The following is a 144,179-nucleotide window of genomic DNA, read 5'->3' as shown; positions in this document are numbered from 1 at the left end:
CAAGCAGCTTTCGTCATGTTATTTGGCCAGAAAATAGAAACCGACAGAATTCAAAGGGAGAGAATGTCAGACCTCTCTTGCCTACCAAGGTTGCAGACAACATGGGTAGCAAGGGGATTACTCCTGCAGTGCATCCACCTACCTCACTCCTACAAAAACATTAGCCTCCTGCATTTGTTTTGGATGTATTCCACAGTTTTAAAGCTGCAGTTAGAAAGCCTACTGAGTTCTCATTTGGAAGAGCTGATTGTTTTAAGCCATCAGCTTGATAAAGGACATAAAATACTATTTTAATGCAGAATATTAATGCAGTTGTGGCTTGTCAACATCGATCTTATTCTGTTATCCAGAGATGGAAAGTCCCAGATATTTTTTATCCAGAGATGGAAAGTCCCAGATACTTTGTGTACTGCAGAAAGTAATTCTGAAGGGTATTGAAGTGCAGAGTCACCTCAGCACTTGCCAGCTCTTGGCCTTGCTGTGCACCAGACCAGTTCCCAAGCAACTGTTTTATATGAGAGAGAGAAAGAGAAGGCTGGATAGGGATATTTCTATTGCTAGTTGTGCTAATTTTAATAGAATAAATGTCCCCCCAAAGTCAAAAGATATTTATATGACCCTATCACTGTACAACATGACAGTTAAACATGGTTAAAGGTCTGGAATACCATGACCTCATTCTGTTTAGCTCTGTAGATCTACTAGAAGGTTCATACCAAAATTTATATTCTTTAGGACAGGGGTTTTCAACCTTTTTGCACCAGCGGCTGGACATGGAGCAGTGTCCTCCTGGCAGCTGGACATGGAGCAGTGGGGAGGGGGGTGCGGAAAAGGTGACACATGGCTGGCTGCAGAGGGGCAGCAGCCACTGCATGCAAGTTTCTCCCACCCCCCATGTCTGGCTGGTGCCTGCTCAGCTGTGCAGGATGTTGCGTGGTAGCGCTTCGTCCCTGCCCGCCTGTGCATTCCCCCTAGGGCCTTCTCATGTACCGCTGGTTGACAACCCCTGCTTTAGGACAAACAAAAGATAAATAATTTAAAAAAGATATGATTTTGAAACTGAAATTGAGTGATGAAGGAGTCAAGCTTAGTCAAAACCTCTCAGTCTCTTTCCTAGAGCCAGGATATTCAGGTAGAATCTCTGATCCTGCCCAGCAATTTTTCCTAGCAGGGAAAAAAAATTCAGTTCTGTTGTTGAAATTCAAGTTGATCATTGTTAAAATGCTGGTTACTTTTTTGCTTCTGACAAAACAGAGGAGATAAGTACGATGATAAAAAGTGGAAATACAGGTTTTGTTGATATTCTAAGATACAACATGGCTGATGACAGATGCTGTGGGCTGGCAGGCCAGCCATGAATAGCTGTTGCTCTGGATACTTGCTCACTTCCCTAATTTCAGATGTTATCCTGCTGGTGTGGTTAGGGGCCTCTCCTGCATAGGTCCTTTTCAGGGTCAGCAGAGTTGGCCAGACTACCTCATCTCATGGTACTGGGGAATGTATCTAAGCCCAGGAGCAGGTGAAAAGCCAAGAGGAGGAGAGGAACAGAGAGGATAGTTTTAGGTTATTTAGGATACCGATTTTAGCTGCCTTTCTGCTTACAGTCACACAGCATTTTTGTAGATGTTTTGGCTAGTTAAGTCAGACTCTTTTAAAAGAAAAAGAAAAAATAAAGAAGGAAAAGGAGACTCGAAGAAATGGGTTACAGCAAGAATGTAAGAATCACCTGGTGGAAGTGATGATACCATTGTGCACCTCTCAGTTTGATTAAGGAACATCTCAGAACAACAATAAAAGGGAAAAGGTGCCACAGTGGATCCCAGGCTTTCTGTAGACATTTCTGGTATCAGCCACTATAGTACCTTTTGCTCCCCTTAGTCTCAGTGTTGTATTTTGGGCCCAAGGAAGTGTGATGGCTAGGGCAGCCCATCCTTTAATTATTTGGTTCCCCAATCAGGGCTAATATCTCATTTATCAATACTGGTCTTATTCGCCAATTTTTTTTTTACCACAGATGATTTTGAGAGTTCTTGCCTGGACTGATCCTGTTTCCCTGTCTTTTGCCATCCATTCTAACAATTTTATATAACAAGCTGGGATAGCCTTTGTTATAATGTACTGCCTAGTGCGTAGGGCCATACAATAATAGCTATGTCCTTCTATGGCAGTTTGTGTACCTTGTGTAGCACAAAGCATCCTTAAGGCAGGTGTGAACTGGGGCCAAAAAATCTTTAAAACAAGTGATTTCAACTGCAGAGCACAAGTATTTTAATTTTACATCTTAAAAAGCAACCATCTGGAACATTTGCTGTAAGGTTTACAGAGAAGGTTGCTAAAGGTTAGGCATGGCTGTATGCATTCTTGGCAATGGGACCTGAGTCACACAGGTAAAAATGTGATTCCCTTTTAAAACAACAAACCATTACATATTGCGAAAAATTAACCGATGCTGGCCAGAGGAAAAGTGATTCAGTGCTCTGCGTAAATTGTATAGCTTGCATTCTGCAAATTGCTGGTCAGTGTTAAATTAGATTTTCAAGCTGATTATTTCTGCATTGCAGAACCTCCAATGACATTATAATACTAGCTCCAACAGGTTTTTTACTTCATTATTGAATATGTATATTGTATATGCAAGACATTGCCATTGCATTCCTCAGAATTAAAATAATGGAGAACTAGATACATGATGGAGAGTGATATCCTTCTCACTTAGACCTTTTTCGGGCTCACAGTCTATCGTTAATGTCTGCTGCACCACTATCTATATTTTGTGTATCATGCCAAATTCCATTCTCTCTCCCTCTCAGGAGAGTTACAGACCGGAATAGTGAAAAGAGCCCAGCTATAAGGAGGGGGAGGAGGAAGACTGTATGTGATCCTCCCATATTACAGATGGATAAATGCAATTTTACTTGTCCCAGGGGTAGCAGTTTCACTTATATGGATTTGGATTGGAGCAAAATCTTTTGTTGACTTTTTCTTAATGCTAGTACTTTGGAATTCATTATGGGTCAGATTCTTACACCCTTACTCATGCTAAATAATGCCTTACTCATCCTAAATAAATTCCATGTCTAATCCCCCCTCCAACATAAAAATCAAAGACTCTGTTCCCTAAGAATAAAAATGTTAGATTCTATCTCTGTGTTTCTACATGCCACTTGAAAGTGCTTGTTGCCCCTGTAGAACCTGTTCTCTCCATTAGGGAAAGCTCACTCCTGCTCCACCCAGTCTGGAAACATTTAACAAAAGATTCTTCTAGTTCTGTTGCTGCCAATCTTCATGCTTTCACCATCCTTCTCCTGTAGAAAAATCTGTTTTGCAACCAGCACACAGGAATTGCATAGGTCTCCCTGTCTACCTGCTTTGCTCACACTCCCTCTTCCTTTAGAACAGAACAATGTATTTTTTTCAGAAGACTGATTCCTCCTGAGTGAGCATGAGTTGTCCCATTTACACTGGCTTGATGATTCTACAGAAAAATAGCGTCCGGAAGAAGTCAGCCATTTTTCCCCAAGGAATCCTATTTGGTTTATAAAAAAAAGGGAAAAAAAGCAAAGTTGAAATCAGAGGAGATTGCATAAATCTCTTAGCTTGAAGTTTAAGGCAGAAACAGAGATATATTCATCCATTTCCCAAGCAGCCATTACCAAGCTATTCCTTGGAGCATCTGTGCAAGGAGGTGAGGGAAGAGAAGCTGGAGTTAACCCCCCCCCCCCCACACACACACACACAATTAATGTTTCCACAGTTCTTTGGGCAATCTCAAATGGAAATAAAATAACATCCAGAAGGATCCCAACAAACATTCAAAGTTAGCCGATGATGCTCAGCATCCTCAAATCTGTATTCATTGGTGAATAAAGAACATCCCATTTATTTTTGCTACAGTAGCTACCATATGGGTCAGCGCTGTTAAAGGAAAGGAAACAAAAATACATTTTGTTCCCCTCCCCACTGCCCTCAATGATTCTGATTAAGTTTCATAGCTGAAAAAAAAGTTGTTGATTTGTTGGTTGGAAAGTCCTTTGAAAATGCTTGATTTCCCCCCTCCCCCAAATTTCCAATCCCTGTACGTTGACTGGCAATGCCTCTATTTGCCATTTCCACCAAAGAAAATACAATTGCAAGTGATCAACAACTCCCAGGAACCGTGGAGCAGCTGTAAGAGTCAAAGCTTGTCTGAGCAAACACAATGCTAAACAGATCACAAAATTCAAACTACCTCAACAAAATGGATTTTGTTAATTTGTTCTGACAAGTGTAATCTGACCTGAATCATTTATAACCCACCTCACAGAATACAAGTGATCTCCTGTAAAATCCCTTGGCCTAGTGATGGAGCTTCAAGAAAAGTAGAAAGAACCCACTGTGCAATATTCAGCTGCTATATCTTTGCTGATATGCAGTATAAAGTCACAGAGTTTTGAGAACCATCATTGTTTTATGAACATGAGGCTTCAGTTCTACAGCTTGCTGTCTGTAGGTAAATTGTGTTATGCTCAAGCAGAGTCTAATTTTATCCAGTGGGGCTCTGTGCTGTGTGGGTGTAGCTATTCATCTGCATACAGCAAACCACAGGCTCAGGGAGGCTGTGTTCTAGGAGAACTGGTTTTGTCTGATGCCAACCCAATCACTCAGGAATAGATAGGAAACATTCAGTTCAAAGATGCATTTCATTCTGATGTTTCTTGTTACCGTATCCTTGTGAATATTTATGAACTTTCAACCATAGGAGAAGGGGATCTGTCAACTTCTCAGAATTAGAAATGAAGCTGAAGTAGAAAGTGCTCAAAAACAGCTGAAGCCAGGGAAGGAAACAACAAATTAGTTATTACCGTACAAATGTAAAGTTTTGGTTTAAGCAAATATTCAATAAAAGAGAAGCAAATAACATACTGACATTACATGGGATCATCCTTTCAGGCACTCCATAGTTTCATAGTTAGTAGGGTCGGAAGGGACCTGAGCAGATCATCTAGTCCGACCCCCTGCCATGGCAGGGAAGAGTACTGGGGTCAAACGACCCCAGCAAGGTGTTCATCTAACCTCCTTTTAAACATCCCCAGGGTAGGAGCCAGCACTGCTACTCTTGGAAGTTGGTTCCAGATCCTAGCCACCCTGACAGTGAAGTAGCGCCTCCTGATGTCTAGTCTGAATCTATCCTCTGCCAGCTTGTGACCATTATTTCTTGTCACTCCTGGTAGTGCTCAGGGGAACAGGGACTTCCCCAATGCCTGCTGGTCCCCTCTGACTAGTTTGTAACAGGCCACCAGATCCCTCCTCAGCCTTCTCTTTTGGAGGCTGAACAGGTTCAGGTCCCGTAGCCTCTCCTCATAGGGCCTGTCCTGCTGCCCCATGACCATGCTAATGGCCTTCCTCTGGACCCTCTCCATGTTGTCCACATCCCTCCTGAAGTGTGGCGCCCAGAACTGGACTCAGTACTCCAACTGCAGCCTGACCAGTGCTGCATAGAGGGGGAGGATCACCTCTTTGGACTTGCTTGAGATGCACCTGTGGATGCATGACAAGGTACGGTCATAGCCTTCCTGACTGCACCCCCACACTGCCGGCCCATGTTCATTTTGGCATCAATAATGGCTCCAAGATCCTTCTTGGCCTCTGCACTGACAAGAAGGGAGTTCCCCAGCCTGTAGGTATGCTGCTGGTTCTTCCCCCACAGGTGCATCACCTTGAACTTGTCAGTGTTGAAACCCATCCTGTTCTCATCCGCCCACCCTTGTAACCTATCCAGGTCTGATTGCAGCCTATTCCTCCCTTCCAGCATGCCCACTTCTCCCCATATCTTAGTGTCATCTGCAAATTTGAACAGGGTGCTTTTTACCCCCTCGTCCAAGTCGCTGATGAAGATGTTAAACAGTGCGGGCCCAAAGACTGAGCTCTGGGGAACCCCACTGCCCACATCCCTCCAGGTCGAATAAGACCTGTCCACCACCACTGTCTGGGTACGGCCCTCCAGTCAATTAGTGACCCATTTGACTGTGTAGGTATTGACACCAGTCTCCTAGTTTTTTAATGAGAATGGGGTAAGAGACAGTGTCGAAGGCCTTCCTAAAGTCCAGAAAGACTACATCTACCCTGACACCTGCGTTTAAGGATTTTGTGACCTGGTCATAGAAGGCCACCAAGTTGGTCTGACAGGATCTGCCTCTAATGAACCCATGTTGGTTGCCCCTAAGCATAATTTCCCCCACTGGCCCCTCGTGGACATGTGCCAGGATAATTCTCTCAGAAAGCTTACCCAGGTCCGAGGTAAAACTAACTGGCCTATAGTTTCTTGGGTCCTCCTTCCTCCCTTTTTTGAAAATGGGAACCACATTGGCCCCTTTCTAGTCCTGTGGCATCATGCCAGAGCACCATGAGTGCTCATAAAACCATGCCAGGGGTCCCACAATGACCTCTACCAATTCCCTCAGGACTCTGGGGTGGAGATTGTCCAGACCAGCTGATTTAAATATGTCTGGTCCCCCCAGAAGTTCCCTGACTAGGTCCTTTCTGACCATAGGCCTGGGTACATCTCCCCTGGGGCCTACGGGGATCCCATTGGGGGGGGATGACCTGGTCCCTGCTCAGAAAAATGGAGGCAAAGAAATTGTTAAATAGGTTAGCTTTGTTGTCTAGTGCGATGACCAAAGTTCCTAGCGTGTCCTGCAGAGGCCCCACGTTACCTGGTACCTTCTTTTTGCCCCCTATGTATTTAAAAAAGGACTTCTTGTTGTCCTTGATCTGGGTAGCTAGTCCCAGTTCCATTTCTGCCTTGGCCTTCCTGACTGCCCCCCTGCATCCCTGAGCAACCGCACTATAGTCCTCCCTGGTGATGGCCCCTCCCTTTCATTGGGTGTATGCCTCCCTTTTAGCTAGGAGACACTCCTGGATGCTTTTGGTGAGCCATGGGGGCTTTTGCGCCCTCTTGCCCTCTTTGATCCGTGTTGGGATTACCTCCCTTTGGGCTTGGAAGATCGTCTCCTTAAGGAACGACCACTCTTCTTGGACACCCGACTCCCCTCCCCTCCGGGACCTCAGTGCCTCCCTGACTATTCTCCTTACCTCATTGAAATCCCCCTCACCACTTACATGTTTCTATCTCTGGATATAACTTTTTTTCCTTCAGTCTTTTTCAGTGCTTCCATGTTTGGTGTGGTGGGACACTAGGGGGCAGAACTGAGTCCTGTGGGTCACCACCATCTGCCCAACTCTTCAACCACCCTGGAGGCCTAGTGTCACCTGTTCCTTCTGATAGGATCAGCCGGGATGGGCAATTATTTTGGGTGGAGGGCTGCTTACTGAGTTTTGGCAAGTCACTGAGGAATGCATGATGGGCAGCCAGGGGCTGATTCATATTAATTTCTACATTTTTAGGGGCCCTGTGGGCTGGATCGAATGTCCTGGCATGCCGCATCTGGCCCTCAGGCCACATTTTGCCTACCCCTGGGATAAGCCAATACAGGCCCTCAATCCAGTTTGGAGGACAGCCCCTTCCTGGCAGAGGTGCTGGGTAGGGCCAGCTGAGTAGCTTTTCTGGGTGCTGCGCATATACAACCAGGAGAGAGTGTGTGGCTTATTCTGTGTGTTGTGCTTTAATGACACAGACACCCTTTTTCTCCCCTTTTCCATAACACGGACAAAGGCCTCTCCTTACAGTGCCCATGTTCTTCAACTCTATGAGATAGCCTTGCTCCTCCCCCCTCCCAATACACTCCAGAAACCCTTTCCCTTTCCTCAAGTCTCTATTCTTTTTGACTTAGACTTTGTCCAAACTTTACTGGTCAATCTCTTCTCTAACCTTGTTGTGGTCTCTTCTCCATTCTTCCCCCACATTCCACAACCTTTCCTTCTTTCCTTTCTTTGGTTCCTCCTGGGTCACTAGTCTTGTTTTCTTCTTAAACTTGCCTTTTCTTCTTTCCCTACTTTTTCTTGTCCCACACCCTGCCACCCTGTTTCTTTCTCTGCTTGGACCCTGGCCTTCTTCTGTTAATCCCCCTGTCTTCACAACTCCCAGGCTCTTTCCCTTCCTTGTTTTCTTGACATCAAATATTTGACACCAGATTTCTTAGGTCTTCAGGACTGAATGAGAAGAGTTTTGCTTTTTCTATACTGTCACTACTATGAGTGTCAGAGACCACGTGGCCCAGGGGTCCTGATCCATGAGAGAGATTCTGTAACATAAAATTAACAGGGAAAGGGATCCTGTCCTAGTAAGCTTAAAAAAAAGTGACAACAATTGAACTGTTCCTGACAGAGCTTTAGGATCATAGGGCAGGAAGGGACCTCACATAGTCATCTGGTCCAGCCTCCTGCTCGGGGCAGGATCAGCCCTGACTAAATCATCCCAGCCAAGTCCTACTGTTGCCCATATTCACCTAAAGTAAAGAATATGTTTTTTTCCACATCAGGTGAGGGGAAAACTATCTATCTTTATTGCAAACAGCAGTAAGAATTTAGTATGAGAGAGAAAAGTGAACAATGGAAAGAGAAATATTTCTATTTCCACTTGTATCTGGTATGGTCTCCTCATCTCTTGGACCTCTGCCTTCCTATCACCATCCACTACTCCTCATTATGATAAGTCCACAAGAAAACACACTTGTACCACTAAGGTATTTTATTTCAGGGGATTTTTAACTTCATTCCTTTTTCTATAAATTTTCCAACCCTCTCAGCATGGCTGCTACAATATTCAAGTGTGCCAAGCATTCTAGGAGGAACTGTCACTCCACTCTCTGCAAGCTGCTCTGATAGCAAATAAGGGCCATTAAAGTCTCTTGACAGGTTCAGAGAGAAGGCAGCACTGCACTACCTCCCTCCCAGGTCTCAAAACAGACAGTGTCAGGGAAGACACTCATAGGAGTGGGAATTCCAGGTTGTGTAGCTGGGAGGTTGCTATAATTCACTGCAGTCTTTTCAGATACTCTCCATTATGCTCTTGGTCTCTGGAATGGCCCAGAATCAGGCAGGCATATATAAGGAGGATTTGAATGACCTTCAGCCTTCTCTTCCTGTGTCTGTAAGTTGAGTACAGCACAGAATGCTGCCTGACCCCTCTAGATAAATTTGTCTCTGCCAAGTGTTTTACACAAATATGAAGAATGCCATCTGAAAATAAATACTGAAAATGCAGAGACTGAACTGGGATCTCAGATCACCTGCTCATTTCAATCTAACCTCATAGAATTTGAATTCAAATACTTGTCTCAAAATGTACCTGACAGTTTGTAAGTCAGATTCAAAACCAGAAATGGCCTTTAACTGTCCGAGAGAAGCAAGGCAGGTAAGAGTGCTCAGAAACCCCCATGGCTCAGCAAGGGCATTCAGCAATGCCTGAGGACTAAAAGGGGGGCATACAACCAGTGAAAGGGAGGAGCTATTACCAAGAAGGAGTACTCCTCCTTGGCCCGTGAGTGTAGGAGGGCTATTAGGAAGGCCAAGGCAGAGATGGAACTCAGGCTAGTGTCCAGGATTAAGGACAACAAAAAGTCCTTTTTCAAGTACATTGGGAGCAAGAAGAAGGCACCAGGCAATGTAGGGCCCCTGCAAGATGCAAATGGTAATTTTGTGGCTACGCCAGACAAGAAAGCTGATATTTTTAACAGTTTCTTTGCCTCTGTTTTCGTGAACAGGAACTGGGACATCCCACCTACCAGAGGTAGGGACAATCTCAGGGATATCTGTCAGGCCTTGGGTCAGTGCAGATGTACTTAGGGATCTTCTGGAAAGGCTAGACATTTTTAAATCTGCAGGTCCAAATGCCCTCCACCCAAGGATGTTGTGGCAGCTGGCAGGGGTCATCGCAGAGCTCTTGGCCCAGCTGTATGAGCATTCGTGGTTATCTTGCCAGGTGCTGGGGGAGTGGAAACTGGCTAAAGTGGTCCCAATTTGCAAGAAAGGGAGGAGGGAGGACCCAGGTAACTATAGGCCTGTAAGCCTCACCTTGGTGCTCGGGAAGATCCTGGAGAGAATCATCAAGGAGCACATCTGTGGGGTGCCTGCAGGGGAAATCATGCTCGGGGCAATCAGCATGGGTTTAGCAACGGCAGGTCCTGCCTGACCAACCTGGTTGCCTTTTATGACCAGGTGACTAAATCCTTGGATGATGGTGTCGCCATGGATGTAGTCTTTCTAGACTTTAAGAAGGCCTTTGACACTGTCTCCCACCCCATCCTCATCAATAAATTAAGTGACTGTGGCATTGATGCCTACACAGTTGGATGGGTAAAAAATTGGCTGATGGGGCGCACCCAGAGAGTAGTGGTGGACGGGTTGTACTCAGCCTGGCAAGATGGTTGAGCAGTGGTGTACCCCAGGGCCTAGTCCTCAGGCCTGCACTGTTTAACATCTTCATCAGCAACTTGGACACGGGGGTGGAAAGCACACTGTCCAAGTTTGCTGATGACACTAAGGTGTGAGGCGAGGTGGACACACTTGAAGGGAAAGAGAGGCTGCAAATAGATTTAGACAGACTACAAAAGTGGGCAGATGAGAATAGGATGGGGTTCAACGTAGACAAATGCAGGTGCTGCACCTTGGGAGAAGGAATCCACAGCATACATAGTCCCCCCACAGCCTCAGCAAGAGGAGGCTGAGGCTGCTTACAAACTCATCAGGGGAGATTAACAACAAATAGGTAGAGCCCTTTTTTCCCCAGCACCACCTGGGGTGATGAGGAACAATGGTAATAAGATGATGGAGAATAGGTTTAGGTTAGAGATCAGAAGGCAATTTTTTACAGTTAGGGTGGCCAAAATCTGGAACCAACTTCCCAGGGAAGTGGTCCTCGCCCTTACCTTGGACAAATTCAAGAGGAGGTTGGATGATCACCTGTCTGGGGTCTTGTGAACCCAGCATTCATTCCTGCCTGTGGCAGGGTCAGGCTAGATGATCTGTTCAGGTCCCTCCTGACCATAGCTACTATGAAACTATGAAAAGCCCACATGATTTCACAACATTTCCCCAGGTCAGGCCAATCCAAACCCTGAGCCTGGTTTGGCATCTCAAATATTGATCCAACTTGGCTTATTTAATTCCACTCTGGGACCAGTTCTTTCCTCACTTCCATTGGCTTTTCACAAGACCATACAATTATGCCTCACTTACCCTGCCGTACATAGGGAGGCTCAAGTTCTCCCACTATAAACAAGAAATCCCCAGAGGTGCTATGCTACTGTTACCAACTTTCACTTTTCCCTGTAAATGAATAAAAGCTAATTGGAGGAGCTTAATTGAGATTGATGCTAATTTTCTCACCAAACATTTTTTGTTGCCATCCTAAATTGAAACTGTTAAATCGACTTATTTAACATTATACCTAATGAATAGAACATCTCTTGTCACAACAAGGAAATGTTATCAAAACCACTGTTATGCTGCCTGGGGATGTAATGACAGCATTGAGTCACAGAAGCGGAATATCTACATTTTTGAAGCAATGTTGGAATGCCCTTATATAAAAACACAGATGGCAGGGTACAGCAGTTAAATAAATGTGTCCCCTAATGGAGGGAAAATGCCAAGACAGCATAACCTCAAAGTGGTGGCAGCTGAAACAGCAGCTTTGGAGAAGGCTTATAGTGAGCTAGAAAGGAAAAACCTAAACCAAAGTCAGCTAGGACTCTAGGAAACGAGTGAGGATGATTATGGTAAGGAGAAACAGAAGGTAATCAAGGCTGAATGGTAACCAGTAAAGTCCCAAACTTGAGTTAATCTACTGAAACATTAGAAAGAATATTGGTACAAAACACAGAGTGTGCATCTTATTATTCTGTTCTCAGTGCAGTTGTTATTCCCCCCCCCCGCGAATGCCTGATACTTGGCAACGTAATTAACTAGAGAGTTATGATGTTGCTTGTGGTTTTAATTATACATCAACATTAGTAAATGCTAAACACTCTGCAAATTGCATTTTTAAATAAAAATGTTTGTGCTAATGGTTCCTCATATCATTTCAGACATTGCTGTAATTTTGCATCTTGACTTTTAGAAGAGATTCCCCGAATCAGAATATTTAATTTGAATTGTATAAATAACTTAAAGGTGTACATGCTCACTGGCATATTTGCAAATGTAATGCTTGTCTTCCAGTAAATACTAACTTCGTAATGCTTTAATGAAGTCATGTTTTGCCAATACACTTTCAGTTTGATACTTGGAATGAATGCCACAGCTTTTTCTTTATATTTCAATCTATACTTTTGACACCTTCTCTTTTGATTATAACAGCTGAACCTAAGTTTTTGATTAGCTATTAAACTTAACACCAATGAAAGCCCCAGGAGAATAGTAATACCGTTACATTGAAAACAATTATCAAAACCTTCATTACTCAAAGTCTTAGAAATAGAGGAGGTCTGACATGACAAACTCAGAAAAGCAGATTTATTTCTCTCCTGAACTTCAAAGAAAGATCAGGAAAATGAGCAATATGAATAAAGAAGCAAAAACAGCTGCTGAAGATACTGCTACAATATGGACATCTTTATAAACAACCTGACTACCAGTGAAAATAAGTGGATCCTTTAAAAAAATACTTTCTTGTAACATTTCAATAGTATAATGAGAATATAAATTGATACTTTGAAGACATTTCATTTTAAAACATTTGTACATACATACATACCAGTGTAATGTAGCCACATGCAGGTAGCACTCAATGAGCATGGAGCACAACAACAGGGAGATTAAATTATGACCAAAGGTGCTAGAGCAAACCAAAATTCTTTCAAAAAGAGCCTTATGATTTTTAATGGGCGTTTAGAGTAACCAGGACATTAAATAGATCTTATTTCATCTAAATGAGAGAAATATATGGGATTTCATTAAGGAACATTTTAACAGGGAGCTTAGAGCCCCTGTTACTTTAAGAAGGGAAACTGCAGCAGCTGGAGCAGGCGGCTAAGCAGGGACCAGCTGTAAGAGGGGAGGAGAAGTATGAGAATATTGCTTGGGCATGTAGGGATGAAATCAGGAAGGCTAAAGTGCAATTGAAGTTGCAGCTAGCAAGCGACCTGAAAGGTAACAAGAAGGCTCCATACAAGTATGTTATGGGCAGCACAGTTTGGGGAGGAGGCGAGCATCCCCCAGTGGTTAAAGAACAGGTTAGGGGCTATTTAGAAAAGCTGGATGTGTACAAGTCCATGGGGCTGGATGCGATGCACCAAAGGGTGCTGAGGGAATTGACTGATGTGATCTCAGAGCCACTGGCCATTATCTTTGATAACTTGTGGCAATTGGGAAGGTCCCAGATGATTGGAAAAGAGCAATTAGAGTGACTATCTTTAAGAAAGGGAAGAAGGAGGATCCAGGGAACTTCAGACCAGTCAGCCTCACCTCAGTTCCCAGAAATATCATGGAGCAGGTTCTCAAGGAATTCGTTTCTAAGCACTTGTAAGCAAAGCAGGTGATTAGAAACAGTCAACATGGATTCACCAAGGGCAAGTCAAGCCTGGTGGTATCTGATTTCCTTCTATGATGAAATGACTGGCTCTGTGGATGCATGGAAAGCAGCGGATATGATATACCCTGTCATTAGCAAGGCTTTTGATACGGTCCCCCCACAGCATTTTTGCAAACAAGCTAAGGAAGTATGGGTTGGATGAATGGACTGTAAGGTGACTAGAAAGATAGCTGAATTATCAGGCTCAGTGCCTGATCAATGGCTCAAGGTCTATCTGTTAGCTGGTATGAAGTTGAGTGCCCTAGGGGTTGGTCCTGGAGCTTGTTTTGTTCAATATCTTCATGAACAATCTGAAAGATGGGATGGAGTGCACCCTAAGCAAGTTTGCTGATGACACCAGGCTGGGAGGAGCAGTAGATACACTAGAGGGTAGGGCTAGGATTCTGAGTGACCTAGACAAATTGGAGAATTGAGCCAAAAGAAATCTCATCAGGTTCAACAAGAACAGGTGCAAAGTCCTGCACTTAGGACAGAACAATCCAATGAACCGCTACACAGTTGGGACCAACTGGCTAAGCAGCAACCCTGTAGAAAAGGACCTGGGGGTTACAGTGGACAATAAACTGTATGGAAGATTAGCTGTGTCCTCCTAAACGAAGCTGTCGTCTCCTATGTTGGATCGGATAGTCTCATTGAGCTCACACAGCATGACTTTGATAGAAAAAGGAACAAACTAAAGATAGATACAGTCCTATGAGACAAGGTTGGTGTTAGCTCTGTGACTCAGAAGGTTGGCTCCTCTTCTCAGGGCTCTACCATCCCCATCCCCTGCCCTCATCACATTACGTTATGAGTTTACTCATATCAGTTCTTGTCTATGGGAGCTTTGGCTCCCGGGTTTTGACCAGACTCTAGGGGTCTTGTTCCCTGCTCTCAGTTGCTTGCCCCATTCTTCCCCGCACGGGTCCCAAGCCGACTGTCCCACAGCTCGTCCCAGCCCTTATCCTTCAAGACTGGGTCATAGGGAGACAACACCACTGATTCACACAAATGTGCATCCCTGTCTCTTTTTCTTTACCAGGTACCTGGACTGGCTGCCTGTCCCCACCGGGATCAGGATCCTTGTCTGGGATGCTGCAGCTGCTTCTCATCTCCCTGTCTCTGCAGGTAAGTAAATCTTTGGGACTCTTCCCTGAGTCCCCTGGGTCAATCCCTCATCATCAGCATCTCCCCACATACCTTCAGGGTCCTCTTTGCGCCCACAGCTCTCCCTGATTGATGCTGGCTGCCTGTTCGGCATCTCTTTAAATCCCTGCTTGGATCAGCTGCAGTTGCTGTGGCAGCATCCCATTCGCTGCCTTCCCGGCTCTTGCAGTTGTTCAGGCTAATTACCATCCAGGTCTTCTGTGTGGTTTCTTGCCTGCCCGAGTTTGCCATGCTTCCTGTCCCTGTCCGGGCTTGCTCCGGTAACTTGTTCCTTTTCCTGTGTTCTTTTGGGGTTTCGTGGCAGGGCAGTAACCTGCTGTCACAAACTGGATACAAGTCAACAGTGTGCCCTTGTTTCCAAGAAAGCTAACAGCATACAGGGCTGCATTAGTAGAAGCATTGCCAGCAGATCGAGGGAAGTAATTGTTCCCCTCTATTTGGCACTGGTGAGGCCACATGTGGAGTACTATGTTCAGTTTTGGGCCCCCTACTGTACAAAGGATGGAGTCCAGCAGAGGGCAACAAAAATGGTGAGGGGCTGGGTCATATGACATATGAGGAAAGGCTGAGGGAACTGGGTTTATTTAATTTGGAGAAGAGAATACTGAGGGTGAATTTGATAGCAGCCTTCATCTACCTGAAAGGTGATTCCAAAGAGGATGGAGCTAGACCGAGGCAGGCGAAGTCTGGCTTGTGGGCCAGATTGGTCCCATGGTGGTCTCCATTTTCCAGGAGCCCCTGACCACTTTGCTGCAGCTGGTTTCCATGGAGACTCCAGAAGCACCAGCACCATAACTGCACAGGGCCAGGGTTTCCATGGAGACTGGCCCCATTAGTGCTGGCATGGCACACAGCTTGGTGGAGGGCTGCTTGGGGGTTGGGATCTGCTACTAGAGTCTCCATGGAAACTGGCCGCAGCAATGTGGGCAGGGGCTGCTGGGAACTGGAGTCCGGCTGTTGGCCAGATCTGCCATTTTGCCCACTCCTGAACTGATCTCAGTGGTGGCAGATGACAGAACAAGGAGCAATGGTCTCAAGTTGCAGCAAGAGAGGTTTAGGTTGAGTATTAGGAAAAACTTTCTCACTAGGAACATGGTGGTGAAACACTGGAATGGGTTACCTAGAGAGGTGGAGGAATCTCCATCCCTGGAGGTTTTTAAGGTCTGGTGTCACGGAGTCACGTAGGTGCCCCGCGACTGTGAGGGTGATTGGCAGCACTGCCAATCACCCGGGCAGCTCAGGTGCTGGTTACCAGGGCGACCAGGCGGGTCACATGGCCAGAAGGGGGCAGGGCCCGGCCTTTATAAACAGCTTAGGCCGGAGCCTAACTCACAGTTCCCTTCTGGCTGCCGCAGGAGCAGGAGCTCTGTGGCTCGAGCTGAGTGGCCTGAGTTGGTGGTCGCAGCCTTACCACACTAACCGGCTGCGATGATGCAGGGAACAAGATCATCCTGACTGGAGGTAGGACTGAGAGCCCTGGTAGGGCTTGGAGTTATGGTTAGGTGTAGGGAGCCTCTATGTTTATGTTGCAGCCAGATGGCTTGAGTTTGAGTTACAGTTTGCACCGGAGGACCGGGTGAGGCTGTAGGGGAGCGAGGAGGCCTCACGGGGGCTCCCCAACAGCTTGGGGGTTCCCAGTGCCCAGTAGGGGCACAGTGCCAGCGGAGCACTCTTGTCTGTGCCGGAGAGGCACGGTATTGCGCCAGGGAGGCGCGGTGTGTGGGGTTGCAGACCCCAGCCCATAAGGGCGCTGTTTGCCCAGTCGGGCAAACGGACCCAGAGAAGGGTCAAGGGGACAGGCACGGCGGTGGCACCGAGGCGCGCAGTGTCGGCCCTAGAGAGGGCAAGGCCCCAGAGCGGGGCAGAGGCAGAGCGCGAGGCGCGTGGTGTCAGCCCTAGAGGCCCCAGAGGGGGCGAAGTGCAGAGGGCGCGGTACAGGCTCCCAGAGGGGGCGAGGACCCAGAGCGGGGCAGAATAAGCGGCGAGAGCGCCGGCCCAATGGTGCCGAGACTAGGGCGGCGAGAGCGCCAGCATTAGGGCGGCGAGAGCGAGCCGGCCCCAGGGCGCCGAGACTAGGGCGGCGAGAGCGCCAGCATTAGGGCGGTGAGAGCGAGCCGGCCCCAGGGCGCCGAGACTAGGGCGGCGATAACGCTCTAGACCCAGGGGGCGCCAGCGATTTAGCTGGAGGCCCGTGAGACAGGCCCAGGATGCAGGGAGTGGGCTGGAGATAGGAGCCCGACCCAAGGGGGCGCCAGGTGGGCGAGGAGCCCCGGGGCCCGAGAGAGAGAACGAGGGTACCCGAGGGGCGAGGGACTATCCAAACGTCCCCAGAACAGCTGCGAGGCTTGGGGCGTGCTGAAGGGGAGGTTTGGAGGCACGCATAGCCCTTAAGGCAGGACGCATATAGATACCCCATTCTGGAATAGGGACAGGAACACCAGTACCGTCCACTAGGGAAACAGGCAGCCTCCATACTATATATTAGTCATCAAAGTCGTGGCGGGCGAGATTCTGAGGGTGCTACGTTCACCCTAACGTGACGGTAGGGGGCGCTAGGGAGTTCACGGCCGCCCCTAGGCCCCGCTCCCTCACATCTGGCTTGATAAAACCCTGGCTGGAATGACCTAGTTGGGGATGGTCCTGCTTCGAGCAGGGAGTTGAATTAGATGACCTCCTGAGGTCCCTTCCAACCCCAATTTTTTATGATTTATGAAAGCAGAAAGGTCATCAGGCTCATAGATTTCATAGACATTAGGGTTGAAAGGGGCCTCATAAGATCATTGTGTCCAGCCCCCTGCCCAAAGGGCAGGAAGTCAGCTAGGTTCAAAGGATCCCAGCAAGATAAACATCCAAATGTTTCTTAAAAGTGTCCAGTGTAGGTGCTTGCACCACCTCTGAGGGGAATCTATTATAGGCCTTGGGGGCTTGGACAGTAAAGTTTTTCCTTATGTCTAGCCTAAAATAGTCTTGCAGGGGTTTGTGACCATTGGACCTTGTCATCCCTTAGGGTGCTCTGGTGAACAGGTGTTCCCCCAGATCCTGATGTACACCCCTTATCTGTGGCAACACATAGGGGGTGCACAGGGGTGTACATATACCCCCTGAGAGCACTGGTGCACCTCCTGACAGCAGCATTCCTGGGCAGGGGGGGCAGGCAAGAGCAGTGGTGTCCCTCCTGAGAGTGCCAACTGGGGAATGGGGGTGCCAAGAGAAGCGGTCCCCCCACGGCTGATCCCGTTGACCCGGAAGTGCCAGTGGCACATCTGGAAGTGCCAGCGGCATGCTATGTACTTGTAGGCTGCCACCAAGTCACCCCTAAGCCTGCGCTTCTCCAGGCTGAAGAGTCCTATGGCTTGCAGCTTCTCTATATAAGGCCTGTTCTTTTGCCCTCTGATCACATGTGTGGCTCTACTCTGGGCTCTGTCAAGCTACTCCACATCTTTCCTGAATTGTGGAGCCCAGAACTGGATGCAGTACTTCAGCTGTGGCCTCACCAAGGCCAAGTACAGCAGGAAGATGACATCCTGGGTCTTGCCTGAGATGCATCAGTAAATGCAATACAGAGTTTTGTTTGCCTTTGCTGGCTGCAGTATCTCATTGGTGGCTCATGTTCATCTTGTGCTCAGTCATGACCCCCAAGTCTCTTTCAGCCATAGTGCTAGTGAGTATAGCATTGGTGAGCCTATAAGTGTGATGTAGGTTCCCTTCCGCACCCTGCTCCAAGGTGAAGCACCTTGCATTTCTCCATATTGAATGTCATCAGGTTTTCATCCACCCACCTTGCAAGCTTATCGAAGTCACCCTGGATCACCAGACTATCCTCAAGTGTGGGCACTCTTCCCCAAAATTTGGTGCCATCACTGAACTTAGCCAGTCCACTTCTGACACCAGAGTCCAGATTGTTTATAAAGACATTAAAGAGTACAGGCCTGAGAATGGAGCTTTGGGGGACACCACTGGTCATTGAGTGCCATGTTGATTTGGTTCCATCAACTACCACTCTCTGGGTCCGACCTTGGAGCCAGTTCCTCAGCTGTCAGACTGTAGTGTAGTCAAGGCTGCATTTGCCCAATTTTTCCATGAGGACATCATGGGACACCAGGTCAAAGGCTTTTTTAAAGTCCAAATATATGATATCAACCTCTTCCTCTTTGTCTAGGTGATACATCACCTGGTCATAGAAGGAAACGAGATTGGTCAGGCAAGACCTACCCACAACAAACCCATGCTGGCTATCCCTCAGAATATTGCCTTCTATTAGCTTGTTAAGAATGGTTTCTTTGATAATTTTTTTCCAAGATCTTTCTAGGGATTGAGATCAAACTGACTGGCCTGTAGTTTCCCAGATCTCCCTTTCTTGAAGACAGGCATCATGTTAGTCCTCTTCCAATCTTCAGGTACTTCGCCCAAGAGCCATGAGTTCTCAAATATCCTTGCCAGATGATGTCTGCTAGTTCCTTTAGCACTCTTGGGTGCAATCTATCTGGACCAGCTGATTTGAAGGTGTCCAGCCTCTCAAGATGCTCCCTCACAAGATCTATGCCAATGGTGGGCATATATTTACCCTCACCCTGGTCATCTCACATCATGTTAGGTAGGGTGGTCCCTTTTGGCTTTGTATTGCCCCCTTGGGTTCAGAGGGCTGTGTATGCCCGCTGAGTCACCTGACTGGAAGGGGGCGGGGCTTAGGCAGCATATAAACTCAGGTTTATAAGCCCGTGTGTGTGCGCGCGCATGCGCGCGCAAGATAGAGAGAGAGAGAGAAACCTAATTTTAGGCACTCATGCTTGAAAGATTTGTCCTTAGCAAATATCTCATAGATTTCATAGACATTAGGGCTGGAAGGGACCTCGGGAGATCATCGAGTCCAGCCCCCTGCCCAAAGGGCAGGAAGTCAGCTGGGGTCATAGGATCCCAGCAAGATAAGCTTGAAGGTGTTCAATGTAGGTGCTTGAACCACCTCCGCTGGCAGACTGTTCCAGACCTTGGGGGCTCAGACAGTAAAGAAATTCTTCCTTATGTCCAGCCTGAAACGGTCTTGCAGGAGTTTGTGACCGTTCGACCTCGTCATCCCTTGGGGTGCTCTGGTGAACAGACGTTCCCCCAGATCCTGGTGGTCACCCCTGATAAACTTATAGGTGGCCATCAGATCACCCCTGAGCCTGCGCTTTTCCAGGCTAAAGAGTCCCATGGCTCTCAGCCTGTCATCGTAAGATCTGTTTTCCTGACCTCTGATCATGCACGTGGCTCTCCTCTGGACTCTCTCAAGCTTCTCCACACCCTTATTGAATTGTGGAGCCCAAAACTGGACGCAGTACTCCAGCTGCGGCCTCACCAAGGCCAAGTACAAGGGCAGAATGACGTCCCGGGATTTGCTCGAGAAGCATCTATGGATGCACGCCAGCATTTTGGTGGCTTTACTAGCCGCAGCATCGCATTGGAGGCTCATGTTCATCTTGTGGTCAATGATGACCCCCAAGTCTCTTTCTTCTGTAGTGCTAACCAACGTAGCACTGCCGAGCCTATACGGGTGCTGCAGGTTTTTCCTCCCAAGGTGGAGAACCTTGCATTTTTCGGTGTTAAACACCATCAGGTTCTCATCTGCCCATTTGCTGAGCTTGTCCAGGTCAGCCTGGATCACCCGCCTATCTTCTGGCGTGGATGCTTTGCCCCAAAGTTTGGTGTCATCGGCGAACTTGGCCAGTCCACTCCTGACTCCAATGTCCACATCGTTAATGAAGATGTTGAACAGGATGGGTCCCAGGACAGAGCCTTGAGGGACCCCACTGGTCACAGGGCACCATGATGAGTGACTGCCATCAATTACAATGCTCTGGGTCCGACCACGGAGGCAATTTCCCAGCCAGCGGATCGTGGTGGAGCCAAAGCCACAACTGGCCAGTTTGGCCAAGAGGTGATTGTGGGATACCAGATCAAAAGCTTTTCTGAAGTCAAGCTATATGACATCAATCTCTTCTCCCTTGTCCAGGTGATAGGTCACCTGGCCATAGAAGGAAATGAGATTGGTCAAACAAGACCTACCTGCAACAAACCCGTGCTGGCTATCCCTTAGAATGTTAGCCTGGGCCAGTCCCTCAAGGATGGCCTCCTTAATAAACTTTTCTAGGATCTTCCCCAGGATAGAAGTCAGGCTAATGGGCCTGTAGTTAGCCAGATCCACTCTCCTCCCTTTCTTGAAGATCGGCACCACATTGGCCTTCTTCCAGTCTTCGGGCACTACACCAGAACGCCAGGAGTTTTCAAAGATCCGTGCCAGGGGCTGGGCTATGACGCTCGCCAGCTCCTTGAGTACCCTGGGGTGCAGGTTGTCAGGGCCAGCTGACTTGAAGGTATCCAGCTTCTCAAGGTGTTCCTTCATGAGGTCAGCATTGATGGAGGGTAGGGGATTCCCCTCACCCAGATTTCCCTGTCCCATAGCAGGCATGGGCATCCCGTGTGACTGATGAAAGACTGACGCAAAGTACCCATTTAATAGGTTGGCTTTTTCCTGGGCGTCAGTTGTCAGTTGCCCCATCTGGTTTAGCAGGGGTCCAACATTGCCCTTGCTTTTCCTCCGGCTCCCCACATATCTGAAAAAGGACTTTTTGTTGTCCTTGATGCCTGAAGCTAGTTGGAGTTCAGTTGCAGCCTTGGCTTTCCTGGCTTGGTCCCTGCAGGACCGGACCAGTGCAGAGTAATCCTCCTTGGAGGTGAATCCCGTCCTCCATCCTTTGTAGGCTTTCCTTTTTAGCCACAGTAGGTCCGCTAGGTCTCTGGAGAGCCAGGGGGGCTGCTGTGCCTTGTTGTTGCCTTTCCTCCGTGTTGGAATAGATTTAGCTTGTACACTGAGGATCGCTTCCTTGAGAAGCAACCACTCTTCTTGAACTCCCATCTCCCTGGGGTCATGGTCCCTGAGGGCCTGACCGACTAGCCTCTTGAGCTTGTCAAAGTCGGCTTTTCTGAAGTCAAGGACTTCTGTGTTGCTGACTGACTTGCCAGCTTTACAGCGGATGGTGAAGGTGATCAGCTCATGGTCGCTGTCACCCAACTTCCTATCAATCACTAGGTCGCCGATTAGGTCGTCCCCCGTAGCCAGTACTAGGTCAAGCAGCGCTTTGCCTCTCGTTGGCCCATAGACTTCTTGAGTCAGGTAGAGGTCATCCACGCACGAGAGAAAGCTTTGCGCCCGCTCAGATTTAGCTGAGTGATCTTCCCACGAGATGTCCGGGTAATTGAAGTCACCCATGACAACCAAGGTCCTGGAGCAAGCGGCCTCAGTCAGTTCCCGGGTGAACTCCTGGTCAAGCTCGGGACTTTGAGTGGGAGGTCTGTAGTAGGCTAACTGGGCTTCCTTGATTCCTTATGACTGACAAGGAGGAAGGTAGTAGATTTAGACTTAGCCTTATATTTGATACACTGTTTAGACCTTCTGATGTCTTTTTCCTAGGAATAGCATGCTTATTAAACTTACTTTGGCAGATTTACACCTGTTTATATACCCACTTAGAACTTCTAAATTAACTGAACTCTCTTCAACACTGAAGTATTGCTAAAATACTTTATAATGGCAAACAAGTAAGATTCTATATACAGGTAAATATGTAAAAACAGAGAATACAAAAGGTGTATTCACCTCTTGGCAGAAGAAGATTGCCAAGGAACATGCTACTTCTTTGGTGAAGCAGAAAGGAAATATATTTATCAGCAAAGCAAACATTCCACACTGAAAAGAGGCCCTGCCACTGTATCATGGATAGTTATTGAGTGAGGAGTAAAAGAACACATTCTGTGGTAATTGAACATGAGAGTGGGAGTGAAGGATTTCCCTATAACCCTTTTTTGGGCTGAATGACTGACTTTAATTCATTGAAAAATACCTAGGCAACACTTCAGGCTTATACAGGAACTCCCTTGACAAAATAAATAAATACAAGCCTCTGCAAACTGAGTAATACTTCAGCTATTGTTAGAGAAAACATTGCAATATATTTACATCTCTAGAGATACATACCTTCAGTAACTAAAGACAGCGAAAGGATGTTGAATGAACACTAGAGATTTAAGCTTCCTGGAATCCAATAAATCTTTTTAGAGTAATACAAAGCTTCAGAATTGGAGGTCTCTTACCGCCGTGGCAAAAAGGTTTTGTTTATACTTACATATATTTGCTACTGAAAGTGTAGTAAATACTCTCTTTCAGTCTGAGTAGAAAATTCTAGCTATAGATCTGTATAGCAGGTCTGACTTCAGATCCTAAAGTTCTCTTAGCTTCCTCTTTTTCCACAATGGGCATGTCTACACGAGATGTTTACTGTACAGTTGGCTAATTGACTGTGGAGTAAATGTCTCAGCATCTACACATGCATCCCTACTAGGGTGCATGAAACTGATTAACTCCATAGCAGGGTAGTACTTGTAAATACTACCCTGCTGTGGAATTTTTTTGTATGCAGCAACACATGGGTAGATGTTGACTAGCTGCCTGCCAGCTAGCCCCTCACTGAAACACCCTCATGCCCCTGCCAGCCCTTCCGCAGCACACTGAGCCTGGTCAGAGCAGCCTTGGGCTGGCGGGGGGACCCCGCAGACTCTTTGCCAGTCAGGGCTGCTGTGACCAGACTCAATGCGCTGCAGTCCAGGTGCACATGCAGATGTGCCCAGAAGCTTCCTGAGAGCAACAAACAGTGGAGCAATAAGCTCTATGCCTTCTCTAGACCCTTCTGTTTTGGCAAACTGATTTATTAACTAAGCACAAAAATAAAAACACAAAAACCAATATAACCCAGAAATAAAACGGCCTGCTCTACTCCAACCAAAACAAACTAAACAAAAAATCTCAGAACTAAATTTCCCACTCTGCCAAGCTGGCTTGTACTGTCACCCGCTCTTCTCCCTGGAGTCTCTTTCCTGCCTGACGTCAAACTCCTAAAATTCCTTCATCAGGGCTAGCAGATCTCCCCTTGGAGATGACCCTTGAATTCACACCCTTCATCTATTGAGCAAAGTTCTTTGCAGGCAAAGTGGAATCCCCTGCTCTTAAAAGGTAAGCTTAAATTCTGTGTGATTCTGAAGTCAGGCAGAAGGCAGGGTAGATATGCACCTTTATAGACTAATTAAATCAAAGATGTATAGCATAAGATTTCATAGGCAGTGGGTTTGCTTCATCAGACACTGTGAAGGGACTTCAGGAAGCAGAGTTGCTAAATAGAATGCATTAATTAGAATAAAAGGGTAGGAAAGGGGAGAAAGGCGAGGTGAGCAAGAGAGAAAAAAATTAAGCAGTTAACCCACCGAGGGACATAAGAATTATGAAAGCTAGTCTAAGTAACGGGATAAGAATCCATAGTCTCAGTTTAGACCATACTTAGACAACAAAACTTTAAACACAAACTTGAGCAGGAAATTGTGGAACAAGAAATCATCCACAGACTGGATTGTGTTAAGAACAACCCCTCTGAGGTCAGCAGTGGAATGTCCAGGGAGGTTAAAGTGTCTGCCACAGGCTTGTTGGTCTTTCTGGTCTTGATGTCAAATCAGCGTTAATTCATTCTTACCATGTAGGGATTGCCTAGTCTGTCCAATGTAGACAGCAGAGGGGCACTGTAAGCAGGTGATGGCTTTTTGATGTTGGTACAGGTGCAGGTAAACCTTGGATGTTATAACCTTTGTTATTTGGTCCAGTGATGGTGTGGTCTGTATTGATGAACGGGCACAGCTGACACCTGCATCCACAGCAAGGTCTGGCGCCTTGGTGAGAAAAAGTGTTAGGTAGTCTGTTGCTGGAGAGACACTGGTTGAAGCTGGGGGTTACCTGTAAGCCAGGACAAGTTTATCTCTCATGCCTACCTTGAAACGACTGTCATTTTGTAGGAGGGATTGTTACACATTACTATAGTTAGTCTATAAAGATGCAAATATACCTTCTGGCTTCTTCTGTGACAGTTTGCCTCCAGCCTTTAACTAATGTCAGTAGGAAAATTTGTAGAAGACCAAATTTTACTTTAACATGCAATGACAGAGTAAAAAAAATGAGTCACAACCTCAGGGTTTTGCCTGTGGCATTCCCAGTATACCATTAAGAACAACATGACTCACTCGGCTATATTTTTGTTGAGGTTAAGTTTGAAGCTAGCATCTGATGCTTCAGAAGTGCAGTATGATTATGCATTTCTTGTTTTGCAATTACCACACAAAATAGTGGCAAGGACAACAATCTGAGAAAATTCTCCTATTGGATTATTTTTATCTTGAGACTTCCAGAATTAATCCAAAATTAAGGTGTTCCGTGACACACACTGATGGGGGGGGGGGGGATGGTGATTTCTTACTCAATAATTTGGTGTCTTCAAGTTCTGTTGCCAATGTTTGCAGCAGCAGTTCTCCTGTGCAAATAAATAAAGCAAAACACTTGTTACTTCATTGCCATTTCAGAGTGAAGGGATCAGTTGGGTGAATCAACTCCCTTAGGGACTTCTCAAGCAAAACAAATTCTATTACTTCTTTAAAAAAACATGATAGGATGTTTCAGAATAAAAAGGTGGGACCAACTCCACCACAAAACAAAATGAAAAAAATAGGAAAGACACGGAGATGTTGAATAAATAGGTAAAGAGTTGTCTTTCTCAAACATCATTCTATAAACCACATGCAAAACCAAAAGAGCAACACCCAAGAACATAATAGAGTAAGACGCTCTGGAATTTAATAGAATAGTGTACAGTGCCAGTCACTTGTGTTCAACAAAGATTAATTTAAACTACAAAAGGTACAAAGAAGGGCTTCTAGAATGGTTAGGGAACGGAGAACTTATTATAGGAGAGATGATTAAAAGAGTTTGGGCGCATGATTACATTATCTGATGAACTAAGCCATTGATTATGAAAGCTTATGCATGTCTGATTTAGTTAGTTGTAAGATGAAAATGTACTTTGCCTTTTGCCTGACTTCAGACTAACCTGGCTAACTCCCTCTACATTTTATAAATACATTCACAGGATGAATATTAAGGAGATAGTGTTGATTTCTTTAGTGTTCTATCAGCACAAAAATCAAAGGCTACCAATTGATCATGAACACATTTAGATAGGAAATTGGAAGGTTTTTAATTATCAGAGGAGTGAAGTTTTGGAATGATGTTTCTGGACAAAACAATGGGAGCAAATAACCCACATTACTTGAAGATGAAACTCTTCAAGTTCATAGAAGGGATGGGATGATAGGATTGTCATATTCTTGAAGTAATAATCAACATATTTGATTGTGGATTCAAATATTCGGGATCCCCATGACAGCTGAAAAAAAATTCTATCTCCATCTGGGAGGAGTCTGCTAATGCATCAGGATTCCTGCTGGCCACCTGTCAGGGCCAATAATATTTTTCCATTAATACTTTTATGTCTTTTTATTTTTCTACTTTGGTCTGAAGCCTTGCACATTGGCCAAAACTAGAGGTGAGAATCCTTCTGAAGTGCACTGATATGTATGACTAGTACTTAGAAACTGTACTTAGAAACCATAAAGAGCAAATTTACCAAGTGTGACAGTCCTACTCAAACACAGATGACCATGCTGGCTAGGCCATCTGAGCAGATTGGAGGATGGACATATACCCAAGGCATGTCATACAGGGAACTATCGGACGGAACAAGAACAACAGGACAACCCAGGCTTTGCTACAAATATGCATGCAAGTGAGATATGAAGGCATTTGGAATCAATCCTGACCAATGGGAAACCTTGGCAAGTGATCTTAATAAGTGGTGTCATTGTCTCTACCAGGGAATCACAGTTCATGACAGAAACTGGCTCCAACAGCTTGAAGAGAAGAGAGACTGTAGGAAGCAAGCAGCTCCCGAAACTATACATTTGTAACCACTGCCACAGATAATGAAAATCTCAGATTGGAATATTCATTCACATGAGGCAAACCAGCTTCATATGCCGCAATATCCATCATCTCCTATAGATGAAAGGATGCCAAAGAGAGAGAAGAAAAGATTTAGAAACTTCTCAAATGTCTGGATTGGGAGCCTTGGTGATGCTTCAGAGCCAGACCTATAGTTAGATTTGGAATTAAGAAGACTTTTTTTTTTGATCAGATTGGGAAAGACTATGGGGCTTTCTTTATCTTCTCTGTTACAGGTGGTGTCCCCTGCTTAGGACAGTCTGAGCATAAACTAAATGAGCCAAGTCCTCACCTCCCTGCTCTTTACCTATGTCATGTGGTAGGTAGTTTTTGTCCCCTCAGAGGGTGCTCTATGGCTGTTAAGGGGTCAGAGTGGATGATTTTTTGTAGACTCTTTGGACAAATGCAAGGGCCAACAAATGCAAGGGCAACTCAATGAGGTAGGAGGCCCTGCCCAGTACTACATTCCTATGACCACAGAATACAGAACGCTACTTCCAACTATGGCACCACCAGAGATTGTTACCACTCGCCAATGGTGGAACAACTATGGTGGTATATAGACAGACATGATTTACATGACCCATGAATAGAGGCATACTTTCTCATCCTGAGAGAGGCAGAAAACTCCCATGAAATACAGCAACATAAGCCTTTTTATTCTGGATAGAATAAGGTTTGTTAAAACAGTTATTTGAGACATCAAAATCATCTCTGAAGCTCTTGAGAAATTTCTGATTCTCTTCCAAATAAACATGCAGTGCTCTTTGTGTAAAGATTTTGAAGGCATTTTCTTTTCTCATGTCAAGATACCAGACAATCAGATCTTTTGGGAGCTCAATTTATTCTTTGCTTTGAAGAAAAGAACAACAATACTGGAATAGATTATATAGATCCCATTCTTCAAAGGCTCGCTTTTACTGTTGCAAAGCTAAATCCTGGTTTTCAGGATAAGAATATTTATCACATATGAGAGGCTTCAGCTGTAAAGGGCAAGCCAGTGGAACCTGGATTACAAGAAACAATGGTTGATAAACCAAAGCAGGGGTGGCTGCTATGAAAAGGTTCTGAGGGCAACAGGATCAGAGACATCACCATATTGTGATACCCAACACCTGAAAACACAAGTGGGCTATGAGACTGATGAGATCAAACAGGACTCTTCAGTTTCTTAATCAGAGACACTTTGCTGACCCAAGTATTTAACTTGACTCTAAGAGCAATACCTGAGGTAAACCAAACCTAGAACTCTCCTTATCACCAGGGATCCTGGTTTTCTTTGATTTAAAAAAATCCCTAATTTTTAAATGAAAAAAGTAACTCCAAATCCACATTTTTCTGTGATTAAACTGAGCCCCTCCCCTCCCCCCCATATATAATAGTGGTAAGGACACAAATCTGATAAAATTCTCTTATTGCATTCTTTTTATCTTGAAAGTTCCACAATTAATCCATAAGTAAGTAAGTAAGTGTGCGTGTGTGTGTAAAATATATTTAAAAAATATTTAAAATATTATATACTAAAAATGTAACCCCAAATCCACATTTTTCCATGATTAAAATAAAACACCACAAATTATATATATAATTATATACATATATTATATATAATTTGTGATGTTTTATTTTAATCATGGAAAAATGTGGATTCAGGGTTACATTTTTTGATCCAAAAATTTGGGACCTTTTTTAAATCAGAGAAAACCAGGATCCGTTTATCACCCACCTATGAGGTACTCTGCTAACTGTCTGGTTTACCTTCGCCTTTTGATATCAGCCTCCCAATCAAATCATCCAGGGATGAGTGGATAGTCTCTCTTTGAGGAACAATTTTGGAGTGAGCACTGTTATTGAGTATATGAGGCACTGTAAGAGACCAAATGAACCATTAATGCTGATTTACATTAAAAACTGGAGTAAAATCCTGTTACATCCTGTTGATCAGGGTGGCCAACCTGTTGCAGGCATGCATAGATGGCGTGGGCAGCCTCTGTGTGTGGCACATGACAGATTGCAGAGAGGGCAGGCAGTAGAAGGCAGGGAGCCGAAAAGTAGAAGGCACAGCTGAAAAGCAGGGGAATGGTGGACAACTGGAGACACCATGTGCCACAACCACTGTAACTAGAACCATCAACACACAAGAAAGTATGTTTGTCTGGATAATCTCCAAGCTATTAAGAGAAAGCATTGTCATGAATAAATACCATTTGCCCACCCATTGACCTCTGACAGCTAGAAGTGATGGAATATACAAATCAACTGTTTCTGGTTTCTTTTTTGGCCTGTAAAATATTGACAATTTCTCCAATATTACCTCAATCCAGTCCAAATTAATGTGACAGTGGTAAGTCTGTCTATATTTGAAAGCTATAGTGGAGAGGCATTTGGCGTGTTGCTTTTTGGCATAAGAAAAAAAAAATAGGCAAACTCTCTAGTACCAAATCTTGAAATGGAGGAAGAGGCTACTGGAAAGCATTCATTGAATAAAAAAGAAAAAAAAGTTAACCCCCCCAGCCCCCCCCAAACTAAACCAACACCTGCTCCCCACCCTCCCCAAAATCCAAGCTGATTTATCAGAACAGCTGCCTACATTTTCTGGAAACAGAACAATGACTGAGTTGAATCAACTGTGGAGTCAGTCAGACTCTACTATCTGAGAGAATCCATTCACAAGAGCTTGGGTGATTTTTGTACCTTTACTTATTTGACAAGAGGCCTTATACCTAGTGTCTGGAATTTAATACAGGGAGAAACTGGGAAACTGGTTATTTAAAAAAACTTTAAAACATACAAAGAAAAATACTTAGGCCATAGTCTTTGTCAATTTTTGTCATGTTCCTGAAAAGTTCCAGGGTTTTTTCTCTTCCATATTAACACTAATATAGGATGCTTTTCTAGACTTCCTGTCCCTCTTTTGTTTCCTTTTCATCTATCTCTTTCCAATTGGGCGCTGCAGTGTAGACCACTGAGGCATACCTAAAGGTAAGATCTGATCTAGAAGAAAGCCATAACGTCAACTATAACATAACTCCATTCTGCTCCTAAATAGGAACATTAAATTCCACCATTACATAGGAAAGATTAAAGCCTAATGCCCAGCAAAACCTGTAGGAAACATGCCACTCTCTCTCAGCCGGATAACTACTAATAAGGAATCCAGCTCACTATCATGTGGGATAAAAGGGAGTAAAGATGGAAAACTGGGGAAGATGGTCGATATTTTAGGGAAATAAGAATATATGTGTAGTATATAGAGAAGGAATGGAAAAAATGAGTGAAAACAGAATTAAAAATTCTACTTTGAATTTAGGCACCTTCACTAAACACAGATTTAATTTTATTGGTAGATGTTAAGGGGTATGAATCCTAAAAGATGACAAAGCCTGTAAGGAAATACAGATCGCCCAAGTGAGGGACTAACATAAGAGGGATGGGGGTGAGAAGGAGAATGCAATGGGGTTACAGAAAATACAGTGTTAGCCAACTAAGCCTGGGGGTGGGGAGAACCACTGAAAACCTCAGTCAGAAGACAGAGATGTAATGGTGTTTGTTCCACTGGCTCTCATATCAGGTTATGATATTGGCACCCTCCCAATGAGCTAAAGCTCAAGCATTGTGCTAATCTTTATAGCTGTAGGACACGCAAGGTAATGGAATCTTTCATCCTGCACCAAATTTGACTGATACCCACTTATGGAAAATTTTTCCATCTATTTTCATCAGCCATAATCCCTCCGTTTAAATCCTTTGATTGTATTAATTTGCAGAAAACCCTCCCTCCCCTCTTGATAGGCTAATCTGATTTAGCAATACATTTCACTGCAAAATTTTCTTTCTAATTGTTAATTTCTCTGGAGCAATTTATTTTCTAATGGGTCACTGACATAACATTTGCCTAAGATACATCAGCTTCACAAGTGTTCACAGCTTCACAACACATCACAAGTGTTACTTGTGGCTCATGCCAGAATATCCATATTAACAGTTAAACAACAAGGTGATAGGCACATTAGAAATACCTAAGATAGAAGACTGACGTACTACTGCAACAATTATACATTTTAATATCTTAGATTGTTCCTCTTGAAAACGTCAGGACATACTAACATTATTGTAATTTTACCAGAGGTAGGACTTACCACATTTCCCAAAAGAATTTAAAATTACATGCAAGATATTAAACGCAATATCAAAGACTATTTGCATTTGCAACCGGCAAATTTCTCCTATCTAATCTGAAGTGTAGAAACACTACATTACAATCTCCCTGTTTCTTCCAGACACAAAAAAACTTTAATTGATGACATCAGTGAGAGTTTGACAACGGGGACAAAGGCAACGTATGCATTAGAAAATTACAGGTTAGATAAGAGAATCACATTGTAGCTCAGATAGGAAATTTTTGCTTTCTGTTTAAATTACATAATGCCCAAATATTCAATACATTTCAGCTTAAATAGAGGATTGCATCAAATCAGTTAACATGAAAGGTAAAACACTAATCAGTTTGAAGTTCCTGAACATCCTATCCAATCTAAGACACATTAAGGCTTATGATCATGCATGTTCTTTGTTGTTCATTTTGTAAAACTGTCAATTTGTAAAATGCAACTTTTGCTTCAATGTACTTAAAACATTTAAAAGGTCACTAAAAAAATGGTGTTCAAGGACAGTTATAACTTTCACACATAGTTTCCCAGTATCTTAGCTCCCTCTTCTGGCACTGTGTGTAAACAATAAACTAATCAAATGCCACTACAGTGCAAGTTATCAGAGAAGCCGTTTCTTGACACTTTTAAACACTTACATTTCAGAACAGCTACTTTGAAAGTACGCAAGGAGACAGGCTGTTTCTCATGTAGTCTGAAGCAGTGCACACAGGTTAGTTTCAGAAGTAATTATAATTGGTTCATGAAATAATATGGACCATAAAATAATTAAATTCAACATCCCTGAATAAGTGCTCATAACAAACAACCCCCCCAATACAGTTACAATGAACTTTAAAAAGAAAGATTTCAAACAACAAAAAAGCTACTCAAAAGGATTCTAATATTAAACAGATTAAATTAAACATTTTCAACTCCACATGGAGGCTATTATGGCATACCAGCACAGAGTGATAAGAAAGCATTATGAAAAAAGTAGAAAAAAAATTAAATGAAAAACATTGTGAAAAGCAAGGGAAAAAATAAATATAGTTAAGTAGCAAGGTGAAAGAGATCAAGAGCAAGCCAAACAGAACATGGAAAACTAACATCAGTTAAGCCAATAGAAAAAAATCATAAACTAGAGCAGACAAATTGTGAAGTGAAAGTGAAGGAAGGCTAGGAAAAATTATGAAGAGCAAGCAGCCAAACAAAGAAAAACAGTGTTAGATGCAGGAAGGGGTGGACCCAGTGGACCCTAAGTATGTAAAAGAATCATGGGGAAGATTTCTTTGCATCAGTTTTCATCACAAAATCTGGGGGATAGATCTACCCTGGATTTAAATGTTTCAAATAATTAAGATGCAATACTGTCAGAAAACAGTGTCAAAGAGGAATTGGTGAAACAAAGACAACTAATAGAGTAGTAATATATTAAGACCAGTCAGTATAACATTGAAAGACCTGAAAGAAATAAAAATTGAATACAGCAGATGAGCTGCTAATAAAAACATGAACACTCATTAAAATCTCATTAAAAAATCAAGGTTTGGAGAGCAGTAAATATATCTTGTTAAAAAAGAGCATGCTAGTTTTATAGAACAGTTTGTCTAACTTCACTAGTAGGTAAAGTGACAGAATAATGGGAACTAAATGATAAAACACCAGGATGAACATTCTAAAAGTTTGACCATTTTTATTCTATGTACTTTGGATAGCTCTTTTTTGACGGAATGACCAGATATGCAAAGAGAAGATTCTGTGGAAGGGGTGTACCATTGATATATAACACCTTAATATCTTTGGTTACAGTCCTCTCATTCATTTCCATTACTTTGTATTTGTTGACATTGTATTTTATCTGCCCCTGCATTACTGAATCACTGAGTTTTGATTTGATTCTAATTTTCACAGTGTCCTCTTGCATTAACAAACCTGAATTGTTTTGTCACCCACAAAATATACCATTTCACTACGCATCCTTTTTTTCCAGGTTACTAGTGTATTTATTAAACAGTGCTGTTGCTAATGAAAAATTCCAATACACCACTCCTAACCTTTGTTTGTTCACATTCAATCATTTTCCCTACTCTTTAGTTTGTGTATCTCAGCCACTTTTCTTTCATAATACTTTGCTTTTCACTCCAAAACTGCTTAAATTCCCTGTGAGCAGTTTGTCAAATATTCTATTTCCCATCCAAGTACATAATGTCAGCAAATTCCCTACCATTGCAGCGGCCCTGGGCCTTTGTTACCCGTCTCTCCATCTCTCTTCTTGAGATGCCCTGTAGCTTGTTTGATTTTTTCTTTAAAAAAAAAAAATTCCTTTGTTTGCAATGAGATGTTAGGAGGGCTTGGTGGCTGCAATGTGCAGTAGGGTTGGAGTGGATGTTTTTGTGGACATTTATGGGCTGTCTATTGTATGACTGCCTGGCAAAGCAGTGGGCTCAATGACCCTGGTGGTTCCTTGTAGTCTAATGTGCCCATGTGCATCAGATAATGAATGGCACAAAGAAGTTGGATCATGAGGAAGGATGAACTAAGAACAAGTGAAAATGTAATTAAATTAAAAGACATTTCAAACAGTAAAGGGCTGTCCTTGTTCTTTTATATATGTGATTTTCTCTTAACCATTTGTACTGGCTACGTCGTAAGTAGTTTTTTGAGCTAGACCAGGGCTTTCCAACCTCTAAGAAGCCAAGGGCTGCACACCAAACAGGTGACACCCCCCTGGTGGCTATTCAGGTGTAAGCTACCAGTCCCAGGGCTGTACTCTTCCCACCTGTGCACAATGATGCTCCCTCCCAGCACTGTGCATGCAGGTAGTGTTTCCCCAGCTGCTACACTGTGGGCACAAGTGGACCCCACCACAGCTCCCTTGCTGCACTGTGCCATAGGCTCCCACAACATTGTGGGCTATGCCACCCTGGGGCAGGAGCAGGAAGAAAAAGTTTGATGCTTTCAGCATATATTAAGTGTTTACACTGTTTTAATTGGCTTTAAACCAGTATAAGAGTCATCCGAAGCAGAGCCAAAATTCAGTGTAATCTGGCCCATTTCAGCCAGCTGTAACAGACAGTTGAACGAGAGAGAGGGAGAGAGACAGGGAATGTGTAAACTGTTCTCTGTAACACATTTTTTTCTTATCAGTGCTGCTTCAGGGATGGTGGGTAGTTTCCTGCCATAGCTGGAATAGTGGCACTGCTCAAGGGATATAGTGCCTTGGAGTGGCATGAAAAGGTCATAGTAGGACGATTACTTTTAGACACCTATTCTGCCATTTTGTTCCTGTAGACCAGGTCTTGGTAGGAAATTCCAGGGCTGAAGGAAGAGGGATGCTGGAACTAACAGCACTGACCAGTTGCCTCAGGGTGGGATGGCTCCCTGTAATGTCTTTGGGAAATGAAGGCGCAGGGATCCTTGAAAGGATATAATCAAGAGATTGGCTTTCAGATGTTTTGGGGAGGAGAGAGTATAGAAAAGGGTGAAGGGATGCAAATGGTTGCCTTGGCAGAGCAGGATGTTCTGCCCTTGTGTTTTGGATTAAGCTCATGGCAACAAATGCCCTTGAACCACTGAGGATGTGATGGTAGAAATTATATAGCTGGTTGCAGTGGGGCCAGAGAAAGGGGGAAGAGTGGGAGAGGGTTAGTGTTATCACCATGAAGGGCTGGAATGGAGGCTATGAGAGGCCAGAGAGGCCCAAGATGGGCATGGCCTGAGACCGCTAAGCATTCCACAAAGCTGCTCTGGCAGGATTTCTTGATACAAGAATGATGTGTATAATCTCCTCAGTCCAAGACCCGACCATGTTGAGAATGGGCTCCACGATAGTGCTGAAACAGATGAGAGAGGGAAAGGGGTGCATCATAGTAAAGACTCCCTGAAAACATCCTAGAGACACTTACAGGGAAATGGAACAACCTTGGTTTTCTTGGGTAGTTGTGCTGGCTCAAAAAGGGTGGTGGGGAGAAGGTCTGTACAGGAAGTGGTAGAGGGGGGGCAATGGCAGTCATTCCTGCCTGTCCCTTGCAGGTCAAGAAATCTTGGTAGGAGACACATAGGTGGATGGCTTTTTATTTTTTTTTTTTTTTTGGGGGGGGGGGGGGGGGGGGGGGGGGGGGGGGGGGGGGGAGGAGGGAGAAGGCAGCTGATGTTAGCTTCATCCAAACTATCATCAGTTGCAGTAGGGTGGAAGAAATCAACTCCTGCCCCCGTGTTCCAAAGAGTAGGTTTGTGTCACACTTACGTCATTTCTGCCCTCGCCCTAGGTCTCCCTGAGGCATTTATATTACTGCCATCTGAATGACAGCTATAAGACACACCATACCTACAGAATGGCAGCTGTTATCTTGGAAAACAATGACTCAGAAAATAAATTTAGCGTCATAGTGGATAAGTAAATCGGTATTAGCTCCCAAGTATGATAATGTGGCTAAAAAGGTAAATTCAGTTCCTATAAACAAAATGACTTTTATTCCCATATATGGCAGTGATTAAATTAATCCTGGAGGACTGTATTACATTTTAGTGTTTTCATTTTTAAAAGGATGTTAAAACTGGACAGGGTGCAGAGAAGAGCCAAAAAAAGAACCTGGAAAAAATGCTTTATAATAAGAGACTTCAAGAGCTTCATCTCATCAAGCTCATCAAAAAGAAGATAGGTAACTTGATTAGAGGGTATATCTTCACAGAGAGAAATTAAGGTACTAAATGGCTCTTATCTGGCGGACAGAGATGTAATAGGTACCAATAGTAGGAAAACACAAATAAAAATTCAAATGAGAAATATATATGTATTTTAAACAGTGAGAGTAGTTATCCATACAGACTATTATAAAGGAAAGTGCTTGGTGCACAAATTAAGACTGGGGGAAGGACCAGAAAAAGAACTGAGATGCCTAGAAAACAAGACTTAAGTGGCAGGCCTTCAGACACATCCCTGTATCTAGAGTTTCCCATTACACAACATTAAGTAGCAGCTTACTCGGTGTGCATTCTTTGATGGTCTTCTGTAGAGCTTATGTTACCCCTTATGAAGAAGTATATGGAACAGCACAGCTTTACGAGCAGAGGTGCCAGAGGACTGGAAAAGGGCCAACATGGTCCCCATTTTCAAAAATGGGAGGAAAGAGGACCCAGGAAACTATAGGCCTGTTAGTCTTACCTCGGTCCTGTGGAAGCTCTTTGAGAAAATTATCCAGGAGCACATCTGCAAGGGATCAGGAGGGGAGATTATGCTCAGGGGCAACCAACATGGGTTCATTAGAGGCAGTTCCTGTCAGACCAACCTGGTCGCCTTCCACAATCAGGTCACAAAAGCCTTGGATGCAGGTGTCGCAGTGGATGTAGTCTTTCTGGACTTCAGGAAGGCCTTAGACATGGTCTCTCACCCCATTCTCATTAAAAAATTTGGCAACTTTGGTGTTGACACCTACACAGTCAGATGAGTCACAAATTGGCTGGAGGGCTGCACCCAGAGAGCAGTGGTGGATGGGTCATTTTCATCCTGGAGGGATGTGGGCAGTGAGGTTCCCCAGGGCTCGGTTGTCAGGCCTGCACTGTTCAATATCTTCATTGGTGACTTGGAAGTGGGGGTGAAAAGCACCTTGTTCAAGTTTACAGATGGACACCAAGATATGGGGAGAAGTGAGCATGCTGGAAGAGAGGGACAGGCAACAACTAGATTTGTACAGGTTACAGAGGTTGGTGGATGAGAATAGAATGGGTTTCAACACAAGTGCAAGGTGATGCACCTGGGGAGGAAGAACCAGCACCATACCTACAGGCTGGGGAACTCCCTTCTTGTCAGCAGAGGCAGAAAAGGATCTTGGAGTCACTACTGATTCTACAATGAACATGGGCCACCAATATGGGGACGCAGTCAGGAAGGCCAACCGCACCATGTCCTGCATCCATAGATGCATCATGAGTAGGTCCAAGGAGGTGATCTTAGAAAAGTTTATTAAGGAGGCCATCCTTGAGGGACTGGCCCAGGCTAACATTCTAAGGGACAGCCAGCACAGGTTTGTTGCGGGTAGGTCTTGTTTGACCAATCTCATTTCCTTCTATGGCCAGGTGACCTATCACCTGGACAAGGGAGAAGAGATTGATGTCATATATCTTGACTTCAAAAAAGCTTTTGATCTGGTATCCCATGATCACCTCTTGGCCAAACTGGCCAGTTGTGGCTTTGGCTCCACCACGATCCGCTGGCTGGGAAATTGGCTCTGTGGTCGGACCCAGAGGGTTGTAATTGATGGCAGTCACTCATCGTGGTGCCCTGTGACCAGTGGGGTCCCTCAAGGCTCTGTCCTGGGACCCATCCTGTTCAACATCTTCATTAACGATGTGGACATTGGAGTCAGGAGTGGACTGGCCAAGTTCGCTGATGACACCAAACTTTGGGGCAAAGCATCCACGCCAGAAGATAGGCGGGTGATCCAGGCTGACCTGGACAAGCTCAGCAAATGGGCAGATGAGAACCTGATGGTGTTTAACACCGAAAAATGCAAGGTTCTCCACCTTGGGAGGAAAAACCTGCAGCACCCGTATAGGCTCGGCAGTGCTACGTTGGTTAGCACTACAGAAGAAAGAGACTTGGGGGTCATCATTGACCACAAGATGAACATGAGCCTCCAATGCGATGCTGCGGCTAGTAAAGCCACCAAAATGCTGGCGTGCATCCATAGATGCTTCTCGAGCAAATCCCGGGACGTCATTCTGCCCTTGTACTTGGCCTTGGTGAGGCCGCAGCTGGAGTACTGCGTCCAGTTTTGGGCTCCACAATTCAATAAGGGTGTGGAGAAGCTTGAGAGAGTCCAGAGGAGAGCCACGTGCATGATCAGAGGTCAGGAAAACAGATCTTACGATGACAGGCTGAAAGCCATGGGACTCTTTAGCCTGGAAAAGCGCAGGCTCAGGGGTGATCTGATGGCCACCTATAAGTTTATCAGGGGTGACCACCAGGATCTGGGGGAACGTCTGTTCACCAGAGCACCCCAAGGGATGACGAGGTCGAATGGTCACAAACTCCTGCAAGACCGTTTCAGGCTGGACATAAGGAAGAATTTCTTTACTGACCGAGCCCCCAAGGTCTGGAACAGTCTGCCAGCAGAGGTGGTTCAAGCACCTACATTGAACACCTTCAAGAGTAAATTGGATGCTTATCTTGCTGGGATCCTATGACCCCAGCTGACTTCCTGCCCTTTGGGCAGGGGGCTGGACTCGATGATCTCCCGAGGTCCCTTCCAGCCCTAATGTCTATGAAATCTATGAAAATCCTCCCCTTCTATGTGACACTGGTCAGGTTGTATCTAGTTCTGGGTGCCACACTTTAGGAGGGATGTGGACAACATGGAGAGGGTCCGGAGGAGGGCCACTTGCATGACCAGGGGTCAGCAGGGCAGGCCCTTTGAGGAGAGGCTACGGGACCTGAACCTGTTCAGCCTCCAAAAGAGAAGGCTGAGGGGGGGGATCTAGTGGCCTGTTACAAACTAGTCAGAGGGGACCAGCAGGCACTGGGGAAGTTCCTGTTCCCCTGTGCACGACCAGGAGTGACAAGAAATAACGGTCACAAGCTGGCACAGTGTAGCTTCAGGTTAGATACCAGGAGGCGCTACTTCACTGTCAGGGTGGCTAGGAGCTGGAACCAACTTCCAAGGGAAGCGATGCTGGCTCCTACCCTGGGGGTCTTCAAAAGGAGGCTAGACAACCACCTAGCCGGGGTCATTTGACCCCAGCATCCTTTCCTGCCCATCGCAGGGAGTTGGACTTGATCTGCTTAGGTCCCTTTGGACTCTACCACTATGAATTTAGATACCAAAGCCAAGGCTCTGGCTTCCATTTCAGAAGTTTAATGTTCAACTTGCAAGTACCTAAATCTTGTATTAGATCTATTTCTGGATCTCTCTCTGTGCTTCAGTCAAACACAACTAATGGGGCTCAATATAGACATAATGAGATGAACTTCAACTAGATGGCCTTTTGAATCACAGGAGCTCAGACTCGATAATCTAATGGTCCTTCTGGCTTTGAAATTCCTGATAGGTTCAGACAAATTCACAATACATAGGACAGAAATAAATTAAAGTTACTGCAATACATTTCTTTTGGCTCCTCCATGCTAGATATTATACTAAGGAGAATATGTGATAATCCCACACGAGACCTTAAAGACAGAAGCAATACTGGAATGCATTAATGTTGATTAATCTAGCTGCAATAAGATAGGCTCTTCTGAAAGGAACTCACATTAGCTAGCCATTAGAAGAGTAGGTAAACAATGAAATGTTAGTGAATTAGCACAGACTGCTAAATATTAAATAAGATGGATAGATAAGAATATTATCTACCTGCACGGTTTTTGAAATAAACTCCCTCTGTGCTCCAGGACCTAAACTGTTTTTCAGAGAGGTCAAAAACAAAGCCAAACCAAACCCCCAAGCTCTCATACTTGAGAAGCAGTAAACAAAGCCTGACACTATACTGTAGAAAAACAGAGTTATCCATGTTTACATCCATCTCAATAGGGTATAGGTTGAATCCAGTAACACCTTAGCTGTCAACAGTGCTAGATGTTTTCATTGCTGATCCATGTAGCACAAATGCTAGAGGTGAAGTATTTATCCAACATTACTGGATGGAGACAGATGTGCACCGATACCATTGGTCAGATATCAGATCAGCACCAATATAAAGAAAGTTAATTATACTGGAAATTGGCCACATCAGGCCGATATAGACAGTATTGCTTCCATCTTCTATTGCTAAGTGAGAATTTGCTTGCAATCTTAGAAGTATTAATGGGACAATAAGCCTCTCCCCTCCCTGAAAGTCCTAAATACAAACATGTACAAAACAGAATGGGGAACACTATAAAAATCAGTAGCGAATACCAAGAGAAGGCTTGTGAAGAAAAAAAAGCCAACATGGCTGAACCACTGAAAATTAACATTAGAACTTACCAAATATTTGGTCACCCAGAGCAGATAGAAGCAGGTATCTTATAGATCCCTGAATAAGTCACCTCAGTACCTTTCTTTAGAGATTGTCTGAACTAGCTTCCTAATTGGTTGATAAGCACCTCTGATACCAGGTCCAGGAGAACAATTAAAAAGGTGCCTATACCCAAGTACAACTACACTAGTTTCAGAAACGTGATGAAAGCCGACATGAATATAACAGGTAGGGTGGAATCATAACACTTTGAAAGTGGTACCAGCAGGTGGCAGCTATTCTTCCCCTCCACCTCCAGTATCGACCATTGGCTTGTGTTCATGTTTTATAAGCAGCAAGCAATCCCCGTCAACTGTTATCAAAACTTTTGATGTCAGTTAGAAGTATGTTACTTCTACCTGAAGCTTTCTGGCATCAGCTTAAGCACTGCCACACTTCCTCAAGTCAGAAATCTTACCTGTACCCATTTTATAATTAGGAACAAATTACCAGCCAGTAGAAGAATGTATGAGACCGTAGTTCATTTCTTCTCCTCCTTATTTAATCTGTATGATTATTTTTAGCAATTGTGAAGTGTTCAATCACTGTTAAAGTAATAATTACATTTAAAATTGATAGCACTCTACAGCTAGTTCTAGAGTTTAGACAACCTAAGCCTGTCACCAACTTCAAGATTTTAAATATCTTGGGGGGCGGGGAAGCAGGTGTAAGCCAACCCCCACCCCCCTCAAAAGACAACCAATTAACTTATTTATGGTTGAAAGAGTAGTGTGTAGAATCAAATACGAATAAAATTAAAAGCAAAAATGTCTGGCTTCTCTAATATCACTATAACCTTTTGAAACTCAGTTCATATATACTAGTACGGGTTTGGTATGAAGAAACAGAAAAAAACCCAAAACCCTGTCATCATTCATCCTTGCACCCCAAATTTCATACTACAGCACATCAGCTTCAGTCCAGGAAAGGGGGAATCATTTCTCAGTTAATAAACACATTAAGCAAGTATACATTTAAAAAAAAAAAAAAAAAATCTTCAAAACAATAATTGATCACTATTAAAGTTGTGTCTCCTATTAGTGATGCACAGTAAATACATTCATCCTCACAAGTTCATTGTGGCTATGGAAAAAAGTAAGAGAAACTTTTCAATTCTATTTTACATTATGAACATTAGAAATGAATGAATAAGAGCTTTAATGGAAGTGAGGCATACAGGAAGAATTTCCTTCTTCAGTTCTAGCATTGTAAGTTTATTTTTCTTAAACAAAAATTGCCTCCAACCAACAAAGTAGTGGTTTTAACAGTATTAAGATTAGACTCCATAATCAGTTTCAAGTTAAGTTGAGAGTAGATGATGTTAACTCACTTGAATTCCTTACCGTACCACCACCCATGGTACTTAATTCTTTCAGAAAAGGATGGGTCCTCCTTTTAGTCACTAACCAATGAGCAGTTTCAACTTAATTCCCTTTTTAGAGTCATATTGCAAGCAAAAGCTTTTACTTCTTGGGTGAGAACATTTCAGTGATTATTAAAAAGTTTCTGAAGAAAGAGCATATGCTCTACTAATGAACAAGACTATTAGAAAGACTGCATAAGCAAGATAAAAATCCTTTATCATCCTTATGAAAGAGGAGGAAGCAGTTGGCCATTTTGAGAGGCACTAAACAATCAAGTCAGGACCTGCCTCCCCAGGTGACCTTCCCTGCCTTTCCCTTCCACCCTAACTTCATTTCATTCTCTCTTCCCTTCACTTTAGAAGTTGCATTGATAGTTGCAAAGATTTAGGCATGTTAAAGTATTGTTGCTATCACTTCGACTAGCTTCTTTCTGATGTTCTTTGTGGAAGAGGTATGGCAAAGAAGCAGCAGTAAATTAGAAAGAAGAGGGGAATATTACAAAGCTGGAGCAAAGGCCCCTCATCTCCCTTTCCAACACTCAAGAATTTGGCTGCCAAGACCACCATTAGACTGACTAAAAGGTCTTCTTGAACATTCTTTATGATGAAGAAACAGGAAAAAAACAAAAAACAAACCATGAGATTTTTGTTTTTTAATTGCATTATCCAGAATGACTACAAACACATAGAACATGATTGTACTCATTCAAGCCCAATTCAATTTACATGCACTGCCTGAAGCAACAACTGCCAAACAAGTGTGTACTCCAACCACCCTCGTGAGCCACATGAACTGGCTGATGTACTGTGTCAAACTTCGCATCTGTCTCATGTAAAAATAGAAAGTTTAAAAACCCAAATCTGGGAGACACACTTTCATTTCCACCTCCCTTGTGAAATAAATAAGGCAGCAGGTCACAATTAGTTAGCAGTGGCATCTTTCAGGTATGCTATCAAGTCTGCCCTCTCCGGCTTCTTCTTAATACCAGCAAAGATCATCTTTGTCCCTGGGATGTACTTCTTGGGGTTTTCCAGGTACTCCATCAGGGTGTCCTCATCCCAGGTAATACCTAAAAGTTAAAAAAAAAAAGGAGTTATTGGCAATGTCACCTGCTGAACACATTACACCCCTGAGTACAGCTGGGAAGAAGCAGTTCATGTATTCTTCAGACCAAACACCAGTGGTACAAGCGCCAGGCCAGGTCAGGGTCAGGGGCACTTTGCTGGAGGGCAATGTCACCACTGGAACCCGCTGCTCCGGCACAGCCGGGACAGAGCCGTGCAGGAGTGGTACTCGCTCACCTTTGTTCTTGTTGGCCTCCGTGTAGGAGAAGCCGGGCGCCTGCCCAGTCTTGCGCCCAAACAGACCATGCAGGTTGGGCCCCGTCTTGTGCTTGCCACCCTTCTCCACAGTATGGCACTGCGCGCACTTCTGCACAAAGATCTTCTTGCCTTTCTCTACATCACCCATGCTCGATGCTGCAAGACAGCGGCGGAACCAAGGTCATACATCCGCTGCGGGGCCCTGCCCGCCCGTCCCGGCCACGCGCCAAGGGCGCCGCTTCCCACCACTCCGGGCCCGGCAGGGTGAGTAAAGGCCAGTACCCCGCTCCCGCACGCCTACCTGCCGGCCCCTGAAACTGCCTCCGTGCAACCGACCCCTAATCTCAGCGTCCCAACACCTGACCCCAAGGACACGCCGTACTCCAGCCTATGTAAGCCGGTGCCTCTGCAACCGAACCTCGCCGGTACTCGCCCCGCCCACCCCGGTGCGCCTGCCAATCGCTTGCCAGCCTGGGCGCGTTGATAAGCGTACAGCGGTGTTTCGTCAGAGGAACATTACGAACAAAGACTAGCAGGGTAGATTTCATTCAAAGGCATGTCGGGCTCCGCCTCATCCTCCTTGCGTCATAGTACACAAGTTCCGGCCAGTAAGTCACGAGGGAGGGAGCAAAAATGTCTTTAGCACATGCGCAGAATGGAAGGCGAAGCACGGTTTAGCAGCGCGTAGAAAGGGCGGAAGTCACGTGGTGGTTCCGGCAGTGACGCAGGCGGGGAATCCATGTACGCGGGTGAAGACCCCGGGCAGATTCGCGGGCCCGGGTGCCCAGCAGAAGGCGCCTTTGGCAGGTGCCGCGTGTCCAACCCGCATCGCGTGGTTCATTTGCTCCAGTCATGAACAGGAGCCGCTGCATCTTGCTGAGGAAGCTCCTCCCGCACGAGCGCTCGTGGAAGTGGCGGAGTAGTGGGGCGAGCAGAGGTCACCCAGCCCAGCCCCCGTCTGGTTTGGGGCAGGAGCGACCCTGGTCCGGCCATCCTCTGCTGATCAATCCCGCCACCCCACAGTACAACCGCCCTCAGCCCTGACAAGGCAGATCTAGCCCGAACCTGCCAGGGGTAAAGCAGGGGAACCACCCCAGCCCACTATGAAATGTCAATATAGGCACAAGTGGTCTGCCCACCCCAGTCTCTATCAGTCTGACCGTGGGGTAAAATTCCTTCCTGACCCCAATCTGGCAATCATTCTGACCCTGAATGGCACACCCCAGTCAAAGTCCCCAGCCTTGCCTTGCTGCAGCCAACACCCAGTGCCTCCGAGAGAGACTTAAAGAAACCAGGAAACGCACCTGACACATGGGGGGTGGGGTGGTTTTGACAGCAGGATTTCCTCCCAGCTGCAGTGGCAACCAGCAAAGCCCAGAAGCATGGGAAATACCCATGGTAGACTAAGGCATGGCTACACCATCCCTGATGTGTGGCTGCCCAACCTCTCGAGCACTGCCATTAATAGTCCCCGACTTCCCTAGGCAGTCTATTCCACTACCTCACTCTTTCAACAGTGGACAATTTTTTTTTCCTGATATCCAGTCATTTGGGATGTTCTCATTTTAATTTTCCAATAATTTTCTTTACTAGATTGGAAAAGGGCTCTGCTTGGCTCCTTTCCCCCACCTCCAGCCATCCCACAGCAGGAGTGTTGCTCTGAGCAGCAAAATTATTTTTTGAAGAAAAAAAATGTGGTTTGGGCTCATCTCTAAAAAGGGTGAAAAAATGCCCATATGATCAGAGTTCTTTTAAACTTACCCATGGAGAGAAGGGATGAGGAAATGGCCTTGGGGAACCAGACAGGGACTCAGGAGACACAAGCTCCTTTTTCAGTTCGCTGCAGACATCTCCTACCCCCACTGTGACTTAGGCCCAGATCCTCGAGGGTGCTTACCTCTGACTGAAATCACTGAGATTTTGGCATCTGAATAGCTTTGAGGGTCTGGGTATTAGTCATGGAGCTTTTGAGCAGTGGCAAAACTAGAAGTGGATGAGAAGGGCACTAGCTCCTGGCAGCAACTTAGGTGCTAAAATCATCCCCTACCTGTGGAGTCTGCACCTTGGCAAGAGCAGCATCACACTTGCTCTTGCAGCAGCAGCCAGTGCACATATGCTGCAGTGCTGCTGTTTTAAGAGCAAGAGCTGTGCTGGGCAAAACATGGGGCAGCAGCAGCAGCCAGGAACTGTTTTGGATGAGACTCCTGCGCCCCCCCCCCCTTGGAACTGTAACCCCTCCACCCCATCCGCACACACAATTATTATACCAAACCCTGCTTGTTAGCTCTCTGGTTTTGGGACTAGCCATTGAAAAATGGAGAGAGGATTGCTTCTCTACCTCCCAGAAGTGCTGAGGACAAATTAAAGAGTGTTAAGTACTCTGACATTATACAAAGGTCTGCAGAGGAACCTAGAGAGAACTTTTATGGAATATGGCACCTAATGAAGGTGACATCTAAAAAGAATAGTAACAAATGCATTATCAGGAAATGTTAAAACAGAAACATGTGAAATAGTTATCTTTTCTCATGCATATAATAGTTTTTTTCATCTCTTGTTACCCATTTTGTGTTGGATCTCTCCTGACTAGAAAGTCCATCCTGGACCAGAGAAACCTTTCCTGATGAAAATTCCACTGAAACACGCACAATTCTGAAAATAAAGGTTGCCTTATATTTCTCTTAACTGATGTTCTCCAATGAAAAACCATTCAGCTGGAAAATTCCTGAGGGCCTGTGTGGACTGGTATGTATATACATAGTAGCATTTTGGCCTGTGGAATGGTGCTAGCTGGGCAGGTGAGGGAGCTAATGAGTTCTCCTTGTATTCACTGTTCTTGTCTTGGGGCAATGGAATTCCTGGTTCTTGGAGCTGGAGAGGTGAAGGGAATATTTTAGCATGCAAAGGTTTTAGGACAGAACTGCACAAAATGGGTAGGTAAAGGTGGTGTCTTTGAACTTAGCCCTTGGCAAGGATCCCGGTGTATGCATGATATGGGGGAGTAGCACAGGGCTAGAACAAACTGCTGGGTGTGTGGATGTATGGATCATAAAGTGTAAATGGACTGAACATGGAAGAAGGCCAAAAGGAGGTGACATCCCAGTGACACCAGAACAATAGAGGACATGCACAGGCCAGTCCAGACAGGGAACAAGGCAGTGTGGAAGGGCAGCTGGAAGAATGCCAGATATCCAGCATCGGTGCAACCACATAAATGTTACTGCAGTGTTCAATACTGGAATGTGAATTTAAAAGTAACAGTGACACAGATCTACACGCCATTTTCCCTCACAGAGGGACAGCACAGAAGTTACAGACACTAGCAACAGTGGAGAGGCCTTGATGTCTCCTCAGGATTCCTTGCTGGGGAAAAATCCTTGCTGCTATGTGAGTTCCACAGTTTGGTGCACAAGACGTTTATTACCATATAATTATCCAGTTTTACAGTCATTTTAATGCTATGACTCCAGGATTAACTGCTTATCTTGTGACTCTAAGAACTTGGAAACAGCTATAGCTGAACAGACCAATGTCCAGTCCTGTCTCTGGCAGTGGTCAACTGTCATCAACTGTCAATTGCTGGATGTTTTTTAGTGGGTCCTCAGAGCTGCCCATAAGCAGGGCTGACTGCACTCCAGTATGTTTATTCCATCTACTAAAACTGAATATGCTGTTCTTATGCTCCTAGGATTTGTGTCTAATCTGTTTTGAATAGTAATAAACTCTTTGTCTTTATATCCCAAGCAGCATGCTAAACAAGTAAATAAGGCTACATACCTTTGAGCTGATTAATTTTATAAGCATAAGGTCTTGTATTTGTTTTGGGAGTGAGAATTTACCATTGGATTTCCTCATAGGCCTTTTCTACATTAAGTACATTATATGCCTCTTACTAAACTGCAGTTTCTCTTCTTAGTTCTCAAGGAACACTCCTAGTCTTTTAAAATCTCTTCTTGTATGTAAACATCCCTATTGATTCTTATCTTCATTATCCTTTTCTCAGAGCTTTTTAGTTGCTAGTATGTTGCTTGTGAAATGTGATGAAAACTGAATGTAATAAATACTGAGTTCTGTGATAACATAATAATCTGTATTCCCTAAAGTTTAACATTTCTTTTGAATGCTGCCATTTATTGAGTGGAAGTCTTCACTGACTTCTAATTTTTCTCCCTGAGAGGTTACAGTTAATTTAGAACCTATTAGTGTCCTAGATGTTCAGACTGTACCTAGCTGAGAGCATTATTTTGTACATCGCAATTAAATTGAGCCTGTTACCATGCTGCACAGTTGGAGTACTGTGTCCTCCAGGAGTTCCTCATACTCTTCATTGTCTTAATTAAAGATTCAGTAATCCTCTAGTCTTAATAGCCAAGGGCCTGATCACGTTCTGGAGATCTATGTGCAAACAAACTGTGATCTTCCTCCACTATGGACAAAGTTGGGGGCCTCAGCTGCCTGTACACCAATGCCATGAGCATAGGGAACAAGCAGGAAGAGCTAGCTCTCCTGCTCTCTAGTGGGCAATATGACCTGGTAGAGATTACAGAGACCTCATGGTACTCCTCACATGATTGGAGCATAGCTGTACAGGGCTACATCCTGCACAGAAGGGACCAAGCAGGGAGAAAAGGTGAGGTAGTTCTCTATGTGAGGGAGCAGTACACCTTTCTGGAGGCTGACATTGGCTCCAAAGATAAGCAGCTTGAAACCCTCTGGGTTAAGCTTTGGCAGGGATGGCGGGGAGGGAAGGGGCAAGGTGAAAGAGACCTAACTGTGGGTGTTTACTACAGGCCACCGAACCAAGGGGAGGAGCTTGATTTGGAGTTCTCTCAAGAACTGACAGAGGCTGCATGTGCAAGGGAGTTGGTCTACGTCACTTACCCAGTCAAAGATTGGGAGGAACACTCAGCTAGGTCAGATCAGTCATGTAGTTTCTTAACTAATCGAGGAGCTCTTTCTGACCCAGAAAGTGCAAGGGCCAACCAGAGGTACTGCTTTCCTAGACTTGGTCTTGGCCAAAGGAGATGATCTGGTGTGTGGCTTGAACATTGAGGGTAATCTGGGTGACGGTGACCATGTGCTTATTGGGTTCACTGTCTGCTGCAAGGTTGACAAATCAACTAGCAGGATTGAAGTCCTGGACTTCAAAAATGCTAACTTCAAGAGGCTCAGGGCATTAGTAGGGGAGGTGATGCAGGACCAGGGATGGAAGGCAAAAGGGGTGCTGGGGTTGTTCCTGAAGGACACAATCCTTGAAGCACAAAAGAAAACCGTTCCCGTGAAGAGGAAAGGTAGCAGAAGGGCTGGCAAGCCCTCCTGGCTCAATAGGGACATTGCGGTCCTCCTGAAAAAGAAAAAAGAGGCATACACACAGTGGAAGCTAGGGACGGTCCTCAAGGAAGACTATACAACAGTGGTCTGCACTTGTGGGGAAATGATTAGGAAAGCTAAGGCGGTGACTGAGTTTAAGTTAGCCAAGGGAGTCAAGTACAATAAGAAGTCCAGTCCAGAATAATACCAGTTCCAATGCATTCAGGCCTCAAGTCATTCAGGGTATTAACCTCTTTTTGCAGTGGGAATAGCTCTAAGTCCAACTCTTTGTGTTTATATGTCATTGCCTATGCTTAACCTGCAGACAACAGCTGTACTCTAAATTTCCTCATAGCCTCCTCATTTTGAAGGGCTTACGCTTTCTAATTTCTAAGCAGGCTTTATCTAGTGATTCATCTTTAGCCTCTTTAACAGTCAAAGAATTCTAAACAGGCGGAGAGGCACAATCTGGTTGTACAGCAACACTGTTGCTACAACCCTATCTCAGACTCTGGGTCCTTTATATTTTTCTCAACTGTTGGAAAAACTGAGGTAATGCACATAAGCTTTAGCTATTATTTTTAAATGACAGTTGCTGTACTAGCTGTTTATTTTCCTCTCAGATTGGTTCTTAATGACCAATTATAATTTTGTTAGTGGCTTACCCATTTCATGTTAAGGCTCCATCAAAATTTTTGTGTAAATGCAGTCCGCTCATTTTTCACCACAGTTAAATTTTGTGTTTTGTCACCGCTTCTTAATTGTTTATGCGACCTGTGCTGCATGTTTTCACTGTTTTAAGAGCAAAACTGAAAGAAAAGAGTCAACTACAGAACACAGAAAACATCAGATCCTAAGTAAGAATGCAGGACTAGAAAGGGCTTCTGGGGAACTGAGTCCAGTCCTCTATTATTGTAGGTAACCACGCTAGACGATCTCTTCTATAACCTTACTGGCGTCCACTCTGAAAGCCACTGGGTTTTACTTTGCTGGCATTTTCCTACTGAAAGGCTGTTCCAGAATGTTGCTGCTCTGATTGTTAAACATCTTTTCATTTTTACCGTTAATTTGTGGCCTATAGATACCCATCTATTCCTGTGCCAAGACTGTTCTTCAGGTTAAATAACTCTTTTCCCTCCTTGGTGTTCACCTCCCTCACACATTTACAGACAGCAATCAAATCCCCTCGGCCTTCGTTCTGCTAGGCTAAACAAGTTGGCTCTTTTAGTCTCCTCTCATGACAGGCTTCTCCATTCCCTCGATCAGCTTAGTAGCCCTTCTCTGCCCCGCTACCATTTGGATGAATCTATCTTGAACATGACAAAGTACAATGAGAGAGTCTGACTGCATCCTTTTTTTATTTGCTGTGATATATTTAAAAGGACAAACACCTCAGTTATAGAAATAAAAAGAATTGAAGCCATAGAATGTGTGCCTTTTTCCTTCCCAGATATTGTCTCTGAGGTCCTTTGCTTCTCCTTTAATAGAATCATGAAAACGTTTGTGTGCTGCTGTTTTACAAACACAATCTTGAAGCTCCAGCAATGCTGTCTGAGGCCGAGGCACCCCAGAATTGGGAATCCATTCAGGTAATGCCCTGTTGGGTGAACTTCCCTCCAAACTCAATGCAGACAGGATTTCGTCTGGAGCACTGTGCTTGTGTTTAATATGTCCACTTTCTCTACTATTATTCAATAAGCCAGGCTTGCTTAGGCTAACTGGGTTGTGCCATACTATATAGTTGTCCAGACGGCTGGGTTTCAAATCTTCATAGTAACAGGAATTCACAGAATTGGAGGGAAGTTCAGATTCAGGTGTTACTGCAAGCTGCCTTCTGTATAAAGCCTCAGTCTGCCATGTATCAGTGATTTTCTGAAACTTATTAACTGGAAACTTTTTATTCTGACTCTCTTCTCTCTGGTACCATGCCTGAGGTAGGTGATGTAGCTGCAGTTGGACTTCAGCCCTTCTCTTGGTCTTGGTTTCTGTGTGTTTACATTGTTGACCCATATTTGCTTCTGCTTTTTGGTTACTCAGCTTCACTTCTGAGTAACGGGGTAAGAAGGCATGAGCTGTACATGCACGTGGAGGTGTGTGAATGTTGAAGTAATCTTGTTCTTGTAAAACCGATTCATGGGGATGTTGTCCTTGGAGTAAACGTGCAATGCGCCCTTCTAAGGGCCTCACTTGGGAAAGACTAGGCAGAAATGCTTCTTTCTGTGGGAATTAAGAACAGAATAAGAGCTAGCAGCTAAGCTTTTGGATTTAATAAAGGAATGAGATCTTGGTTACTTTGGTAAAATGGCTCAATTGTAAGTCTTTATACACAGTTCCAGAGTGGAAGCAGTTAGGGGGTGGTTCCCTCACTGGAAACTCTGGCAGGTATCATGCCATATTTGGGCACAGAGATAAGCGTAACACGGCCACTGCTTCATTCTTTGAACATGTATAGTATATATTCTACCCTGGAAGGGCCACCTCTGTTAGCCAGGGGAAAAGCTAGACCATGATCCTACCCTTGTCTAAAATGCATTGGGTGGGCTACCTTCACAAAGTATGCTTTGAAGACAATGATGAATATATTGTGCTCAACACCTCTGCACAGCACATGGATGGGTGTTTGGGGGGGAGGGGACAGCAAGTGGAAGAGGGGAGATGAGTTTCTTATGCTGTTTTCTCCTCATTTCTGTTGTCATCATCCCTCCCATCTCTGATCCTGTAACATGCAAGTAAAATGCCTACGTTTGTATTTTTACCTGGTTTTGATGCACCACTGAGCTATCATCATTGTAAGTTGTACTGTGCTAGCACCTGAGGATCCATGGAATCTGCATACTTTCTTGCATAGTGGGGTTTCTGACATACAGCACAAGACAGGCCTGGCTAACAGGCAGCTCATGAGGGGTTTACATGCAGCCCGTGGTCTTCCATCCAGGCATCACCACCACCAGGGCTGGGCTCCCCCTTCCTCCCTTGGCTTCTGCTGCCTGACTCAGCCCTAGGAGGCAGCATGGTATAGCCTGTGGTACCAGGGAAGCAAGGCAAGTCACAGTGTCTGTATGACATGGTGCCATGGGGAAGCCATGGGGAGCTGAAGGTGGGGTGCTGTGCTGTGCAGGGATGCCCACCATGTGTGTGCAGAGTAGTGGGTTGGGGAGGTGCCTATCCCCATGATGGTGCAAAGGGGTAAGTGGGCACCTGTCCCCATCATGCACTGTGTAGAGTCATGAGGGACTGTCCACCTGCGCATGGGGCACAATAGAGTGGGGGCACTTGCCCATGGATGCAGTCTACAGCCTGATGGGCCCTGCTAGTGCAGCCCCCATCGTGTGCAGCCCTTGCTGGTGCAGTCCCTGGTTGTTTAGAAGTTGGACAGCTCTGACAGAATATATCCAAATAACTTATTTTTTTAGGTTGTATGTTGGTGTATAATCCAAAGATTTAACTTTTTTTCTGCATTTTTTTAGAAAGTGCTAGGGGGATAATACTGTTGGGAAAAACTGGTGTGACTTAAAATTAGCATCTCCAAATGCCAGTTCTGAGCCTATAGGACAAGTAACACTAACATGTGAATTAATGGATATGGTTGAAAATATGAGTTCAAGCTTTTTTTGTACACCTGGAAGCAGCAAACAATAAGAACTTCCCTTTACTGGGTCAGACCGTAGGTATCCTACTGCCAGTTTGTTTGTTTTTTCCCAGGTCACTTTTAAGAGTAGACTAGACAGCTTTCTGTTTGAAAAAAACAAACAAACATCCTGATCATTTTGGCTTTTAAAACCAGATTTAGGCACTTACATATTCCAGTTCCAATGAGTTTCTTTAAGACTTTGATTTTATGGTATGGGCATGCAAACAACTCACATAGGGGCCTTGAACAGGCATTCATTTCTAGCACTAGAAATTTCCACCACTAGAAATCTTTCCAGGAGAAGGAGCAGTACAAGCATACAGCCTGCAGTGGCCCCCTCTCCATGCATACCGGATCCCTAGTCTGGGGTATGGGTGTGGGCACATTGCCTCGTTGCTCCACCCTCTTCCTGGACCAGAGCAGGAGAGTGTACAAGTGAAAGTGTTTCTCTTGCAGGGGAGAACTTCTGGGTTGATACCTGGAAGATCTCTCTCACAGGATGATACCTTCAGGAGAAATTGAATGCTTTCACACTTGTAGTTTCCACTGGGAAAGTGGCATTTCTTCCAGTAGGAACAGAATGTCTGTACACAGGCAGGGTTAACAAAAAGGGTGAGGAACTACTGCATGTTAGTTATCTATGGTACATTTCTAGGTGTGCATTTTTACCGTACTGTAAGTGGAAACTAAACCACAGCAGTTCAGTTAGGTCCCTCTTTAAGTGGTTGTAAGTTGTTTGTGTGCTCATACCCTTAATACTTACATGCCTCAATGCCTCAAGCAATTTTTAAGAATAGGATTTAAAAGCCTCAGGGTATTTCTACACTGTTCCCTGACCCTTCAGAGTACACTGCTAAGAAACACAGCCCTACTCACCCACTGGCACTCCCTCTCTGCCAAACCCTGAGGCAGTGAATCTCAGATAGCACCATGCTGGAGACAGAGAGCTTGAGAGCAGTGGTAGTGGGTATTTCAGGGAGGATTCTCTGCTTCACTTCTGAGATTGGTGCTCTTAATATGTGCAGAGAGGATGGCAAGACTGTACCTGAGAAGAGCTCATTCAAGAGCACTGGAAAAAGTGGTACAGATAGGCCCTAAATAACTCAGAATGTGTGCGTATGTTGCAAAGCAGCACGATTCTGAGGATGTCTTATGCTAACACATAGTGCCTTACTGTGATACTTTGCCAAGCTGGCTGCTTACTTCCCAAGCTGGCAGTGTAGTCACTGTAGTATGGCACTGCACATGCCAATAAGCTCAGCAACACTGAGGCAGCTAAACTTACTTCTGGTTTAGGAGACAGGGCATACAGAGTGGGATGTCTCAGTATGGTGGAGCCGGGTGCTGTAATCCAGCAGTACTGACAGACTGTAAGATGTGCAGATGCCACACTAAAATACATGGTGCCCTCTCCACATGTACTAACTCCCAAATTGGAAAGTGTATACCTGTATTAGTACAAATTTGAAGTGCGGAGCAGAACAAATTAGTGTTATTATATGTGGACAGGGCATAGCTTGTCTCACCCCCTTGCATCACACAAATGTACCCTGAAATACATTTGAAGTATTTAGCTGTAATTCTACTCTGCAAAATGACTTTGAGTAAATGGCACCATTCTACTCAAGAGCTCTGCCTGTTGGGTGCATCTGCAATCATATCTTTTACCTCCAGTGACAAATGGAGTTTGTATTGCATTCATATTTCTGCTAGCATAGCAGAGCCAGGAGACAGTGAGCTGGAATCTATTCCTTTATCCGTATTATCAACAAAGCTGTTTGCTAAGTTACAATCAGTTAAACCTCTGCAAAGCCAGGGAACACAATGGGATTGCACTGGTATCACAGAGGACACAAATTGTCCTGAACAATTTGCTTCCATTATAGATAATGCTGCATGAAAAGAAAGTGGTCCAGTGTGATTATCATATCCCATATTGAGTTTACACAGATGGCAGATAAGAAACAGCACTGTTTATAGTTGCTTGCATACTGAGTGCACTCAATGTTGAAATTACTGAAAGATAAACATGGAACTTTCATGCCGTTCTATACTTTTCATTGTTGACCTGCATCTTTATTCTATATTAAACTTCTGTGGAACTAGATATTCCTGATGCATCTTAAAATAAAAAGGCAAGTTAATCATATGAATACAAATGGATTGATCATGGAACAGTAATGGAACCCTGTCTAATCTTAGCTGAGGATAATACCTCTTAGCTGAGGATAATACCTCAGTAATACCACTTGGTAGATCAGTGGTTTTCAACCTGTGGTGTGCAGACCCCTGGGGTCCACAGACTATGTCTAAGGGGTCTGTGAAAGATTACTATGATCAATCAAAAGTATGTGAATACCCACACTTACAATTCAAAGGTTTTCAACACCTATATTCAAAATTTTTAGGGGTCTGCAAATGAAAAAGGTTGAAAACTACTGTAGTAGATGGATGATAACCTGTGATGCTATCTGTCTAATTAAATATCTAGATTTCATAGGTTATTAAAAAAGTGTGCAATAAAGACAATAGGCCACATCTCCAACTGGTGGTTTTAATGGAGCCACGGTGCTTTAGACCAGTTGAGGATCTGACTCATTTTGTTTTCATTTCTGCACTACCATACAGTTTATGAGAGACTGGTTTCAAGGATGCTATTAGTCATTTCTACAGGCAAATGGTACTGTGAAGTATTATCATGTTTGGTGGCGGCTTCAAAAGACAAGAAAACAAAATAATTAAACAAACACATTGTTAATACATTATGTGAATTCTGTCAACAACATACATTAACCCTGATTCAGCTTTTGATCATTTGTATCCATGTTAGAATGAGTATGATCTTTTAAGTGCACTATAGTAACAAATGTTACATCTGGTTGCAGAATCAAATACTGGTAACTGCAGTACTTACAAGTTCCACATCTTCCCCCAATTCTCCAGTTATTCTGCCAATTAGCTTCACGTCATAATCATCCAGTACAAGGGGCTGCATAGGACCTCTACCTTAATGGAAACACATTATCTTAGTCTTCTGTGGTTAGAAATATGAGAAAAAATATATATAGGAAAAAAAAAAAGAATTTACATTGTGTGAGACACTTATGATGCATCTTCTTTATAAAAATACCCAAAGTATTTTGGTGTAGAACTGAAATGGAAGTGTGAATTCACTAGCAAGCTTCTATACTGACATTGTTACCTTTTTCTCTAGTCATTGATATTAAAAATACCGCATACCTGTGAAATCATGGTGATAAGATGTTATCCAGTGGGACCTTTCTAAATTTCGTAGCATGTTGGTTGTTCTTGCAGAGAGATTAGGTACTAATGGTTTGAAAGTAGTGTTGGGAGCCACAGTCTTCGGAGGCTTTGGATAATACCTCTGACCACTTCCTTCAACAAATTTAGGAAGCTAAAAAATAAAACAAGTATAGAATATGCTGCTTCATCTAAGTCAGGGGTGGGCAATTATTTGGGCCTGAGGGCCACACAGTGAGTTTTGATCAGCTGTCATGGGCTGGGTCAGCACCCCTTCTCTCCTCACCAACAACTCACCAAAATTCCTTGTGGGGCTGTAGGCAGCTGGGAGCAGTGTTCAGGAGTGGAGTGGGAAGGGTGGGAGAGGCCGGGATCACATGCCCCTGCCTTTGGGGGTAGGGTGGTATATATGGCGAGTGGGGCTGCTTGGGCGTTAGATCTCAGGGACCTACTGTGGGGGAAGAATGGGGAGGATGCAGAAATGCTGCCCTGGGTGGTGTTGTCTGTGGTGCAGCAGCCCATGTGGAGCTGAGGACCAGCTGCGCACACAGCCCAACGAGGTGCTGCTCTGTGCTCCCCACTTCCAGTTCTGGGATCTGAAGCCAGAGACCCACGTGTCTGACATGAGTCGCATGGTGTGATGCGGCAGGAGGAACTGCTGCTGGCAGCAGGGGACACGAAGCAGGAGCAACTTCTGGTAGGCTGTTCCTGGTGTTGCTGAAGCTGTCCAGGTGCTGCTCTGCACCTCCCTATCCTCTGGCAGGTGCACTGGGCTCTGGCTCCAGATCCCAGGCACCTTCCACTAGAGGGCAGCCAGGAATTGAAGCCAGAGCCTCGCATGATGGGGTAGAAGCCACCTGGCTGAAACTGCTTGCCTGGTGTGGTGTAGTGTGGCTCAGCAGGGGCAAGTTGAAAAGCAGGAGCCGTTGTTGCAGCTGCACCAGGAACAGCCCCAGCAGAAGCTGTGCACTGGCCAGGGCCCAGGCCAGCAGAAGCCCAGTGCAGACTGCCCCAGGCAGGGTATGGCCCCAGGTACAGCACTGTGGGGCCAGCCACGGACTGGATCCAGTCACCTGCTGGGCCGGATCCAGCCTGCAGGTGGTATTTTGTCCACCCCTGATCTAAAGATGTGACTCTATAGCACTGGATAGAAATATTATCCATTAAAGGAAACTATGTACATCTCAAAACTACTTTCCCTATGCTCCTGGAGGCATCAGTCTTATGCATGCTGTACCCAGCCACTCCTGCTTCACAGCCACCAAACCTAGATATAAGGTAGTGAAGCTGTATGAGGGCACCCCCTGCTGTCCATCTCAAGCACACTGGAGACAGAGCTTGAAAGTAGCAGCAAATGCCTTCGCTAGGGCTTCATTGTCTCATTTCTAGGTTTTGCAAGTGCTCCAGAGTAGTTTCCCCAGAAGCCTTGGGGAAGCAGAGCAGTCATACCCATTAAGTAGTGTCGGTAGGCTGAATGTATATTTCTAAATACAAGAATCCCTAGGCACCCTTCACACTTGTGACTAATCCTTGCTCGTGCAACTCAATGTTAACCATTTTCCCCTCTGCTCCTCCACAAATCTTTCCATTCAGTATATCTGACGGAATTATACATATGAGTTGGCCTTACTCTCAGTGTACAACTGTAATTCAATCTTGCGTTTCCATCTAATTAGAATATTTAACATGTGCATAATTCAACCACAACAAGAAACTCTTGAGTAATGTTTTCACACTAAGCTATTCCTGCTTCTTGCTGGCTCTTGTATTGCAGTACTCTTACATATGGTACATAGTGTCCTGCATACTTCCACTCAACATTATAGGAAAAGGACAGTTAAGTCAGCTGGCTTTTACTTTTTCAGCAAGCATATGAAACTACACCCCCAGTTTGGTTTGTTTACCCAACACCCTGCACAGTTCTCATCTTTCATCTAACTCAATGTTGGAACCCTTTGAGCAGAGACTTTGTCTTTCTATCCATCTGTCTACCTATCTAAAAAAAACCCCAATAACTCCTAAAGTCTGAGCACTTAGGGGCCAATCTGTGTGACCACAGGAGAGGCAGACAAGTGGAACCAGAGTGTTTCAAATGTGTAAGGCAGAGCTGGATTCATAGATGTGTATGTGTGGGTGTGCTTGGGGGGCTCTCAGCATGGCAATGTGTTGGCAAGGTCAGAGTAAGGCCAGGGAAGAGGATCTGCTGCAAAAGCTACTTCAGATATTTGGATGAGGGAGCCTCCACTGAATGTGAAACAGCAATCACTTGGTTAAAATAATGGGAAAACCCTTTTTCCACATCTCTCAAAATACCTTGGGCTAGGCATAAGGAATTGGGTTAGCTCTTACAATGAGGAATCTTTAATTGGCTGCCAGACTGTATAAGCTTCTGTGTTTCTGTACATGTTTCTGAGGTGGACAGAACTCCCTTTACATGACTTGTTTTTCATTGTGTATATACTGTGCTTAATTTATGATGTCCATAGATTTGGCACAGTACAGAACAGGGCTCCTAAACTGTGGTCTGTGGGACATATGCAGCCAATGAGCCCCTCTGATGAGGCCTGCCACCCAGGACTGCTCCTCTGAAATGGCTGTTCAAGGGCAAACATCTGGGGACCCTTGCTACAGAACTCCTGTTTACAGACAATTAGAAAGACAACCTACCATCTTGATCTCTCCTGGAAGGGTTTCCTTGGTAATAAAAATGTTAAAATTTTCCTGTCATAGTCGTGGCTACTTACGTGAAAGTATGTGTGTTGTCCTGGCCACTGTAAGGCCTCCTTCTGGGAGTCATATGGAATCCTGATGATTTCATGTCTATATGGGTTACCTAAAAGGTTATGGAAAACAGTATGATACGCGTTGGTTAGCACCAGAATCAGAGCAAAAGAGAAGTTCAAGTGGAGAAATTAGGCCTGAACACAAATATTTTTCTGGGGTGTGTTATATTGTAGAGACTGTGGTTTAATTCAAATTGACACTAGTTTGCAAGACACTCACTGCATTTTCTGTGTGCTGTTTACAAAGTAAATGATGACAACAAAACCCACAGAAATATCACTAAGGTTTGGTGAATTAAGGTTGCCCATCTCCTTAATTCCACCTCCAGAGGTGGAACTAAGTGGCAGGGAAGATTTTTACGCCAATGAAACTACCACTAATGCTGGTCAATCACTTCGCCTTAACTGGAGCAACTGTGTTCCACTTAGTGAGTGGCAGAGAAACTGGGCTCTGTCACTAACATGCTATGTGGCCTCTTTGTCTCAGTTTCATTGTATGTGGAAATGGAGACGCTTATACTTCAGGGCAATGTTGTCAGGAATAACTATTTAGTGATTACTTGGAGCTCTGTAGAGGTAAAAATGGTATAAGCATAAAGCATTCTTTATATAAATGCATGTGATGAAAGCCACCTGAGTGAAGGATAGGCTAGTCACAGAGAAGTAAGCCTGGCAGGGACCTCCAGGGCTCATCTAGTCTAACACCCTGCCTGAGGCAGGATCATCCCTGTCCAAACCAACCCATACAACCATAATCTAAACCAGGGGTGGGCAAAATATGACCTGTGGGCCAGATTTGGCCTGCCAGGCCATTGTATCTAGTCTGTGGGGCCCCTAAAAAAAATTAGAAAACATTTATCTACTCCTGGCTGCCTGTCAAAGATGACAGAAGCTAGAGGCAGTAGGACTGAGGGGGAGCCTCAGCAGGAATGCAGCAGCCCAGACCCACCCCAGCCATTTCCCTGCTCCTGCCATGTGCATCCCTGGACAAGGGAGCATGGGGCCCACATTGGTATCCCAATGTGTGTGTGCGTGTAGGGAGGGTGAGGGTGTATGTGTAGGCAGGGGCTGTGTGCGTGTGTTCACAGGGTGAGTCAAACACCCCCCCACCATACACATGCACCCCTCCTTGCACTGCCTTACATACAGACCCCCACACCCCTTCACAGTCCCCCACAAAGGCCACCCTAAATATCCACACCCCCACATGCTCCTTCACCCCACACCCACACCAATCTACCCCCAGATGCATCCACACCCTCCCCCACACCCTACATACCCACAGCCCCCCACATACCTAACCCCCCACAATGTACAAGAGTAAGACCTAATTTTAAGCTAGTGTTTGTTTGTTGTTTTTTATAAATTCATGCTGGCTGCTTGTGATCAGCAGGGAACAGGGTTTTCCATTTCCCATGGAAAAATGGAGTGAACTGCAGATTTTACTTTTTACCAGAGGCAAACATGAATTTCTCATGTTACCGGAGAAGCCCGTGGATTTTGCAGTTTTGCAATGAGCTTCCTGTAGGCTGGCACAGTTCCAGCTTGCAGGGAGCTGGGAGGAGGGTGGTCAGGCAGGGGGGCACCATGTGCATGTATATGCACATGGCCCCAGGCAGCCTGGAGAACAGCTCCTGTAGGTACGTGTTTGTGTGGTAGTGGGGATGGGATATTGAGCTCCTATATGAGGGGGTGGGGTTTGGACAGGGCTGGGACTGCTGCCCAGCCAGACGGTGCGTGGGGCATGGGCAATGTGCGGCTGCAGGGCCCCAGCAGGGAGCAAGACGGGGCCATGTGCAGCTCATGCAGAGGGCAGGGAGGCAGGGTTGGATCCGTGACACTGCACATAATCCCAAGGGGCTGGGAGGACCTGTGCCCCCCAGATCTATGTATGGAGCAGGGGCGGGTGCAGGCTGTGGGCTCAAGCTCCCACCTCGCTTCTCTACCCTGGGGCCTCCACAGCCTGGTGGGTGTTACCTGCTGTGGCAGGGAACAGTGGGGCTGTGTGGAGAAGCTACTTGCTGCTGCAAGCTCCATCTGCCCTGGCAACGTGTTCACTGTGTGCAGGGCAACTTTGATCGGTGCAGTCCCACATCACTGCCCTCACTGCAGCCATGTGCAGAGGCGCTTCACCAGGGCAGCACAGAGCTTGCAGTGGCAGGCAGCTTCTCCACATGGCCCCTCTGTGGGGAGTGAGAGACACCAGCAGGGCTGTAGGGGCCTTTTATTTTAATCATGGATTTTGGGGCTTTTAACAGAGAATTTGCAATTTTTTTAGCAGAGAATTTGCAAATTTTTGATCAGGAAAAACAAGGATCCCTTGTGATCAGCCTTTCCTTCTCCAGATGCTTGCAAATCCTTCCTTAGGATATGCTTCAGTAACTTCCCAGGTACCCAGGTGACTCTAACTGGTCTGTAGTTCCCTGGGTCCTCCCACTTGCCTTTTTTAAAGAAGGGCACTACATTGGCCCTCTTCCAGTACTATCTCCCATGACCTTGTGAAGATCATTGCCAAGGGCTCCAATATCTCCTCTGTCAGTTCTTTAGGACCCTGGGATAAAACTCATTCTGCTCTGTTGACTTGAAATAATTCAGATCGGATTAATAAAAGTTCTCTGACAGTCTCTTTTTGTTATTTTCTCCTTCAGTTTGCCCCCTTTCTTGTCTAGATAATCCATATTAGGTGTCTGGCAGCTTAATTTTTTTGTGGAAGACAGAGGCAAAGTAGCTGTTGAATAGCTCTGCCTTCTTTGTATCTTCTGTTAGGAGTTCTCCCTGGCTTGTTAACAGAGGATCCATAGTTTCCTTGGTTCTTCTTTTCTGGCCAACACACTTATAGAACCTCTTTTTCTTGTCCTTTAACCTCCTTTGCCAGGTGCAACTCATTCTTTATTTCTGCCTTCCTGTTTTTGTCCCTGCAGATGTGTTATTTTCTGGTACATGTCCTTGGTGACCTGCTCAATCTTCCATTGCCTATATGCTTTTCTTTTCATTTAGGCAGACAAGGTTCTTTGCGTGAATCTGATATCTTTCATTAGACCAACTTAAGTAGTTGGAAAACAATTATTAAGCAAGCTTTCGGGTTCAAATACCCTTCGTCAGGCTAAGGAAGTTTCTGCGGTTGGTGTGTGCTCTTCCTGGATGGAATGAAAAGTAAAGAAGCCAGAGGCTGGTTTGGTATGCATACAAGACAGGTAGTCAGTGAAAATGTAGACTGAAGAGTCAATGGGTGAGAGACAGGCTGGGGGGTGGGGGTGGAGAGAAGAAGGATGAATAGTGGAGAGATACCTGGGAGTCAGATGTCAGGCAGGTTATAATGTGTCATAAATCCAATGTCTATATTTAGTCAGTGAAATGATTTTTAGTGTCCAGGAGGGTGATGAAGTGGACTTCATAGGCTCGTCTCTGGGAAGTGTTTTGTGAGTTTCCTTTGAGATCAGGACTGAGAGATTGGAGAGAGAGTGGTTTTCTTGTGAGAAATGTGCCCCCACGGTAATTGGGTAATTTCTGTCTTTGATAGATTTCTGGTGTGCGTTCATTCTGGTGTGCAATTGTTGTTTGGTCTCTCCTACGTATTTTCCATCAGGGCATTTGGTGCATTGGATGAGATATATTACATTTCTGGAGGTGCAGCTGTAAGATCCAGGAATGCTGATGGCTCTGTTGTGGGGTATAGTAATTGTGGGGATGGTGAAGATGTGTTGGCAGGTTTTGCATTTCTTGTCATGGCATAGTCTGGATCCATTTGGTGTATTCTGGGCTTGAGGAAGTTTGCTTCTGGTGATGAGGTTAGCAAGGTTTGGTGCTTGTTTGAAGGCTAGGATGGGTGGCTCTGGGAAGAACTTTTTAAGAATAGGGTCTCTTTCTAGTATGGGTTGCAATTGTTTGAGGATTTTCCATACGAGTTCGAGGGAGGGGTGATGTGTCATAACCAGTGGCATGCAATTTGTGGGGGGTTTTCTTCTGTACTGCAGCAGTTCTTCACGTGGTATCCAGGTGGCTATTTCAAATATGCGATCTCTCTCTGAAGGAGTGTCCTTGTTGGGTGAAAGCCTTTTTAAGATTGGTGAGGTGGCAATCCCAGGTGTTCTCTTCAGTGCAAATTCAGTGGTATCTGAGGGCTTGGCTGTATATTACAGTTTTTTTGGTGTGTTTAGGGCAATTGCTGGTTCTGTGCAGATATGTATGTTGGTCTGTGGGTTTCTTGCATAACGTAGTCTGTATTTTATCATTCTGGATACTGATCATCATGTCTAAAAAGGAGATGTTGGTGCTGGAGTATTCTAGAGAAAGTTGCATGGAGGGATGGTGATTGTTGAGTTTCTGATGGAACTCAATCAGAGATTGTAGGTTTTCAGTCCAAATGATGAAGATGTCATTGAGATATCTTATGTATAACAAGGGTTTGATGGTGAAGTTCTTGAGGAAGTCTTTGTCCAGGTGGCTCATAAAAAGGTTGGCATCCTATGGGGCCATTTTGGTGCCCACAGCTGTTCCCATTGTCTGGAGGAAGTGTTGGCTATTAAAAGTGAAATTGTTGTGTGCGAGGATGAAGTGTACAAGGTCAGTAATATCTTTGGGTCTGTGTTCTGATTTGTAATCTTGTTCCTGTAGATATGCAAGGCAGGCTTGGATGCCGTCCTGGTGTGGGATGTTGGGATATAGGTTGGTAACATCCATGGTGGCTAGGAGGGTGTTGCTGGGAAGGTGCTCTATGTTTTTAAGTTTCCGTAGAAAGTCTGTAGTCTTGTACAAAACTTGCTCTGTGGGTGACGAGCAGTTTTAGGATTGATTCAATGAAACCTGATATTTCCTCAGTTAGGGTCCCATGGTTGGATATGATACGTCTGCCAGGGTTCCCTTGTTTGTGGATTTTAGGGAGCATGTAAAAAGTCCCTGCGTTAGGTAGTGGGGGGAATCAAGGTCTGTAGTTTTTTCTTGTAGTCTTGATGGAAATGTTTTGATGGCATTGTTGAGTTTCTTGGTGAAAAGGAGAGTAGGATCTTCTTGTAGTTCTTTGTAGTAGGTGGTGTCAGAGAGCTGTCTGTTGGCTTCCTTTATGTAGTCTTCATGGTTTAGGATGACTATGGCTCCTTCTTTATCTTTCTTTTCATTTGAAATCTAGTGTCCTAATTTTGATGACCTCATGCTTTCCCTGTCTCAGGATCTGGAATTCTAGCATATTGTGATTGCATCCACCCAAGTTACCCAGGGTTATCTACACTCTCATGAGTACAAGTTTTGGTCTCCCCAAATGATCATAAGCTGTGATGGCCTACCCACACACAAGGTCGGACCACACAAAAGGAGCAATTAATGAAGTCAAATAATTTTCTGAGCAGACATTTTTGCTACTCCTGAGGTAGTAATTTCTGAACCTGATAAGCTCTTCCAGGAATTGACCATGGCCTCTAATGATGTCTTGTGGTACAAATGTAGGCTTGAAAATCTATCCCCATACATCTCATTATTTTGAACGAAGAGTAGCAGTAACAGGTGGAGACAAGAAGTATTTCTCATGCCACACACTTTGTGGAAAGGTTTTAATTTTTGCTGGCTAAAGGGCTGGCTCTCTGATATATAACTCACTTAAACAGTACTGTTCAACACAGTGACAGGGAGGGTGGCTCATTAATGCAAATTGGCATGCCACTTATCAGTCCTTATGGTCCTGAAAAGCTTCTTATCACTCCAGCATATACTTCTGCTCTTTTAAACAGTTACTGTCAAATCCGTTCCTGGCTCGCACTGACAAGGGGAACAGAGATGTCGGCAGATGCACCTTCTGCAACAAAAATCCTGATATTCTGAAAATGAACAGCAAGTTCCTCACAGCGTCCAACTTACCTGTGGTGCCAAGAATAGTGTGATAATTAGCACCATAATTAAATATACTGGAGAACTGCAAAACACCAGCACACTTCAAACAAGAAACTGGACTAGAGAAATGTGTGAGATACCACGGCAAAATCAGGCATTAGGTAACCTCTTTGGAAAAAAAGCAGAATCAGATTCTGGCCTTTATTCCTTTACTGGTATGAAGGACCATGGGAATAAGGATACTGGAATTGATACAAAACCAACAGTAATGTAATATGTCTCTGAATAACACTGAAAACATCTCAACATGATGTGGTAAACAAATAAGTATCTCAGTAACTGTTTAAGCCTGAAGCGGTCATCTGCAAATGGAGAGGACATGGCCTTCTTTTCAGACAGCAAAGAGACTGTAGAAGTTTGCTGGGTGTTTTTGCACATTATGCTGCTGCTGCTGATATGGGAAAAGGTTCCATATTATGTATCACTTGTCTCTGAATAACTCCATCAAATTCACCAGAGTTAAACAAGGGGTTTGCAAATTTGTGATCTCTTCAGATGGCTCCTTCTAGTTGCTCCAATGCCAGCTACTAAAAAGAATTATTTGCATGACTTGAGGAGATCATATTCACTAATTTATCTGCTTTACCGTGACAGGGAATTGTGGGCCATCTTTGCTTGCAACCACAAGGTCACAATTTATTTGTAGAAAAGAGAGATGAGTTCATTATCCTTGGTGCCAAGGGGTGACCAATGGAAACTGCAAGCATCAGCATGCAATCCTCCAGCTTAGGCGAAACTACTTTTCTCTGGCTCTGTTGTTCCCATGCTATTGCTCCGTCAAGGAACAATTTGACAAAATCACCATCCTCTGAGAACATTTGAAAAGTAAATGTTAATAAATGAAAAACCAACTGAAGGCCACTTTACCTTTAGTCTTTCTGAAAATAATCACATCATAAGGCTTTGTAGGGATATTAGGATGAAAAGGCTGGTGACTGCTTGCTTCAATGCCCACGTCTTTATCCTCAGGTGATTTAAAGTTTGGGAACATGGCATACCGGGAGATGTGCGTCTGGTAGGGGTGGGTGACTGGAAATGGCAGGCACAGTTGCCTAGAATTAGTTTTAGATGGAAATAAGAGCAAAAAGAAACAAACAATCACATAACCTTAAATATAGTCTTCTATTAATATTAAAACAAATATGCTCTGTATCTTACTAAACCAAATTTATCCCTGAAACAACTCTGCTGGCAGAGTCACTGGAGTTGCACCTGGGAGGAATCTGATGTATTGTGTTTAAAATAGATACTGGGTCATTACTGGATAAGTATTTTTAAGCAAATGCATTAACTTAACTGGGGGAGGAGTTAGATGCAGTAGAGCCCTTTGTTTCTTTAATTCTGTCCTGCCCTTATCCAGTAAATAATAGAGCAAATACTTAACCTTATCTCTAATTCCTCCTTTTCTTCCTCTGTAAAATAAAGATACCTTTTCTTTATAGTTTAAGCCTTTTACTCCAGCACCTGTGCCACTGAGGGGACACCCTAGGGGGCAATCAAATATCACAGTCAGAATATATCATTATCTTTGCCCATTCTAAGTCAAAGCTTGGCAGAGGTGTGTCAGTGTCTAAGCACAGATCCAGATTAGGATTTTGGCCCTCCCATTATAAAATTCACCCTACCTACAACTGAAGATGCTGCCTTTCTTGGGGGGAAGATGATTCACGGCTTCAGACTGAAAAGGAACTTTAGCTTTCCAGGATTGTGAACATGCAACATGATTTACATTTGTTTCTCCTCTTTAGAGAGTTTCTCTTAAATCTATTGTAGTTCAAGACTGGAGGCTCTGCCAAGAGAGGTACTCACTAAAGTGGTAGTAAAAGACTGAAGAACTTATAAACAACATTTCCAGTGACAGAGTCCTGCAGACTCAAAAACTGCTATAGGAGAAACTAAAGTGGGTGAGGGTAATGAGAGAAAGACAAAACCTGACACAAATGGTAGTAAAAGACAGAAGTGAGGCTGAGGAGAAGCAGGAGCGCAAGCAAGGAACAATGAGAAAAAAACTCTCAGACAATAATTATAGAATCAGTATCACCTGCCTCATGCAGAAAATGCCATCTCCAGAAAAGCAAGTTCTGGTATTAACTGAGTGTAGGCAGGTGGAATCTTATTCATCTAAGGTAGAAATATCAACACCACTAAAAGTATTGTAGACAACTGAAAGAACAAAGCAGAGGAAGAGAAAAGAAAATGGAGGCCGCTCAGTGAACTTGTACAGCAGTAATGCACTGCTCTGGCATGTGAGGGACCCAGGTTGTATTTCTACACTTCCAGTCTCTCAGTGGGATGGGAGCAAGGCAGGGGAAAAGCCCTCAAATTCTTCTGGCGATTGACTCTTTTTCAGAGAATGCTGTCAATTCAGCCATTCCTGGATTTTTTTTCCAGCAAGTGCAGGCTTCAGTCTAACAAAGCTCTTAAACAGGAAAACAAGTCATGGAAGCGGCTCCTGCCCATGCTGGTCCAGGTAAGCTGCTGCCCCATGTCTGCTGTGGATGTACAAATCCGGGGGGTACATCCTGTTCTGCCCCACACCCCTGCACACACTGTGGGGTTGAGGCAGTAGGTTGGGAGTGAGGAACACTGGCAAGGCCAGGGGGCTGTTTTCCACATAAGTTATTTACTGGGTTGGGACTGGCCATCAATGTTTACTAATGGGTCCTGGTATAGCAGAGGTTGAGAACCACTGCTCTAGTGCACGTTGGCAATAAAAGAATCACTTATGACTTCTAAACCGAAACGCCAAATCTTTCACATGCGTGGACTTTGTCTACAATTAGTCACATTTACTAATATTTACTTTTATGGGACTAACTTGGGGCAGATACTAGTTTCAGGTTTGTACAAGTCCTACTGACATTAATACGGACCAGGCTTATGAATCTAAAAGAAGACTCTGACCCAAGAAAACATTTTCTCTGAGGGGAGGGGAGTGAAATAGAGATGCACTATTACTGAGAACAGAGATTTAATGGAATGTGTCCCCGGAGCTCAAATATGTAGGGGGCAATTGCTGTGAGATGCCATTTCCTTGGAGTTGCCAAACAGCGAAGGGTTTCATTTCATGGTGCTCACCTATACCACAGGACATGCTCCTTCCCCTCCCCTATACATGGACTCACCTACCTACCTCTAGGGAAACTGTTATATGTTGCTTCTCCCTGTTCCTACTGCTGTAGCCACTTATTTTTACAGTTTTTTATTATATTTTGATGGAGAAATGAAAGCACTAAACAAAAATCCTAGAAAAACTGAAGTGACAGGGATCCAGGAGACCCACCCAGGTGAAAACAAAGGGATTCTATTTGAGTAAGAAGGAATGGCATTATTTGATGAAAACTTTACCATGAAGATTTGCACCATATTATAGAGAGCAGATACTTTCACCTTCCTGCCCCACCCACTCCACCCCTGGGTCTACACACTATAGAGACCAAGCTTACTCCTTAACTGAGGCTGGGTTTCGTAAACCAAATTATCAACATTAAGGTGATAAGCTTTCTTCTCAAGTGTGGCTTTTCCTTTCATCCTGAAGTTTGTTCTTCCTATAAGCTAGGTCAGGGGTAGGCAACGTTTTTTGGCCAGAGTGCCAAAAAACACTACAATGCCTACCTTGGAAGGTGCAGGAGTGCCAGCATGGCAGAAAAACAAAATGAGGGTAAGGGGTACATGGCAGGATGCCCTGCTTGTGCCCCTTGCCCCCCACCCCTGCTGCCCCTTGTCCCAAAGCCCCTTGCCCCCCAGCCCAGGCTCTGTGGCTGCCAGCAGCTACCCCAGCTCTGGGTAGCTTCTGCCAGCGACAGAGCCCAGGCTGCTCCCAGCAGGCCTTGCAGCATCCCAGCTGCCTGCTGGGAGCAGCCCAGGCTCCCGGCTGGCAGCAGCTCCCCAGAGCCAGGACCGGCTGCAGCCGGGAGGCTTCAAACAGCTGTGCTGGGCTCCAGCATCAGCTCTGCACCAGTGCGTGGACCCGCACGTTGGAGCGGGCTGTGAGAGAGGGGCCTGAGGCAGCACAGCCCTGGTCTCTCCCCAGTTCCCAGCACAGAGGTGATGAGCCCAGCGCAGCTATTTGTAGCCAGCACGGGCTCTGGGCAGCTACAGCAAGCAGTGGGCAGGCTATAAACACCTGCACTGAGCTCATCACCTCCATGCTGGGAGCGGGGGAGAGACTAGGGCTGCACTGTCTCGGGCCCCTTCTCTACCGCCCACTCCGAGGCGCACCTGCTTGCGCTGGTGTGGAGCTGATGCCAGAGCCCGGCACAGCTGTTTGGAGCCTCCCAGCTGCAGCTGGCCCCAGCTCTGGGGAGCTGCTGCCAGCCAGGAGCCCGGGCTGCTCCCAGCATGCAGCTGGGATGCTGCAAGCCCTGCTGGGAGCAGCCTGGGGTCTGTCACTGGCAGCAGCTACCCAGAGCTGGGGCTGTCCATAGCATGCCAAACAAGATGGCCTCACATGCCACACTCGGCACGCGTGCCAGGGGTTGCCAACCCCTGACCTAGGTCCTCTCTCCATTTGGCAAGCACTGCTAACCCTTCTACCAGTTGAGGCAATGAGAGTGAGCCAGCAACTCATTTAAGCTGTTGGCATCTGGCATCTATCTGGTAAAAGGGTAAAGTTGCTTTGGACAAACATGGTCAGTCTATTAAACTTAACATCACATGCTTCATTCTGCAACAAAGTACCCTTTTCTTTTTTCCCAGTCCTAACCCTTTTTTTTCCTCTCTGCCCAGGTACTATGTAATTGTGGCTATAAAATAGAGGACCTGCCTTTTCATTTTATAAAGGAAAGATACAGTATAAGTGAGATATACTTACTCAATTGAACCATCTGGTGGTTTAGGGAGCCTACATTGGAGGAAAAAAAATTGATTTGAAAAAATTCATATTCTTTGAGCCTTTCCCCATTTTATCTAAATGAACATACAGTAAACATCAGAGACCAATCAATATACAGTACGCCTAGATTATACTCTAACTGATGTCACTCTGTGTGTTAAAGTTCTCTACATAGCTATGTGCTAAAACATAAAAATTCCATGTACTAAATGAGGTATTTTAGAAGAAACTAAAAAAAATTAAATTATAATCACTGTTTTACACTTCCATCTTACCAGCCCTACATTAATAAGAATCATTACTTAGTACTTAAAACAGAATCTTTTTCTCAGTATTTTAAAAGAGAAAAGCAGAAAATGTATCGTCCTGTTGACAGTAATGGTACATAAATTATACCAAAAAATCTATAGAGATAAATTATTTACCTCCTATCACTGAGACTTGTTTTGTATCTTAAAGACATTTTTAAAAAGTAAGAAGAAAAGACTAACTCTAGAGACCAATAATTTTATCACTAAGACTAGCCAAGAATCTCTTGGCAATGCTGTCAGGCTAGAAAATGTCATAGATGTGCTTTTAGTTTGCTTTCATGGTTATTTTTTGCAAAGAGAAAAAAAGACAGTACTCAGGATTATAAGTCTTATATACATTTATTTCATTCTCCTTTTTTCTCTTGCAATGAATGGATAAAGGCATAACTATCTCCTGCATCATTTTTAAACTCGTTTATATTTAAAAGTATTTTTCTTGTATCTGAAAATATCCAAGTCAGATCTGGGTATATCAAGTTGTTTAAACTACTGGAAAAAAAGACTTTTCCCTGTCTCACTGGGTGTAAGACCCAATTTGGTTAAAATGTGGAAGAAAGGATGACCCCTGGAAGTAGACAGTACTACTAAAAGCATGATCTAATGTAGAGACAACATATGGATCATCCAGAGGCTTCAAACCCCAAAGTGTGAGAGATACGGAGGACTTAATTATTAAATATTATAGAAGCCCAAGTCGGTCTGTAATGCTTTATTCACACTCTGATTGGCAGGCCACCATTATTCCAAAACCGCGCCAAGGACCAGACAGAAGGTAGGGGAGCCGAGGCCAACAGCGCTGGCTTCGGCTCCCCGACTCTACTCCATGGAAGAAGCAAAACAGTGGTAGCATGGGGCGTTAGGTGGCAGCATTCCATTTAGCCCCCTCCACTTCCCCCTCATCATTATTGACAGGCAATTGGCTAGTTGTTAGATATTACTATTCATTCTAAAGGGTCTCTGGAAAAAATGAGAGGGCAGAATCCTTTCCAATGCTAAGATCTTCCTTTATATATTGTTTATACTGTAGCACTTCTAGAGCCCACACCAGGAGGAGATGCTAGGTGCTGTACAAACCTGCCTTAAATATCTTACAAGCAGGTTCTTTTTTTTAAAAAAACATATTATGGTTTTGATGGCATCTTTCAAATCAGTTTTCTTTACATTCTGATGCAATATGCAGGGAAACGGAAGCCCAATGACCAAATGTTCTACCACAACATATGTGGTGTTGCAAAGTAAAACCACCAGATGTGAAGCGAGCACTGTGCGATGCAACATCATACCACTTTTCATGACAAAGGAAATAATACTTTCATCAAAATGAATAAATACTTCCACCAAAATGAACTGCTTTTCTTTTGCATGGGTGCATCTACACAAGATGCTAACTGAGCATAGGCTAATCTAATGTACAGTAAAGTATCACCGTCTAGACATGTATGGCAATTACTGAGTAGTAGATTAGTCTAATGCACTGCTTTCTAGTACCAGTAGGTACAGGTACTAGACAAGGACACATTAAACTAATGTGCCAAAGTGCATTTGTAGATGCTGATCAGGAGCAAATTGCTCCTGGTCAGCTTATGCAACAGGGGGTGGGCAGGGAGCTGGAGCCAGTTCCCTGCCTGCCCCCTGGAGCAGCTCTAAGTTACATGGAGCTCAGAGCTCCGTGGGGCAGGCAGAGAGCTGGGGAACCCAGGCCTGATTCCCCCTATGCTCTCTGTCAGCCCAGGGCTGGCACCCCAGGGAGCCTGAAGTTCCCCCTAGCTGCTGCAGGGGGGCAGAGCAGGGTAGGACCAGCCCTGGATTGAATTGCTCCCATTGGAAGCAAATTTGCTCCTGATGCGGGCGCACGTTTAGATGTATGCCTGTGTAGTCTAAATGTGCCTGCACATTAATTGTAGGTGTAGATATATGCTCTGTGTGTGGCATTACCATGATAACAGAACAAACAAATGTTAAATTATGACAACCATTTAGATCAGGGGTGGGCAAAATGGTGGATCCAGCTGGACTCCATTTTCCAGTAGCCCCTCCCCAAGTTGCTATGGCCAGTTTCCATGAACCACCCCAGCAATGGCAGGGCTGTGACAGCATAGGGCCAGAGCTTCCATGCAGACCTGGCCTCAGCAGTGCTGGCAGGGTGTATGGCTGGGTGGAAAACTGCTTTGGGCCAGAATCTTGCAGTGGTGACAGCATGGTTTGGAGCCAGGGCACAGCCACAATCCGCTGCCTGCATGTTCCTTTCTCGGCTTCAGTGACACAGGCAGGGGCTGGTGGGAAACGGAATCTGCTGTGGGCCTGATCCAGCCTGCAGGCCGGACTTTGCTCACTGCTGATTTATATGCTATATTTGTAACCACCCTATTTCAAGACAGATTCGATTCCAACACTAAGCTTATTTTGAAACTCAAGAGTTTTTGTGATATCTTTTATTAGACCAACTGTATATCATTTGGGAGAGCTCGTGAACAAAGACCTGAGGAAGGGCATCTGATGCCTGAAAAGTTGTCCAACAGCTCCTTCAACTATACAGTTGGCCCACTAAAAGATATTGCAAGAATGCCCTGCCTCTCAACTTTTCCTGGACCATCATGACTATAACAACACTCAAACCCTACTTGAAAAATGAAGGTACTTATGGACATACCTGCAATTACAAAACTTCAATTTTTTAAAAGTTTATTTATCCTACAAATAATCATACTTGGTTTTCCAAGCCCACAGTTAGAAAAATCAATTATTTGGTATCGAAGACAGACTGATGTGTGGAAAAATAGCAGTATAGGAGCTGATTTTTCTCTTATTTATACAGGTGTCACATAAGCAGGGCTCTACTGACTTCACTGGCGATATTCTTGATTTGAGTACATGGCTGAGGGGAGAATCAGTCCCATTCGAGTTTTGGGGTGGGACATTTCTATAGTGTTCATCATTAGAATATCTGAACTTCAGGTAATAACAAAACAGGAGCAAACTTGCACTTGCCAGGCTGGAAGATACTTTATAGACACATTTAGGTCCTGAGTAAGAAAAGGCTAATAAAAATTCAAGAGCCATGTTTTCTGAAGTGTCCAATATATTTTTGAATCTCAAGTTGGGTAACTAAACACTGCACACTCAAAGCTAGAAGAAACCTTTAAAATATGTAGTGATTAGCCTTTAAAAGGACAGGAAAAGAAATAGTGCTTGGGTCAAATTTAGCTCTTGGGTATGTCGGTATTTTATTGGAGTTACTCCAGATTTATGCTGGAGTTCACCAATATCATATCATATTTACACTGGTATAATTGAGAGCATACTTTCACTCTATTACCATACGTTACACACTATACTTTTTCAAGTTAACCAGTTCTATCATTTAATGGGCTCTGCAAAAAATGCAGTGTAAATATATACTCATGTTCACTCGATCAATATGGAACTATCAACATCTGAATATACCACGTTCATTGGAGTTCATGGAGTTTATAATCAGCTTAAAATTTCTTTGGGATAGAATCTGGCTGTACTGAAAGGAGAGATTTATTTTAGCTAATGGTTCAAAAATTATTTCTCCTTTTTATGTCACAATGATGTAGAAACAGATCTTGTGTTTCAGATCTTACTGAATTATGTGCATGCCTTGAGACACTCTTATGTGTCTCGTGTGTTTGCACTGCCTTGTAGCATGGTGCAGAATGTGGGGATGACTTAGCTCAGACTTATTAACGGGGGATAAAGCTAAAAAGTGGCTTTGCAATATGGTTCTCTCCAACTTTCCTGCATGCTTTGAGCACTAAAAAGCTGAGGCACACACATACTATCCAGGATGGATGATATATCCTGCTACTGGCTACCAGGCAGTATATCTGAAAGCTGGTTAGATTATGCAGCTATAGAGGGAGGACCAGAGAGGAGTGCAGTATGGAACACTTTCACCTAGGCTAGGGACAGAGGTTACAAATAAACTGGTTTAAGTGATCAGAAACTGGTTTAAACCTGTAACAGAACAGAAATTCAGTGCATATAAACTACTCTCAAAATGGCTGAAACTGGTTTAAGACAAACCTGGTTAAATGTAGTACCAAATTTAACTGATTTAGGTCAAACTGGTTTACAGAACTTCTGCCCTGGACCTCTTCCTGGTTTAAGTCACAGCAGCATCCCAAGATGCTTTGCAGCCCTTGGCTATGCTGTGCTGGGCTGGGGGAGCAGTGCTGGCCCCATGGCCCTCTCCTCCTTAGCCAGAGCACTATCACTGCTACAGCTGGCTGAAAAGGGGGTAGTGGTGGGATGAGTGGCAGAGTGGGGTGTGTGGCCAGACACCAGCCCCAAGCCTGAGGCAAAGTGGGGTGGGGAGGGAGGGACCGGGCTGGTGTTGTCATGGGCAGAAGCAGAGGGAAGGCGAGCAGGGGGAGACATGCCCCTGGAGGGATCCCGGCCCTATCCCCCCAGTGATGCAACAATGGGGAGAACGTGGGACGTTCAGAAATGGGTGCCACACACAGGGACACCCGATGACTGGCTTCTCCTCCCGCTGGGCCCAGGCCCAGGCCCAGGCCCAGGCCCAGTGCAGGATGAGTGTCCCCAGGAGAGGTGAAGATGGTGGCACTGATCAGGATACAAGTGGGGATCCCCCTCCCCCAACTCCTGCTGCTGACTCCGCCTGAGTCACCGTCATCTACCTCCAGGGAGCCATGGCTACTGCTGGGGAAGTTGCCAGTGCTTGCAGAGTTACTGGGTGCTGCAGTTGCCTGACTGTAGCCTCCTCTTTTAGACCACCTGGTCTGGGTGGTTCCAGCGGCTGGGCTCAGCATGGCCAGAAGCAGCAGCAATGACACGTCCCCTGGGAGGAGCCAGCCAGCCAGCCTCCATGGCACCTGAGCCAGCCTACACCTAGCCACCCGACAGCTCTGCCTGGAGCAGCCATTCAGGGCCCAGGGGCAGCAGCTAGGGCATTGCAGTCAGGGAAGCAACCCTGGATGGGTCAGCCCTGCAGCGGTAGTGGAGCTGCTGGATGGCTGGGTGCAGGCTGGCTCGGGTGCTGTGAGGGCCAGCTGGTTCCTCCTGGGGGACCTGTTGCTGCTGCTCACAGTGACTAACCTGTTTGCTGGGCCACCCAGGTCAGGTGGTATGAAAGAGAAGGCTGTGATCAGGCAGCTGCAGCACTTGGTAACTCTGTGGGCGAGTGCCGGCAATTTCCCAGTGGTGGCCACGGCTCCCCGGAAGTGGGTGAGTGACTCAGGTGGAGTTGGTGGTGGGGGTTGGGGGAGGGGAGTCCTGACTTGTTACCTGATTGGTGCCACTGCCTTCCCCTCCCCCACGGACACCTGCCCTGCACCAGGCCTGGGCCCGCGCATGGCCTTGGCAGGAGGAGAAGCTGTTCAGCAGGTACCCCTGGGCCCAGCACCCACTTCTGAACAATCTGTGTTCTCCCTGTTGCTGCATCATAGAGATCAGGCAGTCACTGCCCCCATGCCAGCTACCCTCAAAGAGATAGCGGCCCAGTGGCAAGGAGTTCCTGCCTCCTCCTTGCGTGTCCAGGGTGTGGGTCTGGCTCCTCTCACTCCCTCCAGCCCCTTAAAATACACAGGGGGGGAGGGCTGAGGGGAAGGGCCCCAACCCCTGCTCATAGCTCTGGGAAGCCCATGGGAAAGGGAAGGCAGAGAGGAGGAGCTGTGTAGCGCTGGGCTCTGCTTCACTTCATGCGGGCGGGGGGGGGCAGGGATTGTGTGTGTGATCCTCAGCTTTGTGCAGCCCCTCATGCGTGTCCCAGTGAGGAGGTGACTGTCCTAGCTGGGAAACAGGCTCTGGGCCTTTCCCACTCTTCTTTTCTACGGTAGAATGGGGGCCTGAAACGCTCTGTTCCTGGAGGAGCAGCACAGGGGGTCTCTCTCTGGATCAGGTCACAGAATCGTAAGAGTGGGGTTGGGAGGGACCTTCAGGGGTCACATGCTAGCCCTGAGGCAAAAGCATCCTTGTCCAGACCATCCTGTACACACCAATACAAAGCTCCCCTGCTTCAGCTGCTTAAGTTGCAACCAGGGTGGGGAAAACCCAGGCAGACCCTGTAGGCCAGGGTAGGGAGTTAAATCCCTCCCCAGTCATACTCAGCCTACTGGGGCCTAGCCACACCCCACCCCACCCCCAGCTCAACTTCTGTCTAGCCTGCGGGCCACTGCAGAATGGAAGGGAGGGCTTGCTCTAGCACCCCTAGCTTCTAGCCTGAGCCACTGCAGGCATGTGCCTGCATTTCCAGAATCAAAAGTGAAGGTCTATTCACTTGTTTCTCAGTTCAATTGATGCAGGTTAGACTAACTTGCAAAGATTAAATCGATTCAGACTCGGGCTTTTTGAATGCCTGTACTTAGCCCTAGTGGGCAAAGGACCGTTACTTTCCCTAATGATAATCTCACAAAGTCTACAGGCAATCCCTGCTTAACACTGTTTCACTTAGCATTATTTTGCTATAATGCTCATTTGAAATTGATACCTGATTTCAATTAGGGCTCAGCAAGTTTTGTTAGAACGCTTGAGGTCACCATCTTGGGTCATCAAATACTTTCGGTTTTGCTTAATGCTCAGTTTTTCAGGAACCAATTAAGAGTGGGGGTTGCCTGTATTTCAATTTGTGGCTTCAGCCCTGCACAGTGTCCTTGGTGGCTCCTTGGATTGATAGGGTGACTATGGGCTTTTGGTGGCATATCAAAGGCAAATTACGTTGTTTTCCTTTGAATGTTTGTAACTGGATAGGAAGACAAGGCCTAGTTAATTCATTTTGAAAGGCAGTCCTTCTAGAAGCAAAACAATTCATTTTCAAGCAAAATGATGTAAGGCTCTACAGTGTGTGGAGCTCTGACAAAGGTACAGTAATTCCATAATGGTATATGTAGTTCCTGCAAATTTGCAGTAATTCATTTTCTACAACAGCGTAATAGCACAAAGGAGCCATTGCCAGCTATAGTATCTATAAATCAAGCATTAACAACCCCCAAGAAAATACCAAGAGCAATGTTCAGTCAGTATTTTTTCAATAAAGATTTCCTAAGGTTATCACCATTTTAATTTGTTAGAGCAGTTAGACTACTGCAGGCTACTATATTTTGCTCATAAAGATGTTTGACTATGAACCCATAAAATCTGAAACAGGAAATAATTTAAGTGAACTGCTTTCTCTACAACTTTAAAATTTCAAAGATAGAATATAAGTAAATACAATTTTACAGAAAAACTACTTGGAATATTAGAGAGATGAAATATTTAAAAGATCATATACATATTAAAATAGGTTACATTTTAATTTTCAAAATAATGGACAAAGTGTATCAACATGCTGTCAGTAAAACATTCAGTCTATTGATAAATTATTGGAGTATGCCAGTCTTCAAACTGTGCATCATTTTACATTGCATGCTAAGGGCCAAATTCTTGTCGCAGTTATAAGTCCCAAGCAAATGTGTTTGACAGGGGTACATGCAAACCTTGTGGGAAAAGATTTATCCCTGTGACCTGGAGTCACAATACACAACAACTGTACAGGCCAGTGTCTCTAGCTTCATTAGAGATCAAACTTAATGATCAGGGATCCTGGTTTTCTTTGTTTTAAAAAATGCTAATTATCTCATTTAAAAATGCAAATTCTCTGTTTAAAACCCCTAAAATCTGCATTTTTCCATGATTAAAATGAAACACCACTCTATATAAGGGTGTCAGTTGAATACAATGTTTTATTGATATATTTACAATTTTAAAGCAATTTGGAAGCCTACCAGTAACACAATTACTATAATAAAATTCATTCTAAATACCTATACATTTTGGCATTTGATTTTAGGTTTTTTATCATGGAAAATCAGAGCTCCCTTTGCCCCCTTAGTTCACCAGGACATGGGGCCAGCTGTGATTGTCCCCCCCACCCCGCTTCTACTGTTTTGTGGCGCTCAACAGCTCTGATATGCCAGTGCCCTGTCCATGCCATTTCCCCTCATTCCCAAGCCACAGCCCCTCAAGGCCTGCTGGTGCCCCTCACTCCCCACCCACAGCCCCCTGACCCCCCACTCCAGCCCTGCCAGAGGGGGCCCCCAGCTGCCAGGGCCATGGAGCCAGAGACCCAGTCTGCAGCCCCCTCCCCCACCCCAGCAGTGCCCAAGCCCTGGCTACCACCCATGGGAGATGCCGGCTGCTGCATGCCCATGGGAGTGTGAAGCCCTTTTAACCCCAAGGGAGGCCAAGATACATGGGTTCCCCCTCCTGTGTGGGCAGCACAGCTTGAGGGGAGCACATGAGGGGGTAGATGCAGGCTCAGGGCTCCCTCCCCTGCTGCCCTCCCCCTGGGGCCTTCACATAGGTAAAATGCAGGTAGCCTGCATCCGCCCCTGCTCCATGCACAAATCTGGGGGTCATGTGCCCCTCACAACCCCCAGGAGTGCACGCATCAGTGGAGAGCCACCCCCCCGCACACGCTGCTCCCCAGATAAGCAGCAGTTATGTCCCACTGGCCACCTGGGCCCTGCAGCTATGAATTCCCAACCTGGGCCTCAAGGCCCATGTAGTATCCCAGCTAGTCAGCAGCCCTAGCCCCAGCCAGCCCTGCCCAACTCCCTCCCTCACTATGGGGACCTCATCTTCCTTCTTCCCTGCTCCCCTCCCAGCTCTACCCCTGACTTTCCTGCAGAGAGGTGTTCTCATGCTGCCTGGTTGCCATGTGCATGTGTGTACATGCATGCACATGGCGTCCCCCTACGTGATTGCTCTTCCACTCTCCCGCAGCCCCTTGCCAGCCTGCAAAGGTAAACCCACCATTTCCCATGCTTTTCTCCATAAAATGAGAAAATCTGGGTTTTTCTCCTTAAAATAAGAAAACCTGATTTTTACTGCATTTTTCCATAGTAAACGGAAAACCTGGACCCCTGCTAATGATGTAGCCAAGTTAAATAGTGGCTTTGACCATTGCACTATTTTAACTTGCCCTCCCCTCTTAATGTCAAATCCTTATTGCACCAAAGGCAGAACTACAGAGCATGAGTGACGGGTGCTTCCTGAATCTGCCGGGGCACCTGCAGAAGCCACTGACCCCGTCAGGGGGGCACCAGCCCTACCAACAGCATCAGTGTCAGCTATTGGGGGGGCACTGGCCCCATCGGAGGGTAGCGGGGGACGTGCAGCCCCATGCACTCCTACCAGTCGCCTATGCTACAGAGTGCAGAGCTGCATTTTCTCCTTGAGGAGCTTCCCTGTGGCCTGTCTGCAAATCACACAGTAGAATTATGGTGGTGTTGCTATTTTTCCAGGCTTCGTGGAATCATGCAAAATGGGGAGGAGAATCTCATAGTTTGCAGTACTGGTAGTTACCACATATGAGGTGCTAGAACTGAGACTAGTGTCACAAAATGTCCCCACACGGTCCTACAGATAACAAACTTACTTCATCAGCTACTGTTTACAAAATCTTATGCATCTCTGATTTGTTTAGTAAGTCTATAAAGGCAAGTACCCTGCCTTCTGCCTACAACAATAACCAGCAAAAGTTAATATAACTTTATCCACACATCTCCAACATTTATGTATCTAGGCATATATAGGATGTGCAGCATGGATAAGTTACCATGAAAATGTTATTTTGTTTATTTCTTGACTTGAGTACTTAAATTCATAAACTTCAATGTAATCAGAACTCACAGTAGAGGCTCTCTCTTTTATTAGACCAACTAGATTTTGACAAAAAAAAAAATTCTTTAATTGCAAACTTTTGGGCACAAGCACCTTTCTTTGGCCATAGGAGAAAAGAATGTAAAAGTTCTCCCAGGTAGAAATGAAAGTTCATATTTCATAGGAAAGTTAAAGATGTAGTAAAATCTCCTGTTTGGCACAGTTCATTTTATGCAGGTTAGGCTCAGAGAAAAGTTGGAATAGTCTGTTGACCTCAAAGCTGTTTGGTGGCAAACAGGATGTAGTCATATTCCTTCTCCGTGGAATATGAAACATCATAACCAGAAGGAAATATGATTGCATCCTGTTTGCCACCGAGCAGCTTTGAGGTCAACAGACTATTCCAACTTTTCTCTGAGCCTAACCTGCATAAAATGAACTGTGCCAAACAGGAGATTTTACTACATCTTTAACTTTCCTATGAAATATGAACTTTCATTTCTACCTGGGAGAACTTTTACATTCTTTTCTCCTATGCCCAAAGAAAGGTGCTTATGCCCAAAAGTTTGCAATTAAAGACTTTTTGTCAAAAACTAGTTGGTCTAATAAAAGAGAGAGCCTCTACTGTGAGTTCTGATTCCTTTAGACCAATACAACTACAACTTGGATACCTAAACTTTAATGTTACATTAACCTCAAACTTTATTTTTGAACTACAAGTTGTAATGCTTTATTGGTGCCATCCTGTGGTAAAGCTGTGTATTGCAGCTTTTAATTAAATACTATCCAAGTTCAGTACAACTAGCTACTCTTACATAGAAATAATGAACTAAACAACATTTACCTAAAAATACAATAGAAAACATTTATTGGATGCATACTTGATATGAGAATTACTTTAACGCTATTTATTAAATCTGGACTCCGGCCAAGAGATAAGAGAATACATTTGAATGTCGCAAGTTGTGACACATTGATAAATCTATAAAATCAACTTAAGTCCATGGTTCAAGAGATGATAAACTGAGTGGGACACTAATGCCATATTTTGAGCTTCCTTTCATATTCTCTTTGCTTCTTTAGTACTTGGCCAAGAGCATTTTATACAAGGCATCTAATTGTATTTTGCCCTTAACATCTGTCCTTAATATCTTTAAAAGCAGAAGAGCTATTCAGCTTGTCATTATTCACAAGATATGCACAAAATAAATCAGAACTTACAGATCATCATTCATGAAGATGTCACTTTTTTTCAACTGGGTTGTATCATAACTCTGCTCAATGGGAAGACCTCTGTAAAAAATGGGAAAGAAAGCCACAAGCACGCATATTTCAAGATGGTTGTAAACAATTAGGAAATACATATTGAGTATTTTTTGCATGAGAAAGTAGCTCTTATCACAAAAAATAATAGTTACAAGAAATGGAGATATTTTACTGTCAAGCAGTAAGCAGATACTTATAAACAAAATTATCTAATAAATATCAAAATGTTTTCTGAATTGCAGAATATCTCACATTAAAATCAGTAGGAACTATGCATGCTCAGAATCTCTGATTCATACCACTAAAAGTCAAAGGAAACTCTAGAAATGACTTCAATAGATTCAGGATGAAGCACTTGTAACATGATCCTATTAGTGGGTGAATATTTCCTACAATACTGAACCCCCTCAGCTTCCTTCTGATATCAGGAGGCAGGGAGGATCAGACCCTTATTGGGTTGAAGGATGCTATTTTCTTCAGTGGTTCTTATCACTGAACAGAAGACTTGCCTTTGAGTGTGAAAACAGCATCTTATCCGTCTCTTCCATCATGGAAGAGATATATGTTGCTTGGTTATCAGCAGCTAAGACAGGGGAAGGCAGGGAAAGGGAGAGAGAAAGGGACCACAAAACCGAAGAAAACAGAGGTGGAATAACTTGTTTTAACTGGTAACTTTATCTCTGGAATGAGGAACAGTCTCACAATTCCCGACCTCTGCCTGAAGAGGCTATGCTCATCAGACATTAGTTAGAGAATTTTTCAGTATCAGAAAGGTGCAGCTATAACTGCATGGTAATAGTGGCGACATGGACCGGTAGAAGAGAGAGAAAGATCTTGGGTCAGGGTGATAAGGCACATGTTTGTATATTCTACTGGCTCAAGGTAGCTTTCAGGGCATGTGAAGGTTCTGTAGTAGTCTGACAATGGCATTTAGCCAACTGTTTGCATACACTGTCTAAAAGCTAGTTAACTGTCTCACCTCTTTTCATTTTTGAGCCAGTGCTGATACCGTGCCTGCTTCCTTATATCCCTCTGGTGACACCTTTAATCCCTGAGGGAGGCCAAGATACACGGTCTCCTTAGACAAAGCCAAGGGTGCTAAACCTCTCTGGCCCCACGAGCTGGATCCCCCATGCGGGATTGGTTTTCAAGCCAGATCTAGCATCCAGGCAGACTGTAGGGGTCAGTCCATGGGTGCGATCTGGAGTGAACCTGCACGCTGGACCTGGCTACAGTATGACTCCATGCACTGACCTGACCCCACGCATCAGATCCAGCCATGGAGTAAATGGACTGAGGAAGCATGGAGCTGCATCATCTGGACTGTAGAGATCCTCACAGGTCAGAAAAATCTGGCAGTGGGGAAGCAGTGGCAGTGTCAATTGCCATGTCTCTGGAAGCAATTAACATTGCTACCACTCCTCTGCCCCAAAATTTCCCAGACCCATGGGGGAGCCCTGCAGGTCAGCCCCACAGTGCTGGAGGTTCAATGCCATCCAATGAACTACCTCACAGTGAAAACTTTATGGAATGTAGATATTTGCACTGTCATCCCATGTGACATCCTACAAGTCATCTCTGAAAACTCCAAGTTCCAGTTATTGTTCAGAGGCACAAGGGCCTCAAATGTGGCTCTCACTGAGGACACCATATACTAAATACATCTGTGATGTGAATGATCCCTTCAAGTTAACAGTAAAAACATGCTGACCTGGAGGCTTTCCATTTTTGCTGTATTTACTTCTAAAAGATTATAGTTACAATAATGCGACTTTAGATAACTGGTAAGATATGGGTAAGTACCAATAAAGCATTGTATTTGGAATCCAGATAGACTTTAGTCCGGTGCATCTGCATTAATACGATACTTGCAAGGCAAAAATATTGCTGCTCCCTGCATCTACAATCACTTTTAGGTCAATGCACAACTGAGCATCTTTAACTGAAGACTGTACTGCGCGGCACCAAGCTGATAAACAGTTGTCAATATATAGTGCACTTCTGTACAGGGGCCTTTCCAGTATTTTTAATACATACTGGCATCTGATGGTGAAAGATTAGTATTACTTTAGTTTTTTTCACATAATTCCAACTCTGCCAATCCCTATTCCGATGACTTAAAATTTCCTTATATTCCAGTTTATGTAAATTGGATGAGAGCGATCCACTCAGAATGTTTAAGAGTCAGCAATAAGTAAGTGCTGAAAAAAATCTGCTTTTCTTCATACATTTTCTATTGAGATGTTATAAAATTAGAACAATATTAAACATATTCTAACAGCAACTGGTTATAACCACAGAGTTTTGAACTGCAGTACTTGAACCATTCACTTTAACTCCACATCATGTCAAAAATATTTACAAAAAACATCAATACAGATGTTCTAAAATATATGGGTCTGAAAAAATTTACAAAGAATATATCGAACCCTGTCCAGCACCGGCATGAGATTTATTTTATTCAAGTTCATCCTGGTTTGATCTCCACTTGTCCAAACATGCTGTATTCTATTAGCCAATATTGGGTAAAACAATGTTTTAAAATTCCAACATTTAATGCATGTCACCAACTGACCTTGGCCAAAGATCCCCACCATACCCATACTGTTGATGTCCTTTCGTAAACATACAAGAAGGCTCATTCTTTAGCCTGTGATCTTCTGGCAATGAAACTGGTACAATTTCTCCATGTTCTCTTTCTGCTCCCCAGGGAAGCCTGCACCACTGAAATTCATTCTTGAACTTCTCATACCTGAAACAAAAATCCATAACCCATTCTTAAATCACAGCAACAATTACAGTGACTTGAATATCTTCACAGGTATCTCAGAATGGAAATTTTTATTTTATTTTATTGGTGGTAGGTTACTCCATTTTGACTGATCATAAACAAATCAATGGGAGTTTGTTCATTGATTTCAACAGCAGCAGAATCAAATCAAGCATGCTTTAATCAACTGGAAGAAAAAAGAAATTGAATATAGATCAAAATATGCTACTTGTTTAACTGCACTTGCATGTTCTCTGTTATTAAAGCAGAGATGAATATGTTGTCCTCTAGTTGATATACAAAATTGGACCATGACTTGGTTTCCCCAATTTATGGTTTTCTCTTCTCTTCATTGAGCACACCAATAAAAATTACTTTTAAAACTGAGGCAGCGAGCAAGACTGGTAAGTACTGGCCCTGGAAGGAGAAGCCTCAAGATTGCTCCCAAACTCAAAAACCATAGGTTATGCTGCTGTATTCTCATTTAGTTTATGTTAAGACAGAGGCAGTAAGGTCTAGCTGGAAAGGGAGGATCCGGGGATTTTATCTGAGGATCCAGGGCTATTCTGTCCCCGAGACCTGTCTTTGATGCAAAAGGTCTGATTTTTCCCTCAACTTCAGTCAGGTTTATAGTGCAAACTTTTGCTGGCATAAGTAGATTGATCACAGACAGAAGGTAGGACAGGGTGGCACCTTAGGGTCTTGGCACAGGTTACCTTAAAACCAACATAAAGGTTATTAAAACAAGAGCAGTCATTAAAGGGTGCTAAGCTGCCAAACATTCCCTCTAAACTTTTCAAAGTTATGCCATGCCAGCCAAGGTTTATCTTTGATTTGTTTTGCCTAGATTCCAGGGTATATATTGTATGAATGGTGTGGGAAAACAAAATGCCTTTGATTCCTCCAGCATCCCAGGATACATAGCTCTCAACCGCTTCCCACCCTCCAAATCTCTAATGGGGTCCCCATATGTGCCCCCCACTTCCCCTGGCTCCAGGCTAACAACTCTCTGTGTGCATAATTGCAGAGAGACCATGGAGAGAAGGGGGAGCACACTTCTTGCAGCCCATGATCTCAGTTAATTGAGCACTGGAGACTCTGGGCTGAGCACGGAGCACCCAGACAGGGAGACCAAGCAAGCGTCTCATGGCTGTATGGTCTCCATCTCTTAGAAGCATAGAGAGATCTATAAGCTAACCTGTTTAGGCATTTTTATTCTTCCTTCCACACCCCTACCCTTCCATGTATCATGCATCTTATATAAGACAGTTCCTAGGCACACGAACCTAACCTCTAAAGTCACCAGGAAGAGAAACAACACAATTTAATGTTCACTTCAGAACTAGTAGTTTGAGAGCATTGGTATATACCATTCTGGCTGCTCCACTGGGTTAATCTGTGCTGCTTTAACACACATTCCAAATTTTAAATTGAATTCCTCTAACAACTGCATTAAGTGGACCGGTGCATGGATTGTTATACCACATACATCATAGAACTATCAATTCACTAGAAGCAAAAATACCAGGTTTGTACAAGTCCTAGCATCTACCTGCCAAAGACTCTTTTATAAAAAAAACCCTGGGGGATTGTGGGTTGGCAGAGTCCATGGTCAGGTGGGTTGGGAGCTGGCTAAGAGATCAAACCCAGAGAGTGTTAGTAGATGGGTCTGTATCATCCCGGTGGGAGGTGGCCTGCAGGGTTTAATTCTTGGCCTTGTGCTGTTCAACATCTTAATTAACGATTTAGATGAGGATGTGGAAAGCATGCTGTCTAAGTTTACAGACAATACTAAGTTATGGGGGAAAGCGGTCATGCTAGGGGATAGGATGTAGATCCAAGACGACCAGAACTAGTTGGAAAGGTGGGAGATTCAATAAGGATAAATGCTTCACCTGGGGAGAAGTAACCAGTGACATGAATACAGATTAGGAGATGTCCTGGCCAGCACAATGTCTGAAAGGGACCTCAGGGTTATGGCTGATCACAGGATGAACATGAGCAGCCAATGCGATGCTGTAGTCAGAGCTAATAGCATACTGGGGTGCATTAGCTGATGCGTTGCAAGCAGGACTAAGGAATTGATACTTCCTTTCTACTCAGCACTGGTGAGACCCCAGCTGGAGTACTGTGTCCAGTTCTGGGTGTCATACTTCAAAAAAGATGTGGAGAATCTTGAAAAGGTCCAGAGAAGGGCCACAAGAATGATTAGGGGCCTGGAGGACAAGCTTTATGAAGAAAGACTAATCTGGGACTGGTAGACTAATCTGGATCTGGGACTGTTCAACCTGAGGAAGAGAAGAGTGAGGGGGGACTTGGTGGCTGTCTACATATATGCAAGGGGTGAATATTGGGAGCTTGGAGAAAAACCGTTCACTGGGGCAACCCAGGGGAAGACAAGGAGCAGTGGCCATAACTGTTAGAGGATGACTTTAGGTTGGATGCAAGGAAGACCTTCTTTACAGTAAGGGTGACTTACATGATTTGACTTATTTTGCTTATGGGGACTGAAGGTCAGTTTTGCTTGTATAATCTCACCAGCAGAAGTCAACATGAATCATTGACTAGCATTTCCTTTTGGTTCAGTTTAAGGAACGCTGACACCACAAGCATGCAGAACAGTTTGATGTCCAAACTCACACTCAGAACACTGCACACCCTCCACTTGTAGAGCAGATGTTACCTTATGCTAACATAACAGATCAGGAATAACTTTGCAGGACTTTAGTGTGAAAAAGAGCCAGAACAGGCTCATTATTATTTGAATTTGGGCTTTTCACTTCATCTTGATGTATCTCCATTTATCTATCTGTAAAACAGCTATAATAATTGTGATCAGAGTCACAGGTTATTTATAGTTTGTTTGTTTTTTTTCCAAGTGATATGAAAATCTCTGGAAGAATCCTCTTGTTCAATTAGGAGAGACCTCAGGGTGCTGACCCCAAGCTTGGGAGATGGCATCATCAAGCTACAATACTATGCCATTTCTTCATGACACTGTGTCTTGATATGAGGAGGCAATTTGTTTATCTAGTAGGACAAACTAAAATAATCCTGTGGGGGGTGATGAGTGATGAAGCATATCTTCCTCCTCCGCCATATTAAAATAACTATATAAACTTTTAGCATCTAATTTTTTTAAAAGTTCAATTTATGGCTTTTTTCCCCCCCTGAAGGTTAGCAGCCAGACATCAAATCATTCTGTAAGCTTGTCAGTATTCATTAAACTGAACCCAGAGGAAATACTAATAAATCATTCATATTGACTTTATCTGCAGGTTACGAAATTGCAGAACAACCCCTTTGCCTGAGACAGAAAAGACCAACATTGCACACAAAGGTAATCACCCATTCTGACCAAACAAGGCTTTGTTAAGCCTCTAACGTTTATGGTCGGCCTCACAAAGAGATAGTTATGGTCAATATCAATCCAGTAGGATTATAATTTTCAAGGACATGAACAAAACACTGTCTTCGCACAGAAAATATCAAATTAAAAACCAGACTGGACAAGCTGTTAAAAAATTTACTGTAGGGAACAATCTTGTACTGGCAAGGAAACGTACTGAATAGCCTAACACAGGGCTGTCCAACTTCTAAAGCTCTGGGAGCCACACCAGTGGGGGCCACATACTGTACAGACCACATCAGGTGAGTTGTGGGCCACTGGGCTGCTTGCTGCATAGACGCTTCACTCCAATGCTCCATATACCTGAACAGGCACCCCCAATTACTGTACCACCACTCTCCCCTTTCCCCTGCTACTGGACCATATGGGCACAATTCCCTTGTTCTCCTGCTGCAACACGTCTTCATGAGTACTGCCTTCCCACTGCCCTATGCAGGTGTGCTCTCCCCTCTTCCCCCCCGAATGGTCCTGATTGCCCCCATTATACCGTGCCACACTGACCCACCCTCTGTGGCAAAAGCCATAAATGGCAGCTGGCAGCGGAGAGAAAGCCCAGAGACTCCAGATGCTGTTGCAGCAGGAGCAATGAGGGGGAGTAGTGGCTGAATGAGTGTCCAGGGCCACAACTTAAATCCTTGTGGCCCTTGGGCTACTAGCTGGATAATCTTAGTCTAAAAGGTAGCTTCCATTTCTAACTTCCATGATTCTATCTTTTCAGGGGACTCTGAGGGAACTTGTACATGTGACGTCAGTTTAGTCCTCACTAAACTAAATGGTTTATTTTATACCCCCGGACTTGACACAGTGTGTTTTAATTTATTCCGTCGCTGTGTACAAGTGACAGCTCTTAAACCAAATAAATCTAAAATGTGCTATTCACAGTAAATTACTGCACGGAAGCTGCATACCAATCCACCCCATTGATCACTCTGGTACTGAATTACAGCAGGAGGCACCAGTAAACCTCTAATCCCTGCTATAGACTGGGGATTGCCAACATGTAAAGTTCATCAAAACTGTTGCGATTTCATTAATAAATTTAATTAAGTGTCATTTCACTAATTTCATTACTTTTTAACACCTATTTTTAAACTGCTGCTATGCCGAGTAAGGACATGCTCCCCCACCTCTTCCAGCTCAGGGGCTGCCTGGCCCACCAGCAGCTCATTGCCCAGCTGCGGGTGTTGGCAGTCAGGCTCCACCCAAAAAAAGGATTGGGCCCCTTGCCATTTCTGCCAGGATGCCCCAGGAGTCCTGCCTATCTGAGCCCCTCACTCCCAGGCTATGCTGGTGTCCCAGGAAGTGGCCAGTGCCTGCACAGACACTCCCACCCCCCCAGCAGGGCCCTGCCCAAGCTGCCCACCGAGCCCGTACTACCCCTGGGCACCCCATGAGGTCCCAAGATTACTAGGGGCACCATTGCCCTATAATCCACCTCATCTTACCGAAGGAATATAAAACTGCCTGGCTGCTTTGCACATGTGGCTGGGAGCAGTTTAATTTCCCACTAAAAAATAAAACCGTGGCCACCTGCTCCCGGGACTGCAGACAGCAGGAGCCCCAAGAAGCAGCCACCACTTGCAAGGACACCCCCACCTGGCCAGCATGGCCCTACCCAGGCTTCCCACGTGGCCTGTGCTGCCCCTGGATCCTCAAGGGATGCCTTGATTGCCAGGGGCACCGTCGTCCCATAATCCACCCCTGCTTAATCCAAGGTATATCGAGGCGAATGGTGCCCCACTCCCAACCCTCTTTTTGGTGTACAAACTTCAGACACCAGACCTGCTGGTAAGTTTGTATCTTATGGCCATGTGTGTTCTAGATGGTGTTTTGCAAGTTTTGGCACCAAAAACATCTGCAAAGTGTAGCTAATCAACAAGCCATGTACTGATGTCTAGGCCCACGAGGGGTGCCCTTTTGGGGCATGGCACAACAGTGGGCTACCCACCAGCGACCCATGTGTCAAGACACTGGTTCCTGCTCTCAGTTTCTTTCATAGCCGGTGAGAGAATAAATACTGACAGAACTGACCCACTATTCATAAAGCAAGTATGCTTAAGACTCAAGAGGTCTCACAGAAAGCCGCTTGCCTGTTTTATGTTAAACTAGTGAGAGAAGAAATGGCATCAGGGGGAAAATCAGGCTGTGCTAAGTATAATGGCTCAAATAAGGGACTGACTATTTGGCTGTGACTACAGCTGAAAATCCTTTGCTGCTTTAAGTGGGCTGCTGAGCACAGTTCATGTGCCATTTAAAGCAGCATGGAGTTGTCCAATTCCAGGTTCTAGCATACAGGCACCATAATTTTTCTAGTGTGCAAGCCTCCTCACCCCCACCTAAGCTTTAGTTTTACCAGGGCAGACACTTTTAATGGTTCGTCCTACTGACTGAGGCTTCAGAGACAAGCCAGTCCTGAGGCTTGTGCCTGGCCCAATGCCAGGGAAGGGGCAGGTGGTGTCCCAGATGGTCAGCTGGGCAGGGACCACTGGGAGCAGTGTCTGGGTCACTAAATTTGGCCAAGGTTCTTTTCTTCACTGCAATGCCCCAGAACTCCTTCACCAGAGGTGCCAAGCCATTCACAACACACTGCTCACTGGCTCCAGTATAACACGCACCAGTTGCAAAAAGTTTCTCTGAAGAGCATAGCTCTCCTCTGCAATTTTCTTTTTAATCAGGAAATGAAACTGATCCTGGCTGCATGCATATAGTGGCCAGTTGGTTTTATATTCCTGGCATTAATCAGGGGTAGAATACGGGCTGATGGTGCCACTGGCAATCAGGGCCTGCCCTGGGAAGCCAAAGGCAGGGCAGTATGGCCCAGGCATGCATCCTGGGCAGGGCTATGCTATGCAGGCGGGGATATCCATGCAGGTAGTGGCCACTTCCTTGGGCTGCTTGCTGCCTAGGGAGTGGGCAGCTGCAATTTGCTTTTTACCAGGAAATAAAACTGCTCCTGGCTACCTGTGGGATGTTCATGCAGGTGAGCAGAAGATGGACTCATGTCAGGCTGAGCTGCTACACACGGTGTCCAAAAATAGCCACTACATACAAATACCTGAAAACTGAAGTGACATCAGGTGGACAAAGGGGCTCACTACACTGTGATGGCTCTGGGGTGCGTGCTGAAGGAGATGGGCGCACAGGTGGTTTTCTCTTCTATCCTGCCAGTGAGTGGATGAGGCAGATGGCATGAAATGTGCATCGCGGAGACCAACTGGTGGCTACAAGAATGGTGCTTCGAGGAGGGCTTTGGCTTCTTCAGCCGTGACCGGCACATCATGATGAGAGACATACTGGGATGGGATAGGCTCCACCTTTCCCCTAAAGGTAAGCGTGTGTTCTCTTCTAGGTTGGTGGACCTCCTCTGGCGGGCTTTAAACTAGGCTCGTCAGGGGAAGGGGAAGATGAGGGCGGAGGAAACATCAGACTGCCAGACCAAACAGCACCCACAACTACAGCCCAGCCCAGCCCAACGAGAGAAGCGAATAAACAGGTAAGAGATAGTCCCAGGATTACCCTGGCCCCTAGGGGGTCAGTACACACATCCACAGGAGGCCTCAAATGCCTCTACACAAATGCTCGTAGTATGGGTAACAAGCAGGAGGAACTCACCCTCCTGCTGGCTGACACCAGCCCGAACATAGTGGGGATCACAGAAACGTGGTGGGACTCAACACATGATTGGGCGGTGAATGTCAAGGGCTATAGGCTGTACAGGGACAGGATAAGAAAGAGAGGTGGGGGCGTGGCACTCTATATTAAGGAGGAATACACATCTTCGTCAATTAGCAAGGAGTCAGGGGAGGGGCACTCTGAAGTGCTTTGGGTTAGAGTACAAGGCAGTTGAGGGGAGAGAGACTTAACGGTGGGAGCCTACTACAGACCTCCCAACCAGGGAGAAGAGCTTGACCAGGAATTCTTGGGTCAGCTCATGGAGGTAGTGAAGGCTAAGGATGTGGTAGTCAAGGGGGATCTGAACTTCCTGGACATCTGCTGGGAAGAACAGTCAGCCAGGTCTGACCTCTCACGTAGGTTCTTGGCCAGAGTGCAGGACCTCCATCTAACCCAGGAGGTGCACAGCCCCATCAGGGGAGACGCCTTGTTGGACCTAGTCCTGCCCATGGGTGATGACCTGGTGAGGGGGCTGCAGGTGCTCGACCACCTGGGCGACAGCGATCATCGCCTGCTGGAATTCACCATCCAGTGCAAGGTGGCAAAGGCACACAGTAAGGCAGCGGCCCTAGATTTTAGGAGGGCAAACTTCAACGAGCTAAGGAGGATAGCTGGAGAAGCGCTGAGGTCCCGGAGGGGAGGGGAGCCAGGTGTCCAAGGAGAGTGGTCGCTCCTTAAGGAGACGATCCTCCAAGCCCAAAGGAAGGTAATCCCAACGAGGATCAAAGGGAGCAGCAGAGCACACAAGCCTCTGTGGCTCACCAAAAGCATCCGGGAATGTCTCCTTGCTAAAAAGGAGGCTTACACCCAATGGAAAGAAGGGGTCATCACCAAGGAGGACTATTCTGTAGTTGCTCAGGGATGTAGGGGGGGTAGTTAGGAAGGCCAAGGCAGAGATGGAACTGGGACTAGCTTCCCAGATTAAGGACAATAACAAGTCCTTTTTTAAATACATAGGGGGTAAAAAGAAGGTCCTGGGTAATGTGGGGCCCTTGCAGGATGTGTTGGGAAATTTGGTTGTCACACCAGACGGCAAAGCTAACATGTTTAACGATTTCTTTGCCTCTGTATTCCTAAGTAGGGACCAGAACAGCCACCTCTCTATGGGCCCCCTTCGGGCCCCGGGGGGAGGCACACCTGGGCCATGGGTTAGCGAGGATTTAGTTAGGGAGCTTCTGGAGGGGTTGGACGTATTCAAGTCAGCCGGTCCGGATGATCTCCACCCTAGAGTTCTAAAGGAACTGGCCGAGGTCATTGCAAGTCCCCTGGCATGGCTTTACGAGCACTCGTGGTGCTCTGGTGAGGTACCGGAGGACTGGAAGAGGGCCAATGTGGTTCCCATCTTCAAAAAAAGACAGGAAGGAGGACCTGGGAAACTATAGGCCGGTTAGTCTGACCTTGATCCTAGACAAGCTGTTTGAGAAAATTATGCTGGCACACATCCAGGAGGGGCCAGCAGGGACTGCATGCTTAAGGGCAACCAACACGGGTTCATCAGTGGCTGGTCTTGTCAGACCAACCTGGTGGCCTTTTACGATCAGATCACCAGATCACTAGATGCAGAGGTAGCAGTGGATATAGTCTTCCTGGACTTCCGGAAGGCTTTCAACACTGTCTCCCCACCCCGTTCTCATTAAGAAACTGGGGGGCTGTGGTGTAGACACCCGCACAGTCAAATGGGTCGCCAACTGGCTGGAGGGCCGCACCCAGAGGGTGGTGGTGGTGGATGGGTCCTTCTCAACCTGGAAGGACGTGGGCAGTGGGGTTCCGCAGGGCTCGGTCCTCAGGCCCGCACTGTTCAACATCTTCATCAGTGATTTGGACGAGGGGGTAAAAAGCACCCTGTTCAAATTTGCTGATGACACTAAGATGTGGGGGGACGTGGGCACACTGGAAGGATGCAACAGGCTACAATCAGACCTAGACAGGTTACAAGGGTGGGCAGATGAGAATAGGATGGGTTTCAACACAGACAAGTGCAAGGTGATGCACCTCCGGAGGAACAACTGGCACCATACCTACAGGTTAGGGAACTCCCCTCTTGTCAGCACAGAGGCGGAAAAGGATCTGGGGGTCATCATTGACTCCAAGATGAACATGGGCCGGCAGTGTGGGGAGGCAGTTAGGAAGGCCAACCGCACCTTGTCATGCATCCACAGATGCATCTCGAGCAGGTCCAAAGAGGTGATCCTCCCCCTCTACGCAGCACTGGTCAGGCTGCAGTTGGAGTACTGCGTCCAGTTCTGGGCGCCACACTTCAAGAGGGATGTCGACAGCATGGAGAGGGTCCAGAGGAGGGCCACTCATATGATCAGGGGACAACAGGGCAGGCCCTATGAGGAGAGGCTACGGGACCTGAACCTGTTCAGCCTCCAAAAGAGAAGGCTGAGGGGGGATCTTGTGGCCTGTTATAAACTAGTCAGGGGGGGGAAAAAAAAAAAACAAAAAACAAAAAACCAGCAGGCATTGGGGGAGTCACTGTTCCCCCAAGCACCGCCAGGAGTGACCAGGAATAACGGTGACAAGCTGGCAGAGGGTAGGTTTAGGTTAGATACCAGGAGGCGCTACTTCATGGTCAGGGTGGCTAGGGTCTGGAACCAACTTCCAAGAGAAGTGGTGCAGGCTCCTTCCTACCCTGGGGGTTTTTAAGAGGAGGTTAGATGAACACCTTGCCGGGTCATTTGATCCCAGTATTCTTTCCTGCCATGGCAGGGGGTCAGACTAGATGATCTGCTCAGGTCCCTTCTGACCCTAGAAACTATGAACCAAATAAACTAATAAGCAATAAATATGTGCTTCTTGGAGGCATTTGGAACTTTTGTCTAATATAAAGCTTGTATTTTTGTAACCAGCAAATGCAACTTATAACTGTTTGTGGAACTGACTAGGCCTCAAAGACAAAGCTATAGCTGTGAAATTAGCTGACCTAATAGTTCTCTCTCGTTCAGCATTTAGCCTTGATGGTGATAAAAACTGGATTCAACTGCCTAGCTTATCCAGCACATCTCAAAAAAGCATAGTCAGAGAGATTTAGGCAGGGTAATGTTAATTTCAAACCTGAAGATGCTGTATCGCTATTTGCTTATTGGATAAACCCCAGCTTGGGCAGTAACTTATTATGATTTCTAACACCTTTTAACCCCATAGGGTAACAGCTATAAAGTAATATTATGAATGGCTATATAACTAAAAAATTAGCATAAATAGGATATAAAAGAACATGCACGTCATAGCAACCCTCGGGAAGGATGGAACAGAAGGGTCATTGCTGTCCCATACTCCCACAGATCTCTCTTACTCCCTGTGAAAGCAAGGACCAGATCCTGACTGAGGGGCCTCCACTGGTTCTCCTTCAGGCAGCCCAGTTCAGAGATGTCTGACTTCGCCTATTCAACTTGACGTGCATTTTCTAACCGAGGGACTATCAATAAGTTGCTAACCAAGTGGGAACTCTTGGTTAATTTCTTTATCTGTTTTATTATCACTGTCAATTTTAATCTGTATTGTTATGTCGTCTGTTTATTAGCTTAACCTTTTTATTAACTATTATATGCGCAAACTATATCTTTTGTTGTCATACGTAAAATGTATTCTTTTTTATAAGTGAAACTTGTCATTGCTTTCCTTCCCAACATCACCTCCTTGATCCCAAACAAAAAAGCCTAGTGGCTAATGAAGTTGCAGTGCTCAGTCAGTTTGCAACTAAATTGATATACTTACAGTGCCCAGCTGGCCTGTGACACTACACAAAAACTGTAGTGGCATCTAGTGGACAAAGGGGCTCATTACACATCGTTCAGTGAATTCACATGTATACACAAGAGATCAATGGCTGTATTGTTGCAATTTGCATTGATGCAAGCTAAAATACAATCCGGAAATGATTTATTTTGCACTGCAACAGACTCATTGAAACTGCAAAAAACCCTGTATGTGTAAAGTGTGATGCAATAAAACCTCAAAAGGGGCAATTTTCATCATGTCTACAAGTACCCAGTGAGACAAACTGTGGAAGACTAAAAATTAGAACTAAAACAACTTTCACTTCTTTGGGTTGCACACATTTGCAAATTAAGCCAACAGTTTATTATTGCAGCCTTTCATTAAATTGTACTTTTGCCTACAAACTTGCCTCATCTTTGGCAACTCAGATGAGTAGCACATAAATGTTTGGTTATGAGAAATGAGTTCATTGTAGCCCATAAACAAAAAGGATCTGACTTGATTCATTACTTGAAATAGAGGCCTCTGAAGACGACTCAAGTGCTTCAAGAAACTGAATTGGTAGAGAGTTGGGGGGTGGGGGAGAAGAGGGAAGAAGGGGTAGGATCATGACCTGAAGTATAAAAATTAAAAGCTGTGTAAATAGCACTAATTTGGGACCCAGTGAGCATAATTTTCTAGCGTTCTGCATCTTGTCTCATTTAGGATACCAGTGTGGATCACCAAGGAAGCTTTTGCCATCCAATGTTCACAGAGGAAAAACAACTCTGAAGAATTAGTTCCGATAGGTGTGCAAACTTAATATAACTTACACAGTGTGGGGCAGAAGTTGACTGTAAAAGGAAAGGTAAGTATATGACAGAAAAATCAAAGATCCTGTACCTCTGATGCCTACTACATTCCCACTGCCAGAAGTCTGAGTAATGGCTTCCAGGGATTACAAAAACTATTTAGTGAATCACCCAAGTAGAAAGGGGCAAGGTAGCTGTATGTCACTTTTCTGCTCCCCTGACACTGGGGCTGCCCAGGAGCCATTCTGGCCTGGGCAAAATTCTGGCTTTAATAACCAGAAGGTAGTAACATTGCTGCAACACTCCTTTTGGCTAGCCAGACAAGGCAGGGATGAAACCTTACTGCAATGGGAATGTGAATTAGAGACATCTCTGCTGTCTCTGCCCCGTTTGGGGGAATCATCAAGAGGTTAATCACGTTGGGCCTTTTTGCTTTGCCTAAATAGCAGGAAGGGGCAACAGTGCAAACAAGAATCTGGCCGCCAAGTGGTTCAAATTACACTACTCTATCATCCATGACACAATGAAGTATACTAAAATAGCATAGTGGCAAGGTCAAGTGAGCAAAAAGTTAAGAAAAAACAGAATTAAGGTTGCCTGTCAAACTTTAATTAGACGCCTCATGCGTATGTATTCTATCTGCACTTTAAACTCATGAATCTGCACTTTAAACTCATGACCATTTGCTAGTTTTTTCCAGAGATGCTCTGCATCAGACTGATAATATTCACTTAATCAGAAGCTAATAATTATTTTGTTTTCTCTTTGTTATTCTGTATATTATCCCAGGCCTTATTTCCTCCACAATATTCAAGGCCTGTTCTGAAGACAATGTTATTACACTCCTCATGAGCTTTTCTGTGGTGCTTAGTGCTACAACAGTCTTCACAAACGTAAATCTTTCTTCACAACTCCCTAATTGGGGGGAGGGGTGATTTTATCCCCAGTGGAAAACAGAAGCACAGTGAGATTTCCATCTAAAACATTCATTAATACTGGGTACTTAATTCAAAGCAACTAGGTCCTGATTTTTCAGAATACACAGCATGATACAGCACTTCATATGCACAAAGCACAACTCTCACTGACTTCAGTAAAGTTTTAAGGGCTCTGCACTTCAAATAAGGCCCCAGGGGCTCAGACTGAACCCACAGAAACACACATACTGGCCACCTGGTTTAAGTGATATTGGGATGCTGTGACAAAGGGAGAGAAACTGGATTACATTCATAAACAGAGGGGGAAGTTATTTGGAGGGGGCTGAGTACACACATGCACTTCCTCCCCCAGCACATAAGTCTGTGGAGGGGAAGGAGTGGGGGCAGATTGAGGCCCCCACAGTAAGAGAGGGAATGTGGCAGGGGATGGGGTGAAAGGGGTTTTGGGGCAGGTCTTGGGACAGTTGGAGCCTAAGCAGCTCATCCAGGAGTGCAGAGGAGCTCCCGCCACTGTGTGCACACCAGGGGAGGCACAGGGGGCATGTGTCCCCCAGATCTGTGTGTGGGGTGGAGGTGGGCTGCCACTGCCTCGGGAGCCGTGAGCCATATGCCTGCTGCTGCTCGGTTGCACTGGGTCCCCTGCCCATCCAGCAGCAGGCACATGGTATCATGCAGCTCCTGAGACAGCAGCAGTGGGGCACAGAGTCTCAGCCCACAGCAGCACCCAGCTCAGCTCCACACATGTGCACCCCATGCCTCCCCCAGTGTGCAAGCAGTGGTGAGAGCCCTCCCCACCTGGATGATCCACCCGGGCTCCATCCATCCCACAACCTGCCTTGGGGCCCCATTCACCCCAGCCCCTGCTGCACTCCTTCCCTCACTGTGGGGGACTTGATCTGCCCGGCCCCTGCACACCCCTTCCCCTTCCCAGACTTGCCTGGTGTGGTGGGCAGTGCTCCACACACCACCAGGCTGCAATCCTGGGTGTGTAGAGGCTGCAGCTGCATGTCTGTGTGCGCGCATCCCCTGCTGCAGTCGCCCAGAGCCCATGCCCAGACTGCCCTGCGGCACTGTCACCGCTGCCCCACATTTTAGGGAGGGTTAAACCCCCGTTAGCTCCAGCCTTCCACCGCCTGTCCCCACACAGCTGCACTATTGGCCTCATGCACAGTGGGGGACAGCGCAGCTCAGCCCCAGCTGCCAGGTATCCGCACAGCCTCTGCCACAGCGTGCCCCGAGCAGGGCTGTGTGCTTTTGGGCAGCTCCAAGCTATCACCTGGGGCTGTGTGCTGCTCGCAGGGACCACCAGCCACGCTGGCCCATGTCCTGCGTACACAGAAGTGCCCTGGCTGGACAGTGCAGGACTCACACATGCAGGACCTGGGCCGGTGTGGCTGGCAGTCCCTATGAGCGGTATGCAGCCCTGGGTGACAGCCCAGAGCTGCCCTAAAGCACATGGCCTCATGCCAAGCTCAGCCACAGTAGCACGTTGTGGTAGAGGCTGGACGGATACCTGGTGGCTGGGGCCAAGCTGCGCTGCTAGAGGGTCTTGGCTAGAGGATCTTGTTCCTTTGCTCAGGGTCAGACTGATCACCATATTTGGGGTCAGGAAGAAATTTTACCCCATGGTCAGATTGGTATGGACTGTAGGATTTCTGTCTACCTCTGTAGCAAGGGAAATAGCCCTCTTCCTTGGATCTCTTGAGCATATTTTACCAACTTTTGCATGAACAGAACATTGGTTACGATGGTCCCCCTGCTTGACCTATTGCAGATTAGGGTTTTATGCCTTGTGGTTGCGGCAGGGTTGAGTGTCTAGTTTTGTTAACAGGTGAGACAATGGATGGTCCAGGATGGTTTGGATAGGGATGATCCTGCCTCAGGCAGGGGGTTGGACTAGATGACTCTGGAGGTCTGTTCCACTCAACTTTTCTATGACTCTATGGTCTTGGACACAAAATGATAGGTTAGATGATGCTTTTGCTAAATTTTAATAAAAGGCAACCAAAACAGTGTCTTAAATAGGAACCATTAGGCAATCCTGACTACTGGTAAGGTCCACATATAAAATCTGCTACATCCACTTTTATACTGAGTTTGTACATCAACACTGAATCTGCCCTATGAATAGTCCATATTGAAACTGATGATTTGATCCCAAAGGAAATACTCACTGGTTGCTAGGGGTATACAGGTTGTCCATTAGTTACAGTAAACATATTAAACACAGTATCAGAGTACTCTAAAGCCCATTCATAAACATAATTATTGGTGACAAATACTGTAACCACAGAGAGCTGCACCCTGGAGTTACTAAGCAGCAGAAGGTAAGGACTTGATACTACAGTCCAACAATAAGACAGTAAGAGACTAACAGTAGAGTCCAACAGTACCAGTAAGAGACCACCTCTTATAACAATTAACATTCATTATTTCTTAGTTATTATTGTTACTTATAATTATTTAAAATTCTTGAAGCCAGTTTTTCTAAAATAGGGTATGGTGCCCACAGAACCAGAAAAAAATATATTTGCATCTTTGTAAGAAACTCCTTTCACCCAGCCAATTCCTCTAGTTGTAGGGCACTGATCCAATAACTGCTGTGTTCAGTGAGATTTTGACCAGGCTTTTAATTCCCCAAGCTTTAAGTGCATCATCTTTATAACAATTCACATAAGACTCACACTACAATATACAAAAACACAGAGAGTGAAATAGCTTAAAAAGTTGCTTAGTGAAGATACTTAAATCAGGTGGCAGTTTGACAGGCAGGAGGACTATAGTCCTAGAGTCTAGTATTTTCATACTGAAGACTAATTATAAAAGACACCATTCTTTAAATGGGGAAAAAAAAACCAGTGAAAATATGTAACACAGGAAGTTAAGTGAGGTGGAAATAACACATTTAGTTCCCTATTGCTGAAGAGAAACACTTATGTGGAAGAAAATTAGACAAATATTGGTCTGTGCAAAGGACAGGAAACTTGTATCTGTAAAGGATTCCCATCTTGATCAATGCCAAGATTTCCTGAATTATAATACCAAATTTTGCCTCTTCTTGCATATCACTGAAAGATGTAATTCTGCCCATAACTTGTAGTTAAATACCAATCCTTGAAGCCTTTTGATCATAGACTACTATTATTGTAAAATGTAGACTTACCATGTAAAATTATCTGCATCTTTTTCATAAGTTGGAAGTATAATGTATAGTTTCCTAAATTCTTTATTAAAACTGCATTTCAGGATACAGCTTTTGCACCTTGATGTAGTCTATCAATTAGCTTTCAATGCAATCAACATCCTTTCTAAGCAGCTACCAGGTTATTGTGTGAGATGAGACATTTTTATATCAAGCTACCAAAATTCAACTTGCAGAATCTAGTTTTTACAGACAAACACTTATGGCAAAGTTCTGTGACTCCATCAATACCACATGGTAAACATGGGAATAATTTAATTCCCTCCAATTTAAAAACTTTCAAGAAAGTACATTTTCTTTCAGGTGTTATTTTCTTACCTATCTTGTGACACAGTTGGTCGTGGTGGAATTTGAAATGGAGACAATACCTCATTAGACTCTAAGGTTTTTGATAAGGTATCTGTTCCCTCTGTTTCTCTGCAGTAGAAGGGCAGAGCATGTAGCAGTGCCATTCTTCATATTTGAGCTGCTAGGTCTGTAGGGAAGATACACAGATAAAAAGGTTAAATCCCAACAAGAATCAGTCACTATGTCTCGATAAAGTCTGAGAAAGCAACACAAGCAAATTCTGCTGAACTCTGACGCAGTCCAGCCTAGGAAACAGTGCCCGTCTTATTATTGTGGCTCACCACTTGTGTCAGATTACACCATCAGACACAAACAAAAGGTATTTCTTATACAAGAATGGAACACTATGATTTTGCTCTACTAATAAACAATAAATAGCTATGGAATTTGGATTCTGAAAACATCATTAGTTATTTTTGGTCACCCTTAAACCAAAAGGTTATGTCTACTCTGCATGGACAAAAAATTACCCCAGGAAATATTTCATTACATATTCCTTATGATGTAGGCTCAGGAATACTGGTTTTCTACCCTTTCATCCTAGAAGTATTTGCATTTCAGTGGTGGTACTGGTAGTGTAAATACTCTGGAAAACTCTTTGGTGAAAGGATCACACAAGACTCTTCATTGCCTAGAAACCTGCGCAGTCATTTACACCTGTGCCAAGTGCTAGCGTTCTGATTAATGGGAGCGGCTCAGATACAGTGTGGAAGGCAGGGTTCAGGACTAGTGATTTTTTTCTCTAGCCAACAAAGCTTCTGTGACTCACAGCAGCAAGAGGCTCCCCAAGGCAGAGGATGAAAGAAAACTCTTTTGCTTACATCCACCTCCTTTGCATTGCATACTACTGAAAGTGCCTTTTCTTGCAACCTTCTGATTTCTAACAGAACCTTCACACTTCTCAAAAGATGCCTGCTCCCTGGATATATCTATGCATCCCCACAAGTGATATGTTGGAAAAAGAGAACACATGGTAGAAGTTCAAAGGATGAGATGGGAAGGAAAATGAATGTTTCCCCCTTCTCCACCCAGCAAACCTTTCTGAACTTTGCAGCAGTAGGATTCACTTCTGACTAAAAGTGGGAAGCTCATGAGATAGAGGAAGCTAACAGGCACTTATGTACCTCCAAGCTGCTTAGGAGCACTTTCCTGACACACACCCTTAAATTCATGGAAACATCCTCCATATGGAGCTCATGAGGAGTCAGGACAGGGTCAATTTGGGTGCGGGGGAGGAAGGAATGGAAGGGAGGGAATTAAGAAGTAACGAGCCTCTAATCAAGAATCAGAGAGAACAGGTGGGCATCTGCTGCAACAAACCAATGGGATGGAATCAAGTTTGGGAGCTGCTCAGAGCAGAAAAGATTTGAAGATGAGAAAGTCTTAGTTTTCTTACCTTCTCAACAAGTGTCCCACAGCTCAGAGGGGACTTTAATACTATCTGACCCTCCTGCAATGCTTTATCTCAGTGGATCTCAAGTTCTCAAGCTCTTTACAAAAAATAAGTCAACCCCCATTTTACAGATGGGGAAATGGAAGCACAGGGAGGTGAAATTATTTTCCTGAGAGTTACCCATAGTGTTAATGACAGCTGGGACCAGATTCCCCTAAACTAGCATATGGTGCTGTTTTGTGGACTTCCACTGATGAATGCAGCTGAAGCCAGGTATACACCCATTCTCTCATCTCCAACAGCACTCTACTCCTCAAATCCCCCACTTTGCACTTTGTAGCCCACTGCTGCCCTACCTCCAAATCCCACCTTCTCCTCCCAATCTTTTAAGATTTGCAAGACAAGCCTAAGATTCCTGGGGAAAGGGGCACCCTGGAATGCTAGAAGGCTCATCTTGGACACTGATGTCCTGAAGCAGAGCCATAGCTGTGTATGCCTCTTAAAGCCCACAGAAGATGGACTTCTCCCCTATTTATAACATTAGCAAGGGTGCCAAAATGCAAGTTTCTAAAGTCACTACGAAAGGTGAGAGCTGAACAGTCTTTTAAGCTTTTTCTGCTTTCCTGTCTCATGCTATCATTGTACAACACATGCAACAGACATTTTTAAATTCTTATTAAAGAGATAAAGTCCTGAAGACCAAGATGCTGTAGCCTGTTAGCCCACAGCAGAATCAGGCCCTACTATTCTGTAACCAATTATTTAAGTGTCAATAGACACTGAGCCAGCTTCCTCAAAAGTGCTATTAGAAAACCCAGGTAACAGCCAAATCTAGTGCTCTAATCATCAGAAGCTTATTTGTGAACCAAAATATTAAGTGTGTACCTTAAGGTCCTCATTTTTAATGCAGAACAGGCCGATGGTGAGCTGGCATCATTAATGGAGTAAGAGTCTGGATGTCTTGAGAGGAACAATTTTAACTTCATTCTGCAGGGTGTGACCCAGAATACTCACTCCACTATGCCAGTCTCACATCACTGCACCTACAGGGTACTCAAACTGGCAATATCAAGAGCATAATACCACAGCACTCAAATCCTGAAATGTTTGGGTGCAATACTTAGCCACCCGCGGAGCCTTTTTGACATGCATGCCCTAAATTAGCCCCAAACCCTCTCCAAGTGCCAATCCCAGTCCCTCCGCATCGGCTGGATGAGGCCTCCTAACACTAACAGTACTTAGCCACTCGCGGAGCCAACCCCTACCCTACGCCTACGCCTACGCCCGCGCCCGCGCCCAGACTCAGATCCTGCGCACACCCCGCCCCCGCGCACAGCCATGACGTCACGTACCCACAGCCCAACCAACTCCCCCACCCCTAGCTCTCCTTGCGCTGCGCAGGCGCGTCAAGCCCTTACGCCCCCTCCCACTTAAGCGTCGTGACCTAGGCAACCAGGCCCGCCTCCTGGAAGCAGAGTCGAATCCGCGTGCACTCCTGGAAGGCAGCGCAGCCAGTGAGCGGCGAGCGCGGGGCATGCGTGCGTGCGCGGCACCGACTCTTGCCCTACTCTCGGGGTGGAGTTAGAGCGTGTCATGACTGGGGTTTCGTTGTTGCCCGGTTCCAACGCCTGTAGCGAGAGCCGGCCGCTGTCCCAGAGCAGTGGCAGTAGAGTCAGGGGGACGCTGTCATTTGAGTTTCCCCTGAGAAATACCGTGCCACCCTGCAGCTGTGAGAAGCAGCTCACTGGGGGAGAGGTCCGCAGTCTGGACGGCTCACTGACTTTGCTATGCCCCTGACTCTGCACCCATCTCATTTGTGTTCCCCTAAAATTTGCATGCAGGATGCAGTGGCAAAACGGTTCTGTCAGGTTGTCACAGCAGGAGTTGGAGCTTGGCTGGGCTGGTGCCGAAGGCCTGTGCCAGTCAGCCCAGCTGTAAACAAGTACCTTGCCACTGGCTGGGGAGAGATAGTCCTGTTTGTTTGGAGTCTGGTAGAGAGCCAGGCAGGCACCCTATGGGTAGTGACTCTCAACCAAGGTGCCACTGCACCCCAGGGTGCCTTGAGATCCTTTCAAGGGTGCCACGCTGTGTTAGCACTGTTAGGTGTGCAAGTGTGATTCACATGAAAAACCTGACAATGTCAAATGGAAATCCATTCTTGTGATCTTTCTGAGTTCTTCACCACTGAAAAACTGCTCTATTATTTTTCTGTAGTCAGTAAAAAGAGTGACAACTAAGAGCTGGCATTTTCTGGGTATCTCAGGTCTTTCCAGGGGTGGCTTGAGCCTAAAAACAATGAAAATCTTTGTTATAGATTAGATTAGGCTGGGGAGTCAAAAGCAGCCAGAGAAAATGCTAGCCAGTTCACTTCCTTATGTGCCAGCCCCATGGGCCATTAGGTGTTGGTGGACTTTCCTTGTTTTCATACGATGCTCACCGTGACCAGCTTGGTATTTATTCACCAGTCCCATGGCCACCCCTTTCTTGATAAAAGTATCTTGATAAAAGTAATAGTGGACTGGATAAGTAAATACAGTATGATTTCAGGTTTCCTTCTAAGGTATTGTTACAAGCAGCATAGAAGGGATATTATATTTAACATTTTGAAGAATGCTGGAACTGTTTACTATGAATTAAATAACATAGACTTCATGAATGTAACACGTATTAGGGCTTTTCAGACATTGTATTAACCTGTTCCCAAAAGAGATCTCAATCAGAGGAGACCAGTTTGATAACAATCATTCCCTGTCCTCCAAAATTCTTGTGTCTGTTAATTTGAACAATAATTTACTACTGGAAAACTAAATGGGAAAAGACGGTGAACTCAAGCCTACCTTTTGGCTCTGTGCAGTATCCTGTGACCACATTCTTGTCTGTCTTCAAACTGGTCTCTGACATCACAATGACAGGAAGTTGTACCTTTTGAGGATATGAATACAGTGCAGCTAGTGATGTAGGCAGCATGTTACTAGGTTCTAGTGTTTGAAGAGATAAGTGTGGCAGCGCAGGTTTTCTGTGTGTGATAATTAGTATCTTGAGATTCTGAAGAATGGGGTGTAAGAAAGGGGTAGCTGATGTTCTTCTTCACTTCTGAGACCATGAGGGCTTACCTACCTTACAAGATTTTACTATATTTGAAGAGAGGAGCTCCTCAGACCTAAAGAAGAATGTTTTGTTTGTCTAACTCTCAAACCTAGATGCAGGCAATTATTTGGGCCTGCAGGCCACATGGGCAGTTCTGGGGAGCTGCTGCAGGCTGGTCAACCTCCCCCTTCCCTCCCGAAACAGGCTGGAGCCCACGTGCCCTGCAGTTTCTCCCTGCCACCGCCAACAGGCACAGACAGAGACCCAGCCCTAGCCCTGACCCTAGCTCACCCCGGACCTGCTTTGGACTTGCCCCAGCTAGAGAGGACCAACTAGAACCCATCCACATAGCACTGACCCTGGCCTGCTCCATGACTGCTCTGGACCGCTTGCCCATGCTAAGCAGTGGCAGCATCTGGGCAGAAGCTGCTGCTTGACACAAGGGAAAAGTGTCCCCTCCCCTTCACTGCTACTGGGCCCTTCTTGCTGCAGCCACCCAGAGCCTGTGCCCAGGCTACCCTGTGGCTCCTTTCCACTACCATCACCACCGCCTCCAGGCTGCCCAGTAGGACAGTGGTGGCAGTGCGGAGGAGCTGCAGGGCAGCCCGGGTGCAGGCTCTGAATGTCTGCAGCAAGAAGGGTCCGACAGTGGCAAAGGGGAGAGGGCCTGCTTTTCCCCTGTGCCAAGCAGCAGCTTCTGCCCAAATGCTGCTCAGTATGGATGGGCAGTCTGGAGCAGGCATGGGGCTGCTCAGGGCTGGGGCCAGGGCTGTGTGTTCAAGAAACTGAATGGGAAAAGACAGTCTGCTCTGCCAGGCCAAGTCCAGAGCGGGCATGGGGCAGATCAGGGTCAGGGCTTTGCATGCAGGTCTCTGCCAGCACCACAGGGCTGGGGCCAGCAGCAGCTACAGCAGGAAGGAGCTGCCACTGCCTGGGCTGCCTATAAAGTCAGTTCAGTTCCAGAACTACCCCAGCCGCACTGCATGCCCAGGGGGTGGCATGACATGCCATGGATCGGACAGCGTCTGGGCCAGGCGGGACCAAGGGACCTGCCACGGGCCAGACAAAGTCCCTTCGCAGGCCAAATCTGGCCTGCAGATGGTATGTTGCTCACCCTTGCTCTAACTTGTCTAACTCCATCTAATTTGTCTAACAAGTAAGCGTGTCTAACTCTATCTGAACTATGCAGTTGGTCCAATAAAAGATAGCACGCTAAGAAATGCTTGCCTCTCTCATATTCCTGGACCATCACAGCTACAACTTCACTCCAACACCACTGTAGTTGGACACATTTAGAAAAATCAAGATAATCAACATGATACTAACCATGATGCAACTGTTGACGTAGACCAAGGTGAATTCACGTTCTGGCAGAATACTACTGGTTTTTAGCATAGTTGTGAAGAACGGATTGAATGGATATGGATGCTAACTCAGTTATCAAAAATGTGTAAATATAGACCAGCCATGATATGGGAAGGACTTTGCCAATCAGCATCCCTTATGCCCTCCTAAAGTCAGCAGTTGTTCCTTGCCTCCTGCCTACTGCAGATTTCTTACACCATTTTTTGAAACACTAGTTTCTGGCTATTGTCAGCAACAACCCTGGACTTGATGGATTGCTGGTCTAATCCAGCTTGGTTCTTTCTGTGCTTGACAGAGCTCCTGATATTTCCGCATCTGCTTTGCTTTATTCTGCTAATTTTCCCTACCCTACACCCCACCCCCATGTGTCTTAATTGAATTGAATTGGAGTCAAAATAATTTGATGTAATTAAGAGGAAAACTTTTGTTCTGTTTCTCATTCAGTAGCTTGATAGGCATAATTGGAGGAAAAGATGGAAGAATACTGGAAGCAATTTTTTGGCAAGTGAAAGTGTACAAATAGCAACTCTGAAAACACATTAAATACTCTGTTGTGCTATCATCCAGAAGACCCTGTAATTTATTCATTATATTTTTGGAACACCAGATTACTGTTAGCATGGATCAGTGAAGTACAATTTAATGTTTATGTGATATACTAATGCTAAAGTTAAAATCTCTTGAGACATCTATCATATTGTTGCCGGCACAAGGTGCCCGAGGGAGGCAACAATTGGGTTCGTTGCCCGGTGTGCATTGCGCCAATAAACACACTGGGGGGAGAAGTAGACAGAGTTTATTTGAGCTCAAGTAAAAGGCGCAGGGAGACTGTATGGTCTCAAATCCCACGCACCTAGCCCTGCAACAGTGTATATTTATATCCTGGACATTTTCTGCCCCCCCCCCCCTTTCCCTCCTCCCTTCTCTCTCTGAGCGGTGCCCTTGCATTCCACAGATAACAGTTTTTAGGGAGTTTCAGCTTGCTTGCTACTCATCCTGTTTTCCAGTATTACAGGAGGTTACAAAAGTTCAAAGAAAGGGTTACAAAGGTTCGGGGGGGGGGGGGCACCCTGACTCGCCTGGGCCTAGAACAGAGGGGCTTCATCGACACTTGTGGTCTTCCATCCCTCTGAGTTACGACGGGAGAAGGATCATGCCAAATCTGTCTCCCTCACTAATAGGTGGCAGAGTTGCATAGAGGGATCTTTGTCGTCTTGGGCGGCCAGGTGGGAGGTGGGTTAGAACTCGAAGGGGAGGGGCAAGAAACCCTATGTAGCAACTTCCATACCAGCCATCAGGTAGCCATTTGTAGGCTGAAGTACCACAAATCCAAAAAGTTTCCCCATTTCCCGCCATTCCATTAAGCCCCTCTCGCATTCGACTGGATAGATCTGGAGTAAAGAAAAACAAGCCTTCACTGGTGTCATGACCAGAGCTATTATACAAAGGGATGGATATGTTTTGATTAGGAGAGAGATAATATTGGCATGAACTATTGCCGGCGAACCAGGTATGGTTCGTGGTTTCATTTTGAGCATAACAAAGCAGCCCAGGGGGAACTGAACATAAGCAGATAGGCTGGGGGATATAGGAGTCATTCCACTCTGGCTCCCATGAGGAACTAGAAAGACTGAAGAGAGTCTCTTTGGTACAGTTGTCGGCTAAATGTGGCCACCCAGGAGTGATTCCAGGTATGGAGGGGTATGCTGAGGGGTTAAAGATAGAGTCATGATATTTCGTAGTATTAATAGCTATTTCTTCCTGACAGATATTTGACCAGTTACTAGGAATGGCTCGCCATGGGAGTCCTGCAGCGTGATAAGGGATTTGGGAACATATCCAACAGTTAGATAGGTTAAACTCACGGGCAAAAGTAACCTTTAATGCTTCGTAGGTGTTTGTAACGAGGTCTGCTGGGTCCCCTCCCCACACTGCATATAAGGAGAATGTAGTAGAAGGTAACAGGAAAAGAAAGCCTACAGTAAAAAAGAAAAATGTTACAGTAGTTTTGAGACTTAAACTAGAATTCATACTGTTAATTCTAAACTTTTCCCCTTTTAAACAGCAACTTTAGTCCAAGGTCGTCGGTGGGCTGGACGGTCCACTGTTCCGCGGGTGGAGTAGGCACCGGTTTCAGACGAGAGTGATGAATCCAGTTCTTGTGTCCGTTGACCTTTGCCGCTGTGTGGGAAACTATTAGGACAGTGTGAGGTCCTTTCCACTTCTCTTGGAGGGGATCATACTTCCAGGTACGAACGAGCACGGAATCCCCCGGCTGTAACGAGTGGACTGGAGCATCCAGCGGAAGATACTGCAAGTCTTTAGTGTACCTATGGAGAGAAGAAAGAACAGCAGACAGAGAGCACATATACCGTGACAAAATATTACATCCTATTTCCCACTCCCCTGCTAGAACCGGCATCCCGTTCATAGGCCATGCCCTTCCAAACAATCTCAAAGGGGCTAAGCCCTAAGCTTCCCTTGGGGAGGGCATGGATGCGAAGCAGAGCAAGGGGCAAAGCATCAGGCCATCGCAGAGAGGCTTCCTGGCAGATCTTTGATAGATGACGCTTGAGGGTCTGATTTGTACGTTCTATTACACCACTAGCCTGTGGTCGCCATGGAGTTTCCAGGGGATCTGTAAGGCATCTGAGATGTTTTGGATGATCTTTGAAGTAAAATGTGTTCCATTGTCAGATTCCATCCACTGGGGAAGTCCGAAGCGGGGAATAATCTCCCGGACGAATTTTACAGCTACAGTTTTGGCTGTACAATTGCAACACGGAAAGGCTTCAGGCCATCCGCTGAATCGATCTACTATAACGAGGAGATACTTGAATCCTTGAGTTCAGGGGAACTCAGTAAAATCTATTTGCAAAACTAGTCCTGGGCCTGGGGTAGGTTCCAAAGTGGCTGGAGGTACTGAGAGACCGGGTCGAGGGTTATTCTTTTGACAAATCAAACAGCTGGCCTGATCTGGGAGGCCAGAGGTCAAAGTCCAGAGGTTAGAAAATATTTGTTCATTAACTGAGTGAGAGCTTCTCTTCCGGCGTGAGTAGTTTGATGCAGCCATTGCAGCACCGGGTGGGTCAGGCTCTTTGGTAGGAGGATCTTCCCGTCAGTGGAGCAGAGCCATCCCTCCTTTTCTTGGAGACCAAGCTTATTGGCTAGTTCTTTTTCTTCATACGAGTATTGGGGATCCGGGAGCTCCCCCACTGATGGAATGAGAGCATGCATATGGGTGTCAGCAGGTCTCAGCGTCCTCAGGGTGGCAGCATTTTTAGCTTCTCTGTCCGCCCGGGCATTACCCCTGGCTACGTCTTGATCCTCTTTCTGATGCCATTACTGCCACTGCCGAGGGAAGTTGAACAGCTTCCAGGAGTCGGAGAATTTGGGGTCCATACTTCACTGGGGAGCCTTGGGCTGTCAGCAGTCCCCTTTGTTTCCATAGGCCAGCATGGGCATGCAGTACTTCAAAAGCATACCTAGAGTCGGTATAGATGTTGACCCGTTTCCCTTTTGACAGTTCTAGCGCCCGGGTCAGGGCTACCAGTTCAGCAAGTTGAGCAGATGTTCTGGCGGGCAAACCCTTGGCCTCAACAACATCATAGAGGGTCACAACAGCATAACCTGCCCTCCTACAACAATGCTACTGCCATCAGTGTACCACTCACAATCAGCATTCAGAAGTGGCTGATCCTGTAGGTCTGGACGGCTGGAGTACTGTGCATCTATGATGTCTAAACAATCATGCTCTTGTTCTTCCGTTTCAGGTAAGAGAGTAGCCGGGTTGAGGGAGGGGCAGGTTTGCGGAGTCACTTCAGGGTTCTCCAGCAGCTTAGCTTGGTACCGAGCCACCCGAGCCTGGGTGAGCCAGAGACCCCGCTTTGCATCTAGCAGAGCCTGGACCATATGAGGGGTATACACCCGCACGACTCCTCCCAGCGTTAACTTTTTAGCTTCCTCAAGTACTAGGGCAGTTGCCGCAACTGCTCGTAAACACGCTGGCCATCCCTTGGCAACTGGATCAAGCTGTTTGGAGAAATAAGCAATGGGACGTTTCCACGCCCCCAACAATTGAGTAAGCACTCCCAGAGCCATCCCTTTTTGTTCATGCACATACAATTGGAAAGGTTTAGAAAGGTCCAGTAAACCCAGGGCAGGGGCTTCCATTAGTTTCTTTTTTAGTATTTTAAATGCCTTGTCGGCTTCTGGAGTCAAATAAAAGGGGTCATGGTCTGCCCCTTTTACACAGTCATATAGTGGTTTTGCCCATAGTCCAAATTCAGGGATCCATATTCTGCAAAAACCTGCCATGCTGAGAAACGCCCTGAGCCGCTTACGGTTGCTTGGGGTGGGAACCTGACATATAGCCTCCTTTCGTTCACTTGAAAGCTGGCGCTCCCCCATCTTATGTGAAATCCCAGGTATCGTACTTCGGGGAGAGCAATTTGAGCTTTATTTCGAGCCACCCGATATCCTCGAAGTCCAATAAAGTTCAGGAGGCTTACAGCGGCGTTAAGGCAAGAGATTAAATCTACAGCAGCAATTAATAAATCATCCACATATTGTACCAAGAGGACTTCACGCTCATTATTCCACTCCTCCAAGTCTTTAGCTAAGGACTGGCTGAAAAGGGTGGGAGAGTTCTTAAATCCCTGGGCTAATACTGTCCAACAAAGTTGTTTCTTAACCCTTTTTCTGTCCTCCCATTCAAAAGAGAATATCTCCTGAGAGGGGGTGTCAACTGGAATCGTAAAGAAAGCGTCTTTCAAATCAAGAACTGAGAAATGAGTATACTGCCCCCCTATGGAGGCCAGCAAGGTATACGGGTTTGGGATGAGGGGGATGAATAGTTTTAACCCGTTCGTTAACTGCCCTTAGGTCCTGCGCCAGTCGATATGTGCCATCAGGCTTTAGTACAGGCAAGATAGGAGTGTTCCAGGCTGACTGACACTTGCAGTATGCCGTACTTTAGGAAACGGTCTATAGTCTCCTGCAGTCCCTCTCTGGCTTCCTTTTTGATTGGGTACTGCTTGATTCGTACCGGACCTTTTCCCGGCAGTAGTTGGATATTAATGGGGGTTTGATGTGTAGCCTTTCTGGGGACCCCCCTGGCCCACACCAAAGGGTATACCTGGTCTTCCCACTGGTTCCACTCCGGGGGGGCGTTCACAGCCGAGGGTTCAATCACGAGGGTCATTATCCATGCATTTTCAGGGGGCAATGTGAGGGTTATTTCATCCTGGGTAAAATGCAGTGATGCACCTAATCGACAAAGCACGTCTCATCCTAGTAGGGGTGTTGGGCAATCTGGAAGGTAGATCAATTTGTGAGAAACAGCCCAGTCTCCCAGAGCACATTCTGCAGGAGCATACACTGGGCACTGAGTCTTTTTTTCCGTGGCACTTACCACGGTGAGAGAGTCTGCTACGGGAAGTTGAAGAGGTTGATTTACAGCGGTCCGTGCCGCCCAGGAGTCTACCAAAAAATCAATTTCTGAATTCCCCACCCGCATTTTTACTCAGGGTTCCGGGGGTGGGGTGGTCCGTTCCCCTGACACCCCTACTCCTGTCCTTCCGCTGCCATTACAGGAGTACAGTCTCTCCCTTTCTCTGGGCATTCATTCTTCCAGTGTCCCTCTTGCTGGCATAAGGCACACTGGTTCCGTCCCAGGCGTCTTTCTTGTGGGCCAGGGCGCCCGCGCCCACGACCCCTTATACCTCTGCCTCTCCCACCTTCTTGTGGCCTTTCTCTGACTCCAGCCTATACTGCTGCTACTAGCATTCTAACTTGTCTCTTTTTCTTTTCTTCCTTTCTGAGGGTATACGCCCTGTTTGCGGTCTCCAGGATTTGTGCTACAGACATACCCATTAAGTCTTCCTTTTTTTGTAATTTCCACTTTATATCAGGGGCTGCGCGGCTGGTAAAAATACCCTTTATAATCGCCTCCGTTGCCTGGTCGTTGGTCTGCATTGGTATTTTGCCGAATGGCGTCCCAGATGCACTATAGGAACGCAACTGGACTTTCCTTCGGCTCCTGTACTGTTTCGTACGGCTTTGCCCAATTATTATTTCGGACAGCCGAGTGCCTGAGCCCATGCATAAGCAGTTCTTTGTAAGAGGTAAGACGGGTATGATCCACAGGGTTGTTAGGGTCCCATCTAGGGTCTGCTAGGGGAACCACATCTGCCGGGCCAGGAACATTGACGGGATCCCTTTCATGCCTCCTCTGTGCTTCCTCCCTTGCTTTGGAGATAACTTGATTCCACTCTATTTCAGATAATAAGGTTCGCATAAGGATATTACAATCGTCCCAATCAGGCTTGTGACTAGCTAAACATCCCTCAAAGACAGAGATAAACTTACTCGGGTTAGTTGAAAATTCTCCAGCCTTTGTCTTAAAAGCTGCCAGGTCCACCAGATTAAAAGGTACATGGGTGTATACTTGCATTGTCTGGGCTGCACACCCATCTGCCCCAGGCCAGGCTATTACAGTTTCAGTAAGTAAAGGATAAAATCCCACTGAGGGAGGAATCTCTGGAACCGGGGGCATCTGATCTTTATATGGTGGAGGTGTTAAAGCCGAAGGGGACACTGACTCTGGCATTACAGTGGTTGGGGGGGAATGCTGAGACTCAACACTGACAACTACCGATCCTGTCGGAGTCAAATTACACTTCTGCAAAATATCTGTCTTTTTCGTAAAGCCATAAACAATTGCGCATACAAAATGTTCATTCCACTTACCCGTCCGCTGACAAAACAGGAGTAATTGGAGGATTGTATTATAGTTAATTGACCCTTCCGGAGGCCACCTTTCCTGATCCTCCAGTTGATATTGAGGCCATTCCACTGTACAGAACCTTTTAAGATTATTTTTAGTCATTAGATCTGACTTAAACAGTTTCCAATTAGTCAGAATGCATTCTAAGGGTGTACACCATGCCCTGCCAACCGTACTCTGTCCCTGCCCCATACTCCAGGGAGACACTGGGCGTCCCCAGGTCTTAACGGGCAATGCTCAGACTGCTGAGCTTATCCTACCTTGTCCGAGGGACCGGTTCGACACCGTCGCCCACAATTGCTTCTCCACTATTTAAGCGCGTTGCACCATTGTGCCCTCCGGGGTCGATCAAACCACGTCTCCACTGAGGCCCCCGATGGAACCACTGGTGTGCGCTGGGTGTCGGTCGTTGCCGCAAGTCGTTGACCCCAGGAGGGATCCGGGCAAGGTGGAATGTTAGCCTCAAGCCCCACGTTGGGCGCCAAAAACTGTTGCCAGCCCAAGGTGCCCGAGGGAGGCAACAATTGGGTTCGTTGGCCGGTGTGCATCATGCCAATAAACACACTGGGGGGAGAAGTAGACAGAGTTTATTTGAGCTCAAGTAAAAGGTGCAGGGAGACTGTATGGTCTCAAATCCCGCGCGCCTAGCCCTGCAACAGTGTATATTTATATCCTGGACATTTTCTGCCCCCCCCTTTCCCTCCTCCTTTCTCTCTCTGAGCAGTGCCCTTGCATTCCACAGATAACAGTTTTTAGGGAGTTTCAGCTTGCTACTCATCCTGTTTTCCAGTATTACAGGAGGTTACAAAAGTTCAAAGAAAGGGTTACAAAGGTTCGGGGGGGGGCGCCCTGGCTCGCCTGGGCCTAGAGCAGAGGGGCTTCATCGACACTTGTGGTCTTCCATCCCTCTGAGTTACCTAGGGTTATGCCCAGTGACACCAACAATATGCTTCCAGAGTTCACAAGCTAATTACTTTCTGCAGAATTTTTACTTTCAGTGGAAATATTCCATGCTTCATATCAGCATAATATTGAAGAAAACTTGAAGAAAAGCTGAGCAAAATCTCATTTTTCACTGTGCAATGTGGAAAAAAATGACACTTTTCCTACTTTAGTGACTATGAAGGTTTGTATGTTAGGTTTTAATATGTTAAATGTTTGAACTGTATTATTTGCTTCTGAATGCTTTGTTGTAAAAAATGGGCTGAGCTGTTTCCACCATCTCCTCTGTTCCATTGATAGAAGAAATCAGCACACATGAATTTTGTCAATTTGTTCAGAAAGGGTGGATGCACCTCTACAACATTATCCTCTCTCCATAGGATAAGAGGGGCTTCTCTGGGGAATGAAACCAGTCAGGCCCAAGGAAAGAGTAGGCAAGGCCAAGGAAATACAGTTAAAGTTCTGTTACCTAGCACCTTACAAGCTGGCATGCTCCACTAACCAGTATGCTGGCTTGTAAGATAAAGTGAAACCGGAAGCGTCCACCGTGGCACTTCTGGTTTTTCCAAGCCCCCATTGCTCGGGGCAAAGCAGCCTGGGCTGCTGAACCCTCATGGCCTGGGGGCATAATAGGCTGTGTGGGGCTGCGCAGAACCCACCTCCCTGTCCTGTGGGACCCGCAGGGCACTGTGGGAGGGGCGGCAATGCTGCAGGAGGGGCAGAGGGACGCCTCAGACACAGTGTGAGAAGTGGCGAATGGGGCCACTCAGTTAACCGGCGTATTTTGTTATCCAGCATCCCGGGGGATGCCAGATAACAGAGCTTTTCGTGTACATATCATTCTCAGCACCACATAAAATTTCTTAGGAAAATAAATAATAAAATCTCAGGAACTCCCAGGGTATTTTCTGGTAGTGAAGATTTACTGCAGATGTGTTGCCAGGGGATATTGGTGCTAGGCCAGAGGCTCAGAGCCTTTATGTAAATAGCTATAGCATTCCATACATTGCCAGGCTACTCACTAGAAGCTGTTTCATGGGAGGTGACAGGGCATGGGGCCACTTACCCCAGTCTCTACCTGTGCCTTTACATGAATGCGGAAGCTGCTCAGATGCACTTGTTGCAGTTAAAATGGGAACTTTAACACAGTGCTTATGAGGACTGACATGCCACTTTCATCAATAATTAGCAGAAAGGCTTTATTAATTGAATAACAAGCTTATAGGAAAATGACAGGTAGGCTATTGTAACTTACACATAAACAAGCTATAATCAAGTCCAGTATATTTTTTGCCGTAATAGTGTTTTCTCACCAACATGGGCCAGGAAGCGGTCTTGGTCTTTACAGGTTTTCACCGAGTTTGGATCCATTGCCAAGTCTGGTCAGCCAGGCATAGGTTACGATGGGTTGACATGGTTTTTCTCTCCTTTTCTGGCAACTTCACTTCTCTCTTATACTCCTTCTTCAAAGCATATTTTCTTGATAGGAGGATGATCAGAGCCCAGACAAAGCCAACAGGGTGGAGGGTCATTGTCCTTTGGTTGTGTTGTGGTTGTTAACTGTTCGGATCCAGCCCTGGTGGTTGTCAGTGAAACTGACATACACAAAACCCTTGATTGCTCCAGAGGGTTACTGTTCAATCAACTGCAATAGGGCTTGATTACTTGAATCAAACACCTTAGATTATAGACTGTGAGGCACCGTATGATTCATTGTTACAACTGGGCAGATCCCAAAATATTTTTCAACTGGCATAGGAGCCTAGATTGGGAAGGAATGTGGTAACAAGGGAGAGGCAATCATTTTTAAAGGGGATACTATTCATGACTGATTTAAAGTAGTTAGACATAGGGGGTACTTGATACCAAAAGCCAGAGATGAGATCAACTGCATTGTTGTATTTCAGGTGTTCCCAATCATGAGATTGCATTCTTGTGCAAGAGGCACTGTCATTATAATTTAGTAATGTAAATTTTACACATAGGTCTGGACAAGCTCTGTGTCCAGCAGTGCTGTAATTACAGTGCATCGGAGCAGACTTGATTAATCAAGTGTCCTGGAGCATGGTAATTACCACACTCCAGTCAGCCTCAATGTCTCATGTATCGGTGTGTCTATACTTCAAAATGGTGGTGGAGGTGCTTTAATCAGGGTCACTGCCATTTTGAAGTATGGGGACGCTGATACATGCAACTGTGGGCACACTAATTAGAGTGGCTCTCGGAGCTGGTCTAATTAAAGTGCCCTCCCCCACTCCTGCTCCTGAAGCACGTGTAAAAATTCCCTGAAAGTACAATTAGCTCATGGGCAATTACATCTAGTAGTTAGGCCCAGGATTTGGAACCTGAGTCAGGAATTGGGACATGGTCTCAGGTGGAATCTGGAGCTAATGGTCAAGTTGGAGGCTGGATAGTGAAGACATGCTCAGGAACATGCTAATATCAGAGGGCCAGAGTAGTGGTCAGAAGCAATTCATAGGTAAGGATCCAGAATTTGGAAGCTGACCTTTCACTTCTGCCTCCTGGGTCATCAGGCTCTGTTTACCCCTGGATGTGGCAGCCATCCTGTTTCACATCTTCAGCCTGTGCACAATTTATGGCAGCACCCAGAAGCCCACTAATTCAGACCATGTGATAAGGTAAAGGGGAAACGTGTGTATGGGTAGAGAGAGAAAGATGGAGTGAAAATGAAGAAAAAAGGTGTGTGTGTGGGGGGGGGAAAGGTAGTCGTGTCAGCAAACCCTAAACCAGTCAGTCTCCCTAGTAATAGTATAGGGCCCTGTTACAGAGGACAATGAGCTAACTGAATAAAAGGCAAATTAAATTACATCAAGAGAAACCTTGTTTTGCAAACTGAAATATAATCCCATGGTAATAAAGGAAGGTAAGTATAACAGGGTGGTTGAGAATTCCTGAAATGTCTTTACTTAACATAGAGCTAATTCTGGGGTCCTTTATGTGAAAGGAATCATAGATTATCTTTATGCCAGTGTCAAAAGACAGAAGATAGCACTGCTGAACACCTGGAAAACAGATAATCTTTACAAGCATTAAGTAAATTCTTTGGCATAAAAGAAGTTAAGATAGCCAGGGTCAAAATGACTTTGTATATGTACATATTTTCTTAACTGATATAGGACTGATGTATCAATGCGATTTAAACAAAATCTCAATCTTTTTCCTTCCACATCTAAAAACAATTGCTAAAATGCTTCCCATATTGGTGTAGTTCAGTGGAAATGGGGTAAAACACAGGGCAGAGAAATGGCAGAATTATGGCTCTGAAATTCCAGTGTGTTAGTTACCAGAACTGGTTGACTGTTCTGGGCAAGGGACAAGGAAGAGCCTTTTAAAGAGGTGTCACAAATTGCACACCTCTGAGCTTGAGGAAGCATTAGCCATTGTATCTCTTAGTGCTCCCTCAGGGTACATGAGTTCTTTATACTCTTAGTACAATCTAGTGATTAATGTTAAGGTAAAACTGACAGGGAGAAAAAAGGCACATAGGAGTAGGTGGCTATCTCTGGGTAGCCATATATCAATCAAGGCACACTGGCAGATGTATCCTCCCAGGACATGGTCATTTCAGTCTCACAATTACTTAATGCAAAAAACAAACTAATGAGACTGCAAAGAAACATGAGGTGGCAGTAGTTAAACTGTCACCTCTCCAGATTAACACAAGTAAATTTAATGTGTTTTAATCAATGGAGACAGGAAAAGGAGAGATCTTTTCTTACTGAATAAAATACTTTTTACTCTTAGAGGACTCTTAACACCACAAATTCCTATCTGAAATCTCTTGCATACCTATGTGCAGAGGCTCAGATGCTGATGCTCTGCGCCCTTCTACATCAGCCACTTCATGCCTACTGCAGACCTACCTCTGTTAGGGTCTCACCTGCCATGACTTGATGGAATATGTTGACAACAACAGTCTCCCTGGCGGAACAGGCTCTGGAGTATTTGGCTCCTGTCTGGACAGGGATCCACCCTGACTGCCTCCATCCACTGTTACTTTAGCTGTGCCTTGTAGCTCTGGGCCCACTATTCATGGCCATAAGCTTCAGGCTCAGCATAGTTTGTCCCAGGCTAGCAGCTAAGCCAGACAGGGTTACTGTTTACCCAGCTCAGCAGGCACTTCCCAACTGAGCTCAGAGCCAGTCCTTAGCTCCACTGCCCTGGTCTATGTTGGTGTCTCTTGGGTGCTCTCCAGGTTTCTCTTCTTTCCCCACCTCAGTCTGATTTGGGGTGCCTGTGCTCTGCTAGGGTTCACTCTACCTGATGCAGTTGCAAACCAGAGTCCCATCAAAAGTAAGGAAACAAACATAAGTCTGAGAACTTAGCTAGTTTCCCTACATGACATCTCCCATCATCTTTATGTGGCCACCACTCCCACTCTGCTCGGAGCGTATGAATGCCTGCTACCTGCTGCAGCTCCTAGGAGCCTCTTCCCCTCTGGTCCTGGCTTCTGTTTTCTCCTGTCACAGTCTGTGCTTCTGTCCTTAACAACTCACTCCACCAGACTGCTCCTCTCTGGCCACAACTTGGGCTTATATAGCCAGCTTTGGGTCACCTGACCTTTCACTTCTGCCTCCTGGGTCATCAGGCTCTGTTTGCCCCTGGATGTGGCAGCCATCCTGTTTCACATCTTCAGCCTGTGCACAATTTATGGCAGCACCCAGAAGCCCACTGATTCAGACCATGTGATAAGGTAAAGGGGAAACGTGTGTATGGGTAAAGAGAGAAAGATGGAGTGAAAATGAAGAAAAAGGTGTGTGGGGGGGAGAAAGGTAGTCGTGTCAGCAAACCCTAAACCAGTCAGTCTCCCTAGTAATAGTATAGGGCCCTGTTACAGAGGACAATGAGCTAACTGAATAAAAGGCAAATTAAATTACATCAAGAGAAACTTGTTTTGCAAACTGAAATATAATCCCATGGTAATAAAGGAAGGTAGGTATAACAGGGTGACTGAGAATTCCTGAAATGTCTTTACTTAACATAGAGCTAATTCTGGGGTCCTTTATGTGAAAGGAATCATAGATTATCTTTATGCCAGTGTCAAAAGACAGAAGATAACACTGCTGAACACCTGGAAAACAGATAATCTTTACAAGCATTAAGTAAATTCTTTGGCATAAAAGAAGTTAAGATAGCCAGGGTCAAAATGACTTTGTATATGTACGTATTTTCTTAACTGAAAAAAATCTCTTTTAGCACACTTCCATCCTAATCTACAGTACATGACAAACATGTTTTAAAGCTATACTTCATTCCGTCTGCAGTAGTCATTGGCTGCTTCAGTAAAAATTTTTAGGTTTAAAAAGAATATTCTTTCTGCCCTCCAGTGGCCATAAACCAGATTTGCAAAGACACTGGAATTTTAATTGCAAATGAGTGATTTTATGATAAATTCCTTTAACTTTCCTTTTAGAATAGGCATAAAGAATTGTATTTACAAACCAGTTATGACTCATAAGTTATCTTTCTGCATATCTCTTTATCTTAATACAAGCATCTGACATTTTATATTGTGGAAAGGGAAAATTACATAGCTGCCATTATTTTAACCTCACTGTATAGACACGGAATATGAGGTTATGATATTGATATGAAAGCCAATGGTTTGGTATATTTTTTCTGGTTAATCAGATCATATTAGATCAAATGTCTATGCCTATATACTAGGTAATTTGCAGAAAACATGGGAGCAGTTTCTTTACTATCCCCTTTAATACATCCTCAGTGTATTGACTTTAAAATTCATGCAAAGTGTTTATGAGCTGTGCTAAATATTTCTTATTTTGAAATGGCAGACACTGGGAACTGGAACCTGGTATTCCAAGTACTATCTTACACAAAGACAACTTTACTGATTCCAGTGGAGTTGTTTAGATTCCAGTGGTTCTCAACTTTACTTGATTCAAAGCATCCCTTTTTAGATTCAAGGAATTCCTCAGAAAATGCCAGCTCAATTTTCACTTAGTTTTTGACTATAGAAAAATAATAGAATGGTTCTTTTGCTGCAAAAAATGTAATGGGTCAGAATTCTTTTAACACCACTGTTAGAAATATTATTAAAAATGCATTATCAATAGCTGTTAGCTCCCATCAATAGTGTTGTCCTCTGAATAAGCACGGCTGCCAGCCCTCCTTGTCTCCTTAATGAGAGAGGGAAGTGGGGGGGTTGGAAACTGAAGGAAAAACTCCAAGAGCTCTCTTTGTTCTGCAAATTTACTATCTCTTTGTTACACTAAATCACACTTTCTTTCATGGCTCCCACGGTTCTTAGGCTAAGATAAGAGTAATTGCCATTTTAGCCTTCAGGTTGAACCTTGAGTAACCTTGAGTCCCTTTTGAGCACGCGTAATAACCTAATACATATTAAGCCTATCCGCCCCGCATACTTAAGTAGTTAATTATAATACACATGGGATGCATGATCTGACGTATTCTCATGCATGTTTGTATGAACCGGAAATGAGTTGTAAGAGTTCCTGTTTCTGTACACGTGCCAGAAGAGAGGGGATAAAAGCCTGCTAATGATTGTGCTCGGGGGCAGAGGGTTTTGATCTTTTGTCTTCTCCCTCTGACCCTATTTGCAAATATATACCTTTTGTCTCACCAACAATGTGTGCCTAAGGATTTGTTATTCAATGAGCCTCCAAAGAAAATGAACCGAGAGAGAGTTTTTTTACCTCACCACTGTGGCAGGTGGAGGTCTTGGGGTGGTCGTGACATTCCCTGGTGCCCCGTGACTGGGCCAACTCCGTTCCAAGGGTACCTACTTATTTCACCTGCCACCCCTTCTTGGTATAATAATAATAATACTTAGGGAGGCTGCCTCTGAACCTTTGTATGGCTCTCAGTCCCACAAAACCTTGCTAGATTGTACTGGCCTTTGGACCCCTCGCTGGGTCCCTCTCTCTCAGACAGTGGCTTACAGGACACCTCAAGCCTTTTGGGCTAATTGAATGGCTCCAAATCCTCCTCTTTACCATGCCCCATGCCTCACAGATGTAATATGAATAGTTGACTCCCTTAGCCCTTTCTGGAAGCCGAACTCTGCCCCTACACTGGGTCTTTTCTATGTCCCCATCTGTTGCACCCCTCTGGTGCTGGGCTCTCCAACCTGTATCTACTATGTATCTGCAACCCTGTATCTGCTTGCCCTTCTGGCACCAGGCCTTCTGGCCCCTGTGTCTGTGCCCCTCTGGCACCGGGCCCTCCAGCCCATATAGCTGTGCCATTTTGGCACTGGGCTTGACACTATAGGGTGCCCTGCCCTCTGGGTACAAGTGAGGCCTCCTCCTCCCCCTAAAGCTGCATCCCAAAACCACCTGTAAAATAGTAACACAAACATAGGCCCCTGGACTACAACACAACAATACTAATGGACACTGAGTTCTGCCCCTTTTAAGATGGTAAAACTTCTCATTAGGACAGTGCGTCTCCTAGTCCTGGCGACTTTGTAGGCTTCTAGAACCTTTAGTCTTTATTAAAGCAGGTGACCAACTGTCTCTGTGTAGCTCTCTAAGGCTGCTCCTTCTCTTGGCAGTCTCTAGAGAGAGTGAAGCTGGTAGGTTAAGCCCTGAGCTGGTATGTCATAGTATCATGTCCCCAGAGACCTGCCTCCTTCTGGTCATCTAACTGCCTGCAGGTGCTGGCCAATCATCCCATTAGGCTGTTGCACAGGCAACCTGCAGCTCTGGAACTCTGCCTAGCCTGCAGGGCTCTCTGGCCAGGCAGCTTCTGCCCTTAAAAAGAGCAGGCACATCTTAGTGCCCTGCTACAACCACAAATTCCTATTTGAAATCTCTTGCATACCTAACACTGTGCTAACATTGTGTAGCACTTGGTGGCACCCTTGAAAGGATCTCAAGGGAGCCCAGAGGGCCATAGCACCCTAGTTGAGGATTATTGCTTTAGACTAATACTAGTGTTAGAGGAAAATCAGGCCCCACAATGTCATTTTATGTTGATGAAGAACAACGTACAGCCTAAAAAATATGGATTTATACATAGTGGGCATGTCTACACATTCATTAATATCCCATAATTATGGTGCATTAAGTTTAGTGCCTGTAATGACAGATACTAACTTAATGCACCATAATTGGTGCTACTGAGCCTTAGCGCAGATTAACAGTTTTTCTGTGACACTACTGTGCATTAGACTAAATCTACTCTGCATTAGCACAGGCTTTGCTTTCTGTGCTAATGTGCAGTAGAAGTCATAGTTTCATAGTTGGTAGGGTTGGAAGGTGTGTGAGAGCAGAGGCGCTGGCAATCCCCGAGACTCACGGGGCTGGAAACCCCGCAGTAACAACCCGCCCACTGCCCCGGAGGGCGGGGTGCTTACTTACCTGTTACAGGTGTGCAATGGGGCCAGTTGGCATAAAGGCCACGCCGGAACGAAAGAGAGGGGAGGCGGAACCGGAAGAGCCGGGACGAGAGATGGCGGCCGGCGGAAGTCCAGAGCGGCGGATGCACGTGGGCGTGCGCCGAGCCCACACGTTCTGGAGCAAGGGTAAGGCCCAGAGAGGCGGGACAATACGGGGCAGTAAGCCCTGAAACTAACAGGGGAACGAGGAGGGCTGGGAGCATCTGGCCCCGGCTGGGACTGCTCGGCGGGAAGCCCTGGGATGAGGGCGACTGAACCGGGCAGCATCATGTCCGCACCGTGGGACTGAGGAGTCCAGGAGGGAAAAGGCCCCGGGGGGGCAGGAAGCTCCCTCCCAGGGGAAAAAAAAGGAGACTGCGGAGCGGCAAAGGCGGACTCTTCTGAAAGTGGACTCGGGAGCTCGGATTCCACTGCTCCGGTCAGGAACAGTGGGTTCGGCCCATTGTTTACTAATTTGCTTTGTTGTTTGAGGCCTTGTTTCCCAACAGAGGGGAGACTTGGAGGGCAACATTGACACTCAAGTGTGGGACATCCGTGGAGGCCCGGGCGAGGGTGTAGGGGTAGAAGGAGCCCTCAATTACTTCAGACCCTGTGTGACTGGAAGTCTCATTTTTGGACGTGCGCATGTCGGAGAAATCACTGAACCAAAGAATTATCAAAGTCGTGGCAGGCGGGTTTGACGCATGCGGCTCCTAAGTGAATACGTTTTCCAGCCAGGGATTATTGGCGGGACATGTACAGACTGGTGGACGATTGGACTCGCTGACAGAAGGGACCTAAGCAGATCATCAAGTCTGACTCCCTGCCATGGCAGGAAAGAATGCTTGGGTCCAACGACCACGGCAAGGTGTTCATTTACCCTCCTCTTAAAGACCCCCAGGGTAGGAGCCAACACCACTTCTCTTGGAAGTTGGTTCCAGATCCTAGCTGCGCTGACAGTGAAGCAGCGCCTCCTGATGCCTGAATCTACCCTCTGCCAGCTTGTGACCATTATTTCTAGTCACTCCTGGTAGTGCTCGGGGGATCAGTGTCATGGAGTGGTGCCTGTGAGCGGCTGTGAGCTCGCTAGCGCCCCCTGCCGTGTTAATTAAGGTGATCCAGCACCCTCAACTTGCCCGCCACATCTTTGCTGTTATAAAGTTCAGTATGGGAGGCTGCCTACTCTCACCTTAGACAGCGTGCTGGTGTTACCTCCATTCCCCGTGGGGTGCTCCAACACCCCCAGCCTTATGGGCAATGCATGCCTCCTACCTCCCCTTCAGCACTCCCCAAGCCTCACAGCTGTCCCTGGACGTTATTAGGTCCCTTGCCCTCTAGCACCCTCTCTGGCGCCCCTGGGCTCATCACACCCTGATGCCCCTCTCTGGCACCCTTGGGCTTGCTACACACCTGGCATCCCTTCACCGGCGCCCCTGGGCTGCTTGTGCAACTTGCGCCCCTCTTACCGGCGCCTCTGGGCTGGTCACATACCCGGTGCCCCTTTACCAGCGCCCTTTGGGCTTGCCACATAACCCACGCCCCTTTACCGGCGCCTCTGGGCTAGTCACGCAGCCTGTGCCTCTCTATCGGGGTCCCTGGGCTTGCCTCGCCCAGGCAACTCCCCACCGGGGCCTGTCTTGCGCTCTCCACGCTCCTTGCCCTCTCTGGGGCCTCTTGCCCTCCTCTGGGCTTTCCTGCCCTCTCTGGGCCTATGTCGTGCTTCTTGCGCTTGTGCCGCACTTTGTCGCCCCCTCTGGGGCCTGTGCCACGCTTCTCACCCCCTCTGGGGCCTGTGCCACGCTTCTCACCCTGCATGCCCTTTCAGGCTGGGGGCTCAACCCCTACACGCCGAGAGCCTCTACAGCACTCGCTCGCCGTGCCCATTGTGGCACTAGGGTCCCCAGCACTGTGGAGCCCTGCGGGACCCTTTCCTGGTCCTACACCCGGTTGGGGCTCAGATGGCCGCAGCTGTGCCTGGCGCCCTGAACCACCGTCTCAGTCACTTGCCCTACTAGGGTGGGGGTCAACACCCCCCAACACAGGCCCCACTGGCACCAACAGCTGTGCCCACCTGGCACCGCTCGCTGTGCCATGCTGGGCACCAGGAACCCCCAGATTATTGGGGAGCTCCTGTGAGGCCTCCTCACACCCCTACAGCCTCACCCGGTCCTCCGGTTTAACAATAACTCAACCACGAGCCAAACAGCTGCAACATAAACAACAAGGAGCCTCCAGGCTCATAGCATAAACTTCAAGCCACCCTGGCTCCCAACCATACCTCCCTTAGGGTTTGCACTCTCCCGCATCATTGCAGCCAGTCAGCGTGTTCAGGCTGCAACCCTCAACTCAGCCTGCTCAGCTCTCCCACAGAGCTCCTGCTCCTGCGGCTGCCAGAAGGGAACTGCTCTCTAGGCTCCGGCCTGGGCTGTTTATAAAGGCCTGGCCCTGCCCCCTTTTTGGCCACATGACCTGCCTGGTTGCCCCAGCAACCGGCACCTGAGCTGCCCTGATGATTGGCAGCTCTCCTTAATTTCTCTTCAGGCACGGGGCACCCTAGTGCCCCCATGACAAACAGGGACTCCCCCAATGCCTGCTGGTCCCCTCTGACTAGTTTGTAAATGGCCATCAGATCCCCCCTCAGCCTTCTCTTGTGGAGGCTGAACAGGTTCAGGTCTCTTAGCCTCTCCTCGTAGGGCCTGCCCTGTTGCCCCCTGATCATGCAAGTGGCCCTCCTCTGGACCCTCTCCAAGTTGTCCACATCCCTCGTGAAGTGCGGTGCCCAGAACTGGATGCAGTAATCCAACTGCGGCCTGAACAGTGTAGCATAGAGGAGGAGGATTACCTCCTTGGACTTGCTTGATATGCATCTGTGGACGCATGACAAGGTACAGTTGGCCCTCCTGACCGCATCCCCCCACTGTTGGCCCATGTTCATTTTGGCATCAGTAATGACTCCAAGATCCTTCTCTGCCTCTGCACTGATGAGAAGGGAGTTTCCCAGCCTGTAGGTACGGTGCTGGTTCTTCCTCCCCAGATGCAGTACCTTGCACTTGTCAGTGTTGAAACCCATCCTGTTCTCATCCACCCACCTCTGTAACCTGTCTAGGTCCGATTGCAGCCTATTCCTCCCTTCCAGCGTGCCCACTTCCCCCCACATCTTAGTGTCATCTGTGAATTTGAACAGGGTGCTTTTTACCCCTTGTCCAAGTCGCTGATGAAGATGTTGAACAGTGCAGGCCCGAGGACCGAGCCCTGGGAGACCCCACTGCCACATCCCTCCAGGTCGACTAAGACCCATCCACCACCACTCTCTGGGTGCGGCTCTCCAACCAGTTAGTGACCCAATTAACTGTGTAGGTGTCGACGCCACAGTCCCTTAGTTTTTTAATGAGAATGGGGTGAGAGACAGTGTCGAAGGGCTTCCTAAAGTTCAGAAAGACTACGTCCACTGCTACACCTGTGTCTAAGGATTTTGTGACCTGGTCATAGAAGGCCACCAGGTTGGTCTGACAGGACCTGCCTCTAATGAACCCATGTTGGTTGCCCCTAAGCATAATTTTCCTTGCTGGCCCCTTGCGGACATGTACCAGGATAATTCTCTCAAAAACCTTACCCAGGATTGAGGTAAGACTAACTGGCCTATAGTTCTCTGGGTCCTCCTTCCTCCCTTTTTTGAAAATGGGAACCACATTGGCCCTCTTCCAGTCCTCTGGTGCCACACCAGAGTATGACAAGTGCTCGTAAAGCTGTGCCAGGGGTCCTGCAATGACCTCTGGTAATTCCCTCAGCACCCTGGGGTGGAGATCATCAGAACCAGCTGATTTAAATACATCCAGTCCCTCCAGAAGTTCTCTGACTAGTTCACTGACCCTAGGCCTGGGTGCACCTCCCCTGGGGCCTATTGGGATCCCGGTGGGGGCGGGGGGTTGACCCGGTCCCTGCTCAATTAGTCTTCTGTGCATTAAGCGTCTCATGTAGACATGCCCAGTGTAAATCAAACACCAAATATAGGTATGAAAAGGGCCTAATTTTTCTAGGTTTGGTGTAACTGCCATTTCTCATCAATGCTGGGAATCAGGCCCATGGTATATATCGATAGGTAAATACACTGAAAACAAGAACGGATGGACTGGCCGATGGCAACATCCAGAGGGATAGCCAGCATGGGTTTGTTGTGGGTAGGTCTTGCTTAACCAATCTTATTTTCTTTTATGACCAGATGACCTATCACCTGGACAAGGGAGTGGAAATTGATGTCATATATCTTGACTTCAAAAAACCCTTCAGTGTAGTATCCCATGATCACCTCTTGGTAAAACTGGCCAACTGCTGCCTCAGGTCCACCATGATCCGCTTGCTGGGGAATTGGCTCCGTGGCTGGACCCAGAGGGTGGTGATTGACAGAAGTCAATCGTCATGGTGCCCTGTAACCAGTGGGGTCCCTCAAGGCTCTGTCCTTGGACCCATATTGTTCAACATCTTCATTAATGATATCGACACTGGAGTCAGAAGCGGACTGGCCAAGTTCGCCTATGATAGCAAAATTTGGGGTAAAGCATCTACACCTGAGGTCAGGAGGATGATCCAGGCTGACCTTGACAGGCTCAGGAAATGGGCAGATGAGAAGTTGATGGTGTTTAACACCAAAAAATGCAAGCTTCTCCACCTTGGGAAGAAAAACCTGCAGCATCCTTATAGGCTTGGCAGTGCTATGCTGGCTAGCACTATGGATGAAAGGGACTTGGGGGTCATGATTGACCACAAGATGAACATAAGCCTTCAGTGTGATGCTATGGCTAGTAAAGCAAGGAAAATTCTGGCTTGCATTGATAGATGCTTCTCAAGCAAATCGCAGGACGTTATTTACCCATTGTACTCGGCCTTGGTGAGTATTGTGTCCAGTTTTGGGCTGCACAATTCAAAAAGAATGTGGAGAAACTTGAGAGAGTCCAGAGAAGAGCCACGTGCATGATCAGAGGTCAGGAAAACAGACCTTACGATGACAGGCTGAGAGCTATGGGACTCTTCAGCCTGGAAAAGTGCAGGCTCAGGAGTGATCTGATGGCCACCTATAAATTTATAAGGGGTGTCCACCAGGATCTGGGGAACGTTTGTTCACCAGAGCGCCCTAAGGGAAGACAAGGTTGAACCATTATAAACTGCAAGACTGTTTCAGGCTGGACATAAGGAAGAATTTCTTTACTGTCCAAGCCCCCAAGGTCTGGAAAAGCCTGCCATACGAGGTGGTTCAAGCACCTACTTTGAACGCCTTCAAGAAAAATGTGGATGTTCATCTTGCTGGGATCCTATGACCCCTGCTGACTTCCTATCCCTGGGGCAGAGGCTGGACTCGATGATCTTCTGAGGTCCCAGCCATAATGTCTATCAAATCTATGAAACTTACAGAAGCAGATGGCAGTGTTCAGTTGAAGGAACATAGGAAATACATTCTGACAACTGTTGCTGTTTTCTCTATCCCTTGTCTCTATGCTACAGTGCTCTCCAAACAAAATCCAAATTTTCCATTAAGGAGCGCATGCTTGGAATAATTTCTGTTCGTGCTTGTAACAAGAGATCCCTAACCCTGTTACCTGGATGGCATAAAGAGAGATGGCAGGCAGCAGAACCCCTGTTGCTTGTTAAAGAAAGAGCTAACGGAGCAAGTGTAGCTTGCAGGGAGACCAGCTACAAAAAGCAGCAGGTATAAACAAGAGTTGAAGGAGTACAGCAGAATTAAGCCAGATTGTGGGTAGCAGGCGGGAAAAGGCTAGGCTGCTGATTCAAATAATAAGGAGTACCTGGGGCCTGTTGCAAGTGAGTCACAGGTCAAATGACTGGAAAGGGGAAGACAAAAAAACCATATAAGCCTGACTCCAGGACTAGATATCCAGTCTAGCCTCGCTCCCTACAAGAGCAGATCTGCTAGAAGAGAAGTTCAAAGACATTATGCATTTTGTTTCTGTTTGAGCCTGTTTTTACTGTGAGTATTGAGAGTGGCTGAAGGGGAGGAAGGGGTGCCGGTGAGGCACTCTGCATTTTGGAGCTGAGGGCCAAGGGCCCAGAGCAGAGAGTGATAGGTAGAGTAAGGAAGCTAAGACCAGTCAGAAAAAGAAATGCTTCACTCAAAGCAGAGAATAGGCCGGACCAAGATATCCCAATGATAAGCAGAGGAGAGCAGAACACACCAAGACTCACTTCAGTTTCTGAGGCTAGCCTCCCAAGTTCTTACTGACATCAAGGCAAGCCAAGAAAAGGGGGTGGATAGAGTTAGTGAGGTTGTCAGGAGGCAGCATGGCCACCCTCAGAGGTGGGATCCTGTTATAATGCTTTATTTTAAGGCCCCATAAGCCAAATTCAACCTTAATAGTAACAACAGCGGAGTTAACTTTACTCCTAGTGCATACAATATATGCATCTAAGTCAAACCACTTTTCTATCATTACTGCCAATTATAATCAGCTGTCAAAATTAGTGTGTCCACTTTTGCTGAAAATCTTCATTGTGAGAAACCACAACATTTTCTCTTGTGATTTCTGGTGTCTTAAATTCTAGCAATGGATCAATAGACCTTTTCAAACTGTAGACTTTCAGCACCTCAATTGATAGTGATCTCTAAAAGCAAGTATGCCTACACTTTTCTAAATGTAACCACAGTAAAAATACAGTTCAGTATTAATCATACACCTTTATCTCTTCTCTGAGGTTATTCCTTCCACTTCCTCTTTCAAAGGAAAATAGTCCCACTTCCCCTTTCAAATAAATATTTGCACATCAGCAGTACAGTGCAGCTCAGTGGTTTTAGACCAATGGACCATTGTGAACCCTCCACATTCCTCACAAACCCCTAGGTACATTTATCTAAAAAGATATGCCAAGTCCAATGTGATCTATGGGCCAACTTCAAACCACTTACACCAGTGGTTCCCACATTTTGGTCCATGGGTCATAGTAAGTTATTCTGTACACTTTTAAGGCCCTGAGCGGAAGATGGCAGGTGTACTATCAGGAAGCAAAGAGGTAATATGATGTTTTGCAAAAGATCCCTCTATACTTTCTCACTAACTCCTAAATGTGAATCTAATTTAGTCCTATCTTGAGTACAACACTAGGGATACATTTGGCTACAAGCCTCTGTTCAATACTTGCATGAATTGTAAATATTTCAATTACTACTGCAGTATTTATTTTTAAATTCCTAGGATAACTCAAATTACCTCTCATGTACCGAGAATAAAGGTGATGTACACTTACTTCTGTCATATAAGTCCTCCTAGTGAGCTATGGATAACTAGAAAAATTTCTGGAACAAACCCAGAGCAAGGTTTCTAGGGAAAGTCCTTTTTACTGTTTTTCATGCAAAATGCAGTGGGCTTAATATTACACTGTATTACTATACAGTGGTGTGCACCTTCATTTCCTCTGTTCTATGTTTTTCTCCTTCTAGCTAATGAGCATTAAAGATGATTTTTCTTACCCTTAATAGTGGCTGTCTCATGTGGCCTTTTTCTCTGGGCAATTGTAACTGCATCCTTGCTCTGTTGACATATAGAGATGATTTCCCCAAATCCCCTCCTCTGTTCCATTCCACTGCTGCTCTCCCTGTCTCTGGACTTCAAACAAAAATGTTGCTGTATAAAAACATGCAGTGTGAACACATATTTTCCTCTGTATTTGCAAAGTTGTACATACTGATGAAACATGGTTGTGCAATGTTTGCAGTGCAAGGTTTTGCTTTTGTTTCTAATATTTAATCCTTTAATATTTAATTGGGGAGGGGGTGATCAGGAAGAATCAAAATATATTTAAAGACCTAATGTGGAGGTTGCAGTAGAGATAACTAAAATATTCTAGATTCTGTTTTAACTCTCCCTTCACTCTCACTGTAACGGATTTGAGGGGTAGACAGTTGAGGTTAGCTCACTTGGATGATGAAGGTCGCCAGAGTCAAGAGCTACAAAAGATCTGAGTTAGGGGCTGAGATTGAGGCACTAACAGTAGGCCTATCTGTTATACAGGGATGGTGGGCCTAGCTCTCACCAGGGCCCACAAACCTCCATCAATGGCTGGGGGAAGACCACTCAATATACAACAACTAATTCTGTGGAACGAATGAGAAAACAGGAACAAGAGTGCAGAGTACAGGCTAATAGCTGGTGTGCCAAAGGAAGATACTGAACAAAGAACTTTGGCTAGCGGCCACTTCCAAGAGCAGGGTCCAAAAGCCAAGAGACTGAGGAACTGGGGTCAGGAGACAGGTAGAAGAGGCAAGCCAGAAACCAGAGTTGTGCAGAGAACACCAACCAGGTAAGAAGATAAGCAGAGCAATCTTTGCCCAGACAGCCTGTTCCTGTCCATTCTGAGCTTATAAAGGCCTGTATGGGTGAGTCCCCCATTGCATAGCTGAAAGGCAGACACCGCCGGGTGTCCTGGACACTGACCACCTATGAGAAATCTAAGGGGCGGAGGGTTGTTAGGCCTCCTCAGACAGCCAGGGCCTTTCGTGTTATCTGTTAGGGGTGGATTTTGGGGTCAGGGATATGCATAGAGCTACAGCCCGCCCTCATATACTGTATAAACACACAGAGGCTCCAATAAAGTTCAAAAGTATATTATAAACTCATGATCACAACAAATAACCAAGATTAACAGTAGGAAACGTACATTACAACAAACATTAACTACATACACTGGTTAACTGCAATGCACCATAACCAGACCTGCCGAGGGCAGCATCAAGGCCTTCACGGGCTCCCTGAGCTGGTGTGGCAGTCAGGCCCTCAGTCGTTTCCCTTAGAGGGTCTCAGACCAAGAGTGAGGGAAGGGTGATAATTACCAATCCAATGGGCAATCGAGGTCCCGATCCAATAATGCTTTTACAGGTAAGTATCCAATTAAAATTCAATCTGATAGGTTACCCCTCTCTCTTTCACTGATACAGTCAGCTGCTCACATGCCTCAGGCACACATGATCACCAACCAAGTAAGTTCGCACACCATTCCAACCTCAAGTACTCTCAAGCATCCATATTCCATCCGCGCGCTGAATCACATCTCAGGATTCCTTAAATACTCACCAAAATCACACCAGGTGTCAGTCATTCTTCTCACCACTCATACTCACGTGCACACGACACCCTACGTTTGTGCTCTTGGCACTCAGGTCCAGCGCACGGCACTCGACTGGACCACACAACCTACTGCGCAGGCTTCCCACATGCAAGTGGGTCACTGACGTCATCAAGGTGGAAAGTTCAGCTATTCTTGAACCTTCCCACATCTAATCAGTGTACACATGCTCAGGAGGGATATCATGTTATGGACCACATCCAACATAGCCACAGGGAACTCAGCCAAGTTCCTTACTGTTTTCAACTAGACCCTGGGGCTGAATTCACCTCAGCTGGGCTCAGGCTCATTATGATCTCCAGCACTCTATAGGCCATAATAGACGTTACACTTTACAACCCGACAACGTGTTACAACCCATGACATGATACATGTGCCTGGGGTTACATTTCATTGAGGGTCTGATCATTGCATTTAGGGGCCCAATATCTAAAGCTCAATCAGCAAAGTTTAGCAAAACCAGATGTAGCTGAACCAGGTTCTGTGACTGGCTTTGTAAGGTCTGTCATGGAAATGTGATTTAGGGACCATCTGCATTGAGAGTTATGTAGTTTTTCCACCAGATGTAGCTCCAGAGCCTGTAATTTTTTATCTCCACACTTCCCTTGTTGTGGGTGGGTGTGAGTGAGGTTAAATAGTTAACCAGGTTTTGTTGCTGGGAAGTACTCAATTATCACCTTGGTATTTGCCAACTTGAAAAGTCAAGTAGCCACTTGAGCTAGGAGGTTTTAGCAGTAGGATCTTGGACTGCCTTACAGCTATAATGGCTCAGACATGGGTGTGAAAGGGCTCTGAGACCAGGCACGGTAGGTACAGGGCACAGACACAGGTGTGAGATGGAGTTGAGACTCAGTGCAAGGCTCAAACAGGGGTGTGAGATGAAGCTGAGACCGGGCACGTTCAGTGCAGGGCACAGACATGGGCGTGAGAGGGCACTGAAACTGGGCACACTCAATGCAGGGCTTAGACACAGGTGTGAGATGGTGCTGAGACCAGGGATGCTTGGTGCAGGGTGTGAGATGGAGCTGGTATTTGCCAGCATTGAAAGTAGCTGGTTGACATACACAATAGTGGGATGGGCAATGCATTGTTCTAGGAGGTTTCCCTCTCATCCTCCAAGCAATTACCCTTGGGGTGTGGGGTGGGGGTTGGTGTGCTTTAAGGCCAAGTTTCAACTGGAGTGTGACATATATTGAAACTACTAGTTCTCTGCCTGGAATGATGGCAAGTTCCGTAAACTCAGATCCTCCAAATAAATCCGGTTCTGTTGCTACCAAAACTGAAAAGTTAAGTATGTGTACAGATACAATTCAAGACTGTCATGGTCTCAGCCATGGGAGGGGCAAAACTTCCATTTATTATACTAATAAGAAAGTCAGACTCCATGTTAGGTACAGTGTAGGAAGTGTTAAGGCAAGAAAAAGCAAAAGCTTTTAGCTCTAAAGAAACAATCATGGTATGAGCTCCCTTTATGTTGTAGTAAAAGACTGTTTTCTTTTTCTTTGGAGGGGTAAAAATGATGTCGGTAGCTGAAGTTATTAGCCCTCCTAATGAAGGAATTTTGTCTTAATATCTGCCTTGTATAGTGTGCAGCATGAGGAATTAATATTTTGAAAGGAAGATAAGTATACATATTGTCTATATAATTCATCGCTATTGTTTTCTAGTCTGATTCAAAGAATAAAGAAGAACAGCGATATGCACTCCAGAAGTGCAAAATACAAGAGATTTCAAAGCATGTTGCTGGCAGAATTAAGCCTTGAAATGAGCTTCTGTGTAACAGTGAACTTTACTTAGTACAGCTGTATTTGAGGAACGTCGTGGGTGAAGTGTATGACTAACAGCCAGGGCGGCAGCCAGACACTGAGCTGCCTGGAGGCCTGTGGAGGCAGCAGGGGTGCTGGGGTTCAGGAAGACGGCTTGGGTCTGGGAGCTTGTACTGGAGCCCTGGGAGCCCCCAGCCTTGCTTGGGCTCTTCAGTCCTCGCTGGCAGCCCCTCAACCTTCAGTGCAACCCCCTGAGACCCTGAAGCATTTTTAAAGCTATGCTACAGTGAAGAGGTGGCTGAGATTTTATGGTTCTATGCATTATTCCCTGTTAAATTTACCCTTATGCTAACCCACAATAATTTTATCCTTATGATAACTAGAAATACAGGCTGCTATAGTCAAAATAAGAATGCCCACACAGCCTTTATGTTTCACTAGCAAATGGATAGAAACTGGAAGGCTAGCATGTAGGTGCAATTAACTTGGCAATTGCTACCATTGTGAAGTCAAGTAGATAAACAATGGTGGGATGGCAATCCCTGCCACCTCCAGAAGGAAGAAACCAGGATCAGAATAGCAAGCAAATACATTTTATTCTTTACAGAAAGGAAAGCTTTAATTTATTTTATATACACACATACATATTATTAATTACAGCTAAATTAAAGCTAAGCTATTAAAGCTAACTATTTATATCTTATCTATTTAAGCATTTAATATTAATTAATTTATTTAAGGTTTCAGTGTATTTAAATTAAAGCTAAGTAATTAAAGCTAAATTAAAATTAAATAGCTATATTTTCTGTCTAGAACAGCGCCACCCAAAGCATAAGAATTCGTAGTACATGAATCTACTCTGTAAAAAACATCATGGTGTGTAAGCGCCATCCAATGGTGCTACAAGGTAGATAACATATATGACTGAATGAACATATATCACCCTCATCTACATGGGCATACATGCAAATTGGATGCAGTTGAATCCACATTCAGATAAATCACTTGGACGTATATCAAGACCTTATAGGTCTGAGGTCATCCTCCAGCATTGGCTAACACTGAGTAGCTCTGAGAGGAGGCTCAAGGAGGAGGTTTTTCCCATCTACATTAGTTTCAACTCTTTTCTGTTAGTGGGTTCACAAACTAACTTTTACTCTTCTCACAGACTGCAGTGCTCATTTTTAGCTTGTTGCAGAATGTAAATAAATGCCATTCTGGAGGATGTAAATGGCACTTGATAAGTAGTATAGTGGTTCACTGACTAAACATGTCACTTTTTATAAATTTTAAATATAGAATAAATACCCTGAGCACAGAAGCTTCAAGGACGGGAGGGATCCAAACTGTTTAAGTGTCACAAAGAATAGATGAACATACTGATAAGTCAGTTAATTCCTGAAGTTGAGAGCCATTCAATTATCTTACCATCCCAGACCACAGCTGTTCTCTTGATTCTATTAGCAAATCCTCTACTGCAGAGACTGAACTACATATGTTCAGTGGGGGAAGAGGCTTAAACCTAATAATGTCTTTAGAAATGGAGATAAAGGTTCCTTGGCAAAGAAATAAGCTTGTTTTAGCTCCATGTTTTCGAAGCACAAGATACTTTGCCTGAAAATTTTAAAGGTATTTATATTTTTCTCTGCTCACAACCACAATTCCTAAATCAGGGAGGTGTTGCAAAGCTGACCTGATCAATGCTTATGTACCTGTAAATAATCTAGGCCATAGTAAAATGATCTTTCCTATGTATATTTCTCTTTACATGTATTTTTACTGATATTTACATTTCTTTCTGGGTTTATAAACAATAGGGCCAACCTTTTCTAATTTATTCTTTATTGTAGTGGGTATTTGTAGATGGGAAGAACCAGACTTCTGGAAGAAGAATAATTCAATTTTATGCCTTCTAGTTTTATTTGCTCCCATATACTTTTCAAAAAGTAGCTAAATGGACGGTGCCATATTAAAAATAATACATTGTAAAGACCCTTGTGTTAGCAGACTAACATTTCTGATCAGTAAAAGTGAAAGAATTAAAAAAAATCTACGGCAGACAAGATTGAGTAAATGTGATATCTTTTATTAAATCAACTACTTAGACCAATTTTATTACTTCCTTAAACCAACGTGGCTATATCCAACACCCCTAAAACTCTAAAACACTTTTCACAATTTATACTATAGAACGAAAGCAAGACCCCCAGGAAGGCAATTGACAACATTTAGAGTACTCACTTGGGATATGGAAAACCCAGGTCAAGTCCTTATCTCCTGGGTGAGTGTCCTATCCACCTGGCTATCGAGTCAGTCTCTATCCCAAAGGCTATTTATTTTTTTAAACAAAGTTAATATACAGCTCCAAGCAGACATACAATCTCCAGGTATTAGGGCAGTCACACAAGAAGTGGGAGACCAAAGTTCAAAGTGCCCCTGAGTCAGGCTGGTATAGAACTTGGTCCTCAGTCTTCTGCATCTCAGAGAAGTACCAAAATCACCTCGCTGTTCTACAGCGGGTGGTTCAGTCTCTTTAAGAAATTCCATCATAGAACTAAGAAAAATGTGAAATAATATTTTGGTCTAGGAAATTCATAGATAGATAGACAGATAGAACTCACACATACACTTGCCCTCTGTATATGAGGTCAAAATATTTTCACAGGCTACGTCCACTGGGGGCTGAAGCTTGGGCAATCGCTGGACAGTTTGACATAACTGTTGAGGGGATGTACTATTTTCTATATTGATTCCCACCAAGATTAACCACAGGTATGTCCAGACAGGTTTAGAGAATCAATGTGATTAGTTTCAGATGTAAGAACTATAGTCTGGGTAAGCACAATGCCACTTAAATGTCCTAGAGCAGTGGTCTCCAACCTTTTTAAGTTGGAGATCACTTTTGGAATTTAAAAGGAACTGAAGATCTACCTCCCCCAGCCTGCCCAGCAGGTAAGTCTGTGGGGAGGGGTGGGGAAGGGAAAGTGCTGTGGGGGGGAGGGCAGATTGAGGCCCCAGCCCTAGCCCCACTCCCCCCCTTACCGCTGGGGCCTCGATCTGCCCCCTCCCAATGGCGGTGAGGAGGGGCAGACCCTACACAGCTGGGGCAGGGCAGGGGATGGAGCCATGAGCGGCTCATTTGGGGGGTGAGAAGAGGGGGGCACACAGCTCGGGAGGGCATGGAGGGGGGTGTCCCTGGATCTGCATGTGGGGCAAGGCGGGGCCAAACCCACTGTGCCCCCACTCCCAGCACTGCTGCCACAGTTGCCTGGCTTATGTGCAGCCTGGCTGGGTACAGCCTGGTGCTGCCCCAGTCCCAGCCCACCCTACTTCACCCTGCATGCAGATCTGGGGGCAAGTACTCCCCTCTGCCCTTTCGGGCTGCATGCCCCCTCTCCCTGCACCCTCCATAAAAGCCACTCATGGCTCCATTCCCCACCCTGCCCTAGCTGCAGATGCCCCAAGCCCCACTGCACGTGCCCCCTCAGGTTTCTGCCCCTTCCTTCCCCCACCCACTGACTGCCGGGCGTGGGTGGGGGTGCACACACATGAACATGTGTGCTTAGTCTCTACAGCCCAGACTCGATCCAGGATCCGTATTAACCAGTTGGTGACCGCTGTCCTACAGCTTTGGACAATGCAATAGGTCTGCTGGTCTTTTCTGCCACTCCTGAGGGTGTAGCAGGACCCCCCACTAAAGACAGTTTTAGTGCCCCTTGATGGCCTCACTAAGCCTGTCTTTCACTCTGGTTCCCATCAGAGTACTGTCCTGTCTTCACCTGCCACATCGTAATGTTAAGTTACTTGGAATTTGGGAGGCAGCCTTGAGATGCCTTAATAGGTTGCTGACCTCTGACTTAGCAGATAGACTTGAGTAGAAAAACTGAAATCTTCCCACAAAAAGGGCCCTAAATTATTTGATCCTAAACTAGTATTTCTCACAAGTTGATCTGTGTTTGTGAAAAAAATGCCATTTCTCAGAGGCACAGCAGGACATTTCAGGCAGAGGTGGGAGGGGCAGGGCTTATCAGTGGAGAGCAGGAGCGGTTTGGAGGGAGGGGAAGAGGAATCTTTCCTGCCTCTACTCTCTGTGTTTGGGTGGCTGTGGCTCCCATGACAAAGCCTGAAATGGGGGTATTTATTCCACTTACCTCTTTCACTTCCTTCCCTCAAAGATACACTACAAGGTGTGGAGCCTGGCTCCCTATGGCTGGGCTGTGTAGGGCTGCCCTGGTTGTTGAAAAGACTCCTTGGGGGAAAAGAGCCATAGTGGTGCCTCCTTTAAGTCAGCTTCTGGGGCTGGTGGCGCCCTTGTCCTGCCTTATTCATGGGCCACTGGTGCTTCCAGTCACCCATGAGTCTGGGGGGGCACCAGAGGCTGATTGCCAACTGCAAGGGTCCCCCAGTGGCCAACTGCTGACCGGGGGGGGGGGGTCCCCCCAGCTGCCGATCAGTGACCCTGGAAGCACCAGCAACAAAACCAGAAGTGCTGGTGGCACCAATCTCGCGGGGGAGGGGGGAGCACTGGCTGGCACTTCTCTTGTCTCTCCCACTCCCCAGCCAGCAAGGGCCAATTTCGCACACACCTCCCCCCCATTCCCTCCTATGTGTTGCCTAAGGCCTTATTTATGCTACTGTCCTTTCTTGCATTCTTAAAAGGGAAGTACCCAGGAACAATAGTGAATGCCTTCATGATCCCCTGATCCCTTCTGTTCCCACTAATTCCCCAGATTATTATGGAAAGTGAAGAAAAAGCATCTTAAATGTAAACCTCTGGTATGGATGCATCTGTTCTATTATTATCCAGAAAAAGCCCAATGAATGCTAGACTCATGCTTCAGACAGACTTATAGTCCTTCCATTCAACAGGATCTAACTATACAATGTAGTTTTATCCAATTGTTGTCTGGATTTCAGTTTTTGCCTGTCTGCACTACATTTTACTAATTTACATTATGGCTACATTCTGCATGTTGGCTCCTCTTGTGCCAGTTAAAGAGCAGGTTATACTGCTCTCAAGGGAGCATGAACAGTTATTCACCTTACAATAACCGAGTAACACAGTTCATTGAGATGCGACATGCACGCGGATCCCATAACCTGCCCCGCTTCATCATAGTGTGGAAGCATGCCCCCCATGCTCCAGGAAAACCCTGAACAGGGACCAACAAGGAGAAAACTGCTGGACCCTGAGAAGAAAATGGCTGGCCCAGGAAGGGCTGTGGGACCTGACCACTGACAGGAGGATGCCTTGGCGGCATCAGAAGAGTGGCGGACAAGTCTCACTCAGCCTCCAGCATGCTTTAAAAGCATGTGCTAGCTGTGCATGGGGTGGGGGTGGGGGGCAGTCAGCTGCTTCTGGTTTGGCCAGAAGTGGCAGTCTGGTTTTAAAAGCAAGCCAGCAAACAGCTGGAGAGAGGGAAGCCGGGGAAGACCGGCAAAGGCATCCAAGCCTGGATGCTAGGGAAAGCCAGCATTCCAGGGAACCTGGGGAAGACCAGTGAAGGTAGCCAAGCCTGCACATCGGGTAAGACCAGCAGCAGAGCAGGCAAGTTGGGGAAGACTGGCAAGAGTAGCTGTGCCTGTACACCAGGGAACACTGGAACCAGCAGAGCCAAGCCAGGGAAGACGGTCATCAGGGCAAGCCGAGGAAGACAGGCACAACCTTGGGAGCCAAGAAGAGGAAATCAGTTGGCCGAGGGATCAAGATCAGCCCAGCATAGGCAGGCTACCCCAGAGAAGGGATAGATGCCAAGACTGGCCAATGGGATAGCAGAGCGAGACCCAGACTATGGTGTTCCTGGAAAAGATACGTGACAAAGAATAAAGATATGGTACCAGAAAACATCTAATCACGAGTTCATTAATAACACAGTTTCCTTTATAAATTATGATAAGGCTTATTGAGTTAATGGAATGAGTATAATGAGTGATATGGAACTGACATAAAATGACTGAGGTTTTTATGAGGTAACATCTGGTTGGTGAACAGCCGGGGTGAAAGGGGAGGTATGAGCCCTGAGGAAACAGCCATTAGTTTTGTCTGAAGACCTGTGGAAGTCTTCCTGTCTAAATAGATAAAATCCAAGTCATGGTGGGTGAGAATGGAGTCCTAGTATACAAGTGTAGATATCAAGATATGCATTGGCTGTTGAACAAGGCCCCAGAGGGTGAGGACTAGATCCCAGCACACCTAGTTGCACACCACCAAGTGAACACCAGTTACACACAGCTTGGACTTTTCTCACCTGGATTCCAGGAGGGAAAAGAAGTATATGTGGGTTGGGGCTGCTCTGTCCTTTATGCCCTTACGAGGGACAGCATAAGAGCATATGCATACTTCTCAGAGCCACCAGTGGTGAAAGCATTCCCAGTGCATATCATGAGGGTGCATATCATGAGGGAGATCCACATGCACAGAACATCGTGAAGAATTAAGGTTATTGAAAGATAAATAACCATATTTTGCTTCAATTTTTTTGATGAATTGGCATTTTCTGATGACCAAACATTAGCTGAAAAATTCCTGACCATTCCTAATTCTAAAACACTAATAATATCTGGGTTGCAAACATTGCAGGGGAATATGTATTTGCTTCATTAAAGAGTTTGGTTTGGCAGTTTAAAATTTCCAGTTGGCTGGCATTTCTGATATGCTTAGTAAAAGTAGGCCAATGCTAATTTGATTGCCAATCTTTAATGAAATCTATGATGTTGCATGCCAGATTCTCAGTCAAGTAAATTGTTGGTGTTCTACTGACCAGATGGAGTTTGGTCCCCTGCATTCTGGCTCAAATAAGATGTTAGTATCTCTATGGATGAAAAATGCTTGTAAATCTTGGCTTCTTTTTAGTGTAAAACAATGTTGTCTCTTTACATTCCACTAAATCTCACCAAACAATACACGGGAATCAAATGATGAGCTTGCTGGCCTTTAAATTAGCCAGTGGATCGTCAGCTGTCTACTTTATAAGCTTAAATCAGAATCTAAAAGAAGCCTGGTGTTGTTTTTTTGCATGGAGAGTTTAATGACAAGCATAAATATTATGTGTCAAATATTATATGGCAAGGAATGATTGGAGCTCCTGAACCCTACAAGAATTCATGCCTGTGAGTCCTGTTAGTCTATCTCTTGATTTACTTTAATCCTTTCCTTGCTTTTTCCCAATTCATGAATAATATCTGTATATAGATAATAAATAATCTGGTGAGCGATGACTGTATCTATTCTATGTTACCTCTCTAGCCCACTTCTCTTCCCTCTGCACTATCCAGTGATTGTTTTTCTGGCTCATACACGCTCAAACCAGGGAGAAATTTTGCACAGCATCACATAATTTCTCCTTTATGTACTTTTCACCTGGCTCCTTATCTGCTGGGGGGAAATAAATCAGCAGCCATCTCTTGTATCTGTCCTGCAGAGCTTGCAGTAAGAGTGCAACCTAATTGTGTTTGTAACTGAGCCAACTTTCAGGCTACTGCTTTTCTCCCATTGCAGCCATCATTAATGCCAATCTGTGTATGGCTGATCCTTGTTGCTAGGTGATATGAACTATAAGCAGGCAGCTAGTATTGCTGCTTAGGGATTCTTGCAAATCTTATTGTACATCAGGTTAACAGAAAGCAAACAAGAGTTGGAGGATCAGTACACAAGTGAAAGCTCTGAGAAGTTCAGGACTGATTCTGATTTGCCTATAAATCAGTAATACATTCTTTGCACTAAAGTAAGGATGAAATCCTACCAGTACTGAAAGCAATAGCAAAATTCCCACTCATTTCAATGGAGTCAAGATTTCATCCACAGTGAATAATTTGCTGACCAATGTCTTTAAGCATGACCGTGGGAGAAGTTTCTAGGAGTGTCATTAAATCAACCATTTCGGTGCTGTGTGTTGTAACCAAACATGAACTTTACCAGGGGTTTGTACATAGATTTTAAACACAGATGAGTTCAGAATGTTATTTGTTTTCATCCTAAAATGTATCTTACATAATGCTGGTGTGGAGATCCATTTACCTCACAGGAGTTGTTTGGTGTTGAAAACTTTACAAAAATAGGAGTCTAAAGATGGGTTTAGACTCAAGTTCAGAATCTCTTAATCTATGATGACTGCTCTCTGCCCTCTTAAACATCTAACTTTTATAACATTTATGGAATATAGTTGAATTTTTATGTAATACCTACTTTTTCTCCACAACTCTTTTTTTTTCTTGTTGTTTAGGATCGTACTCTGGTATCCATACATTAAATAGCATGGGGACAACAGCAACTACCTTCTCATGCGGTTTCACATGAGAAGCTGTAAATCAAAACTAGAAGTCACTACACCAAAGTAATTGGACTTCTAATTTTTCCAGTTTCAATACACTATACTTTCCAATTTGGATATACTAACTACAGGATGAGCCAGAGCAACCTCTCCTATCTATGAAGGGAAAGTCTGACTGTTTTTCAACTTAACATTGAAGTCTATACCTCACTCAATCAGTGCTGGAACGCATCACCAGGGAAATGAAACCACATGCAATCCTTCTACAGGAAACACAAATAGAGCAGGTGCAGAAGATGAAGCTTGGAGACTGTAGCCAGCATGATCCACAACCTTGATACCTTCATCAGAAATGATCTGCCAAGGGACATAATCCATCCCAAACTGCAATAGAATGGAGCACTGTCTAGGTCAATGACATAATTATCATCAGCATATACGAACCACCCTCTGCTGTGTTATCAATTACATCTCTGCCTATTTACAGCCAGAAGACCTAGACCTATATGTGTGTGTGTGTGTGTGTGTGTGTGTGTGTGTGTGTGTGTGTGTGTGTGTGTGTGTGTGTGTGTATACATATATATATATATATATAGGATAGCATAGTCTTCTGCAAAATCCCTTTTGATTTTGAAGGAAAACAAAGGGTCTTATTGAAACTTGGCATCTGAATTATTTTTATTTTCCATGTTCATATAATTCAAGAGTATTTAATGATGTTGTTTAAACATTATTCAAAATTAAATTTTGGGTTAAATGGAAGCACAAGAATTTGCTGAAGAAAAGAATGTTTTTGATAAAATTATGACATGAAAATGTTTACTTTGGAATGGAATACCTCTGTCAGCTTGCGCATTTAGTAGCTGTAATGTCATTTACTTGGCAAAGGAAGGGGATATTTACAGCTTAGATTTCTAATGACATTAGGAAGGGTATTATCTTAAACTGTCAAAGAAGCTTGGCAATTGGAAATGTCATCTGTTTCTCTGGTGTTCCTTTGTGGGAGTCTCAGAAACTAGTTTTTATTAGTAACTTTGCTTGTCACCTTTCAGCTTTATATCCAAATATGCTTCATAAACAACCATAGTAGTAGTTCTTTTTATGCTTTTCTTTGACTCTGTTGGCTACATGTAACATGAAGGTGGCAATAGTTCTAGCATTGTTTCTGTTTCTTATTCACAACAAACAAACAAAGTAGGCTCCTTCTAGTTGCAATACACTTCTATTTATTTAGCTTAAAATGTTTCCATTTATACAGCTATTTTTCAAAATCAGTTTTAACAACTGATAGGATATCAACCATACAGATATAATTAAAATGTATGTTCTACCACCAGTGACATAAACAACAATCACTATAGCTACCATTACGAGATACTTCAAGTGTCTGTAAAACACAAAGCACTGTACAATAGTATTAATAATATAAAGGTATTTCTGTTCCACATTTCCTTCACATCACCTTGTACTTTGAATGTTGATCCCAGCACTTTTAGTTCTTTTGGCATCAGTCTTCATAACTGCATTCCTTTTTAATATAGTTGTTAGAATTCAGATTCCTAGATATGTTAGAAATACAAAACAAAATCTGCTATAATCAGGACAGACATTAACAAAGGATTAAAAATGTCAGATACTGCTAGTACTGGCTGTTTCATGCTGCACATATCTTCTCTGAATTGGAATTTGCTTCTATTTTATCCAGGCAAACAGTGCAGTGTCAGTGTAAGCCTTGAAGCAGGCCTTGAAATTGAGGAATAGTTCAAGATCGAAAAACATGAGGCTGTGCAAAAATAAGATATGCAGTGGAAAACTATTGTTGCAAATACTTATCAGAGAGTGGCAGAAAATATTTTTCTCCACTAGGGAGATTTTTGGGATTTTATTTTTTCCCATTGAAATGTGGACAGAAAATTTAAAATATTTTCATGAATCTGAAAAAAATTCTCTTGTATCAAAATTTTTGTTTCTGTCAAAACTATTTTGACAATACAATTTCAAAATGTTTAATTCCAACTTTTTCTTTTCATTTAATTTTTGTACTATAATGAGCTTAAATATTGAAATGGAAAAAAAATTTCAAGCAAGAAATACAATTTTTTTTATTTAAAAAGAACCTGGGATATTTAGCCTTTGAAACATTGAAGTGGGATGCTCTAGTCTGAATTTTTTTCCCTAAAATTTCTCAAAATGGGAAATTTGTCAAAACCAATTGTTTCCTGCAGAGTTTCTGTTTTAATGAATTGCCATTTTTTGATGCCAAAACATTTCATAAATGATTTCTGACTACCTCTCATAATAATGCTTCTTTAATTTTACAAACTTTGGCCCTGGTTCCACCATCCTTATGCAGACTAATCAAAACACCTAATAGAGATTGGTTGAGTAATGCTGGTTGGATCTGATCTTTGCTAACATACAATATTCCAGCATGGTATAAACCAGTGCTGCCAAATCCTTTGAAGGGTGCCCTGAGGTGTGAGAAGATAAGCATGGACTTGGGGTCAGGCTCCTCCCTGCCTGGCTGCTCCCCCGCCTCCACCATCAAGCCCCTCTGCAAAGAGGTAAGTAGCACTGTAATAAAGTAGTTCTTGAAATAGGGTGCTGCTCAATTTACAAAAATTATGGAAGGATTCTCTTAGTCTAAACATGTTAAGACTCACTTGTATAAACATTTACCTGCTATTACCTTGTTCAGGTACTTGTACATCTTGAGGTAGGTTGAGGAGCAGTGATTTTCCAAATCTTTGTGGCAAGTTTGCAAGTGATTTAGCAGAACTTTTAACAAATGGAGATCTCCCAAACCTGTGTGAAAAATCAGAGGCATGTCTAGAAAGGCTGCCTCCAAAAGCTCTTCCAAATCTCAAAGGCAAATTGGCTATTGGCTTAATGCTTCTTATTTCCTGAAAATGTCTTCCAAACCTCAATGGTAAATTAGCAACTGAATCTGACATCCTGTTGACAGTAGGGGTGCTCATTTTAATGATGTTTTTTGATCCCCAGTCTTTCAGTTCTTCAAAATTTAGACTTCTCTGCTTTTCTTCTAAGATGTTGTCACTGGACTGAAATTAAACATAATGATACCATCATCTTTTATATATATGTTAGTACAGTATGCTGGCTGCATGCTAATCACATAAGAGTTCATTTTCAGATTGCTGTGATAGCCACTTTTCTTTGGGGAATTCCTGTAAGTATTTGACAAACTTTCTCATAGCATGATTGACTGTAGGACAGAGTACTTCTTTCCATTAGCTGTTGCAGATATAACATTTCTGTGGCAACATCAGCAATTGTTTTCATGGAAAAGTCACATTAGGAAAGCATTTCTGTATTTTTAGCTGCTTTAATGTGATAATTCCTTTCAGCCAAGGGGTTAAGCACATTTTGTCCTTTGGCTTATTCCCTTAACCTCTTTTGTCTATTTTGTTCCTTTGGTACTGACCCTTCCTTTTGCATATATTTGTCTATTTTCATTTTTCTCCTATTACTTCATATCTGCTTCCTTACTTCCTGTTCTGCATCTTCCTCTGTAACACAGCCCCCTTTGTGCTCCAGTCTCCTGTGCTCTGCCTAACCATTGGTGAATTTGCCTGGCATAAAGTATATCTCTGTTGGTGTAAAGCTAGAAGAGCTGCATCCCCACACCTGACTTATGGCATATGCCAAGCTTATGAGAAAACTCTATACTAAACCTTCACTAATGTACGATCACGTAGGAAGTTCTAGAGCAGGAGCAGGCAATTATTTTGGGCAGAGGGCCACTTACTGAGTTTCAGCAAGCCATCAAGGGCCACATGACAGGCAGCCCAGGGCAGGTTAATACTAATTTTCCAAATTTTTAGGGGCCCCACAGGCCAGATAGAATGACTTAGTGGGCCACATCTGGCCCCCAGGCTGCATTTTGCCCACCCCTGTCCTAGAGTGCCTTATCTTGTGATGGAGTCAGCCAGTGCAGAACCCCAGCCTCTTGGTCCTGTGCACTAGAGAACTGACCCCAACATTTTAACTGTCTGATGTAGTAGTTAAAAACAAACATTGACTTAAAAATAATTTTAAAAAAAGTCACTGTCTGTATTGCCTCTGCATACATAAAGTATGGACAAAATATACATTTATTGGTCTTAAAAGAAAATTAGTAAAATAAGATTTTATTTATTTTTGAGCTAGTTTTAATACTGGTCATTCTTTTGTACATTTTCTGAATTTTTACTTCCCTTAGCACTGTGCTGTACTGCACTGCAAGAGTTAACACAGCTATTGGAACAGAAACTAGGTTCTATTTTAGTTCATACATCATCAATAACATTGTCAATTAAGTTCTAATTGTGGAAGCAACCTCTATCTCTCTATCTCTATGTAAGCAGAGAAAATTACTCTGAAGACAGTGGGGTTGCACAACTTTAATTATACCGATATTTTGGCTTGCACAATTTGTATTAGGCAAGTAATTGTTTATGAGATAAAAAGAGCATAGCTTGACTCTCAGTTCCCAAGCAGTATTTGCCTGGAAGACAGGAAAAAATATTTTTCAGATATATAGTGTAAATTTAATTTGAAAGCTATTGAGGTACAATAAATAAGGGGTTTCATGATCAATCAGGATAGCATTTTAAATCCATTTACCACATTAACATTATTCATTATTTTTCAATTTCTCATTATTCTTTGAATAGTACAAGTACTCCTTTTATTAATTTTGGATTACTAACACATCTTTGATATTGCATGCTTATAAAACAGGGCAGGAGTTTTTGTTGTGGTCCCTTATATATAACCAAAAATAATTTCAGAATAAATGTCAGCCTGATCCTAAGGATATACTGCAAGAAACCATAAATTGGTTTGCCCATTGCATGTGACAGAGCAAATGGATTTCATTACATTTATTTCAACACGCTTTTTTTAGACTGTTAATGCCATGGAATGTGATCCTGTGTGATTGAAG

General features: G+C 45.1%; 3 protein-coding genes across 4 annotated transcripts in view; all 3 read right to left on the bottom strand.

Moving 5' to 3' along the window:
- Positions 1–41,668: 41,668 nt before the first annotated feature.
- CYCS (cytochrome c, somatic) lies at positions 41,669–42,815 on the bottom strand. The gene is made up of 3 exons (XM_090046736.1): positions 42,655–42,815; positions 42,333–42,509; positions 41,669–42,100 (listed from the first exon to the last, which is right to left on the bottom strand). The coding sequence occupies exons 2-3, from the start codon at positions 42,499–42,501 to the stop codon at positions 41,952–41,954; spliced, it is 318 nt and encodes a 105-aa protein (XP_089902862.1). The 5' UTR covers positions 42,502–42,509; positions 42,655–42,815; the 3' UTR covers positions 41,669–41,951.
- A 6,176-nt stretch (positions 42,816–48,991) lies between these two features.
- Positions 48,992–100,810, bottom strand: SPMIP4 (sperm microtubule inner protein 4). Of its 2 annotated transcripts, none has more exons than XM_090046734.1 (10): positions 100,391–100,810; positions 98,083–98,239; positions 81,835–82,011; positions 79,215–79,286; positions 68,032–68,061; positions 64,086–64,270; positions 57,300–57,388; positions 54,535–54,709; positions 54,209–54,300; positions 48,992–49,880 (listed from the first exon to the last, which is right to left on the bottom strand). In XM_090046734.1, exons 2-10 carry the CDS (start codon positions 98,214–98,216, stop codon positions 49,056–49,058), a joined length of 1,779 nt encoding a protein of 592 aa, XP_089902860.1. In that variant the 5' UTR covers positions 98,217–98,239; positions 100,391–100,810; the 3' UTR covers positions 48,992–49,055. The 2 variants fall into 2 exon arrangements, with proteins under 2 accessions (XP_089902860.1, XP_089902861.1); XM_090046735.1 differs by lacking the exon at positions 100,391–100,810 and adding an exon at positions 99,509–100,336.
- A 39,872-nt stretch (positions 100,811–140,682) lies between these two features.
- NPVF (neuropeptide VF precursor) overlaps positions 140,683–144,179 on the bottom strand; it is a 3,720-nt gene continuing 223 nt past the window's right edge. Inside the window, exons 2-3 of the mRNA XM_090049387.1 lie at positions 141,911–142,293; positions 140,683–140,790 (exon numbers count right to left, since the gene is read on the bottom strand). Coding sequence (XP_089905513.1) covers positions 140,739–140,790; positions 141,911–142,293 — 435 coding nt within the window. The 3' untranslated portion in view covers positions 140,683–140,738. The remainder of the gene's footprint in view (positions 140,791–141,910; positions 142,294–144,179) is intronic.

Source organism: Crocodylus siamensis, chromosome 5, assembly GCF_052110815.1.
Source record: "Crocodylus siamensis isolate JL-2025a chromosome 5, ASM5211081v1, whole genome shotgun sequence".
In the NCBI taxonomy this organism is placed as follows: Eukaryota; Metazoa; Chordata; order Crocodylia; family Crocodylidae; genus Crocodylus; species Crocodylus siamensis.
Note: the sequence above shows the minus strand (reverse complement) of the source record. Positions and strands in the feature narration are given on the sequence as shown.

Bases quoted from the DNA above. Each gene is read 5' to 3' on its own strand.
- CYCS (XM_090046736.1), bottom strand. From the start codon at position 42,501: ATGGGTGATGTAGAGAAAGGCAAGAAGATCTTTGTGCAGAAGTGCGCG. The intron at 42,101-42,332 runs GTGAGCGAGTAC...TTTAACTTTTAG, and splicing joins GGAGGCCAACAAGAACAAAG to GTATTACCTGGGATGAGGAC.
- SPMIP4 (XM_090046734.1), bottom strand. From the start codon at position 98,216: ATGGCACTGCTACATGCTCTGCCCTTCTACTGCAGAGAAACAGAGGGA. The intron at 54,710-57,299 runs GTAAGTAGCCAC...TTTATTTTTTAG, and splicing joins GACAACACACATACTTTCAC to CTTCCTAAATTTGTTGAAGG. The intron at 54,301-54,534 runs GTATGCGGTATT...GTTTCCATTAAG, and splicing joins TTATCACCATGATTTCACAG to GTAGAGGTCCTATGCAGCCC.